The sequence below is a fragment of the Bombyx mori genome, chromosome 5 (assembly GCF_030269925.1).
Source record: "Bombyx mori chromosome 5, ASM3026992v2".
NCBI classification, from domain to species: Eukaryota; Metazoa; Arthropoda; class Insecta; order Lepidoptera; family Bombycidae; genus Bombyx; species Bombyx mori.
In genome coordinates this window covers 6,337,064-6,467,064 of record NC_085111.1, presented here as the reverse complement: position 1 = coordinate 6,467,064, position 130,001 = coordinate 6,337,064, and the positions used below count along the sequence as shown (strand labels likewise).

Sequence of the window (130,001 nt, the reverse complement as noted above, 5' to 3'; positions counted from 1 at the left end):
AGTTTTTAACGCATTTATTAGCTTAGTATGTACTTATGTTTGTTTACATATATGTCGAATCTTCGAATATCATTATCTTGAAGATTTGAACAGCAACAATTTTGTAATTTCGCTCTAATATTCTGACCAGAATAGACGGGATAAAAAAAGGGTGCGTGTACTTATGTACGCGCGTAAGAAGTTATACTTCGTTTTTATTAAATTTATTTCTTTTTTTTTATTTAAATTTTAATCAATTTGAAAAAAAAAACGATTAAGCAACATCCCCAAACACGCATATTGGACATCCCTTTTCTTGACATCGTATAAATTCGGTAATTCGTAAGTTACGTCGGTCCTATTGTAATGAGCGATTTAGTGGGCAACTTCATTTCTGTTAATTTTGTGTCACGGTGCGCGCGCATCGTAAAATTTCACTCTCATCAATTTTTCATAATGCGCATAAAGAAGTATCACTTCAAAAAATTGTTTGTTTGATTTGTATTATATTTAAACATAAATTTATTTTTAAATTTGACTGTACATCACGTTGTTATGTTTATGTTGTAGTTTGGGCTCTGGTAACCGCTCTCCAAGTTACATAGGGCTGTTAAAACAAAAACTAGCACATTTTTAAAACTTAAATAAACCGTCTTTCTCGGCATCTTCATCTTGTAATGGCATCCGCGATTCCAACCGGTGGTAGATTCTACGAAGCACTGCTCTTGCTAGGGCTAGTGTTAGCAAATTCTTTGAGACCCAAAAAAAATTCTCATCAGAATCTGTCCATTATCAAAGTACAAAAAATAAATCTGTACGAAAAAACGAATTATAAAAACGCGACCAAAAACACGAATGCATGTAAATTACTGTCGATTATGAAATCATAATAAATAAACAACACGAACCAGTCATACGCCCGAGTGTCAAAGGTATGGGTGAACCATATATTCAGATAGGTACAATTACAACACGACTGAGACTTAAATCTCAATTCTCCGATGTCCATGGGCTCAGATAATCGGTTAACATAAGATGGAAATAAAAAATATGCAAATACCTACACATTTGTGTCAAATACAAAAAAAAACGAACTAAGTTCTACGAATGTTTTCGCCATTTGCATACAAATTGTGTTAATATTGAAATATATTTAGGTTTTTATTAGCACTTATTCTTGTTTCGGGAGACGAGCTCACGGCCCACCTTGTATTAAGCGGCTACCAAAGCTCACAACGTGAATGACGAAACCCACCTTGAGACCTGAGATCCTAGTTTCGATACTATTGTACGCCACTGCTATTTCGCGGCAGATATGGATAGGATTGTGGTACCTATTCTTACGCTACCACCCGCATTCACAATCACAATACGCCGTACCAGCGCCAAGTCATTCTCGCTCACGACTCGGTCGTGCGCGGACGTGCTTTCCGATCCGTGGCCCGCTTGTCTCTGAACTCACAGTTGTGCTCGACAGTGTAGTGACCGTGAATACATCGTGCATTTTTTATACACAATTTCCTAGCTATAAATTTAGCTAAAAAAATACCTGCTTCTATTGAGCAGGAAAAAAATTTGACATGTTTTAAGACTTTGGAATCTGCTTCCAATTTAAATTAATTGATAAGACAAAGGAGTCACACTCTTGCAATTACAAATCAATTAATACAACTAGATTATACCCATCAAAAGACGTTAACGTTTCAATTATTAACATATTCAATTTGGTGCATCAAAATTTACAAGGGATGATGGGTAAAGAGCTAGAAATTGAAATGTTTTTAAATATGCATAATATTAATATATTCTGTGTTACTGAGCACTGGTTTAGAAATTATGAATTATTGTTTAATTTTAATGATCACCAGTTGTCAAGTTCCTTCTGCAGAGAGAACGCTATTCGCGGTGGCTCACTGATTCTCGTTAGTAAATGTTTGAAATGTAAGGAACGAAAGGATGTAGTGGCCCTCTCTGTTGAGAGAATTATTGAAATTTCCTGTGTTGAGCTTGAGCACCTCATTGTTGTCTGCGTCTACAGACCTCCTGATGCGTTATATGATTCTTTTGAAAATATTTTGGAAAATGCATTGTTGAAGCTTTCTGTTTCTAATAAACAAATTTTTGTATGTGGTGATTTTAATATTAATCTTTTAGAAAACACAAATACCACTATTAGATTCAGAACAGTGTTAAAGTCATATAACCTCCCAAATTTATTTTTAGAGCCTACTAGGACAACGACCACATCGGCAACATGTTTAGATAACATATTTACAAATGTAACACCGATTAACAAAAAAATTATTAATCAGTTAACATCAGATCATAGTGGACAATTTGTGTCTTTTGAATCTAATATCAATTCTATAGATAAAAATACTCTTGTGATTGTTCCTATTAATAAAAAACGAATTGAGAAGTTTAGAAAAAATATTAAGCAAGAACATTCAGAAATTATTTATAACCATAACCCAAATTTGTCATACCAGAATATGTTTGAGAGAATTAATTTGGTCTTTGCTGATGTATTTATTCCTAAAACTGTAACATTAAAAAACAAAACAGTGTTCAGCGAGTGGGCCACCACCGGAGTGTACAAAAGTAGAAAAAAGTTATATGATCTGTACTCTGAAAAAGCCTATAATAATGATGAAACATTTCATCAATATGTCAGGAACTATTCAAAAGTATTTAGAAAAGTTTGTTTAGCGGCAAAATCTTTACATTTAAGTGATTTAATAAAAAATGCCCCTGACAAGATAAAGATGACTTGGAACATCATTGGTAGAGAAAGTGGAAAAGTCAGAAATAGCCACCAAGAATTCTCATTAAAAATAGATGATAAATTGGTAACTAGTCACAAAGATGTGGCTAATGCTTTTGAAAAGTTTTTCTCTGACATTCCAGTTTCAACTACCACTTCTCTAAATTCATCCCCCACAGCAGCTGAAATATTATTGCATAAACATGTCAACAAATGTAATGAAATTTTTAAATTTAAGGAAATTAATTCAAGCAATATAATAAAAAGTTGTAATAGCCTTAATGTAAAAAATACAGCTGACTTGTGGGGAATATCAGTAAAGGTTTTGAAGTCTGTAATAGACATTATTGCTCCTCATCTTGCTAGTATTTTTAATGATTGTATTAGGTGTGGTGTATTTCCTGACTTAATGAAACATAGTAAAGTGATTCCTCTTTTTAAATCTGGTAGTACTGATGACCCCTCTAACTATAGACCTATTTCAGTACTCCCTACGTTGAGTAAAATCTTTGAAAAAATAATTTTGACACAACTTTTAGAACATTTTAATTCAAATAACCTGCTTCATAATAAACAATTCGGGTTTACCAGGGGTCGCTCTACAACTGATGCAGGTGCTTATCTAGTCAAAAATATTTTTAAATCTTGGGAGGAATCACATGATTGTCTTGGAATTTTCTGTGACTTATCCAAAGCATTTGACTGTGTTGAACATGAAACATTGGTGAGGAAACTACATCACTATGGTATTAGGGATGGTGCATTGGAACTTATTACTTCCTATTTATCAGGACGGATACAAACAGTAGATGTGAAAGGTAATAGATCTTCAGGTACCTTGTTGAAAATGGGTGTACCTCAGGGTTCCATTTTGGGTCCTTTTTTATTTCTAATATATATAAACGATTTACCTAGTTTTATTGAGTCCCGACACGAGGTCGTATTATTCGCAGATGATACATCTTTATTATTTAAAATTAAACGACAATTACAAGTCTATGACGAAGTGAATGATGCGATTTCGTGTGTGGTTCATTGGTTCCGTATCAATAACCTATTATTGAATAGTAAGAAAACTAAATGTATTAAATTTACTTTAAAATGTATTAAACCATCTTTAAATGTGAGACAAGTGGATAGTGATGTAATTGTTTCTGAGGAATCATTGGAGCTTGTTGAGTCAACCGTATTTCTTGGTATAACAGTGGACTCCAAACTGCAATGGGGACCTCATATTCATAAATTGGCGAGTAAGCTCAGCTCTGCAGCATACGCAGTAAAAAAAATTAGAATGTTAACAAACGCGGACACGGCTCGTTTAGTTTACTTTAGTTACTTCCACAGTGTCATGTCCTATGGCATTTTGCTATGGGGCAATGCGGCCGATGTAGAAACGATATTTATTCTGCAGAAAAGAGCTATACGCGCTATTTATAACATGCACTCAAGGGAATCCCTGAGGGAGAAATTTAAAGAAATTAAAGTTCTCACTATGCCATCCCAGTACATTTTTGAAAATTTGATGTATGTTCGTAAACATATTGAGGAGTTTCCTAAAAAGTCGGACATACATAATAGAAATACTAGGAACAAACACAAGCTTGTTGTGCCGATGAGTAGGTTACATAAGATACGAAATTCATTCGGGTGTTTGTCTGTGCGCCTGTACAACAAAATCCCACAAGATGTTCAGAACCTACATATACATAGGTTTAAGAAAACTGTTAAAGAACATCTGTGCAATAAAGCTTACTATAAAGTCAATGATTATCTAGAAGATTGCACAAAGTGGGAATGAGTTGCTCGCTCCGGGCATTTCAATATTGTAGTAATTGTTACGTTATAATACTCATTGTAAAAAACTCATATTTAAAAAAAATAATGTAATATTAAAAAATTTATAAATAATAATTTATTAAAAAAAAAAAAACATGCCCGCTGAGTTTCTTGCCAATTCTTCTCAGGACGGAGGCTAGTTCTTGTGAATTGGCGGTAGTTCTTTTGTCGTTCAACAAGTATGTACTTTCATTTATGTTGAATAAAAATTTTTTGATTTGATTTCATTTGATTTGATTTGCTTACAATTCAGTAGTGCGGACGTGCCGATCCGTTGGTCGCTTGCGATTTGCGTCTCGGAGTCCATTTTTGTGCGCTAAAGTGTTGTAACCGCGAACCCACCCTTTACCAACTGCCTTTTTCAAGGCAAAACCAATCGCTACGATCAGGCTTCCTGTGGCACTCACAGGCTAGCGATTTCCTAACCCTTCCCAAAACAACAGTCTTTTTCAAGACTAGACCCCCGCTCGCGATTCTGCCTGCTGTAGCACTATACAGCCCGAGCGGGTTCCTTTCCTTTTCCCCGCCGATTGCCGTTTTCACGGCATAGGCATTCCCCCCCCTGCTCCTTGCTGTCCTGCAGCACAGGGGGGTTACAAATCCTATCCGGGGCCTCGCCTTTCGGCGAGTTCAACAAAAGTCCCGGGGCCGCCCCCCCCGGGCAAGAAGCAAGAAGAAACATGGAAGAAAGTGCAAGTGTTTGTGACAGTGATCTTGTCGGGTTCCTCCGGGATAGGTACCCGACAATTAGGGCCGAATATTTAGCATTTAGGGCCTCTCGTGGCAATCCCTCCCCCCCCGCGTCCGTCACCGCGTATTTCAACCGTGCCTCGGAGGCACGCCGCGCGTCCCCCGCCGCCGCGTTAAGTTCGAGCGCACGTTCCAACGATGCGACTCACGAAGCGCCTAGCGCTACCCCCACCCCCGCGCCCGCGTCGATTACGTCATCGCTCGTATCGTCCGTCGCGACCTCCGTAGTCTCAAGTTCAGGCTCCGATACGGAATCGGAGATGGACTTTGAATCCGCGTCCAGCCCTCAGCCCGGAACCTCGGATGGTTTCCAAACAGTGACACGTGGAAAGAAGCGTACTCGCGCCGTGGAGTCCCGGAACTCCACGACAAAACAGACGAAATCCGCGTCCGCCTCTCGACCGAAAGTAGTAGTTACACCGGAGTCGGACTCCGCGCGCCGCGTAACCCCAACGCCGCGTCCCAAGCCCGCGCCCACTCCCAAAGTAGCTGCTCCGCCCCCGCTGATACTTCAAGAGAAGACAGCGTGGAATGGCGTGTCCCAGGCCCTTCAGGCAAATAAAATTAACTACACCCATGCGCGTAACGTCGCGCATGGGATTCAGATCAAGGTCGCAACGCCGGGCGACCATAGGGCCCTCTCAGCATACCTCCGAAAGGAGAACATAGGTTTCCACACCTATGCTCTTCAGGAGGACCGCGAGCTCCGCGTAGTAATACGCGGAGTCCCTAAGGAGCTAGAAATAGACTACATTAAGGAGGATCTGACCGCTCAGGCCCTCCCGATAGTTAGTGTGCACCGGATGCACAGCGGGCGGGGCAAACAGCCCTATAATATGATACTCGTGGCGTTAGAACCCACCCCGGAGGCCAAAAAGAAGATCGCATGTCTCACGACAATTTGCGGCCTATCCGGGATCTCGATCGAAGCCCCCCATAAGCGTGGCACTCCCGGGCAGTGCTACAGGTGCCAACTCTATGGCCACTCGGCGCGTAATTGCCACGCGCGCCCCCGCTGCGTGAAATGCCTCGGCGATCACGCTACGTTAGATTGCGTTAGAGATAGGGAAACCGCGACCGAACCTCCCAGCTGTGTCCTATGCCTTAAGCAAGGGCACCCCGCGAACTACCGTGGATGTCCCAGGGCTCCGCGAAAACGTCCAACCCACCCAGCTCCGCGAACCGTCGGCCCAAAGACTTCGGCACCTTCAGTGCCGAAACCCGCCTTCGTGCCGGCTGCAGTTCCCACGGTCTCGGCGTGGAAAAAGCCGCTGCCGTATACGAAGGCGGGAACGGAAACCGCACCCCCGCCCCCGCTCGTGACACGCCCCGCGCCCCAGCCCCTGCTCGCACCTCGCCCCGCGCCCGCGTTCCGTCTCCCGCAACCCTCTGCCGTCAACGACTTCGCGCTCGTGCGTGACTTCGTCACCGCGGTCAACTTAGACTGCGATCGTTCGCAGACGCGATACGTAGGTCGGTAACCCCCGAACAGCGGCTCGCGGCCGCTTTCGATCACATGGACGTCTACGAGTCCGTGTCGCGTACGTTATAAAATCTTTACCGGTAACCAATGGCGCAAAAAGGTAGAGAAAAACCGTATTCCCTTACGTTAGCATTCTATAATGCTAACGGACTCGCGCGGCAACGCGATCAAATTTTTGAATTCCTCCGCGATAATCTTGTAGATATTCTATTAGTGCAGGAAACCTGTCTGAAGCCCTCGCGTCGCGACCCGAAAGTCGCGAATTACGTCATGGTTAGGAATGACAGACTCACCGCCTCCAAAGGCGGGACTGCCATTTACTATAGGCGGGCCCTGCACGTTGTCCCTCTCGATACTCCCTCGCTCTCACATATTGAGGCGTCAGTGTGCCGTATCTCGCTGACGGGACACCAGCCGATCGTCATCGCATCCGTTTATCTCCCCCCGGACAAGCCCCTTCTGAGCAGTGACATCGAGTCACTGTTCGGCATGGGAGACTCTGTCATCCTGGCAGGCGATTTAAATTGCCACCACACTAGGTGGAACTGCCATCGTACAAACGTTAACGGTAGGCGTCTCGACGTGTTTATAGACGACCTCACCTTTGAAATAGTCGGTCCCCCAACTCCAACATGTTATCCGTATAACATCGCGCTCCGTCCGAGCACTATAGACCTGGCATTGCTTAGGAACGTAACTCTGCGCTTGCGTTCCATCGAAGAAATGTCAGAGCTCGACTCAGACCACCGACCTGTCGTTATGCAGCTCGGTCGCCCTCACAACCCAGTCACTGTTACGAGGACCATGGTGGATTGGAATAAGCTGGGCACGTGCCTAGCCGACGCCGCTCCGCCAATCCTCCCTTACGGCCCGGATTCGAATCCATCCCCCGAGGACACCGTCGAATCCATAAACATCATTACCGATCACATCTCTTCCGCGATCATTAGATCTTCTAAAGAAGTCGATGTGGAGGACAGCTTCCACCGCATCAGACTGTCCCCCGATCTTAGGAATCTCTTAAGAGTTAGGAACGCGGCAATCCGGGCCTACGATCGTCTTCCCACGCATTCAAACCGGATTCAGATGCGTCGTCTACAACGCGAAGTCCACTCCCGCTTAAGCGACGCGCGTAACGATAATTGGCATAGTTATTTAGAACAACTCGCGCCCTCCCACCAAGCATACTGGCGACTAGCTAGGACTCTCAAATCCGAAACTACCGCTACTATGCCTCCCCTCTTACGCCCTTCAGGCCAACCACCGGCATTCGATGACGATGACAAGGCTGAGCTGCTGGCCGATGCACTGCAAGAGCAGTGCACCACCAGCACTCAACACGCGGACCCCGAACACACCGAGTTAGTCGACAGGGAGGTCGAGCGCAGAGCTTCCCTGCCGCCCTCGGACGCGTTACCCCCCATTACCACGGACGAAGTTAGAGACGCGATCCACAACCTCCAACCTAGGAAGGCACCAGGCTCCGACGGCATCCACAACCGCGCGCTAAAATTTTTGCCAGTCCAACTGATAGCAATGTTGGCTACAATTTTAAATGCCGCTATGACGCACTGCATCTTTCCCGCGGTGTGGAAAGAAGCGGACGTTATCGGTATACATAAGCCGGGCAAACCGAGAAACGAAACTTCTAGTTACCGTCCGATTAGTCTCCTCTCGACGATAGGAAAAATTTACGAACGTCTCCTTAGGAAACGCCTCTGGGATTTTGTTACCGCGAACAAAATTCTCATAGACGAACAGTTCGGATTCCGCTCAAAACACTCGTGCGTACAACAAGTGCACCGCCTCACGGAGCACATTCTGATAGGACTAAATAGGCGTAAACAAATCCCGACCGGCGCCCTCTTCTTCGACATCGCGAAGGCGTTCGACAAAGTCTGGCACAACGGTTTAATTTACAAACTGTACAACATGGGAGTGCCAGACAGACTCGTGCTCATCATACGAGACTTCTTGTCGAACCGTTCGTTTCGATATCGAGTAGAGGGAACTCGTTCTCGTCCCCGTCAACTGACTGCCGGAGTCCCGCAAGGCTCCGCGCTCTCCCCGTTATTATTTAGTTTGTATATCAATGATATACCCCGGTCTCCGGAGACCCATCTAGCGCTCTTCGCCGATGACACGGCTATCTACTACTCGGGTAGGAAGATGTCGCTGCTTCATCGGCGACTCCAGATCGCAGTAGCCACCATGGGACAGTGGTTCCGGAAGTGGCGAATAGACATCAACCCCACGAAAAGCGCAGCGGTGCTCTTCAAAAGGGGTCGCCCTCCGAACATCACTTCGAGCATCCCACTCCGTAGTAGGCGCGCAAACACCTCCGCCGTTAGTCCCATCACTCTCTTTGGCCAGCCCATACCGTGGGTCTCGAAGGTCAAATATCTAGGCGTCACCCTCGACAGAGGGATGACATTCCGTCCCCATATAAAAACGGTACGCGACCGCGCCGCGTTTATTCTAGGACGACTCTATCCAATGCTTTGTAGTCGAAGCAAACTGTCCCTCCGCAATAAGGTAACTCTCTACAAAACTTGTATACGCCCCGTCATGACGTATGCAAGCGTAGTGTTCGCTCACTCAGCCCGCACCCACTTGAAATCCCTTCAGGTTATTCAATCACGATTCTGCAGGATAGCCGTCGGAGCGCCATGGTTCCTTAGGAATGTGGATCTCCACGATGACCTGGAGCTCGACTCTCTTAGTAAGTATCTACAGTCGGCATCGCTGCGCCATTTTGAGAAGGCGGCACGACATGAGAACCCTCTCATCGTAGCCGCTGGAAATTATATACCCGAACCAGTAGACCGAATGGTAAACCGTCGACGTCGCCCAAAGCACGTCATTACGGATCCTCCTGATCCATTAACGGTGCTTTTAGGCACCACAAGCACCGGTCACCGTCCTCGTCGAACCCGTCGCTTGCGACGAAGGGCTCGACGAGCGAACTAACCCATAGACACAGCCCACTGAGTTTCTCGCCGGATCTTCTCAGTGGGTCGCGTTTCCGATCCGGTGGTAGATTCTGCGAAGCACTGCTCTTGCTAGGGTCAGTGTTAGCAACTCTCCGGTTGAGCCCCGCGAGCTCACCTACTAACGTTAGGGCGAAGCTGAAATAGCCTCTCAAGGCTATCAGCACAGGTAGGAAAAAAAAAAAAAAAAAAGCGCCAAGTATTACGCAAAGTTACAAAACATAAGTTCGAAGAACCAAGTAAGGAAAAATGAATTTACGATACGATATAACTATAGTATATTATTACGTAAATAAAATTTCACAAAAGCCAAATAGAGATTATTTATGACAAGCAGGCCACTCCGGCTCCGCTCGGGTCTTTAACAAAAATTTGAACGACGTTGTTTTATTTTGTAAAATAAAAGAACACTTATTGCGGCATAACTATAATAGTTAGACATATGCTGTCGCGACACTTTTTGTAAATAATAATGTGTTCTACAAAGCCGTAGTACATTATTTTATTCTATCATCAATAGTTTTCGCAGGGCACACGATGTAAAAAATATTTTAAGTAATTTTTTACACCTTGGGTTACATTAATGGAGTTTTAGTAAGGATCCCTATTTTTTTTTTCAAAAAAGATTATAGTCTATGTCATTCGGGAATAGTGTAGCTTCCAAACAGTGAAAGAGTTTTTCGAATCGGTTCAGTAGTTTCGGAGCCTATTCAATAAAAACAAACAAATCTTTCCTCTTTATAATATTTAGTATAGATATAGATAAAGAGTCGTTAACTTCACAATTTATTGTTCGCATTCAACACCCCTTTTTGGATAAATGAACACACAATTCATCTGAGACATGAATTTAAGACGGCGTTGTACTAAAATCGAAATACGAAATAAAATACTCAAATATATTGCAAATAAGTGGCAATTTGAATATTTAGTTTGCATAGTCGGTTCTAGTGTAGGCCTGGTTGACCATATGGAGGATTAGGTCTCATAAAATTATTATTAATCAAAAGTTATCGAAGAGTCGAGAATCTGAGAAAAAGACAAAAAAATGTCACACGAATCCCCTTTAAAGCGTTTTGGTACGACCAATAATAACATAAAAACAGCCAAACAGATGTAGGTACCTGTGAGCCCAGCGTTACACAATACAACCAAGCCAAGAGCGTATTATGTATAAGTTTATCAACAAGGAAAATAACACGGAAAAAACCCAGCCCTCCTTAATTCAAAGCACAATTCGTAATACGCTTGTTTTATTTAAGGCGTGATGTGATGAGACTTTTAGTCAAAGAATTTGACAGAGTTCCGTCGCCAAGCTTAACCTATTAACCGATCTCCAGTCTTTGAACAATCCGAGTCCTAGGCTTTGACGGGACGCTACCCTTAAGGTCTTACAGTTGGCGGGCTATCAGGTCGGGTTTTACAAGGCATGAGTAGAGCAACATACACTTTTCTTACTAGGCTTTCTAATGCCATTCTCCAAATCGGCATAAGGGGGAGAGGCCCGAAACACTAAACAATAAAGGGGTCAGGAAATCAGAGAAAGAGAAAGGAGAAAATCTTTATCTCTCATGCCCTACCACCTGCTCGGGCAAGATGGTGCTTTTGCACAAGTTGAACAATTTCCGCCAAGACACGTCGCCGCCGAGCATCGCAACCGTAGTGCACTATAATGACAAATTTGGACCGATTTTTGTGACGAAAACATTGCGTTACCACTTTTATGCAATTCAGACTGTTAGTGCGTGCTCCATCGCATTCAAGTCGTATCCAGCGTGAAAGCATCTTACCGCTGATCTAGTGCAGGGTCCTTGAAGCAGCCGTGCTCAGTCAGCAGCTTGTGCAGTTGGTCCTCGGTCCATGAATGAACCATGTCTCCAATACGGAACACTGATTATAGTCATTCCGATTTGAGCAACCGACGCGCGTGGACGTGCTCATTGTTCGTTCGATTGCCCGACCTCGGTTCGTGGCACATCTGGCGTCCAAGTGTTTTGTCGGAAGTGACTACCGGTGATAATAGATTATTGTTCGTGGCACATCTGTGGCCCAAGTGTTTCTCGGAATTTGTACCTGCGCCTAATTGCAAGGCATTGCCGCCCGGGAACTGTGCAGGTGTTCTATTCACTCTAATTCTATTCTATTTATTCTATTCACTAAAATTTCTAAAATTCCTAGAATCGCTTCGGCCAATTTAGTGTTACCGACACAGGGGCCTCGCCGCAAGGCGAGCGCGTGTTTAAGTCCCGGGGCAGCCCCCCCTGGGCAGTCCGAAGAAATGGAGTTTTCTCCAACCAACACACTGCTCGCGGAATTCTTAAGCGAGAAATACCCGGCCCTCGAATCAGAATTTTTAGCTTACAAAGCTAAACGCGCCGTGAACTGTTCTGCCGTGCCCGCCGCGCCCGTCGTTTCCGCCACGCCTGCCGTTCCCGCGTCCCCTGCAAGCGCGCGCAAAACTCCCGCGCCGTACACCGCAGCCTCCGTCGCGCCCAGCACACCCGTGTCCCCCATACTGTCGCGAAAAACTCCCGCGTCTACCGCGGCAGCTTCCATTCTACCTCAGCGATCATCTGCGGCTTCCGTCGCGTCCGCCGCTCCCGCGCCTTCCTCCTCGTCCTCCGACTCTGACTCGGATATGGAGGTTGACCTCGTTCCCGCCTCATTAACAGATGGAATCACCCTCGTGCAAAAGGGTAAGAAGCGCGCCGCGGAGTCCCGAGCTTCCGCGGCCACTAAAATAAGCAAAGCCGCGAACGCGTCGCGCCCCCGCCCTCCGACCCCCGTCGCTCCCTGTCCCCGTGCCACGCCGTCGGCGCGCCCGGTGGCACAAACGAGAAATCAGGCCCCTCCTCCGTTGATTCTTCAAGAGAAGGCTGCTTGGGACCGTGTCTCCCTGGCCCTTAAGGCCAAGAACATAAATTTTGTCAGTGCCCGTAACCTCGCGAACGGGATACAGATAAAAGTAGCAACATCCGACGACCATAGGGCCCTCTCAAGCTACCTCCGAAAGGAGCGTATAAGTTATCATACGTATACGCTCCAGGAGGAGCGTGAGCTCCGTGCAGTCATACGTGGCATCCCCAAGGAGTTAGATGCCGAGCTCGTAAAGGCCGACCTACTCGAACAAGGCCTACCCGTAAACTCCGTGCACCGCATGCACACAGGACGCGGGAGGGAGCCATACAATATGGTTCTCGTCGCCCTCCAGTCTACCCCCGAGGGTAAGCAAATCTTTAACGTTCGAACGGTCTGTAGGCTTTCCGGAATCACCGTGGAAACCCCTCATAAAAAAGGCACTCCGAGCCAGTGCCACAATTGTCAGCTGTACGGGCATTCTTCCCGTAATTGTCACGCGCGTCCTCGATGCGTCAAGTGTTTGGACGATCACGCCACGACTCTTTGCATTCGCGATCAAAAAACCGCGACGGAACCACCTAGCTGCGTCCTGTGCCGAACACAGGGTCACCCCGCGAATTACCGTGGATGCCCCCGAGCCCCTAAAATAAATCGCCGCGTCGCGCGCCAAAACCGCCTCCGAGCTTCCGGCCCTGACATCAAAGCCACGGCACCCTCTGTGCCGAAGGCTAAGCCTGCCTTCGTGCCGGCGCCGGTGCCCAGCGGCTCGGCCTGGGCTAAACCGTTGCCGTACACGAACACGGCTGTAGCTCTCTCCCCCGCGATTCGTCCCGCCCCCGCGATACGTCCCTCCCCCGTGATTCGTTCCTCCCCCGCGACCAGCACTCCGACCGCGTCCGACAATCTCGCTCTAGCGATCGACTTTTTTCAGTCGATCAACTTTGAGCGTGTTAATGCTTTGGGTGACGCCATTCGCGCCGCCTCCACTGCACAACACTTCATCGCCGTTGTGCAAGAATACGCTGACGTATACGCGTCGTTAAATACGTACGTCCTCCCCTCACTCCGCCGGTAATCAATGGCGTACATAAGTAGAATAAAGCCCCTATCCGTAACGATAGGATTTTTTAACGCTTACGGTCTCGCAAATCAACGTGATCAGGTTTGTGATTTTTTGCGTGACCATCAAATTGACATCTTTTTGGTGCAGGAGACCCTGCTTAAGCCCGCGCGCCGCGACCCTAAAATCGCGAACTATAACATGGTTAGGAACGACAGGCTCACTGCTCGTGGTGGTGGTACCGTCATTTACTATAGACGAGCCCTGCACTGCGTCCCACTCGACCCCCCCGCGCTTTCTAACATCGAAGCATCAGTATGCCGAATCTCACTGACTGGACACGCGCCGATCGTTATCGCGTCCGTTTATCTTCCACCGGATAAGATCGTTCTAAGCAGTGATATCGAGGCGCTGCTCGGCATGGGAAGCTCTGTCATTCTGGCGGGCGACCTAAATTGTAAACACGTCAGGTGGAACTCACACACCACAACCCCGAATGGCAGGCGGCTTGACGCGTTAGTCGATGATCTCGCCTTCGATATCGTCGCTCCGCTAACCGCGACTCACTACCCGCTAAATATCGCGCATCGCCCGGATATACTCGACATAGCGTTATTAAAAAACGTAACTCTGCGCTTACACTCGATCGAAGTAGTTTCAGAGTTAGATTCAGACCACCGTCCCGTCGTTATGAAGCTCGGTCGCGCTCCCGATTCCGTTCCCGTCACGAGGACTGTGGTGGATTGGCACACGCTGGGCATCAGCCTGGCTGAATCTGATCCACCATCGCTCCCGTTTAACCCGGACTCTACCCCGTCTCCTCAGGATACCGCTGAAGCCATAGACATCTTAACGTCACACATCACCTCGACATTAGATAGGTCATCGAAACAAGTTGTAGCGGAGGACTTCCTTCACCGCTTCAAATTGTCCGACGATATTAGGGAACTCCTTAGAGCTAAGAACGCCTCGATACGCGCCTACGACAGGTATCCTACCGCGGAAAATCGTATTCGAATGCGTGCCCTACAACGCGACGTAAAGTCTCGCATCGCCGAAGTCCAAGATGCCAGATGGTCTGATTTCTTAGAAGGACTCGCGCCCTCCCAAAGGTCTTACTACCGCTTAGCTCGTACTCTCAAATCGGATACGGTAGTAACTATGCCCCCCCTCGTAGGCCCCTCAGGCCGACTCGCGGCGTTCGATGATGACGAAAAAGCAGAGCTGCTGGCCGATACATTGCAAACCCAGTGCACGCCCAGCACTCAATCCGTGGACCCTGTTCATGTAGAATTAGTAGACAGTGAGGTAGAACGCAGAGCCTCCTTGCCACCCTCGGATGCGTTACCACCCGTCACCCCGATGGAAGTTAAAGACTTGATCAAAGACCTACGTCCTCGCAAGGCTCCCGGTTCCGACGGTATATCTAACCGCGTTATTAAACTTCTACCCGTCCAACTCATCGTGATATTGGCATCTATTTTCAATGCCGCTATGGTGAACTGTATCTTTCCCGCGGTGTGGAAAGAAGCGGACGTTATCGGCATACATAAACCCGGTAAACCAAAAAATCATCCGACGAGCTACCGCCCGATTAGCCTCCTCATGTCTCTAGGCAAACTGTATGAGCGTCTGCTCTACAAACGCCTCAGAGACTTCGTCTCATCCAAGGGCATTCTCATCGATGAACAATTCGGATTCCGTACAAATCACTCATGCGTTCAACAGGTGCACCGCCTCACGGAGCACATTCTTGTGGGGCTTAATCGACCAAAACCGTTATACACGGGAGCTCTCTTCTTCGACGTCGCAAAAGCGTTCGACAAAGTCTGGCACAATGGTTTGATTTTCAAACTATTCAACATGGGCGTGCCGGATAGTCTCGTGCTCATCATACGGGACTTCTTGTCGAACCGCTCTTTTCGATATCGAGTCGAGGGAACCCGCTCCTCCCCACGACCTCTCACAGCTGGAGTCCCGCAAGGCTCTGTCCTCTCACCCCTCCTATTTAGCTTATTCGTCAACGATATTCCCCGGTCGCCGCCGACCCATTTAGCTTTATTCGCCGACGACACGACTGTTTACTATTCTAGTAGAAATAAGTCCCTAATCGCGAAGAAGCTTCAGAGCGCAGCCCTAGCCCTAGGACAGTGGTTCCGAAAATGGCGCATAGACATCGACCCAGCGAAAAGTACTGCGGTGCTATTTCAGAGGGGAAGCTCCACACGGATTTCCTCCCGTATTAGGAGGAGGAATCTCACACCCCCGATTACTCTCTTTAGTCAATCCATACCCTGGGCCAGGAAGGTCAAGTACCTGGGCGTTACCCTGGATGCATCGATGACATTCCGCCCGCATATAAAATCAGTCCGTGACCGTGCCGCGTTTATTCTCGGTAGACTCTACCCCATGATCTGTAAGCGGAGTAAAATGTCCCTTCGGAACAAGGTGACACTTTACAAAACTTGCATAAGGCCCGTCATGACTTACGCGAGTGTGGTGTTCGCTCACGCGGCCCGCACACACATAGACACCCTTCAATCTCTACAATCCCGCTTTTGCAGGTTAGCCGTCGGAGCTCCGTGGTTCGTGAGGAACGTTGACCTACACGACGACCTGGGCCTCGAATCAATTCGGAAATACATGAAGTCAGCGTCGGAACGATACTTCGATAAGGCTATGCGTCATGATAATCGCCTTATCGTTGCCGCCGCTGACTACTCCCCGAATCCTGATCATGCAGGAGCCAGTCACCGTCGACGCCCTAGACACGTCCTTACGGATCCATCAGATCCAATAACCTTTGCATTAGATGCCTTCAGCTCTAATACTAGGGGCAGGCTTAGGGACCCCGGTAACCGTACTCGTCGAACTCGACAAAGAGGTCGACGTGCAACCTAACCTATGCATCAGCCCGCTGAGTTTCTCGCCGGATCTTCTCAGCGGGTCGCGATTCCGATCCGGTAGTAGATTCATTCGCGAAACAATTGCTCTTGAGTTGTTAGGTCTCCTTCGGAGGCGCTCGGGCAGTTGTTAGCAAATCCCGCCCCTCTTGGCTGAGCCTTTGCTCGCCCACCTGTCCTGGTGAAACTGGAAAGGCCTTCGGGCCACCAGTAAACTTTCAATCATAAAAAAAAAAAAAAAAAAAACTGATTATAGTTTCAGAGCTCAAATAACACTAGGACAGAGACGCAGCAGCTGGGCACGAAGGTCAGCTCATTACTGGTAATCAGCAGCGTGCGCTTCCGTCTTCAGAATTCCACTCGGCGTCCTCATCAGGAACTAAACCCCTACGGGAGTACCGTACAGGACTATTGACCATTCCCAACAGGCTAGGGGCCAGGTCAACGAGGGAGTGGGAAAGTTTAAATAACTCTCCCGACTAAGGTCAACTCTAGTCTAAAAGTAAATAAAAATAATTACTTGCAAATTCATTCGGACCTAATTTTGTTTAGGGACTAAGGGATACTACCGTAATTAGGTAGCGTGTGCTAATATAATCTAAAGTTTATTTGACCGTTAATGCTCTTGGGAAATATTCACAAAACTGTTTTGGACTTCACTTATGTTTTACCTTTATTTACCTAACTATTGCGTGTTGCTGTAGAAATTCTAATAAAGCTACAATGGTTTTAATGAGCTTTAAACGATATCAGGCAACTACCAAATATCTATTGAGGTTGGACAGAAAAATTGTATTTTATTAACTGGCTGCTTATGTGAGAAAGCTAAAACTCTGCTAAGAGCGCGATGCGTTTCTCAAAACTTGAGTTCAAAAACGCAACCTTTTAGGCCGGGAGCCAGATCTCTAGATCCTCGAGTCTAGGAGTCTAAAGTCTGTCCCAGCTGAACAGTGACAAATTGACGCGGTGAGAGAAGAGCTTTTCTTCCACACTCCATGCGAGTCCATCGCTTCTTTAGGCGAGACGGTAAACTCGCAAAACTTAATTATCGCCTTCCAGGAATCGACGCAGCCGAGCATCGTAGATATGACGATTGGCAGCGACAAGTTACACTTGAGCTATGAAGATTCGATGCTACTCCTCCCAGATGGAGCCAGTTGCGGCCGTATGCTACGCCGTCTCGTCGGGTCTCGTACGATGGTGATACTCTATCTTCGGTTGTTACTTCGATCGCCTACTACTTACAATAATCAATCAATCACAAGAATCTGTTAAAGGCAAAGTCGAATCGTTGACTGCCGTGTTCTGTTCAAACCTTATTCCGGCAACATGGTACAGGTATCAGTTTTGTACCCTGATGATGGTTACATTTTAAAAAAAACAACGACAAATCATGGTATAATATACCTCCGTTAATTTCTGAAATGGAATAATTCTTATCATTGCCAGAAGAGGTTTAAATTAAATAACTCTGCGTATGGAGAAAACTAGATGAAAAGAGACAAAAAGAAAAAAAACAACATTCGGCCTTGGACGACCGTTGGGTACTTAAGCTAATTCAGTTTGCTAACAAATCACCTTTAATAGCATTAATTGCTGTAAATACATAAGTGAACGTAGTAAATAAGGCAAGACCTTGCATGTCATTTAATACAATGATTGAAAACTTGACATGTAACAAACGGACCAATTCGATGGAAAATTTTGGTCCTACATTAATCTCTATATATAAAAATGAATTGCTGTTCGTTAGTCTCGCTAAAACTCGAGAACGGCTAAACCGAATTAGCTAATTTTGATCTTGAATTATTTTTGGAAGTCCAGAGAAGGTTTAAAAGGTAGATAAATATGAAAATGCTCGGAATTAAATAAAAATAACAATTTTTCCTTTGATGTGTTTTTTTTTTATTGCTTAGATGGGTGGACCAGCTCACAGCCCACCTGATGTTAAGTGGTTACTGGAGCCCATAGACATCCACAACGTAAATGCGCCAACGACCTCGAGATATAAGTTCTAAGATCTCAGTATAGTTACAACGGCTACCCCACCCTTCGAACCGAAACGCATTACTGCTTTACGGCGGAAATAGGCGGGGTGGTGGTGCCTACCCGTGTGGACTTCCAAGAGGTCCTACCACCAGTAATTACGCAAATTATAATTTTGCGGGTTTCATTTTTATTACACGATGTTATTCCTTCACCGTGGAAGTCAATCGTTAACAAACCCCCCATCGGACGGATTCCTTTTGTTTGTTTTAAGTTTGTTTTATACAAAAGTTTAAGTCTTTTATGTATCGATTGAGGCACTACAAAGTCTGCCGGGTCAGCTAGTAATAATATAATAAAATAATTTATTGGATTTCACACATATTTAGATTATTGCAGGAAAATAAAATAAGAATAAAAAGACAAAAAGGAGGTGGCTCAGCTAATGATGTTCAAAGAGGATGAATCGAACGGGGCTCATTTAAGGCTAGATACGTGTGCACAGAATTAAAACAGTGACTACTTTCCATTTTATTGCAATGTCAGTAAAATGAATGTTTAAAAAATACGTGTAAATTTAAAAATATAAATAGACAATAAAAACCGAGACAAAGAACAAACAAGCCTGCTTAAACACACGAAAATTTGCCTGATATGGGAATCAAACCCACGATTCTCAGTTCTCACCCTCGACCCAGCACTCAGAAGCGATAATTAGTTCGCCATCGAGTTAGTAAAAAAAAAACATTAGTGTAGAATTGTTTTTAATTACCGTTGTATAGATTTAATCGAACATAATTGTATAATGTAATTGTATGATTAAACTTTAAGTGAGAACAAAGAATCTTGATATTTTGTGGATCGGATATCGTAAAATACATGTAAAAAATTTCAGAGAAAATTAGTGCATCGTAATATATATATCGAATTGTATATATCCCTATAAACGTGTTATTTCATAGACGAGTTAAAACGCTGACGGCCAGTATGGTGCTAAGTGTCTATCAGAGCCAAGAGCAAATGTCTATCATATACTTCATGACGTAAATGCTTGAAACCTTTATTGGGATATGAGACCGAAGTCTGAATTGCATTGTGTAACCGTTGGCTCACCTTTTCAACGGAACCATATGGGCTTAAATAAAAAATTAAAGGCAATGATTACCTAATATAAAATAAAATGGTAATTAGTTAAATTGTAATATTGTAAAAATGGAAAAGATTATTTTTTTGCATTTGTTTTGAGTCCGTTCTCAGGCCAGTGGCTCATTTTAAAACCGGTGATGCAGCTACCAATTAACATTACATGACATTCACCAACATCATATTCAATAACTCGTTTTTACGATAAGAAAATCGGACAGACTTTTACTTCCACGAATGAGTGAGACAACACTTAAGTATGTCTCAAATAGAACCATACATAACATATTAAGTAGGCTATGTATTGAACATAATAGGAGAATCCATATAAATTACAGAGGTTATGAACAATTAGTTTCAAATGATATCGTTGCTACAAAATATGTAGGTACGTGTTTTTATTTGTTATGCGTGACATTTTATAGAATATTTATTTATTACTGTATATTAGTACAGTCTAGATTAATTTATTTTTAGGTGAAGAGGAAATTGTCGAATAAAATCTCTTCTCGCTCAACAATCTGTGTCTTGGATGAGCTAGAACTCATACGAGACAAAAGGAGGTCAAGGTGAAGGGCTTTTTACAAACTCAGGACTCAAGGGCTCACAAGAAAACTTAACAACTATCCGAGTGCCCTAAGAGAGACCTAGCAGCTCAAGGACAGCTGCTTCGCGAGTGCATCTAAAACAAGATGGTATTCGCGATCTACTGAGAAGATCCGATGAGACTATTATTATGGGCTAAGTTTCACGTTAAGCTCTTTTTCGAGTTCGAATACGCTGAGCTGTGGTGATGTTTACTGCTGCTAATAGTACTGAGATTGGATCGAGTGGGTCCATAAGGACGTGTCGCGTTTCCAGCGAAGCGCATGTCTTCCCGCCATCGTGTCATGACTGGACGAATTTTCCGAATGGGAAATCCTCGATGCCACGATCGTCACTCGTCGGGCTATCCGAAGCCCACATCACAATTTATATACTAGATTTTTTACGGTTTTGTTATTTCCACAATAACAATGTCGAATAATACCTTTGTAAGCCTGTGACCACAAAATCCATATTATTTGAAAAATATGAAAATAATAAGCACGAGATTTAATTATTATGTAAAACTATTTTTAGCTATGATTTTCTCCACAATCAATACGGGATTCTGTAGCCTTTTTTATATTAATAAATGTTTACGTTTTTATTCTTGCACGTGTATAATATGTGTACATATTATCTTCGAATATTTTTCCATTGTACAAATATGAAACGGTTGAACACACCTGAAACCAAACAATACAGATTATGTTCTATGGCTTCGCTTATGCCCTCGGGGTCTGATCTACTTAGTAGTCCAGTAACAGTCACCTCACTAACCAATTTAATGGATGCTTTGTAAGCAAATCAAGAAACAAAAAGAAGACAACAGTTCTGATTTCGCAAAAAAAACCGGTAAATATTACTTTTTAATTTTGAAGACTCTTTGATAGCAATACTCTAGAAGATTCTTGAAACTTATAATTTAAACGAAGCGTAGTGTTTAGAGCGCTTATGTACCGAATTGCCTTATCCGCCTGCGACGGGAAAATGCAAAGCCGCCGTCGCCCGAAATATGTCTTGTCGGATCCCTCGCATCCACTCTCGGCAACGTGGCCAAAGTAGCGCATTATGCGTTGCAGACAAGTGCTAGACAGGCGTTGAGCGTTCTCCATTTTAATCTGTAGCAGGACCGAGATGTTCGTGTTTGATAAATGTTTAATAAGATGTTTGTTAATAATATTTGCTTTCCGTTAATAATATTTGTTAATAATATTTGCTTTGCTTTCCAATAAAATTAGCTTTCCGTTAGACGTTCATAATGACAGAGGAACCAGAATGTCAGTTGCGTAGAAGGCGTTCGTCTGCTACTTCAAACATTCAATTAAATTTGGACGTGGGCTATCAAGTCAGTGAAGGTCAGCCCGCTGAAGATACGCCATCTCCGAGCACTGCTAAAGTATTAGCAAAGAGATCCTCATCAGCGGCTTTTATGGAGTTTAAGAATAAGCAGCAGTCTTTTGATATCCAGGTATTTATATAAGATATTACAATAATTTGCTAACAACTATGTACAGAGGTTACATTTAAATTTACCACACAATTTTTTAAATATCTATTTATGTATATAAATAGCATAGCTATAAGGTCTGGATGTGCTTATTAACTCGTATTCTTCCGGCCCTGATAGCAAAAGAGGAAAAGAACACCAAAGTATACTTGTTATGCCCACCAAATAACATAATTTAGGTACATTGGAAATTAATCATTAGGTAGACAGATATTGTACAAACTGACGGTTATCTATATATTAATACGTGAAGCAAAAACTTTGTATTCCTTTTAACGATAATTGCGCGGACGGAGGAGCATGAAATTTTCCACACTTATAGAGAATATAGAGAAGAAGTACACAATGCTAATATTTTTTTAAATTAATGCTTAAAAGATACATTAAATCAATAAAGAAAACATTACACACACTACATACCATGTATTTGACGCACACACGCATGCATACTATTTATTGTCAAACTTTTGTTCTTGATGTCTGTTGTCAAATTGAGAATAGAATATGGTTTGTCTTTGTTAATATTTTTTATAGTGTAGTCTTGGCGAAACTTGTGATTGTAGAAGTTTAAAATACAATCATAACAGTGTCCAAACTTACAATTCCAATTAATTATAGTCGAATTTCGACTGCTGCGGGACCTCTAGTATTATTTAAAACAGTCGCTTCCGACATATGAAAACACTAGCGACCCGCCCTCGCTTCGCTTCGGAAACATTAAAACACACATGAAACCAAAAAAATAAAATAAAATAAAAATTAAAAAAAAGTAGCCTATGTTCATCAGGGACAATGTCGGCTTCTAATGGAAAAAGAATTTTTCAAATCAGTCCAGTAGTTTCGGAGCCTATTCGAAACAAACAAACAAACAAATCTTTCCTCTTTATAATATTAGTATAGATGGAGTATTTCGGGAAAAAATATGGCAAATACATAGCGGGGTAATATGACTATTCTAACAGGAATCTCAACATCGACCAATCATATTATTATATACAGTTAATAAAAAATGAGTTAAAATATATAATGTTATATATGAGTCGTCTATTATCAAAGGTGGCAATCTGTGCATTTGTACAAAAAAATGTTATTGATATGTCAATACAGATTGATTTGAATATAATCGTCTCCTTCAAAGAATACGGTTCAAAACCTGCATTAAATAAAGGTTAATACTTAACCTGTTATTTATCTAAGACGTCGTTCAGAAGAGTTTTGTGACTGCCAATGGAATACAAAGTCAATAATTCGTTTTTCTGATTTACCAATAATTGTCCAAAAGTCACATTGCCGGCTTTGATAATAGTCGACTCATATATTATACCATATCCAGCTTGAAGACGAACTGTTGATAGGTTTTATTCATTGTAAAATTATCTTTATTTCAGGATTTATGTTCGACTCTATGTATTTTTATTTTTTCATACATATTATTACAAAGATAAGTCCAAATCATAGGCTACCACCACTTACTATGACAAAAGGTTAACATACATAAATAGCACTATAAAGTAGCAATCAGCTCAAATTATTTTACTAAATCTCTAGATCGAAGAATGTGAGGAGGAAGAAATTCTAGTGGATTCAGAAGACGAAGAAGAAAACACCGTTTCTGGAATAAACCGGTCTCTCACACCAGTTCCCATACAAGACTTCGCCGCTAACGTCGTTTATACAGAAGGTTGGCTTAAGCAATACGCTGGCACTTTACTGAAATTCAATTCGACCATAGAATAACTAAATCTAGAAGCAACAAGCTGTCAAAAAAGTATAGTTTCTTTTTCTAACCCCGCATCTAATAAATCGTTGTGGATGTGTATGTATAAATATTTTCATTTTCCATAAGAATTAGAGATTTATAGTAATATTTTCATTTTCCATAAGAATTAGAGAGGTAGGTATTTTTTTATTGCTTATATGGGTGGACGAGCTCACAGCCCACCTGGTGTTAAGTGGTTACTTAAGCTCATAGACATCTACGACGTAAATGCGCCACCCACCTTGAGATATAAGTTCTAAGGTCTCGAGTATAATTAGTAGGTAGGTAGGTAGGTAGTAAATTGTCATTTAAGGACATAGGACTGCACCTGTTGCCAGCTAGTGACAGTAGTTTGTTAAGTCATTTTGTTTTTATGGCGTGTCTCACTGTTTGAGTGGAAAAATAACCTTGGTCATACAAGGCGATAACAGCAACACTAACGTTCACATGGAAACTGCTAGCTACTACCATAGTAAATACTTCCTTCCAATATATAGGTAGTGTAAAAAGTCTGCAAAACGCCAAGAAACCGAAACCATAGGTTTTTTCGGGACGGAGGGATTGCTTTTCGCTCCGAGGTTATTACAACTTCGCCAGAATAGGTGAGCAAGCACAATCTCACCCAGAAAAGTTGGTGTTTGAAAATGGACGAAGCCTATCAACTCAAAGGCACCTAATTTGCGAGTGCGTCGACTACTGGGCCGAAAATATCGACCCGCTGAGAAGAATCGGTGATAAGCTCAGCGGGCTGATGCTACGGGATAATTGTCACGCCCAACTCCTCGCCGAGAGCAGCGACCTGTGTAATGGCTGCTTCTAGTGTTAGAAATAGAAGCATCTATGTTTCAAGAGGTTTTAGAAGACTTATTAATTATTTAGGTACCGACTTATTCCTGTTACAAGGGCCCTTGAATTATTTTGATCTGATCTACTTTGTTTATTTTACAAATGTTTTGGTAGCTCTTCAAACTATCTATTTGCTTCAATTTGAGAATGCGTTATTATTATTTCAGGCCCTCAAGCTACTGATTTCTTGAGAGTGAAGACAACTGAAGGCGATTGCTACACTGATGTATCAGATGCAGACACCGAAGAAGAAGAAGAATGAGATCAAATCTGTTTATATTCACTAAAATTTATTTATTATTTCATATCATATTATACAATTACGTACTTATTATTTATTGCAATGTAATTGTAATCGTAGAAAATTTAGTAAAACTCACCAACATTTAATATCAAGATACAAGTTTTAAACTTATTTAAATAAAGATAAAAATTATATAATGAGTTTTGAAAATATGTTATTATCATACTAACTGCCAAACCGCAGCTTCGCACGCACGCACTAATTCTCTTGCTTAACTTTCATATAAAAGGTATCTCTTCCCCAGGGATCAAAATATTTCCATACCCAATTTCGTCAGAATCGGCCCAACGGTTTTGGCGTGACAGACATTAGTTTCATATAAATAAAATGAAAACCTATTAATTTTGTAACATCCTATTTCAATGAAACAAATATTATATGCTGTCCTGTATTCATATTATGATTTTCTGTTCCGAATTAACCTCTGTATACTAATGTATACAAACTAAATAAAAATACATTCAGTAGTTCCAGAGATATGAGCGAACAAAGACAGAAAACACAGACAGAAAATTATTCCCAAATCCCAAAAGAGCGGTTTATTTTCTATTCCTACTCCTTAGTTACCCTTTTTCTATTTTTAAGCGACTTCAAAAAGAAGTAACGCTGAACCTTGTTTTTGAGTAAAAATATTAAATATTTTTCTTTTTTATAATGAATGCACATAAGGAGATTAGAGGTAACGAAACTCTCTTTTATTGGTGACAATTTGAAAAAATGTCCAACTGCAAGTTAATTGCAACATAAAAAATCCACCAAAACAGCGCTATTAATAATAAGTCGTATGATATGAATATCGCAGATGTAAACGGAGTGTGTAGTGATGAATTTCAAAAATAACAGCCAAGAGAAGCTAAAATAGCCCCTCAAGGCTACCAGTGCTTAGGTTAAAAATATATTAACTTTTGGCGCTAAATTCGATATTACACCACTTGCTACGGGGGCGCCCTCAGCCTATTAATGGTTACTTTTCGACAGGCGCTTCTTAAGCACAAAGGTTACTCCTTAGTAATAGCCTCCGTAAATACACTACAGAACTTAGGATAATGTTGCCATAAATTAATTTTCTTATCTAGGGATGCCAAACTGCACAGACTACATAAAAATACACAGATCACGTAACTTTATTTATTTATTCATATATACAATAATATCAAACTAATTTGATAATAGGAAAGTGTCTATGTACAGAGAAATCAAACTCGGGCGATGTAGTTGTGTCGGCTTTGTGTCCTCCCGCTAATAGTTTTAAAACGACAAAATTTGTTTTGGCAACTTTGAGCAGATCTTGCACCTGAAAATAAATTTATTTATTTAATAATTACATTACTCTGTGGCCAGTTTACGCATATATATTTTTCAATGAACTACCCTCCATGTAGTTTCACGAGAGCTATTTCATATCGTTCTTCAAACTAGATTAAATAAGTCAATATAAAAATAGATAAATAGATGGATATGAGAAATTTCATTAAAATTCATTCAGTCACTTCTGTAATTTAGTAAGCTCTAAGAAACAACAAAAGATACAAATTTCCACATTTAATGTAGATTATATAATTTTACAGTACAGATTACTGCCACCCAATTGTTCGTTTGTTGATATATTAGGTGTTTTGGTATTGCTGGTCTAATTTACTTGAAACTTGATATTTATCATATACATATCAGGAAAGGTTTTCGTCATAGTACCACAAAAAGGTGGTGAGCTAATGCACTTTTAATAAAACAGTGTATTTCGTACATTCAACGATGGTCAGTTTAGTAGGATGTTATTATATTTAGATTATAATACCATAGTATATTTCAGATATCTTCCTAAAATCTCAAATTCGACTTTTGATTATTCAGACTTTCATTACTTTGCCTATATGTCACTTTACTGGTGGTAGGACCTTTGTGAGTCCGCACGGGTAGGTACCACCACGCCGCCTATTTCTGCCGTGAAGCAGTAATGCGTTTCGGTTTGAAGGGTGGGGCAGCCGTTGTAACTATACTGAGACCTTAGAACTTATATCTCAAGATGGGTGGCGCATTTACGTCGTAGATGTCTATGGGCTCCAGTAACCACTTAACACCAGGTGGGCTGTGAGTTCGTCCAACCATCCAAGCAATAAAAAAAAATAAAAAAAGTAGGAAGTTTCACGTAACATAGGATCTAGTAATTAGCTTTATTGTTGTTTTTTTTTTTTAAACGAATCCTACAGAACCATTTCGATTACTGTATTAATAAAAAAATCTTACCTCTTGATCGGGAACGGTTATAGTTTCCAATAAGGAACGAGCTTGTTGAAAATGTTTGTAGCCACCGAGATACAGAATCACAGGGTTCTCGTACCTGCAATGTAACAAAACATATTATATCGAGGTGTGTATACGCGACATTTATCTTTGTAATTTAGGGTGCGTCTATATTTCAATTAAGTTCCATTTAAATGGCTAATAAAGTTTTTTTGTTACGTTATCTTTTCCAACTTCTAAACTTTAAATGACTCTCTTGTAAAATAGGAAAAATGTCATTTAAACAAAACCATCTTTTACGCCTCGATATTTTTTTTTCCATCTGTACTGTACAATCGTGAACATTTGTTAAGTACGTATTCCATTAGAAAAATTGGTACCTGCCGGCGGGATTCGAACACCGTTGCATCGCTACATACGAATGCACCGAACGTCTTATCCTTTAGGCCACGACGACTTCCATGTTCTAACATGATGGAGCGTAAATAATGCTAATAAAAAATTTTAAAAATATGATTTTTTTTTTAAATCTGTATCGATTTTTTTCCCGTCCCATCATGATAGCTGTCATTACTAACTTTAACTCCTAACACCCAGCATACACAGGTCGACGACCCGACGATCGCGCGAGCGTTACTCGAAAATCGACTCAATCGACTTGTGTCTTAAAGCTGAAAACTCACTGCAGCGGCTGCGTCATCTCGCAGAACTCGTGGTAGTGGACTTGGGGCGGACTCAGGCCGGAGAGCGGCGCGAACCGGTGCTTGTACCGGACCGCTTCGTTGTCGAACTCGGACTGCGGCTGACGGATCTTCCCTTGCAGCTTGAAAGCGACTAACGCCTGCGGAAACAATCAAATTTATAGGGGGGTGACACTGAAAATGGTTAGAAAATCAAAAACTGACCAAACTAGAAAGTTATTCTCAATTTGATAGACAGACACAGTAACAGACTTTAACAATAAACTAAAGAGCATTTATGCGTGTGTGTGTGTTTATGTCAAATATATGGTAGTGTGTGTAATGTTTTTTTTTATTGATTTAATGTATTATTAATGTATAACTTAAAAAATATTAGCATTCTGCATTCCTTCTCTATGTTATCTATAAGTGTGGGAAATACCATATTTCTCCATTTGCGCAATTTTCGTAAAAAGGGGTACAAAGTTTTTGTAAGTTACGTAAGGTAAGTAATTACGATTACCTTAGTCGAAATGAATAGTGTTATATTTGTATATCGACGCTTGAAAAGCAAACGTGACTAAGCGACAATGCGTGAACTTTACAGTGGACTAATTTAAAGTTGAAATGCCTGAAAAAAATCTATTTTAACGAATCTAGCTGTAGGATTGAAATGAATTTAATAGACCTAGAAATATATATTTTTTTGCGCATCGAATATGGTTATTGCCTGATTTATGTACAAAGCAGTTATTGTCGCTTAGTCACGTTATACCGAACTATATTGGAAACGGCTCCAACGATTTTCATAAAATTTAGTATACAGGGGATTTTGGGGGCCATAAATCGATCTAGCTACGATTTATTTTCAGAAAATATTGTTTTATTCGTGTTTTCAATAATCAACTCTTCCCGACAACTATTGTCATCATCATCATCTAGTTACCTTATAATATCCCCCGCACATGTTCTGCATGACTTGACACATGAGTCCCTCCCTCGCGTAAGGGCGCGTGCGTTTCTTCTGTTTCCGTACACCGGCACGTTTGCCTTCTATTCTCTTGGTGGTCTCGTTGGCCAGGCCTTCAGCTCGTCCCAGGGCCGACACCAGCCAGCCGTACAGAAACTCGTACAGATACCTGCGAACACCATTTATTACAGCCGTCATTTCTTTGTATGTACTAGTGGTCCCCAGTGATCGAAATTCGACCTTCGATATTAATTTAAATTATAGATTACAAATCTATTCTCAATCTGACCACAGATGGGTGAACGGGCTCACAGCCCACCTGGTGTTAAGTGGTTACTGGAGCCCATCGACATCTACAACGTAAATGCGCCACCCACCTTTCGATATAAGTTCTAAGGTCTCAGGTACAGTTACGGCTGCCCCGACCTTCAAGCCGAAACGCATTACTGCTTCACGGCAGAAACAGACAGGGTGGTGGTACCTACCCGCGCGGACTCACAAGAGGTCCTACCACCAGTCAAATTGAGACTTCGACCTCATATCACGAGGTGGACTGACGCAATTCGTGTCCGTAACTCACCAGAAAATATAATGATATTCATGTACAGAGTACAGTTCCAGTTCTAAGCCGGAGAGTAGATACGCGATCATTACACGCAGCACGTGGTACAGAACCCAAGTGCTGAAGCACGGACAATCTCCAGTACCCATGCTGCCACTCGTTATCGCGTCCACGCTCTCCGCCTGAAAATACAATTACGGAAAACTTATATCACGAAGTATGTACATCAAATTAATTAGCCGAGAATGTGCTTTTAGTTAAACGAAAACGGCGCAGTGGATATCGTTCCAAAAGCCGTCTCGAGCAATCTCTTACTGGTGGTAGGACCTCTTGTGAGTCCGCACGGGTAGGTACCACCGCCCCGCCTATTTCTGCCGTGGAGCAGTAATGCGTTTCGGTTTGAAGGGTGGGGCAGCCGTTGTAACTATACTGAGACCTTAGAATTTATATCTCAAAGTGGATGGCGCATTTACGTTGTAGATGTCTATGGGCTCCAGTAACCACTTAACACCAGGTGGGCTGTGAGCTCGTCCACCCATCAAAGCAATAAAAAAGAATCTGTATTCAAACGTTAGCATGACTTATCCTTTTAAAATTCGATTCCTTTTAAAAAGTTTCGTGAACCCGCAACGGACGAGTACAAAACTTAGGATTGGTATACGCATTTTCCGAATTATACATAGTCACTGGAGGACATTCACTGTGCTTGTGCGTCTTTACCCAACAGCTACTTTTTTGTAGTACATTGCGTCTTTTTTTATTAGTATTTACTAACTGTCATTTGACTTTCTTTTCGACCGCATTCTTGAACATTAAAAACGAAGACTTTAAAAGGGGCATTTTCTTCAATACAGAAGAGGATTCAAAAATTAACTTATTTATGTTATGCCATAACTATTTTATCGTTTTATTAAAAGTTTTTAAAGTAAAACTTTTATTACATCGTCTCAAACTTTTTCGTCTGTGTGTTGCATGTCGCGTGACGGTCGGCCGCGGAGTAGGGACAAAGTGAAAGGCGCTTGTCAGAGCAGCCAAGGCCAATATGGCGGCGCCTATAGTTCGCAGCAGCTGACCGTGTAGTGTATTTGTTAGTGCCCTTACAGATAATACAACCATACCTCTTCTTGCAAAGTAGCGAATTCATCGAGCAAGAGCACCAGCTTATCCCGCTGCCTGGCGCGGTTGTGTCCGCACACTTGCAGCAACACGGCGAACGGACGAACGCATCTCGTCAAAAAAGTCTCGACAACTTCTCGCGCCTTCAATACAAACATATCAGTTTTAGCAGAACATGTCAACTGATTGACGGACCGTACCACGACTCAATATTAGGGTTGTACGATTTTTTCAAAGTGAAAACTTATTTGGCATAAATGCGATTTGAAATATTATTTAACTATACAGTGAATCATTTCTCAAGGTGACCCGTAACATTCTTGTTGGAGTACCTATGGAGTCAAACAGTCAATTAACAATTGGTTGACTCCCTTATGCCAATCAAAGCGTGAAAACACATCAATAAATTTAACAAGAAAGCAGCGAAGATTTTTTTTTTATAAATTGCATCCTTAAAGCGGTGCAAAAGATTATCTACAAATATTTTATTTTCTTTGATACTATTGTGTATGGTCTGACTAACCTGCGGAGTGCCTGGCATCATTGGTTTATTAATTAAAACCGGTGGATTAACGAAATTCTTGATCGAATCTCTGAGGATCTCAATGAAGATGTGGTGGGGCCGAGGAACTCCCGAGGGAACGGTTTGCGCAGTGGCGGCCGTCGTCGCCGGAGACGGACTCAGATACAGTAGCTGTAGTGCAGATCTCGATAAAATACAAGCGCGCTGACGGCTGAATTCCATGAAGAAATCCTGAAATATAGATAAAATATTATATTGAGCAGTTTTTAATAATAATAATATAGTATAATAATATATTCAATATAATATATAGTAAAAAAACAACATAATAATATAGTATTGTGTCATAGTTACTAAATAGTGGTTATAGTAGAACATATTACTTGTACATAAACCCTTGTATTACTCTGGAAGGAACATTCAATAAAACATGGTAGATTGTTCTCAAAAAAATTACCATATTTTTATCTATACACAAATCTTACTATATAATTTTGTAGACTTTTTGGCGGGAACGCGATTAGTGAAATTGTGTGATTTGTTTTATTTTGTCTGTTTAGTGTTTCTTCAGGTTTAAATGTGTAATAGCGGTAGTTTATTAGTGCACAAATGTGGGAAAATGAAACAAAGCTGCTGAACGTAACTTCTCGGGATCCTCCAAAAAGTCCACTGAAAAAATGTCAGTAACTGAGCATCATTTTACTGAGATTATATTTCATTCCATATCATCTCATCTCATTTAATTTAATTTCATCCCAGTTGATTAATGTCTCAAATTAATCATCTTCATTTCACTTCATTTCACTCCATATTATCATTTTTCATTTCATAAAAATAAGAATATAAATTAAAATAAGACCATGACCTTAAAGGTCTTAGTTACCAGGTCATAAAATCCCTTAAAAAAAAAACAATAGGAGTGGGTAATATCGGTTTTGCCGCGTATCGAATCGTATCTATGTATCGAGGATCAATATCGGATATTGAATCTATATATTTTCTGAATCTATATATTGATGGATGCTAGTAGATTTTCTCGATTCATGATATTTGAGATTTGAAACGATACGCTGATATAATATCGTAGTAGATATAGATTTAAGTCAACGTTATACGGTTGGTTTTCTGATATCAATTTATAATATGATCTTAAAGTAATAAAAAGAACATGAAAATAAAAATATCAAAAAAACTTTCCTTCATGCTTTTACCAGGCTTAGGACTGGCTACATTATTTTCAGTTTTTAGTATTTTGTGTCTTAATTTAAAATTACAAAATATACCAAAAGAGTGTAGATTTCAAAAGTTTAATACAAACACAAGAAATAAACTCAATTATTTGGATTCAACTAAAAATAGAAAAATGTGTACTTTAAAAATCAAACACAAAAAACTTTTAAGTATTTATAAACACTTGTCCAAAAATTCTAGTTCAAGGTCAAAGCGCGTGAAATTAAATTCAACGATGCAAATAGGCTATACTGCATTCAAGTTAGGGTCGAAAGTTGAAACTTCTTTCCTTAATTGTATCCTGCTGATACGCTAAGAATAATCTACAGACATATGGACTTAAATATAAGGTTTACAATTGTATGGATAATGCCTGTTTCTGTTTCATTCATCACATGATATCCCTATCGTGCGCTCACTCACTCTGGCCGATTCGATACGAACCAAACGAATATTGCTGATATTAACGAATCGGTACGATATGCCGATGCGCATCACATCGAGCAATATCGTGTATCGGCTGATATCGAAATATAGATTTCGATTCACGAATCGGTACGATATGGCGATGCGCATCACATCGAGCAATATCGTGTATCGGCTGATATCGATATATAGATTTCGTGCGGGGCGATATCGGATTCAACGATATTGCTGCGATATATAGATATTGAATCTATATACGATTTATATCACCCACTCCTAAAAAACAATAATATAATTTTGTATTTACAACTAAACATTACCACTGCCGTGTGGAAGTTAGTGCAGGAGGTGATCTTCCAAGCGTGACGGAGTCTCGAAACGAGCTCGTCGAAATACTGAAGAGCTTCTATTCTTGGTTTGATGCGGGTGTACCGCGGAAACGTCGGAGGGAGGAGACGCTGGTTTATCATTGGCTCAAATCCCATTGGGTTCGGCGAATCGGCTAAAAAATAATATTAAAAGTTCACATATAACACTCTTAACGCTGCGCCATGGTTGCTGTATGGCTGCTGCTCCTATCTTCGGTATTTCCCCGGAGCTGTGTTATGATACATTCTTTTTCGAGCAAAGTTCAAGAAGTACTGGTGTTACTGTTGCTAGGACCTCCTGTGAGTTCGCGCGGGTAGGTACCACCACCCCGCCTATTTCTGCCGTGAAGCAGTAATGCGTTTCGGTTTGAAAGGTGGAGCAGCCGTTGTAACTATACTGAGACCTTAGAACTTATATCTCAAGGTGGGTGGCGCATTTACGTCGTAGATGTCTATGGGCTCCAGTAAACACTTTACACCAGGTGGGCTGTGAGCTCGACCACCTATCAAAGCAATAAAAAAAAAAGTATGGATGGTAGTCCCGAGGTATGTATCAGACATCAGGTTCGTATCTTGCTCTATCTTTGCATTGCTGATGTTCACCGGCAGCGGTGATCAAATTCCATCTGATGAGTCTCATCTAGCACATCTCACAATCAAAATGAAAGTCGAAGAATAACTGCATTTTATTTTTAATGTCTTTTGGAAATTATAATTTTTCATAAACATTGATGATCGTTTTAATTGAATTCTCTTGCCGTATAACTACTTTATGAATTATTTTACTATTATTTTAGACATGGTCAACTAGTTGTTTACTGTGATGGCTTCAACTTCCAAATCAATAGAGAATAACTAACGTCCCTATAAAAAATAGACAAAGCTATGAGCTAAATGGCTTTGAAGCGATACATTGCACTCAACGAAGGACATCAAGTCACTTCATTTTTTTTAAGCAGATTTTCTTTATAAACATAAAACTAACAATGAAAGTTTTAATTCAAAATGTAATGTAAAATGTAAATTTTTTTCTAATGAAATACGTACTCAACAAATGTTCACGATTGACTTCCGCGGTGAAGGAATAACATCGTGTAATAAAAAACAAACCCGCAAAATTATAATTTGCGTAATTACTGGTGGTAGGACCTTACGTTAGTCCGCACGGGTAGGTACCACCACCCCGCCTATTTCTGCCGTGAAGCAGTAATGCGTTTCGGTTTGAAGGGCGGGGCAGCCGTTGTAACTATACTGAGACCTTAGAACTTATATCTCAAGGTAGGTGGCGCATTTGCGTTCTAGATGTCTATGGGCTTCAGTAACCACTTAACACCAGGTGGGCTGTGAGCACGTCCACCCACCTAAGCAATAAAAAAAAGAAAAAAAAAACTAATTAATTTCCTAATCGAATAACTAAACTTACAGTTCTCCACAGGCTGCGTTCCTTTGCCTGAAGTTTTAATGATAACTTTCATCATTTCCGAACAACCGTTCAACAGGGCGACGCAGTCGGCTCCCGACTTCGAATCACGCTTTGTTATCAATAGAAGAGCTTGGTAGAACATTCTAGTGAATCTTATTCTGGCCGCTAGTGCTGTCCAAAGGATATTTGCCTAATAAAATCATGAAAAAATAGCATAAATTTATTACAAAATTTTATACAATTTGCCTTTCTTATTCATACTCAATAACTCACACATGATTTTCAGAATTTGTATTGTATCACTATTCCATTTTTTTTTATTTCCATCACATTTATATTAACAATTATTTTTCCAAAATAAAAATATTTTACGTTCTGTTGCTTCAACCACCTGTCGGTGTGCTTACCTCAGCTTCAGTATTCTTAGTTTTTTTGTTTAGTTCTTCTTCCTGCTCTCTGAGTAATGAAATACATTTGGACTCAGTAACTTCCAGACTGGCGTCGTAAGTATGACCTGACTGTGGATTTGAGCCTAAATAATACCCATATCCCATTGGCTGAAAATCTTCTTCTTCAAATACTTGAGCTCTGAAATAGAAAAAAGATGTGTGAAATTAAAAGAATTAAAAAATCTATACACATTTTATATAACATTTATATAAATTTTCCATAGGTTTTAGGGCACAATTCATGTAGAAAGTAAAGGTCAGACTGAAAAATTGACTTCTACTTTAGCCTTTTTTTTATGTAGCTATGTATGGGGCAAACACACACAACTGAGCCTGGTCTTCAGCTCTCCTTGTACATTTCTTGCTAGCCAGTCTACCCAAATCATCTGTGATCGCCAACAAATCTGATCAGCATAGAGATCATAGGCATTTTCTCCATGAAAGAGTCCATAGATATCAAGACTAGAATGTGGCCCATCATGTGATGAAACTCGATTTCTATTTTAACAACTACAGCCGGAGCCTACCATTCAAACGAACACATGACCATTTTGTAGCAAAAATAAGCAAAATGTTGGTAGCTGTCTAGGCTCACAGACAATTTTCACTAGTAATTATGCAAAGTTATAAGTAGCAGGTTTGATTATGACCGGTTGTATCCAGTCAAAACTTATAAAAAAAGTTGTATTTGATTAAACGTTTTCACTGCTCACCCAATGTAAAGTGGTTGTAAAAGCTCACTAGCCATTACAACACTAATGCCGCCACACATATTAGGAGATGTGGTCAGTCTTGTTTGTATTGTATACTGGCTGTCCTATTTTTTAAATCTGAATGTGTCACGCGCAAGAATGGGTTTATTCACCACTTTAGTTAAATTGCTTGATTCAAGACACTAAGTGTCTTATCTATTAAGCCACAAAAACTTCAAAAAGGTTCACGAGTCATGATGCATTAGTTGTCTAAATAATATAAATAAAAAAATCTTTGAATTTACATACATAGAAAATAATAAAATATCTTTCGACAAGTTTGCAACTTTACAGGAAAGCCGATTAAAGTTAAAAAATTTGGAAAAAATATTATTACAAAAAAAGTTCCTCAGTTATTTAAATGCAGTAAAAATAATTGAAGTTCAATTAAAAACACTGAATTGTTTATACTAATACCAAATAAAATGTACCTTTAATTACAAAGATAAATGTCTAGTATCAACCGAAATGTTGCTTAAACCAAATAGCCTTTCCCCCTTCTATATATAATAATAATAATTGCTTTCTATTGAAATCTTAATCACAAAGAACAATCAAATCAAACTTACTGGTTAATACAATCTCTTATGCAATCCAACAGTTTGTAAACTGCTATACAGAATGCCTTCAAAATTTTGTTGTTTATTGAATGTGGCTGATGTAGGTACAGATTAGTAAAAACGGTCTGAGCAAGAGAATGTCCTTCCAACCAGGAAACAATACATGCCATTGTTGCATCTATGATTCCAATCAGTTCATTAGGTTCTATGTTATCAATCTTCAACTTGTCGGCCTATATAAATAAAACTTTATATTACACAACTTAGTCTTTATAGTTAATGAGTTTACCACATCTTTTTGCTTATCACTTTGAACTCTGGACTCTTATATATATATGGCAGTTTCCAAAACATAATATAAAACTTAGTAAAGATATTTGTCATTAGAGTCACAAATTTAATAGATAGATATACTGGTGGTAGGACCTCTTGAGAGTCCGCGCGGGTAGGTACCACCACCCTGCCTATTACTGCCGTGAAGCAGTAATGCGTTTCAGTTTGAAGGGTGGGGCAGCCATTGTAACTATACCTGAGACCCTAGAACTTATGTCTCAAGGTGGGTGGCACATTTACGTTGTAGATGTCTATGGGCTCCGGTAACCACTTAACATCAGGTGGGCTATGAGCTCGTCCACCCATCTAAGCAATAAAAAAAAGTTACATTTGGGAAACTGTAGTTGTTTTGTAGAGAAATAATAATCAAGAAATTATGAAAGCCTCTGAAACATACTTACTGCAACAGCTTGATGGAAATTTAATGGTTTCGGAGTACCACGATTACACATCATTCCTGCATCCATTTTCGGGTCCATCATCTCTATAGCTGACATTGCTTCAAAGAGTCCAAAAAGGAGTCCATCATGAAGTAACTCTCCTAACTGCAGATCTAAAAGTTTACAAAAATTCAGTACAGACAATCATGCTGTACTAATAAAACTAGACAGAATTTGGAAACATTATAAGGTTCACAGATTTAGTCCCTTGTGTATTAGGAAGGATACTTGCAAGGACTTGGATGGACTTGTGTTTAAGAATAAGGTATGTATTGCTTTGCTCTCACCATTCTATTAAGTTTTACTATTAGCACTGTTAGTATTATCAGTGGATAAGCAACGCCACCTAATATTACTGTCTGTTAATAATTCCATCAAAGGAACTGTCAATTTAAATTTTACGATTTATGACATTTTAGTGTTTAAAGTCTACGGATGTTATTACCTTTTATGTATTTAAAGAAATCAGATGTTACATCGACCCAGTTGTAGGTCACTTCAGGAGCAGCAGCCAGAGGCTCCATTGCTCTGGAATAGAATTACAAAAATATATCCAAATAAAAGCTCTTTTTATATAATTAATAAAAATCATACTTACGTTTGTAATGTTATTATATTACAAAATTAACATATTTTCTTCAACATTAGATTTACACCAGAAGAATGATTTTTCAATCAAATTATAATATTGAAGGATGGTAATAATGTTTATTACAAAGAAATTATAGTCACGTACGTAGATATGTACTGAGATGAGATTTAATATTAGATTTTCTACATGAATAGGTAGATGTTGAAGAAAATACAAAAAAAAAACAGATTTAAAAGAAAATTTTAAACAATATAATTTGATTAGAATTTTAAAAGACGTGTTAATAAGAGAACCAATTATAAAATAAACTTGAAAGCTACAATATCTAACATAAAGACTAGAAAATATATAATAAAAACCGCATAAAACATGCATTTACCAAAAATTACTAACCCGTCACCATAATATTCATCATTATTATCGCTCATATTGGAATCCTTGTGGGATAAATAGTAAAATAATTAATTACCATGAATTTTCTAGTAGAATTTCAATTTGTACTTTGTCTCATTCCCCAATAGTAATTAATGTTCATAAATGAATTGGAATTTTTGGATTTATAAATAAAGAAATTGACAGTGGTAGTCGTACGGCAGTAGTAATGGTTTTATTTTTCTAACTGGAAAGGCAAAGGTATTATACCATACAGCGTAATCTTTTTTTTTTATGAAAAATGTTAATATGGAGTGAACTGAAATAAAGTTCGTTAATTTGAAACATTAATCAATGGGAATTAAATTAAATTAAATCGGATGAGATGATATGGGATGAAATATACTTTCAGTTTAATGGTAGTTATTTACTAAGACTTTTTCAGTGGAGTTTTTGGAGGATTACGGGATCCAGCGATTTTGTTTCATTTTCCACATTTGTGCATTTCACAGATACTATACAGTTAATAAACCACTGTTATTACAATTTAAATCTGAAGAAACACTCAAAGTTAATAGAGAAAATAAAATAATTCACACAACGTCGCTTCTCGCGTTCCCGCCAAAAAGTTCCCAAAGACTAGAATTTAAATCTGCCAAACTCTTTTTTGTCCTATTTTTATACTTGAACAGATAAAGGAGACATATGTAGCCCATAGAAGAAATTTATTTTTCTTGTTTTTCTTAGTGTGGCAATCAAATTTTTGGAACATCATTATTTCAAGAGTCTTGTTTTTTAAAGGCCAAAGTTATTTAAAAAAGTATTTATTAAGGAATGCTGAAAAGGGAGGAATTCACTAGATGATTTAAAAAATCGAATCTGCATTGATTAGTCGTCGTCGTGGCCTAAAGGATAAGACGTCCGGTGCATTCGTGTTGAAGCGATGCACCGGTGTTCGAATCCCGCAGGCGGGTACCAATTTTTCTGATGAAATATGTACTCAACAAATGTTCACGATTGACTTCCACGGTGAAGGAATAACATCGTGTAATAAAAATCAAACCCGCAAAATTATAATTTGCGTAATTACTGGTGGTAGGACCTCTTGTGAGTCCGCGCGGATAGGTACCACCGCCCTGCTTATATCTGCCGTGAAGCAGTAATGCGTTTCGGTTTGAAGGGTGGGGTAGCCGTTGTAACTATACTGAGACTTTAGAACTTGTATCTCAAGGTGGGTGGCGCGTCTACGTTGTAGATGTCTATGGGCTCCAGTAACCACTTAACATCAGGTGGGCTGTGAGCTCGTCCAACCATCTAAGCAATAAAAAAAAAATAAAAAAAAAAAACGATTAAAAATTACTTAGTTGTGATTTTAAATATTTTAGAAAATATATAATATAAAATTATTTAAATGCTTTTGTTTAAAATATACATAGCATAATAATTTAGATTTTATTTTATATGGGTACACTCACGATGTCTTTTTAAACCAATAATGTAAATATTTTATCATTTTCCATTTGTTTAAACGATTTTAAAAAACTTTTCTGCCTGGACATCTTTACGAGCACAGTTTATTAAAACAAGCACGCCCAGAATTATTATTCGGGTAAAAGTTTGTCATAACGACATCAGTGATTTTAGTCAAATATAAATTTTTTAGCCTACACTTTTATAAGCTCTTGTACGACCTACTTAATAAACTGTACTTACATCATTTAATTAATCTATGATTTCAACTCGAAACACTAGGAAAAGATAGTCTTAAGGGCTATATTTTGTTAATTTACATTTTCTTCATGCTTAAATGTGTGCTTAAGCGTTCAAGTTAAATAAAGGTGGTTTAGTAACTGCTTAGCATCTGTGAAAATGCATGAACTTGGGAAAATGAAACCAAATCGCTGGGAAAGTCCGCTGAATTCTTAGTAAATAACCACTATTTTACTAAAGCTTTATTTCATCCTGTCTCATTCCGTTTCAATAAATTTCATTCCATTTGATTATAATCTATATACATATATAAAAATGAATTGCTGTTCGGTAGTCTCGCTAAAACTCGAGAACGGCTGGATCGCTTTGGTTAATTTTGCTCTTGAATTATTTGTGGAAGTCCAGAGAACATTTAAAAGGTAGATAAACATGAAAATGCTCGGAATTAAATAAAAATAACAATTTTGTTTTTCCTTTGATGTGTCCCCCGTCGGACGGACTCTTTTTGTTTGTTTTAAGTTCATTTTATACAAAACTTTAGGTCTTCTACTTATCGATTGAGGCACTACGAAGTCTGCCAGGTCAGCTAGTTTCAAATAAATAAAGGAAGGAAGTTAAGAAAAAAAAACTAAGTCATTGGTAACTTTTACCCAGTCCGACAGAAGCACCCGCCGCCTGCGGACGTGCTCATCGACCACTCAATCGCCCGGCCATTGTTCGCCTGGTTTTATTGTTAGCCCGGCCTTTGTTCACCCGGCTTTTGTTCGTGGCACATCTGCCGACAAAGTGTGTTCCTGGAAGTGTTTGTTTTGTTTTGGTTTATTTTTGTTGTTTCCTTTTTTTTGTTGTTCTTTCTTTTTCCTGCAGTAATTGTGCCGCATCGCCACCTGTGTTCAATCGAACCGCTAAGTACCGAGAAGTTGGGGCCTCGCCGCTAGGCGAGTGTGTTTAAGACCCGGGACAGCCCCACCTGGGTCAGACATCATGGAAGCTTTATTTACAGAATTCCTCCGACTTCGCCACCCAAAGCTCACTTCTGAGTTTCTGGCTTTCAAGGCCGATCACGCCGTGAGCCCTCTCGCGGATTCCGCCGTGATCGTCGCTCCCGCGTCGTACACCGCAGCGTCCGCCATGCCTGCCGCTCCCGCATCGTACACCGCAGCGTCCGCCATGCCTGCCGCTCCCGCGTCGCCTATACTAGTGGGTAAAACTGCTGCGTCGTACGCCGTGGCCGCCGCTCCCCTGGCGCGATCATCCGCGGGTTCCGTAGACTCCGACGGACGTCCTGCATCTGCCCGTAGGTCGCCTGCTCCCGAGCCTGCTGCCTCCTCGTCCTCTGACTCTGACTCGGACATGGAGGTCGACCTCGCCCCCGCCTCATCGACGGATGAATTCACCCTGGTACAAAAGGGTAAGAAGCGCGCTGCGGAGTCCCGAGCTCCCGCGGCCGCTAAAATTAGTAAAGCCGCGAACGCGTCGCGCCCTCGCCCTCCGACTCCCGTCGCTCCCCCTGCCCGTGCCACACCGTCGCCGCGTCCAGTGGCACAAAATAAAACTCAGACCCCTCCCCCGGTAATCCTTCAAGAGAAGGCAGCTTGGGACCGAGTTTCCCTGGCCCTTCAGGCCAAAAAAATTAATTTTATCAGCGCCCGTAACCTCGCGAACGGGATTCAAATTAAGTTAACGACACCCGACGACCATAGGGCCCTCTCAAACTACCTCCGCAAGGAGCGTATAAGTTTCCACACTTATACGCTTCAGGAGGAGCGTGAACTTCGCGCGGTCATACGCGGCATCCCAAAGGAATTAGATGCCGATCTCGTCAAGGCCGACCTTCTAGAACAAGGTCTGCCGGTCAATTCCGTGCACCGCATGCACACAGGACGCGGGAGGGAGCCATACAATATGGTTCTCGTCGCTCTCCAGCCTACCCCCGAGGGCAAGCAAATTTTCAACGTACGAACAGTCTGTAGGCTTTCCGGAATAACCGTCGAAACCCCCCATAAAAAAGGCACTCCGAGCCAGTGCCATAACTGTCAGTTGTACGGGCACTCTTCCCGTAATTATCACGCGCGCTCCCGATGCGTCAAGTGTTTGGGCGATCACGCCACGAGCCTTTGCACTCGCGATCAAAAAACCGCTACGGAACCGCCTAGCTGCGTCCTGTGCCGAACACAGGGTCACCCCGCGAACTACCGTGGTTGCCCCCGAGCCCCTAAAATAAATCGCCGCGTCGCCCGCCAAAACCGCCTCCGAGCTTTCGGCCCAGACATCAAAGCCACGGCACCCTCTGTGCCGAAGGCTAAGCCTGCTTTCGTGCCGGCGTCGGTGCCCAGCGTCTCGGCCTGGGCTAAACCGTTGCCGTACACGAACACGGCTACAACTCTCTCCCCCGCGACTCGTCCCACCCCCGCGATACGTCCCTCCCCCGCGACTCACCCCTCCCCCGCGACCTGCCCTCCGACCGCGTCCGACAATCTCGCTCTAGCGATCGACTTTTTTCAGTCGATCAACTTTGACCGCGTTAATGCTTTGGGCGACGCCATTCGCGCCGCCTCCACTGCACAACACTTCATCGCCGTTGTACAAGAATACGCTGACGTATACGCGTCGTTAAATACGTACGTCCTCCCCTCACTCCGCCGGTAATCAATGGCGTACATAAGTAGAATCAAGCCCCTATCCGTAACGATAGGATTTTTTAACGCTTACGGTCTCGCAAATCAACGTGATCAGGTTTGTGATTTTTTGCGTGACCATCAAATTGACATCTTTTTGGTGCAGGAGACCCTGCTTAAGCCCGCGCGCCGCGACCCTAAAATCGCGAACTACAACATGGTTAGGAACGACAGGCTCACTGCTCGTGGTGGTGGTACCGTCATTTACTATAGAAGAGCCCTGCATTGCGTCCCACTCGACCCCCCCGCGCTTTCTAACATCGAAGCATCAGTATGCCGAATCTCATTGACTGGACACGCGCCGATCGTTATCGCGTCCGTTTATCTTCCACCGGATAAAATTGTTCTAAGTAGTGATATTGAGGCGCTGCTCGGCATGGGAAGCTCTGTCATTCTGGCGGGTGACCTAAATTGTAAACACGTCAGGTGGAACTCTCACACCTCAACCCCTAATGGCAGGCGCCTCGACGCGTTAGTCGATGATCTCGCCTTCGATATCGTCGCTCCGCTGACCCCGACTCACTACCCGCTAAATATCGCGCATCGCCCGGATATACTCGACATAGCGTTATTAAAAAACGTAACTCTGCGCTTACATTCGATTGAAGTAGTTTCAGAGTTAGATTCAGACCATCGTCCCGTCATTATGAAGCTCGGTCGCGCTCCCGATTCCGTTCCCGTCACGAGGACTGTGGTGGATTGGCACACGCTGGGCATCAGCCTGGCTGAATCTGATCCACCATCGCTTCCGTTTAGTCCGGACTCTATTCCGTCTCCTCAGGATACCGCTGAAGCCATAGACATCGTAACGTCACACATCACCTCGACATTAGATAGGTCATCGAAGCAAGTTGTAGCGGAGGACTTCCTTCACCGCTTCATATTGCCCGACGATATTAGGGAACTCCTTAGAGCTAAGAACGCCTCGATCCGTGCGTACGATAGGTATCCTACCACGGAAAATCGTATTCGAATGCGTGCCCTACAACGCGACGTAAAGTCTCGCATCGCCGAAGTCCGAGATGCCCGATGGTCTGATTTCTTAGAAGGACTCGCGCCCTCCCAAAGGTCTTACTACCGCTTAGCTCGTACTCTCAAATCGGATACGGTAGTAACTATGCCCCCCCTCGTAGGCCCCTCAGGCCGACTCGCGGCGTTCGATGATGACGAAAAAGCAGAACTGCTGGCCGATACATTGCAAGCCCAGTGCATGCCCAGCATTCAATCCGCGGACCCTGTTCATGTAGAATTAGTAGACAGTGAGGTAGAACGCAGAGCCTCCTTGCCACCCTTGGACGCGTTACCGCCCGTCACCTCAATGGAAGTTAAAGACCTGATCAAAGACCTACGTCCTCGCAAGGCTCCCGGTTCCGACGGTATATCTAACCGCGTTATTAAACTTTTACCCGTCCAACTCATCGTGATGTTGGCATCTATTTTCAATGCCGCTATGGCTAACTGTATCTTTCCCACGGTGTGGAAAGAAGCGGACGTTATCGGCATACACAAACCCGGCAAACCAAAAAATAATCCGACGAGTTACCGCCCGATTAGCCTCCTCATGTCTCTAGGCAAACTGTATGAGCGTCTGCTCTACAAACGTCTCAGAGACTTCGTCTCATCCAAGGGCATTCTCATCGACGAACAATTCGGATTCCGTACAAATCACTCATGCGTTCAACAGGTGCACCGCCTCACGGAGCACATTCTTGTGGGGCTTAATCGACCAAAACCGTTATACACGGGAGCTCTCTTCTTCGACGTCGCAAAAGCGTTCGACAAAGTCTGGCACAACGGTTTGATTTTCAAACTATTCAACATGGGCGTGCCGGATAGTCTCGTGCTCATCATACGGGACTTCTTGTCGAACCGCTCTTTTCGATATCGAGTAGAGGGAACCCGCTCCTCCCCGCGACCACTCACGGCTGGAGTGCCGCAAGGCTCCGTTCTCTCACCGCTCCTATTTAGTTTATTTATTAATGATATTCCCTGGTCGCCGCCGACCCAGCTAGCCTTATTCGCTGACGACACAACCGTTTACTACTCAAGTAGAAACAAGTCCCTAATCGCGAGTAAACTCCAGAGCGCAGCGTTAGCCCTCGGACAGTGGTTCCGAAAATGGCGCATAGACATCAACCCGGCGAAAAGCACAGCAGTGTTATTTCAAAGGGGAAACTCACCGCTTATTTCCTCCCGCATTAGGAGGAGAAATATCACTCCCCCGATCACCCTCTTCGGCCAACCTATACCCTGGGTCAGGAAGGTTAAGTACCTGGGAGTCACCCTGGATGCATCCATGACATTCCGCCCACACATAAAAACAGTCCGCGACCGTGCCGCATTCATTCTCGGCAGACTCTATCCCATGATCTGTAAGCGGAGTAAAATGTCCCTTCGGAACAAGGTGACACTTTACAAAACTTGCATAAGGCCCGTCATGACTTACGCGAGTGTGGTGTTCGCTCACGCGGCCCGCACACACATAGAGACCCTCCAATCCCTACAATCCCGCTTTTGCAGGTTAGCCGTCGGGGCTCCGTGGTTCGTGAGGAACGTTGACCTACACGACGACCTGGGCCTTGAATCAATCCAGAAATACATGAAGTCAGCGTCGGAACGGTACTTCGATAAGGCTATGCGTCATGATAATCGCCTTATCGTTGCCGCCGCTGACTACTCACCGAATCCTGATCATGCAGGAGCCAGTCACCGTCGACGCCCTAGACACGTCCTTACGGATCCATCAGATCCAATAACCTTTGCATTAGATGCCTTCAGCTCTAATACTAGGAGCAGGCTTAGGGACCCCAGTACCCGTACTCGTCGAACTCGACAAAGAGGTCGACGTGCAACCTAGCCCATGCATCAGCCCGCTGAGTTTCTCGCCGGATCTTCTCAGCGGGTCGCGATTCCGATCCGGTAGTAGATTCATTCGCGAAGCAATTGCTCTTGAGTTGTTAGGTCTCCTTCGGAGGCGCTCGGGCAGCTGTTAGCAAATCCCACCCCTCCTGGCTGAGCCTTTGCTCGCCCACCTGTCCTGGTGAAACTGGAAAGGCCTTCGGGCCACCAGTAATCTCTCAATCATAAAAAAAAAAAAAAAAAAAAAAAAAAAAAAAAAAAAAAAAAAACTTTTACCACTGATGGAATCCTAAACCTAAACGAAATTGTCGGCAGCTATACATAGCAGTAGCATAGCATAGCAAAGAACAGTACAATAGGGATTCCTCGCATTTATTATTATAAATTTTGTATTTATTGCTGGGTGGGTGGACGAGCTCACGGACCACTAGGTGTTAAGCGGTTACCGGAGCCCGCAGACGCCTACGACATAAATGCCACCATATACCTTGCGACATTACTTCTAAGGTCTCCGTTTTTACAGTACAACGGCTGCCCCACCCTTCAAACCGAAACGCATTACTGCTTCACGATAGAAATACTCGTAGACAGGATGGTGGTACCTACCCATGCGGACTCACAAGACGTCCTACCACCAGTTCCATTAAATACGATTATCGTACGATAGACAGCACTTGCATGGCTGCAAGAAAGATGTTCAGTGTCATAGATACTTTACGATAGTAAAAAAGTGGAGCGACTGAAAATGGGTATAAATCAAAACTTGGATATTTGAAAAATAAATAAATTTATTACTAAATATATTTTACTGTGTTAGTAAACATTGCTTCCGTGGTGGGTTGAGTATCGGTAATAGGATCGAAAATATCGTAGGCTACTTGGGTTGACTCAGTGCTGCTAGATGCACCTTCAACCAAACCAGGTGATATGTTAGTGCTGCCACTGGGCTTTGATAGACCAACGCCGTTAAATCCCATGTCCATACAATCGAAATGTAGCACCTATTGATAAAAAAAAATTACAAACTTTATTTACTAGGTCAGTAAGTCTCAGATGTACATTGATCGTTCGACATTCAAGAGCCCCAAGCCCCAGAGAACAGGATATTTTCCAGTTTTATAAGTGTCGGTAACAAATACACGAGGTAATAAGAAATATGTTGGGATCCTGAATACCAAATACTTTTAGCAAAGATACTGACTCGGCTGGAGCCTCAGATTACTAGACGCAATCGAAAATTTTGGTAGTGGTGCATAATGGTATAAGTAATAAATCACCTCAAACAAATTTCTAGACCACGATGTTACGGTTCGAGCAAAGTTAATCCATAGAATTCGAAAATATGGCCTCTGGATCCCGGATAACAAATATTTTTTAGCAAAGATCACTCGACTGGAGCACCAGATTACTAGAGGCAATCAAAAATGATAGTTGAAAGTTGTCTACTTTTTGGTAGTGGTAATGGTATGAGTAATATTTCACCTCGAGCAATTTTCTAAACGATGTTACCATTATGCAAGATTAATATGCATAGAATTCGAAAATCTTGCCTCCCAGTGTATTGTTGATACACCGATATATTTCAACCATAAACGAACTGACTAGTTATACTTGACGGTGTACTAAGAGTAATTATTATTTTTCGAATAGTGATGACGAAGTTATTAGAAAGTTAAACTTTTCAGGAAACCTGCATAAAATCATGGACACGCATTGTAAAATGCACGCGCGACTTAACCGCGCATAAAATCGATATAAAACGCATCCAGTAAATGAATATGACCGATAGTTTTTTTTTGTTGAGTAAAAATTTTTAAGCGCTATTTTTTTTTTTTATTGCTTAGGTTGTTGGACGAGCTCACAGCCCACCTGGTGTTACGTGGTTACTGGAGCCCATAGACATCCACAACATAAATGCGCCACCCACCTTGAGATACAAGTTCTAAGGTCTCAAGTATAGTTACAACAGCTGCCCCACCCTTCAAACCGAAACGCATTACTGCTTCACGGCAGAAATAGGCAGGGTGATGGTACCCACCAGCGCGGACTCACAAGAGGTCCTACCACCAGTAAAAATTGCCAGTATTTCAATTGCTTTTCTTAATGATGAGTTCAATAATAATTATACACTATACCATATTTTTCTTATGAAGTATATAATACGTAAATCGAAGCGTAAACAGATTTAAAAGTGGGATAATTTGATGAACATTGACATGAAATGGTTACAAGCTGTTCCAAGTTGACCGGTGTTACAGCCCTTAGACTATAACGTTCGAACTCATGTTTGAAGATAAGTGGCGGAATTCAACAAAAAGAACAGAAAATCTTAAATAACCAAAACACTCACAACAACTGGTGCCTTGTCTATCCTGGTGTCCATATCCATACAAACGTGCAGTTTTTGATCCACGATTTTTATATCAAAAAGCCGCACACACATATCTACTAAGCCAGGAGGTAGGTATGGTACTGGAATCGGCACGCAAAAAGGTGGTGGATTGCGGGCTGAAAACAGCAATTATGTTATACAAAGCTTTTTCCTTGAAAATATTTTTTTTCTGAAAATCGCCCAATTTTTTTATATTGCTTTTTTGAGAAAATTAACATATAAGGAAATCTATATATATATATATAAATGAATCGCTGTTCGTTAGTCTCGCTAAAACTCGAGAACGGCTGGATTTCGCTAATTTTGGTCTTGAATTATTTGTGGAAGTCTAGAGAAGGTTTAAAAGGTAGATAAATATGAAAATCGGACATCGAACGGATTCCTTTTGTTTGTTTTAAGTTTATTTTATACAAAAATTTAGGTACTTTTATTTATCGATTGAGGCACTACGAAGTCTGCCGGGTCAGCTAGTTGTTGAATAAAAATTGTTGTGTTAATTAAAACAGAATGACCTAATCAATACACAAAATTAAAAGTGTTGTTTGCTGTATTTTAATTTGTAGGTATTATCATTACAGTATTTAGTATAAGTTCGAAGGTGAGTTCATAATTTTCTTCATAAAAGTGTTCTGAATTTATTACTGTGATCACATTTAGCGACTTCAAGCGGATGTTGTAGATCTTTTACCTGAATAAGAGTTTCTTAAAACAGTTTCGTTGTTCATCTTAACCTCCAAGTCGATCATTGTTTCCGTTGGCTCGTATGTCAATATCGCACATGCTATAACATAATATAAAGTCAATAATAAATATTATATTATTATAATTCAACAGTTAATTATGTAACCAATATAACAACTATATAAAATAATTGCAAATAGACATGCTTTAACAAAAACTGACTTCAAATAGAAAAAAAGGGTATTCGAAAACAAATTAATATACACTAAAAACAATAATCAACGAAATCGGTTGGCGTGATATTGAATTATTGAGTTGTTCATCTATTTGTCGCGCACGTACTTAATGCAAATTTAAGACTTATATGGTTTTCTCACGGATACCGTTATCAGAACTGGACTAAATTGAAATGGAACCACACGGGAAACGTCAGCTTTCTATTAAAAAGAGAATCATCAAAATCGATTCACCCAGACAAAAGTATGAGGGAATTAACATTAAAAAAAAATACATTCGAATTGAGAACCTCCTGCTTTTTTGAAGTCGGTTAAAAAGTAATTAATGATTAAATAATGAAGTCTAACTTACTTCGCCTGTCAAAATTAAAGGCGGGAATCCGTACTCCGGTACAGCAAGTGCATTTTAATTCTTCGCAGACGCACTTTCCACCCCGGAATGGAAAACGAAGTAACCAACCAGGTTGATACCAAGGACGTGGCATCATTTTTCTTATGGTCTATAAAATATAAAAGTTAACATTATCTTTAAATATAACACCTACGGGTACATAATAAATTAGTAAAAAATTAAATAATGTTTACCTCATTAGTGTCAATATCGTAGTATACTGAAAAATCGGATACTTCCATTGTATTATCTATTCTACTGCTTTTGAAAATTTGTCTACTCTTTTTTAATGTATTTCCTGTAAACATTATAAGAATATTATTATATCACTTATTATAATGAACAAATTAATTTTATTAAGTTTGAAAGTTAATCATTCATTATGAAACGTAATTAGCGACACAAAGAAAATTCCAATTTAAAATATAACGTCGTGATTGATAAACACTTACCAGAAATTAAAAGAAAACAACATGGTAAAAGTAAAAATACTATCATTTTCCATTCCATTTCTGTTCGAAAGTCTGTTCCGACCAAACAGTGATTTGTTTCCGCCTCTAGGGACACAATACAAATGACCGTACCCCGAAAACCTACGTCAATATACAAAGTGACAAATTATCTGTATGCAAGGTATGCGTTGTTCGGACGCAACTGACTTGCGGTACTTTCTAGAGAAACTCCTGCGTAACGAATCGATATTACATACCACCACTGTACGTTGACAATGGAAATCTATTATTTCACTAAACTTTATTACTCAATAATTATTAACACATTGAAAAACACAATTGTTTATTACCAAAATATAAATAGCATTTGATTAAAGTCTTAATATTATTGTTAACAAAGCTCGTTGGTAAAGTTTTAGCGTTCATCGTCATCATCATCAAATATATCGTCTAGGAGCGATCGTACTACATTATCGTCGTATTCTTCGATGTTATCTTCTCCTGCGTCAATGACGGCGTCTACACCTCCATGAGGATCTGGTATAGGTATGCCTCCATTTTCATCAGGTTTTACCATAGCTAAGCCGTTTGCACCCATTCTGAAATGGTGATTAATCAATTTACAATTCCATAATTCAAAATCACGAGTAACTCCCGTCATCACAACTCAGTGCTTACAGTCATTATTTATTTAATGCTTTCTGATTATGTAGTTGTAATTAATGAGTTTGTGATCTATGCAAAACATAATACAATCTTCAAATACTCGCGCTTTACTTCACATCGCGGACTTTAAGACATTCAGACTTACCTCAAACAATCAAACGCCATGTTAAAGAGCTCGACCGACCTCCATTGTCCTGTCATCGCTAGACAAAAGTGAAAGTTTCTTCCGGGGAAGAAAACGTTGTAAAATTTTGCACACACTCTCAAATTTGTTAGCCTCGGAGGATGAATGCAAATAGGTTTTGGATTTTTACCTAAAAATTTTGAAATTGATACAAAACGAATACAGATTTCGTTTTTTGTCCACGACAAATTCATGTCGTCGAACTTATTATGATAGTAATAAAATATTTTACATAATTAGTTACTAGTAAAATGTTGACTAATTACCTGACAAAGAATTTTCATACAGAATCCTATTATTCATTGACATGGCAACATCAAACGCGAAGTCTCCAGGATGATATGTCACTTTCATACATGCTTTTTGATTCAATAAATCCATTATGTACCCCGTACAACATTTGCAAACACCCAGAACACAGGAACAACGTCGTGAATCGCTTAAACTCCCGTTTACATTTTGTCGACCTCTTAAAATGACTGTGCCATTATGCTGAAAAATGCTTTTAAGCACTGCCGCTCTAAGCACATCGATGTTTCCATTTTCAGTAATGTTCTTGTTTTCAACTTCTAAAACTGCTAAAAAGTTTTTAAGAACGTTGCATCTTATATTTTCGAGCACGCATTAAAATTATTGTATAGTCGTATATAAAATTATATTTTCTTACCTGTCTCTGCTGTGTCTATGGCTATACTGATAATACCAAAAAATATAGTTAAGTATAACATTATAAAGCTTGAAGCGAAGGTACGCGCGCTCTTATCGTCTACTCAACACAGAATCTCGAATTCTCAAGCAAAGTTTCGAACCGGTTCACGCATACGCGATGCTTAACTTCCATGAAAACAAACTTTCACGTGATAAATTAGTTTATTGAATTGTATTTTTACTTGCTGATTAAGAATTTATTAACTAGTTTAATTAGTTCAACAGGATATATTTAACAGGATGATATATTTTAGGAAGGATCTTACTATTAAATTAAAATTCCATTTAAATTTAAAACTTATTATGAAATTAACTTTAACATGATATTGATACACATTAAAAACCTAACTATAAACTAATCAATTTTTCGTCCATCGAAAAAATCACCTATGGCATCTCCGATAGTATCTAATGGTCCTTCATCGTTCCCACCACCAAATAATCCATCTGAACCACCAAAAAGACCACCTTCATCACCACCAAAAACAGCTCCTGCTGCGTTTTCTAGAAAACCTCCTTCATCTTCGTTGTTACTGTTTCCAAATAAGCTAACCGGAGTAGGACCTGATGAAACAGGCTTAGGTTTTAGACCTGTTTGTAGACCTTTAGACCCAAGGCTAAAATAAAAAATAAATTTTCAGTGTAATGAACGAAAAATGGTAAGAACATGGTGCAAGCTTAACGTAATCGTAAAATTACGGTTGAAAATATAATTTTTGTGTTTTATAACAAATGTTACCCACCTAAAGCATCGAAATGAGGCTGAATAAATTGTAAACCCGCCAATATCAGCATTTATTTCAAGGCAAGCGAACGCATTCCTGTTTCTAATGCGAATATTTGAAATTTCTGCACAAACACGGACGAAAGGTGCTCTTCTTGGATTAAAACAAATAGGTGGAGGATCACTAGCTGCAACAACGATAAGGCAGGTGATTTTTGTTGTAATTTAAAAAAAAACTAGCTATTTAATATTTGTATTGCATCTGCATTTACCTGATACACGGCGTCGAACCACTGTATTATTATTAACACTCAGTCTTACGTCGAAAACAAAATCTTCAGGTACAAATGAAATATTACCACAGGTCTTCATTTTGAATCTTTCAAGTATAGCTCCAGTACAACAACCACATTGTCCAGAAATACATGAGCATGGAAATCGAATCACTTGCCCAACTACCTCTTGTTCAGGTTCAACATCAGTTGCTTGTGTGACAGTACTCACTGGGCTTAGAGAGCTTATTGATACAGGAGTGTCTTCAACAAGTTCCGGGTTATTTTGATCAGCTGGTGAATCTTCAACAAGGGTTGAGTCCACAGCTACATTTTCAGTATCAATATCGTCTGTTTCACCAGCAATTTCATTATTATCATCTTGTTGAACGTGTATCGGTAACACTATAGTTATAGGACTTCTAAGAATTGGTGTGGGATCGAAAGCCTGTTTCCAAACAATTTTGGGTATTTTGAATTTTATTTCATTGTAATCTTTTTCTTTATCCTTATCAAATTCGATATCACCTAAAAAGAAATGAGGAATATCAAAAACGAATCACACGAAAAAAAAAACACGAAAACCCTTTTTTTTAAATAGCATTACTGACTAACTGGCATAAGCTCGTCGTGATATATTAGACTGAGGATTATAAATATAATTTATCAGTAAATTTATTCACTTTGACTGTTTACCAAAAACGTTGGTCCTGATAATGGAGCTCGTCGCTGTACACACCTACCCCCCTTTTTTGCGGCAGTAGGTAATTATTTCTTTAATTCAAGTTGAAACTATAGTAACGAATTACATTAATTACTAACTATTTAAGAGATGGCAAATAAATTTGACTCTTGGGAACTTTTAAGTCAATTAAATTACAGTCCCAGCAATACTATGGTAGGCAGGAGTCTCATGTGAGGATTCTTCTTCTACGGCCGGCATACACCGTAACGCATAAAAAAGAGCGAATCAGAGTATTCTCAGAATCTTTGAACTGAAATTTTAAAATTAATTAATTAATATGAAATACTCACATTGATAAGCTTTGATAAATAAAATTAAAATAAACAAACGGAAATACATTATTTTAAAGACATTTGTCATGATGGAAATAACAGAAACGATTTAATGGTTCCTTGATTTATTATTTCTGATGCGACGATCAGTACACTACAAATTACAGATACATACACAGAGTATTTAAACAGTACTAACTATACAACAGTGCTGCGTACAGTTCAGAACAAGTTTCAAATTTTAATGTCAATGCAAGAGAAAGTTTACTTTAAAGTGATAATGAAATCGATGACTTTCGCTACTTGATGCGTGACTGGAATTCATGAGTGATATAGCTAGAAATATACATGTGGAGAAATATTATTTATAACAAACAATCAATAAATTTAATTTATTCATCAACAGGAGCAAATATTGTATTGTATTGTGACAGTAAAATCTGTTTTGTGTTATTTAAGGAAAATTTCTTTAAGAAAATTGCAAAAAGTATTATTGCAAATTTGACCTTTTCATAGTAGGAGTAGTAGTTTTTACATTTGTAATTCTGTGTTTACAACAAAGCCACGAGATAATTAGACTTATGTATAATATGAAAATTTCCCTTGTCCTTATTCTTTGCTACAGATCAGAGCTCACGGCCCACTTCGTGATAAGTATTCGTTCATAAACATAACAACTTTTAAGTTTTAACTTTTAGCTCACCTGTTCCGAAAGCTCGCTTATAAAATGTAGTAGCAGTTCCGATGTCCCTAAATAACTTATGTTATATTTTATTACATTATGTTCTTCTTTAACTGTGGAAGTCATTCGTGTACTTTTATTAAGCTATACACGCATTAATTAATCATCATCATGATCAACCCAAGGATCTTCTTCATTATAAACAGGCTTTTGCCGAGGTTCGCTATTACGACCGATTTGGTGTTGCTTATACGATACAAATATGTACACGGGAGAACTTGTCAATTAAGACAACTACTCTCCTAATCTGCGTAAAGGTACAATGTTAAACTATATGATTCGATAAGAGCAATAATAGCAATAAGATAATGCCAATTCCATTTCATCGAACGTCTTAAGTACATTAGTACCCTGTTAGCAATCCAATTAAACTTTATTTAATTATTATTTATTCGTTTACGTAATATATGTAACAATAGCAAAGTTTCTGGTTTTTTTTTTGTGAAGGTGCAATGATTTCTGTCGGGCGGAGCTCGAGGACTCCGCTGAGAGGGAAGGATTTGCTAAATTTCAAGCATAGATATATTTCAACCTATTGATTTATATTTAAAAAATCATACTTATCCAACGATCAATCAAATGCCAATTGGTGACGACATATTTTAAATCTCTCAATTACATGTGTATATAAATTTATTGGTGGTAGGGCCTCTTGTGAGTCCGCGCGGGTAGGTACCACCGCCCTGCCTATTTCTGCCCTGAAACCGTAATGCGTTTCCGTTTGAAGGGTCAGGCAGCCGTTGTAACTATACTTGAAACCTTAGAACTTATATCTCAAGGTGGGTGGTGCATTTACGTTGTAGATGTCTGTGGTCTCCAGTAACCACTTAACACTAGGAGGGCTGTGAGCTCGTCCACCCATCAAAGCAAACAAAAAAAAAAACAAAAAAAGTTATCACAATTACTTGGTTCGACATAATTTCGAATTAAAGGGAATTATAACGTAAATATCGAGTACTCACTGAAAAAGTTCAATTTAAAAGAATATCTTTAAACTGAAAAATGGTCAAAAACAAGGACATTCTTAAAAACTAAACATGGCAGGAACTGGGCAGGGTATTTGGGAAAATAAAAGTTGAGAGATGAATTTACCAAACAACTAAATAGCTGGGCCGAGAAGGTGGATACGCCATTATATTACAAATTACACCTATCATCTAAATAGTGCTAATAGTTTCTAAATAAAATGGCTATAGTGTAAAGATATGACAAAATCTATAGGTCTCCGTTAGTCGATTGACTAGACTTCAAAAGTAGAAAATAATTAAGAAAATGAAGGCATATCTTTATTCTCATACATGCATAATAAATAAAATCAGACAAAATCTATTTACACAGCTAGAAACATCTATTTTAAATTAAGGGCGGTAATAAAAGAAATAAATTAATAATTACATCTATTACTTAAACTAGTCCGAAATACTTCATGCCTCCGGCCATAAGTCTCTCATCATTTTGTTTTGTCTTCTTCGATCTTTTTTAATATTTTTGTTACCTGTATCAGATTTTCGCGTTAAAGCATCAAGCGAAATGACATCAAACATTTCATCATACTCATCGCCGTCTCTACCGTCACGATGTTTGTTTGGCTTAAGTTTATTCTGCCTCTTTCTGCCACCAAATATACCAAATTGATCACCGATATTTTCACCGATTTCAGTTAAATCTAAAACATCCAAATCCTCTAGTGCAAACTGTGGATTTCTGTTTTTCTTTTTGGGTAAGGTAAGGCCTTCATAATGAGAACCAAAATTATAAAAGTGTCCTCGACTTTCGTCTGCAGTTATTGATTCTTTTGTGGGTGAAATTTCTTCTGAACTTGAATCGAGACTTTGGACTATCTGTATCATATCATCGCTTACAGCTTCTCCTGATGTAACATCAAAAGCAACACTTGATGGAGTTTTGGGAGTGAGCGTTTCTACCTTTTCGTATTTCATATCAGACTCTATTTTCGGTATGTTAGACTCCTTTTCATTATTTGGTTGTAATGGTGTGACTTGCATAGATGATAATTGACCGGTTATATGCGCTAAAGACATCTCCAAACTGGGATCTTGAATAAACTCAGTTACACTATTTGGGGTAGTTATTTTCATCGTTGGCTCAGCTTTCTGATCTATGATAGCTACAGGCTCATATTTTTCGGTATTTATACTGCTAATAATAGCTATGTTCTCTGTTGTTTGAACCACAGGTATATCGGATGCAATGGCTATTGGAGCTGATGTTGTAGTTGTGGAGATTGAGGTAGATGTAGATTCAGTGGTTGTCCGCCTTTGCGGACGCCCTCCATTGCCTGGACGTCTAGTGGGCCGGCGAGTAGTTCGGCGATTACCGTTGACTGGGCGAACTCTTACAGTAGTGGATCTGATTGGTAAAGGAGTTGTTGTTCGTGTTGGTCTTCTTGATGGGCGGCGAGAGGGTCGAGGGCGTCTCGTAGTTGTCGAAGTCGTAGAAGTAACCGCAGGAGCTTGCTTCTTTTTAATTTTATTGGGTTTTTTACCACCGGAGGAACCAAACAGATCACCTAAAATGTCTTCGCCCAAAAGACTAAACCCTGTATAATCTGCACTTTCTACATCGTTAACGGCATCTAGTTCGCCTAAAATAAGAAAAAAATTATTCTAATATTTTAACGGTATTTTTTTGTTTTTTTTTTGTATTGCTTAGATGGGTGGACGAGCTCACAGCCCACCTGGTGCTAAGTGGTTACTGGAGCCCATAGACATCTACAACGTAAATGCTCCACACACCTTGAGATATAAGTTCTAAGATCTCAATTATAGTTACAATTCGAAGTATTGTTACAAATAATTTGAAGGACCCAGTGTAGTAGTGTTTGGATAAAATGTATTGTAAGCTAACAGAGCTAGTTTTCAAAGCATCATAGCTTCCGATTTTAAGGGTGCGTCAATCTATATCGCTGGTATGATGGTCAGTAGTGCTAGAATACAACTGATACATTCACCTCACGTCTCAAGGTGGATAGCAACATTCACGATATAGGCTCCAGTAATCACTTAACACCAGATGGGCGTGAAACTGGTTCACTATCTAGAACGTAAAAAAAAATGATGATAAAAAAATATTCCATACGCACCTTCATCATCATCATCATCATCGTCTTCTTCTTCATCATCGTCATCAGCACCGAGACCAAAGTCGTCGTCGTCATCATCATCGTCATCATCATCCTCCTTTTCATCCTGAGGAACAAGCGGAAGAGGATCTGCCGGCTCCGACGTCACTCCACGGGGCCCAAACTTGAAGCATGACACTCTAACTGCTGCCTCCACAGTACTCTTTGCCTGCAGCTCTAGACCTAAACACGCTCGAAACTCTTCTCCAGCTCGTGCAATATTATATACTCGTCCACAGAACTTTGATATGCCTCCAGGTAAAGGCATGCAAACAGGACTCGGCTTGCGACCTGAAAGAAAGTTAAATATATTTTGAATTGTACAGTTTGATTCACTTTTGATCAACGTAGAATAATTTCTCGATAGCACGAACTTTGGTTTTGGTAACTGAAATACGATTTAAAAAAAAACTTACTTGATAGAGTTCTGTTCGTGATCACCTTTTTACCGAAGCTCAGAGATACCGACATTTTATCGCCATTCAGATACATTAAAGTCGCACATCCTGCAATACAATTAAGTGCTTAAAACTTTTAAACACCAAAAGTTTATTCGAAATTTGGTAAGTGGCTTTTATTATTTGCATACAAACAAGTAGATAATGTATCATAATATCATATATATATTACAATTTAAAGAATTAATTTTAGATGCGTTGTTTCTTTCCTCTGAGACAGAAGAAAGCCCTCCCTGGATTGGAGCTGTTGAATGCTTACTGTTTATCTTTAATTATGTCACGATGTCATCGTCATAGACATTTCATTTAACTTGTACACATATATGATGGTTAAACATTAATTTATTATAAAAAAAAGAACACAATATTCCTAACCTAAAAGTACATGTTATTATCCGCAACATGCTTCGTCAGAATAATCATATATTATAACTGCAAAAGAGTAAACATTTGTGGTTCTAAGGGTCGCCGCAATACTGATTTTACTGTTAAGGATTGCTGAGCCGTTAACCTTTTCCAAGCCTCGTTATTATTCATTCATTTTTTTTTGTTTTGGTAATTTTTCTTTGGAATAAATGTTTATATTATTATTAGGGTCAGTTACGCCTAAACTCCATATACCTACCGTAATTTGCGTTTCGTCAAACGCTACTTTTTTTCAAATTCAACTTTTATACGCATCTGTTTTTGTTAGCTTTACAAATGGTCGTATTTAATTACATTGGATCAAACTACAATTTATAATTGTCAATTGTATTTTAATTGATCAAAATGTATTCTACTTATTTAATTTATTTATTTTACTTTTTTTAAAGAAAATTACGTGAATAGCGTGATGTATGATGAAATGAAAACTGCAAGACATAGTATACCTGGGCCATTTAAATTTATAACCGGAACGGAAAAATCCCGGCAACAGTTGCAAAACGCCTCGGAACACTTGCAATACTTGTTAATGCCATCATCATCGGGTTTGTCCTCGTCGTTTCTGTTCTGAATGCTTTTCCTTTGGTTTTGTTTTTCTGTTAAATATAAAAGGTGCGTTCTAAATAAAAACGTATTTAAAAAAATTAATACTCCAAATGCTTAGTTTCCTTTTAGCTTGGTCACTGAGCACACTGTCAGATAAGAAAGAGAAAAGACAAATTAGGAAGTACTAAACTCTATAAAAGTTACAAATTCATGTACTCAACGTGCTTAAGTATCCGCCGCGCCGTAACGCAACCGTTTTCTATTTATAAAAATTAAATGTTACATGTCCATTACTGCTCGAGTATTTATTATATCTATGAAACACGTGTTTTAATCCAAGTCACTAAAAACTTCCGACTGAATAACGCACAAGCCAGCACGCTAGACAACGGTTTGCGATGCATAAAAACTTGACTAATACATCGATACTGGCCACTTTCACGTGTTTTTCAATAGCTAACAAATTAATTGTTTTCAGCGGCTTTGTATTATTCCGGATGTTTTTAAGCGATTTTCTGTTGGTTTCTAACACGGCTTACGGCTCTCATCCGGATTTCTATTAGAATAGATGAGGTCGAAGTGCCAAGATTCTGAGAAAGCATACAAGATAGTAGGCAGCGGCTTGGCTCTGCCCCTGGGATTGCTGACGTCTATGAGCGACGGTGACCACTTACCATCAGGTGGGCCGTATGCTCGTCTGCCTACAAAGGTAATAAAAAAATAACAAAAAAATGACATGCTTATGCTATTTCTAGTTACCTTCAATCAATAGATAAATTATAAACTACTATACTCACTGACACTTTTCGAAGCTGCGAATGCTAGCAGCACGAATATCAAAAGTAATTCAAAAACCAGGGAGAGCCTCATCGTGAAGCTTGGCTCCCTGAGGCTTGGCCTGAAACACAATCGGAGAGATTTTAATTCTTAAATCAATAAACCTATCTAAACGTGTGATGAGTTCGTACAAGAAAAGTGACGCACGTAACTTCTACCTATGTTATGCAAGGCCTGTTTCTGTCCCGAAATAGTTATACATTGAATGCCCACAATTGGTTGATTACAAAATCGACCTCACGTCTCAAAATGCTTGTCGATTCCGATAATCGCTTAACACCGGACAATCTTCGAACTCAACCCAACCACGTTCAATAAAAAAGCATAATCAGTACCATAACATCACTGCATTTTAACGACACATAGTTTTCTGTGCGTTGATATCTTTTACACTAGGCAATGCCTTTACATTAAAATCGTAAGATTAATAATGAAAGCGATTATTTCATTACACTCTATATTATCAATATTGGAGACAGCACAAAAAGAACTTAATACAAAAATTATTGAATTAAAATAAAGTCTACGTAAAAATAAAAATACACTGGAATCGGTTTACCTTAGCTCAAAATTTCCCTCGATAAAGTTTCCTTAGGAACTAGTTGTAGAGCACGTTACTGTCGCGGTCGTAATTATTAGAATTAAAACCGATAAAAACGCAGACGACACCTTCGTTACACCAACACTGATTTGATACAAGCACACCGACTCCCGACCGGAGAAATGTTCGCTGACGTATAACATCGAGAAAGGAAAACTGTCTAACGGAAGTCTCTTTCGCTCGTTACGTAAAAGAAAGAGAAGAAAGCGCGCTCAGTTGGGCGAATATGTAGAATTTAGTGTCAAGTTGAGCATATGAAGTTTCATTAAGAACACACATGGATTTGACGACGCATTTTAAACAGGATGTACTAAATAAATTCTAATAGCAGTTAACTGTTATAACAACAACTCTGATTTTTAAATAGAATGTATCCGTAAAAAAATACAAATTATTCTTCTCGTTTCGTATACTTCAAATACTTCAATCTGATATCCTTCTTAAATGCAAATAATACCTAATATTACGTAAACAAATATGTAAGTTTTACTTGAAACATGCTCTCCGAATATTCTAGAATCAAAAAAAAAAAAACAGGACGTTGATCTGAGATACTGTCTGGGAACAACGAATTGGCATGTTGTAATTATCAACCTTTTTTTTGTTAAGGAAAAAGATGTTTCTAAAGGAATGAAACATGACATATTTACGGGATTCACTGTCTCTTTCACACACATACACAAACACACACACTCTGCGGCCCGTTGACTAAGTTCAAAAGCTGCTTCAGACTACGCTATACTATAGTGCCATATAGTACAGCAGCCTATATTTAGCCAATAATATATAGTACGTTACAGTGTGAACGTGTCTATAACAATGTATGGTGTGCGATATTGTTGTGCTATGATCTATATACTATATACTATTTATTAGAGTATTATAGTATTTTGATTTCAAAAATAATTTTATGTATATAATTATACATACATAAATATAATACATATATAAATAAAATATACACAAACATAGTAAGTAAAACAGTGTAAGTCTATTGACGTTGCATACCTGAATTTTCTTAAATTTCATAAGTGGAGTACAGTGTTTATGAATGTGTAATTTATGAGGCATTTGGTAAAATTGTGTTAAAGCTTTAAAAATGTTGCTATAAATTAACTAAAATGAACCAAAATGGTAAGACTGTCAAGCATAACTCCAAATAATGATACACGCGAACCCTGATGAAAATAAATTTATTAGTTTTATAAACTGGTGATTCCTTCGGAATGAACTTTGGATAGCAAAACAAAATAGAAATAATGCCGTATTTGAAAAATACGAATAAAGTTATTTTTTAAATGATAAAATAGCTTATTTTCAGAAGTATATGTAAGCACAAATTTGAAATATCATTGAACCTAAAAACTTCAAAGACTGTACTGGTTCTTAAAAACGACATTTTCTATTCATATAAAATCAATACGTACGTATAAAGGAATATGAACTACTTTTGTAACTGATATAGGCCTATACTGAAAGCAGCGCCTATTGTGAGCAACGATTCTATAACAATTATTTTTTATGAATGAATGTAGTATGCCCACGTTCTAATTAATTCATAATTCAATACGATTAACACTTAATTTATAAAAAAAACACAGATCGAAATTTTAATATTTTAATGGTACTAGCCAATTTGCATAAACGTCACTAGAATCGTCAAACTCCCGGTTGGGCGCCGGCGGCGACATGGTCACTTTCACAAGGAGAAAGTAAGTGCTCGATGATTTCTGTCCATTAAAATATTAATGTTTATTTAATATATTTACCTGCTTAATTAAGCTTCGTAATATTTTAGTCTTGTTAAAAAATATATGGATAATTTATTTTCTGTTTTCCTATAGTAGATAGTACGAGTAATATTAGTAGTATTATTAAACCTCGAATTCTTGTCATAATATCCTGTCATGTCCACTTTACTGGCGGTAAGACCCTCTAGTGAGTCCGCGCGGGTAGGTACCACCACCCTGCCTATTTCTGCCGTGAAGCCCCACCCTTCAAACCGAAACGCAGTAATGCGTGCAGCCGTTGTAACTATACTTGAGACCTTAGAACTTATATCTCAAAGTGGGTGGCGCATTTACGTTGTAGAAGTCTATGGGGTCGAGTAACCACTTAACACCAGGTGGGCTGTGAGCTCGTCCACAAATATAGGCAATAAAAAAAAACCTCAGTCTATCCTGACCTCCATGCAGCTACCTGATTTAATATTAATAGAAACGTACATGATTGAATGAATGAATGAATGAGGAGAACGACTGGAATAGAGTGATTAATAGGAAGCCAGAGAACGTCGGACTTGTGAATGAGATTAGTATGTATCAAGTTAGAGAAGCAGTGAGAAGTATGAAAAGCGGAAAATCGGAAGGACCAGACGGTATACCAGTGGAAGTATGGAAGATACTGGGAGAAGACGGATATAAGTGGCTGACTTTATTCTTCAATAAGCTGCTGCAAGAAGTAGTGATCCCTACGGAATGGAGCATCAGTACGCTGGTGCCCATATACAAAAATAAAGGGGATGTGCAAGACTGTGGCAGCTATCGGGGAATAAAGCTTATGTCTCATAGTATGAAAGTTTGGGAGAAAGTGATAGAAAAGCGATTGCGAGATGAAAGTGAGATCACCCAAAACCAGTTCGGGTTCATGCCTGGTCGCGGGACAACGGACGCCATATTTGCACTACGCCAAGTGTGCGAAAAACATCGCGACGTGCACAGGAATCTGCATATGGTGTTCGTTGATCTAGAAAAAGCGTACGACCGAGTACCTAGAGCAGTTTTGTGGTGGGCATTGAATGAGAAAGGTATACCTGGTAAGTATGTGAGGTTAATCTGTGCCATGTACAGTCGAGCAAGGACGTATGTACGAACCGCCGCGGGGAATTCCGACGAGTTCAATGTGGCAGTGGGCTTACACCAAGGGTCTGCACTAAGTCCCTATCTCTTCCTGCTTGTGATGGATGCCTTGACATCGGAGATACAGGAAGAGCCCCCTTGGTGTATGCTGTTTGCCGATGACATAGTGCTCGTCGGAGAAAGCGGGCTCGAGGTCCAAAACATACTGGAGAAATGGCGATGCAAGTTGGAGAGTGTTGGCCTAAAAATCAGCAGATCGAAAACCGAACATCTGTTCTGTGATTTTGGCGGTCTCTCCAATTTTACACCCATTTCCCTCGACGGAACACCTTTGCCAGTATGTCAAGACTTCCGATACCTAGGGTCTGTTATCCAAAGCGACGGTGAACTGGATCGTACTGTGAGGCACAGAATTGACGCAGGATGGATGAAATGGCGGCAGGTCACGGGCACCATATGTGACTCGCACATCCCTCTTCCCCTAAAAGGGAAGATATATAAGGCCTGCCGTCTTGTATGGATCAGCTTGTTGGACAACGAAAGTGGCGGATGAAAGGCGATTGCATGCAGCAGAGATGCGAATGTTGCGATGGATGTGTGGAGTAACGAGAATGGATAGAATACGGAATGAATATGTTAGAGGAAGTCTGAAAGTGGCACCTGTGACAGAGAAGCTGAGGAGTGCACGTTTGGGATGGTATGGACATGTGATGAGACGGAATGAAAATGAGGTTGTTAAGAGAGTGTTAACTATGAATGTGGAAGGATTTAGAGGAAGAGGTAGACCTAAGAAGAAATGGATGGATTGTGTGAAAAACGATATGGGTAGGAGGGGAGTGAGCGAAGAAATGGTATATGATAGAAGAGTATAGAAGGAGAAAACATGTTGCGCCGACCCCAGGTGACTGGGAGAAGGGCAGGATAATGATGAGAAACGTACATGATTTTCAAGTAAATTATTTAGTAGCTTATGAAATATTGTGTCAATCAACGATTCAAAAGAATAGCTGTTGTTGAAATGATAAGCTTTACATATTCATTTTAAACAACGTCTAAAATAATTGTAGTTTTTTCCGCGAAATCAGGTACCTCTTGAAGGGTGGGGCAGCCGTTGTAACTATACTGAGACCTTAGAACTTATATCTCAAGGTGTGTGGCGCATTTACGTTGTAGATGTCTATGGGTTCCAGTAAACACTTAACACCAGGTGGGCTGTGAGCTCGTCCACAAATCTAGGCAATAAAAAAAAAACTTCATTCTATCCTGACAGACCAATGGTGTTGTACTTATCAAACAATCGTATGAAAAATGCATCGAAGCAGTGCCTCTACAGATACGTTATTACAAATTGTTCACACCACTTTGACACGAAGTGATGGTCTGCGGGATATTTTTGCTATTATCAGCATAGGTATAAAAACTTCTCTTCTCCTTGAAGTGAAGTCTCGGGTAGGTTAGCTCACGAGGCTCAAAGCGGGAGTGTTACTAACACTGGCCCTGGCAAGAGCAATGCTTCGCAGAATCTACCATCGGATCGGAAACGCGACCCACTGAGAAGATCCGGCGAGAAACTCAGCGGGCTGTGTGGGTTAATTCACTAGTCGAACCCTTCGTCGCAAGCGACGGGTTCGGCGAGGACGCTGACCAGTGCTTGTTGTACCTAAAAGCACCGTTAATGGATCGAGAGGATCCGTAATGAGCAATGATATGTTTAGGGCAATCTGCGGGATAAGACGCCCGGTAAGTTTTTATCTAGCAATGTGACTGTGCCGGTGTTTGGATCCCGCAGGCAGGTAACAAATGTTCCCGAATGATTCCCACGGTGAAAGAATAACATCGCGTAATATAAATCAAATGCGCAAAAACTATAATTTGCGTAATTATCGGTGTTAAGGTGTCTTTTGAGCCTGCATGGGTCGGTACCCCACCCTACCTATTTTTACCGTGAAGCAGAAATGCGTTTCAGTTTGAAGCAATAGAACAGCGGTGTACTCAAAACTGACAACCAACTAAGCAATTAATAAAAACAAACACACACACACACACACACACACACACACACACACACACACACACACACACACACACACACACATACTCACGCTCCAAACTATGAACGCACTTTTCGACAAATCTTGTCTTATAATTATAAAAATATACTTTACTCAAACAGCACCTGCAACTCTGTTCGTGACCTAAGACTATCAAAGTAAAGTGATCCAAAAGTGGGGCACTGGTCCGATGGTGCACTTAGCTGCACAAATCAAGTCTATCTGTGGGTCAGACAGCTTTCTACGAAGGCGGAAAAACGTATTACAGCTTTCATCATGTCCTACGCAATTTTAAATGTATACACCGAATTACATATATTGAAAGCACAGCATCCTTCTTATCCGTATTAACATTACTACAAAAAAAAAACAATGATAAAACATTTTAATCTTTACGATGAATAGAAATTATCTTTGAAAGTAGGTATGCGTTTAAGTACGCATTACGATTTTGTTGTAAATAACAAAAAAATCAGTAATTTCAGTTTAAAGAAAACTTATAAAATACAGAAAATAAAAACAAATAAATTTAAAACCCTTGGTGTTTTATCCTCATTAATAATCTTCTCGAAAGTTCCGGAAAACATCAAGCCCACAAAACCACACTCACAATTTCCTTATAAATCAGTAGCCGCTGTTATCCACGAGAGAAAGTCAGCCGACTAGTTTTCAAGCACCATTCACGGACCTCCCAAAGTAATCAAAATAAACCGATGCCCATATACATTTATCTTCTATTTGAATTCGATGACTGAAAATCAAATATTAAAATCGTAATAAAAGCCCACCCCAGTCGCTTTCTCAATGCATTTCGGTGGTGCATATCATTTTAATACGATGCTTTAGTTAAATTTCACCTTCTATTGTGAGAGGTGAAACTGCGGTGGCGAGATCTTAGGAAAGGAGCAGTGTAGGCTCGGCTGTGGCGACGGTCGCCTCATTCGAACATTCCTCGCAAAAGCAACGATATCTGTCCTTCATTATAAATTGTGAATTTTAAAATTCAAATCTTATTTAGTTCTCGATCGGTGACAACGTCAATATGTCGGTCAAAGTGGTGCTTTCGGTGCTATTCGTGATTGTCACGACGGCAAACGCCATGGGCCTATTAGGTAAGTACCTAATGCAAAACAAATATGTAACCATCAAACAGTTAGAGAAAGCCGGTTGACGCTTAAATAAGTACGGTCCAATAATTATGAAATTTAAATAAAATTATGGAACACATAAAAAAGGAAGTTTAAATGTATTGTCACTACATAGTATAAAACAAAGTCGCTTTCTCTGTCCCTATGTATGCTTAAATCTTTAAAACTACGCAACGGATTTTGATGCGGTTTTAATAGATAGAGTGATTGAAGAGGAAGGTTTATATGTATAATAACATGCATTAAATAGTGGAGAAATCAATAATAAATTACAGTTTCCGAAGCGAAGCGAGAGCAGGTCGCTAGTAACGCACAAATAATACACTTCCGCGAGCTCATCAGTCGTTTTGTACACGTTATTACGAATGTACATATAGAATAATATACAAAATCAAATAAACATAATACAAACATGATTTAATAGTTCTTTTTTTGTGTATGTAATGAAAAATTTCAATAAAATATGTATTATCAAAATCCTGAAATGCTATTATAATTATTTCAGTTTAAAAGACTGATATTTGGAACTATTGCAGTAACAAATACATAAATATTAAACTAAAAACCCTCTTCAGAAACAATGTATGTATTTTATTGATTTAGAAAAATAATACATAAAAATCAGTTGTTCTTTGTAATAAAAATCAAATATTCCAGAATGTTCGACTCAACTACAAGATTACTACTCGATTACATTAGTTACGAAAGTTCCACTATACATTTCACTTATGATTATTTAACTGCGAGTCCAAATTTCTCTTACATAACAATATACAAAGACGACCACAAACGCTAATACCAATTTTAAAAGGCCTGTCGTTGTGCCAACCAACTATAACAACTCAGACCACTAAATTTGGTTACAAAGTACAATGAACTGGAGAACATGGCAGGTATCTGAGCAGTGAAAGTAGAAACGCGGCTCACGAGAAAGTTTCTAAACGAAACATCGAATATACAAAAACTGGACAGATTTACATACGAATGTTGAATTTTTTTTTTTTTTTTTTTATTTTATACATCAAACTCGGTTCGATGACTTGCGAAATAATTTATAATTTAACTTATTATTTTGTTTTTATAAACTAGTATTTATTTATTTTCTTACGTACATATTTTCCTTGTGCAATATTTCTAACTTTCTAATCTTGAAATTTCGGATTCTTGGATTCTAGTTTTTTTTCCTTTCTATTATTTGCCAGTTCGCAGTCACGATTAATTAATTAGCCACTGTACATGCCGGTGAAGTAGTTTTGATTCAATAGTGCCCATAATTATCAGATCAAAACTACTTTATTACGTTATACAACTTATTACCGACATGTCGTTTATCTTAACTTTTCCTAACCTAAGCTACGTAGATGTTTCCGGAAGCGGTATTTTTTTCTGAACCATATTTTCATCATCACTAAAAATTACATCCACATACAAATCGGCTATGATCACAAAGCTTAGCATGCTCATGCAAAAAGACCAGCGGCCTAAAGTCTGCATACTATATGACTATATAATATATAATTCAATATATAAAGTATTTAATTAGTATAGTAATAATTATAAAATAGAATTTAACACGTTTCCTATCTAACCATATCACGCCATTTTCCTTTTTTTTTCCATCTTTAAACATCTGGAATAGAAACCTCACACCATAAATTTTGCAGGGCAATTTCTAATCGACGTACCGGAACAACGCAATGACGAGTCTAGTAGAAACTGTTTGTGCAAGGGACAAGCCTGCGTTTGCTGTGTTAATTTTAATATGACATTCGTTGACGTGGGTGGACCAGGTATTGTATTTCTGTAAAATTTCCTCAATAATTAAGTAGAATAGTAATTATAAACACAATTTACTTTCATACCGTAGCTTGTATTTATGGTACCAACATTATCCTGGATTATGTGATGAAATAATCACATGTGGTGGTAATTGTCCTGTAGCATCTAAAACATCACTGCCTCAACACGCGCTCGCATTGCGTGTAGTAGAACCAGTTACTGGTCTTTGTTTTAGACACATTTTAACGAGGCAGTAAAAATAAATTTATTTTTCAGGTTGTGTCCACATGAAATATGTTTCGCCAGATGAAGGGTTCATGGTTAAGATATCTTACGGCAAAAACCTTATACACAGCAGTAAAATTCAAGGTAAACCATCACATTTTTCGATTACCATATAGTTTTCAAATTAATTTGCCATTTGCGTTTATTGGATATTTGTTCATGATTATTTCATCATATTCATATTTTTATAGGGAGCAACCCAGAACCGATTTGTCTTCAAGTATTCGATAAATTAGCAGAAGTCTGCGCTAAATTTAGTGAGCTGGCACCTACTTCTGAAGGCATTCGAGGATGCTTAGAGTTAGAGCCCAGGATATTTTTGGTTCCGCAAATACAGTTTCCGATTGGCTGCTTCAAATCAACACCACAAGGAATGGAGATGTTGCCTCAACCTGCCGAAATAGACACGTGAGTGCAACCTCTATAATTGTCTTCGAAATAAATATAATAAAAAATATGTAAATTTTATTTTGGAAATTATATTTTACAGGAATAAGGAAACCGAAGAAGAAGATGAAGAAACTGAAACAGAAGCGGCTGAAACTGAACAAGAGAGCGTCTATCAAAACATCGTACAGACACTCGAAGATGGAATCGCTTTCTTAGACACATTCTTGAATCCCAACAAAGGGAACAGCACCCCTACAGCAGCATCTTCTACAGTAAAACCGGATAACTCCGCTGAATCTCAAAACAGACAGTCTAAATACTTTAAGCATCCAAATCAACTGTGATAGATTTAAAAGAACGTCGTTTTAGTACAAAAGGCAATTCCTATGTTCACTTGCCTATATTTTTTACGTTTTCACAAAATCCTATTTATTGTGTAAGACTGCATTAATAAGAAAATTTATTCTAAGAAATAAAATATAGCTTTAGTAACGAGTTCCACTTTTTATTGTCCTCTATGAATCTTCAAAATTGGAACGTAATTGATAAAACTCATTAAAAACTGTAGAAAGCGTGTAAAAATCAACTCAGACTTAACCAGAAATTTAAGGTCTTGAACAAAATGTAATCATAGCGATCTAATGAGTAAGAAGCTAAGTGGCCTCGTGTCGAGTGGTGAGATTACGCCGCGGTTCAAATTATGCAGACAGTTCCCAATGTTTTTAAACAAATACTTATAGCATTTTTTATTTATTGCCATTGTAGGCAGACACGCATATAGCCCACTCCTTCTTCCCTACCTAATGATATCCTAAGAGGCTAGTCCATCTAGGCGCGGACCGGTAAGTGAGCTCGCAGGCTTAACCTGAGAGAATTGCTAACACTGACCATAGCTAGAGCAGTGCTTCGTTAAATCTATCATCAGATCGTAATCGCGAACCACTGAGGATATTCGTCGAAAAACTAATTAGGCTGTGTCTATGAAAGCCCACTCCACTCAAGCGTTTAGTGGTTAACGTACCGAAATTCACAGATATAATAACCTAAATTCCACTACCTACAGAAAATTTTGATTTGAAGAACGAACCACGCGGAAGACCACCCGCACGGATAGGTACCATCATTCTGCTTATTTTTGCGGTGAAGCATTAATGCGTTTCGGGGCAGAAGGTTGAAAGGTGGAGCAGCCGTTGTACTGTGAAACTCAGACTTGGAACTCATGTTTCAAAATCGGTGGCGGCTGTTTGATGTCTATGGATTCTGATAACTACTTAACACCAGGTGGGCCGTGAGATTGTCCAGCCATCATAGCAAAAATAAAGAGAAAAAAATTTATTATACCTGACATTCCGCTACTGGAGAATATTTTCTATTGGAGGCATACTTGGTCAATGGAAAAAGTACCTCACACTTAATGATAAGAGTACAAATGATGTTCAAGAATCTTTACTTTCTTTACTTTTGTGTTCTAATGGCCTTACTATGTTTGTTGCTGCGTTAAATTCAAAACTGTAACTAAAGCATGTTTTAGTGACGTCGAAAGATTAAATTTTATTTTATATCTAATCTTCCTGCGGAAGTCTCAATGATTATATCTTTTTTTTTATTCTGGACGATCCTATAGTATTTTGATGCGTTCCATGTTTTTAACTCCTGCGTTTCATGACTATCAATAAACCGGACCTTATTTTCTAATAATGTTCAAGCTTAGGAGCACGTCTTTTAAGATGTTAGGAAACCATGAAACGGCCACAAATCAGCTTTATTGAAAATATTATATTAAAATTATCTACATCATTAAATTATCTACATCGTTATTATCTACATCGTTAAGTATCATTAAACAGTAGACAGTATTAAGTAAATATTTTTCAAAGATTCCATGCATAGTGGCAGCCGTTGTATAGGCAGCGTGTTGTTGCCTATACTGAGATCTTAGAACTTATATCTCAAGTTGGGTGGCGTATTTACGCTGTAGATATCTATGGGCTCCAGTAACTACTTAACACCAGGTGGGCCGTGAGCTCGTCCACCCATCTAAGCAATAAAAAAACCCTAATAAAAAAAAACCTTGATCCAAATCACGGTAGTGGCATAATTCGTAATGAAGATATAAATCTCTATATTTGGGTACAGATGATTCGAGCGTAGAAATATGAGATTACAATAAAAATTCACATGTTCGGTAATATGCAACGCGTAACTGAAATACTTTTAATTGATGTTATCAGACAATCCTTGGTTATTGATAAGAAATCAGTAAAAATAATAATTCCCATTTATTGGTCCGATAAAACTTTTATAGTCTATTTTATTATTTTAAATGACAACAAATGTTAACTGGCTCTTGTTACTGTGTCTATGCAGTTGAAAACAGCAAAAGAGTTTTGCGTAATACATTTCAAAATCCAGACTGTTAAGTATAAGTATAGAGAAGTACACTTAGTAAGGAATTAAGTATAAGAAAATAGAGGCTATTTTATTTTATCTTTTTTAATATAATTTATATATATTTATACATATGACAAGGTGGCTGGCTGGTGGCAGTCACGACGACGCGCGACGGGTGCGCCCTACGAAAAAAAATCGATCAACAACGACAGTGTCAAACCGGACCGTAAATTGCTTTTTAGTTAAAATAGTATAATTGGACGGTAATACACGTGCAAGCCTACAGTCCTGGTGGTAGGACCTCTTGGGAGTCCGCACGGGTAGGTACCACCACCCCGCCTATTTCCGCCGTGAAGCAGTAATGCGTTTCGGTTCGAAGGGTGGGGTAGCCGTTGTAACTATACTGAGATTTTAGAACTTATATCTCGAGGTGGGTGGCGCATTTACGTTGTAGATGTCTATGGGCTCCAGTAACCACTTAACACCAGATGGGCTGTGCCATCCATCTAAGCAATAAAAAAAAATCCCTACCACCAGTAATTACGCAAATTTATAACTTTTTGCGGGTTCAATTATTAGTGTACATTGTACAATGTTGTCTCTTCAATGTGAAATTCGTTCGTGAGCACGTGCTAAGTACGTATTTTCTCAAAAATTTTTAAATCACTGATGGATTCAATGACCCTCTTTCGTTTAAGCTTTAGGCCTCGATGACAGTAATTCATTGTTAATAAACAATTTGACGATAGCTATAGAAAAATATAGTTATATCACGAGAAATGAATATGTCAGTGTAGTGATTTAGGTATGGATATTATCTTGTCAAGAAATCGGTAGTGACATAGTTATATACAGTAGTAGCCCCTTTTATTGCGATCATAAAGATATAATTTTATTATGAAGCTTTTACTTATGATATAAATAATAACTATGACAATACTACCAACTGTTAATGAAAAAAAATTCTTTTTGATGAGACCAAGGTTGCAAAACTGTATCTTATGAATGAGAGACTTGTGGAGAGTAGGTACTTAACAGTAGGCAGCAGGTTGGCTAAGCCCCTAACATTGCTGGCATTCATGGGCGATGGTAACCACTGATCATCAGGTGGACCGTTGCTCGTCTGCCTACTAGGAAAATAGAAAACAAATAAAAACCGGGGAAATTGAAAACAATAAGTTGATACAGTAGGTAAGTGTTACTGATACTTATCGATATCGAATGTCGGAATCTAAGTATGATTAAATCTCACTTTAAATTAAAAATCATGATTATTAAAAAAACCTAATATGATAATTATACATTCGCAGAATTTAAAACGTTATTTCTGATTTGATTAAAATTACCTCTGTTCAAGCGATTTTATTGCTACAATTTTATTTAAAAAACATTGTATAATAAGGATTTTCAGCAAGTGCAAGGGTATCCCTGGCACGATTTGTTTAAGTTGTCATGGCCTTGAGGATTAGACGTCCTTCGTATCTAACGATGCAACGGTGCTCAAATCCCTCTGGCAAGTACCAATTTTTCTAATGAAATACGTACTTAACAAATTTTCACGATTGACTTGAACGGTAAAGCAGTTCGTTTGAAAAAAAAAATACAGAACTTATATCTCAAGGTAGATGGCGGCATTTACGTTGTAAATGTGTATGGGCTCCGGTAACCACTTAACACTTGGTGGGCCGTGAGCTCACAAGCTGTTACGTAAACAATAAATAAAAACGACAATATGATATACGTTTGAGTAGAATAAACATTTCAATGAGGCGGCCGCTAGTTTGAAGCTGAACTTATAGTGTATAAGTCATCGTTTTTTTCTTTCTTTTTCGTTAAATAGGCAAAAAGTTCATCACTATCTACCACTAAATGGTTTTCGAAGAACACAGGTGTCACAACAGGAATGTTTACCTTGACATTAGGTAAAAATCCCATTACCTAGCATAATATAAATGTTGTCTCACCCAAACAAGCTAGAAGGTAACGCCATTCACTTGAGAATCAGTAATAAGGTAAAAAATATAATCCATGCAGTTTTTTTTTTAGTAAGCCCTTTTCTATTTTCTCTCTAAACTCATTTGAAATTGTTTTTCATGTAACACCTTTCATTATAGGTACACTACCGACGATTTTCAAACCTTCGCTTCAACAGAACGAGTTTAAATTGAACCAATCAGCTGCCTTGATTCTTGTGACTTCCAAAGGCTTATGATGTTTAATAATATATAAATAATTTCTAAATGTTTATGTTTAAAAACATTTTAACTCTGATCATAAACAAAAGTTTGATTGTGAAGAAAGATTGTGATAAATATATTTTTTTTAGTGCTTATCTCCACATTCTATCATTGTAATACAAATTTCATCCGTCCGGAAAATGAAAAATTGGAAAATACAAATGAAAAATGAAATCTTATCTAGCCTCGTTTTGGAGTAACAAATACTTTAATTGGAAATAAACAAAACACCGATAAAGCTAATTAAACGCTCATATCGACTATTAGACACTTATCATCGATGTGCATATTAACAAATTGTTATTGAATTGAATGCCTATACACGGTGCGAATTGAAAGGAAGCATGGAATCGATATCTGACAGATTTATTGTTAGTTTTACGTGCTATCAAATATGGATTAAACGTTCCGCGAAAGATGTAATCTTAGATAAAATTTGATAATATAAATTGGATCTAATTTGAATTCAGTTGCAGATCGTGAAAATGTACGGACTGGTTAAGTGTGCGCTGTTACTGTGCGCTGCTACTGCAGGTACGAGATTCGAATATTCTTCTCAAACGCCTTATCATCATCATCGAAATATTTACATTATTAAAAACACTAGATGATGACTGAGCTTTGCTCGTTTTTTTTTTTTTTAATAACGCCATCATGTTGTGTCTTTAAAGCGGCTAGTTGCCCTCAATTAAGAAAAATAGTATTATTATTCGACAATAGATGTCGGGAAGAGTTGAATATTGAAAACACGAATAAAACAACATTTTCTGAAAATAAATCGTAGCTAAATTGATTTATCGCCCCCGAAATCCCCTGTATACTAAATTTTATGAAAATCTTTGGAGCCGTTTCCGAGATTCAGATTATATATATATGTGTATATATATATATATACAAGAATTGCTCATTTAAAGGTATAAGATTTATTCTATGTTTGATAAAAGGCGTTTTAAAATTACTTTGGACACTCATTACTGGCACTCAAAAAACGGGCATATGTGAAGTCCTATTACCGTCGTGAAGCAACCGTGTGTTCAAATTTCGCTATTTTGTGATCGACGGGGTCGTTGTGGACCCTTACGGGGCTTCGGGGTGGACCCCTCTTTATTTTGTGATATCTACAGTCACCGGTAACCACTATGCAACAGATTCTGAAGTCGTCATAGTCCACAGTAGTGGTGCACTAACTAGGGGTCTCGACCATTGTGAGGTCTGCCAGAGAATTGTTGGGGTATAGGGATCTTGGATCTTAGCTCGCAATATACCACTCTCTCCTGGTTCTGATAAAATTAATATGTTTTAATTAGACATAATGATGTTTTTATTCAACGAAATCGAAATAAATGCGCAAAATATGTATCGTATTTGTCTAGGGGTCGCCAAATTTTTTCTCTCTACTGAAACGGTAGTAGTAGTCGAAAAAAGTTAGTGCACCACTAGTCTACAGAATAGGACCGCTGTATTCGTATGTATTATCACGACGCATAACCTTATTCGAAGTACCGTTCTGACGCTGACTTCAGGGGTTGCCGGATCGATTCTAGGCCCAATATGCTTATTGCGAGTTTTTGAACTTCTCAACAGCGCCCATACGTTTGCCGCTAGGGGAGCTTTTCTTAGTCCATACAAATTTCAGTTAACTTTTACGCGATCGAGAACTTAAAAACTCGCATTTAGCACACAGGTCGTCGTGTAGGGCGACGTTTTTCACGAACCACAGTGCTACGACGACTAACCTGCAAAACGTGATTAGAGGGTTTGGGTGTGTATGTGTGTATGGGCCGCGTGAGCGAACACCACACTCGCGTATGTCATGACGGGTCGTATACGAATTTTGTAAAGTGTCACCTTATTCCGAAGGGACATTGTACTCCGCTTACAAATCATAAGAGAAAGTCTGTCAAGAATAAAAGCGGCGCGACCGCGGATAGATTTTATGTGCGGGCGGAATGTCATCGACACATCCAGGGTGACTCCCAGGTACTTGACCTTCCTGTCCAAGTTGATTGGCCGAAGAGGGTGATTGAAGGAGTAAGGTTTCGCCTAATGCCGGAGGAGATACAGTTTGAATTCCCCCTGTGAACAACTGTGCAAAACTTTGTCGAACACTTTTGCGAGTTCGAAGAAGAGGACTCCTGTATAGCACGATTTTGGTCAGTTAAGCATATGTTAAGGTTACGAGAATGTGTTTCGTAAGGCGGTGCATCTGTTGTAAGCATGAGTGATTCGTGCAGAATCCGAATTCAGAATAGGAGCTCCGCGGTTCGTGAGGAACGTCGACTTACACGATGACCTTGCTCTCGAATCGATCCGAAAACACGTGAAGTCAGCGTCGAAAAGCTACTTCGATAAGGCGTATTATAATCGCCTTATCGTTGCCGCCGCTGACTACTCCCCGAATCCTGCTCATGGAGAAGCCAATCACCATCGCCGCCCTAGACCCGTCCTTATGGATCCATCAAATACAATAACTATTGCATTAGAGGCCTTCAGCTCTAACACTAGGCAGGCAGGCAGGCTTAGGGACCCCAGTGACCGTACTCACCGAACTCGACAAAGGGTTCGACGTGCATGCATGCATGAGTCCGTTGGGGTCTCCTTGGAGCAGCTCCGGGCAGCTGTTAGCAAATCCTACCCTTCCTGGCTGAGCCTTTACTCGTCCATCTGTCCCGGTTGAACTGGAAAGGCCTCCGGGCAACCAGTAATCCCCCAAACATAAAAAAACCTTGTTTGACGCCCCTAACGCAAAAGTGGAATTTCGGTGATTTCATCCAGATCTCTTGTCTTTACGTTTTGGAAGATAAGCCACCACATGATTAGTGGCTCTCCAGAACTTTCAATAACCAGTGTATTACAATTAGATTACAATTTAACAGTATTTATAGTTATATGATATCTAGATTTAATTCTATATAAAGCACAGGTTCTTAAGATATTGTAAATTAATATGATGATAACTTACTACTGGTTTTTTATACATTTTATCGCTTACAGACAACATTGCTGTTAGATTTTCACTAGGAACTTCATGATCATCACATAAGCTAAGCCAGATCAGTGTTCTTTTAAATACTTATCTGTATGCTATCAAATAAACATGTCAGTTATTTGGAAATATCTAGTCTGTCTCCATTGTATAGTGTCAACCAGACCGTAATAAATAAAGCATGAATTAATGATAACGATGATACGTACCTACTGCAATGTCATTAAGAAGTCTTATTTTTTTTTTTATCCAGTGCTTCATATGATTTAAAATTAACAACAAAATTCTAGTTTTTATTTATTAGAGCAATTTTGTAATATACTTTAACTAGGCGTTTCTGGGGCACAAATGGGCATTGTCCTTTACGATTCTCTTGTAAAGCTATTTTCATACACATCACTAGGAATCTCATGATAGTCGATATAATGACGATATCTATAGCTACTTGATACTTATTTTATACAAAACAACACGCATTAACTATTTTTAATGCCGCTATCATATAGTCTTACACCTATCGTAATACTTCTGCAAAAAACTATTTAGACATATTTAAGAAATCCTCAGGCGCATTGGATTTTCAATTTTCGGTTCACGATGTGCGGTCACGTGTTTTAAGCAGTTACTTAATTAATAGTTCTCATTGTATTAATAGTATTACGGCACTCCCACCTTTCAAAGCTTTCAAGCAACGGTCACAGTCCTCGTCGAACCCGTCGATTACGACAAAGAGTTACTAACCCCTGTGTCTATACACAGCCCACTGAGTTTCTCGCCTGCTCTTCTCAGTGGGTCGTGATTCCGATCCGGTGGTAAACGCTACGAAAAACTGCTACAAGAGCTAGGGCTAATGCCCTTAGCGAATTAGCTAACACTAGTTAAAAAAAATCAAAGGAAAAAATATTCTTACAATATACATATTTATTATGTTCCCTGTTTACTTTATGTAGTACCGCACCAGTAGGCGCTTTTTTCCCTATCTATTCTCTGGTAGCCCAAGGGGCTATTCCAGCTACGCCCAGAAGGGTAGGAGAGCACACGGGCTTAACCTGAGAGAATTTGCTATTTCTAGCCTTAGCAAGAGCAGTGCTTCGCAGAATCTACCACCGGATCGGATCGCGACCCACTCAGAAGATCCTGCGAGAAACATAGTTGGCTTATCTTTTGTAAAAGCGCTTTTCCATATATATTTACGGAACATATTTTTACGGAAGAGCTTTTACTGTACTTAGTATATTACTTATTTACTACCCAGATACCCAAGAAAATGTGAAATCACAGTTGAAATTACCATAACAAACAGTTTTCCTGCTCTCTTAGAAATCATATTGATCTACTTTGGTTCTAATGTATTTTGATAAATGATCTTTAATTAAATTTACTCTTTCAGAGCAGCCATTAAATTGTTTTAACAATAGAAACCTACAAATTATAAATAAACTGTAAATTTACTTCACTTAACCCTAAAACTCAATATAAAGAAGAGACAAGAGACGAAGATACTCAAACGTCGGACTAATTAATTATTAAAATACGATAAAAAAAACATAAGTGTTATTTGCATAGTGAATTTTGCTTTTGTAATATAGTTACTGGTGCTAGGACCTCTTGTGAGTCCGTACGGGTAGGTACCACCACCCCGCCTATTTCTGCCGTGAAGCAGTACTGCGTTTCGGTTTGAAGGGTGGGGCAGCCGTTGTGACTATACTGAGACCTTAGAACTATATCTCAAGGTGTGTGGCGCATTTACGTTGTAGATGTCTATGGGCTCCAGTAACTACTTAACACCAGGTGGGCTGTGAGCTCGTCCACACATCTAAGCAAAAAAAAAAAAAAAAGTTAAAATTTTGTTTTTTTTATCAAGAAATAACGAAACATACTTTTATTTAATTTATTTTTAAGATTAATAAGCTGATCAGTACCTGCACTTTTAATACTTCGTAAAGATAAGATGATTACAATATCTGTTCATAGGTAGAAACAAAGCATAATAATTAATCCAACAAATCTTTTAATCCAAGCAAAATGATATTACGAACTATTATCGATTTAAATTACGGTCAGTTTAATTTGATAATTAATGGCGATGTTTTTAATTTATTTCAGCGTACAGTTTCAATTTGGGAGAACGGGATGTTGTATTTCACCTCTTTCATCGGTATGTAAAGGCTTATCGGTTTATCTACTAATTGTATAAAATAAACTTCCACGGTCAACATATATATTATTGTGCCTGGAGTGAATGTATCGAGCGACGCATCTAGGTGTTCGAATCTCACCGTTAGGCTTTTAAGAAAACACCCACTTAACATTTGTTCAGGATTGATTTCCATAATGGAGATGGGGGAATGGGTACCACCACCTCGCCTATTTCTGACGTAAAGCAGTAATGCGTTTCGGTTTGAAGAATGGAGCAGCCGTTGTAACTATACTGAGACCTTAGAACTTATATCTCAAGTTGGGCGATGCATTTACGTTGTACATGTCTATGGTCTCCAGTAACCACTCAACACCAGGTGGGCGTGAGCTCGTCCACCCATGTAAGCACTAAAAAAAAAGTGATCTTAGACAATGCATAATCACTAACCAAATAAAGATTGGTCTTATTCTGAGTGAATGTCTTTAAATACAAAAATACATTTTCGAGATAATAGTACTACAATTCTTAGATAAATAGCTTGTAATTATCGTATATTTATTTCAGATATACACACATAATTTGGTATATAATATTTATCTGTGTTTAGTCTTAAGTATGACGTCAGCTGATATTGATACTTCAAATCCATTTAGGAATTTTATCCATATCAGGGAAAAAACAATCGTAATTTTCTAGTATTGAATTCGATTAAGCACTCACACGGCGATGTCAACGAAATGGCCAACTGCACAATGATAAAGTCTCAATTATATTATTTCCTTTCAAGCGGAACACGTGACTTCACTCTATTACCTCACAATGCGCTCTACGACTACGTGAAATCCTCTAAGAGCATTCGCCTATTTTCGGATGTAAATCCACAGGAGCAAACTTAATTACAGATTCATTAAAAAACAACGATATCTATCTAGTCTAACTTTCGTGTGATCGGGGCTCCAGCCTAGTGACCGAGCAAACAACGGGCCACACAATTAACCGGATTCTCAACTTGCATATTATGTCCTATTGTAGAATAATTGTTATTTTCTAAATTACATGACGTGCACATACATACAACTTCGGGTAGCTTAAAGTTAAAGTGTCATTATGATTTTTGAGACTTTTGAACGAGCTCTTGGCCCATCTGGTGTTAAATGGTTACCGGAGGACGTGGACATCAACAAATTAAATTTCGCTACACACCTGCCTGCGGGATTCGAACGCCGGCGCAGTTGTATCGCACGATACGAATGCACAGATCGTCTTATCGTTTAGGCCACGATGACTCCATGCTCATTACGGATCCTCCTGGTCTATTACCGGTGCTTTTAGGCACCACAAGCACCGGTCACCGTCCTCGTTGAACCAGTTGCTTTTCTGGTTCAACAAGGCACAACCCACACAACCCACTGAGTTTCTCGCCGGATCTTCTCAGTTCTCTATCAGAGATTCTCAATCTACCACCGGGTCGCGTTTCCGATCCGGTGGTAGATTCTGCGAAGCACTGCTCTTGCTAGGGTCAGTGTTAGCAATACTCCGGTTTGAGCCCCGTGAGCTCACCTACATGTTAGGGCGAAGCTGAAATAGCCTCTCAAGGCTATCAGCATAGATAGAAAAAAAAAGACTTCATGCCTACTATAATTCTCATCGTCAAAGCCACAAACTCTTTGAATTATCAATATGAATTAATGATATTATTATTACAATCTCAAATTTCAGGGGAAGCCCTCAGGTCAGTGAACCGTTGTTGCTGTCTGTCAACTCTATTATGACTTCTTCGTTCTCCCTCGCTCGCCGCACCATCTTCACGATACACAATCACGGTGAAACTGTCGCTGGAAACTTCAACGCTTTCGTCATACCCGGTATGAGGTTTTTTGTTAATTTATGGACTACCAATAAAACATCAAATGATAAATAAATAAAACACACTGAATAGTCTTTAGAAGAAGTCTAAAATTATATTCTAAATTAAAAAATATTTTAGTATAAGCGTTCAAAAGCTACCCATATTACAGGATCCATATCAGATCAGCACAATATTACCATATTAATGGGAAAAATATACAAAGTAATATAAAAATATGTAGAATACTGAGTTTCTTGATCATACAATCGCTAATAGTACCTATATATAGCTATTACTTGTGGACCCGGCGAACTTTGTTCCGCCACACGGTTTGTTTCAAACACATCAACCGGTCAACTTCAAAATTCTACTTTATTTAACCATAGAATATATTAAGTTTAGCTGTCAGTTGCGTTTTGTTATTCCATATCAGTTGCGTTTTGTTATACCACGTTTTATGTCGCGTCCCACGGGAACGTGATAAAAACCTATCCTATGTCCTTCTCCTGGTTTTAAGCTACCTCCTCACCAATTCAGCCAAATCAGTTCAGCCGTTCCTGAGTTATAAATAGTGTAACTAACACGACTTTCTTTTATATATGAGTCGTCTATTATCAAAGGCGGCAATCTGTGCATTTGGACAACAAAATTTTATTGATATGTCAATACAGATTTATTTGAATATAATCGTCTCCTTCAAAGAATACGGTTCAAAACCTGCATTAAATAAAGGTTAATAGTTAACCTGTTATTTATCTAAGATGTCGTTCCGAAGAGTTTTGTGACTGCCGATGGAATACAAAGTCAATAATTCGTTTTTCTGATTTACCAATCATTGTCCAAAAGTCAGATTGCCGCCTTTGATAATAGTCGACTCATATATAGATGTAGGAGATAACTTCCATTACATTATTGGAGAAATTACATAGCTCCATAAGGCAGGCCGCGACTTGCCTGTGCCTTGGCACCGCTGCGTTTATCCACAAAGTGTTTCCATATATATTTTCTGGCACATACGATTCGACTCTGGAATGAACTCCCCTCCAAAGTGTTGCTCGAGCACTATGACATTTCTTTCTTCAAACGGGACTTACGGAAAGTACTAAACGATAGGTAGCGGCTTGAGTCTGTCCCTTGCTTGCCGTCATCCATGAGTTATGACAATCACTTACCACCGGGTGGACCGCATTATCGTCGGCCAGCAAAGGCTATAAAAAATAAAACAAAGAAACCATGGTAAAGAGTGTAACAATGGTTAACTTACTCGTATATCAATGAATAAATATATAAAAGTATTCATTCATTCTATTGCTATTTGTAGACATGACCAAAATCATCATATCTTCACAATATTGTTTGTTATTTTCATTTTACAACTTCGGACACTGCGAAAACTATAGTATTCGTGGTCACGGATCACGTCAAAATTAGTTTTATTCCTCTTCTCTATAAATAGAGGTTTCGGTTTGAAGGGTGGAGCAGCCGTTGTATACTTGAGACCTTAGAACTTATATATCAAAGTGGGTGGCGCATTTACGTTGTAAATGTCTATGGGCTCCAGTAACCACTTAACACCAGGTGGGCTGTGAGCTCGTCCACCCATCTAAGCAATAAAAAAAAACGAACGAAGCTAACATCTAATAAGCGATTTTTTTTTTCAGCTCACCTCGCCGCTGAAGATGTAAACGTAATCGCCGTCGACTGGAGTCCTGGATCGAAATTATACACCGAGGGTCTGGCCAACGCTCGTCAATGCGGTCGATTAATTGCTGAATTCATCAATATCTTGACTACAACCTTCAGCTACGATTCCGAGCTTATTCGCATTGTCGGACTTGGTCTCGGTGGACACATCGCTGGTATCGCAGCTAGAAATTCAAACCAACCTATTCCTCACATTATTGGTACGTGTTTTTATTTTTGTACCTCATTTTTATTCTGTATCATACATTAAATTGTGTTATTTATTTTTGTCTTAGCTATGTAATCGTCAACATTGACTGGGACACACATTTAGCGTGTTTGTCATAGGTTGTTAAAAGCAATAAATTTTCAAAGAGGATCTAAATGTAATGAGAATCCTATTACTATTCAAACAAGGATCGATAAGTCAGAGAATCTACTCGTAATAACATTCAAATAAAAAAAATACAAAATATTGCAAGCTTTCTCAAGTTACTCCAATCAGAACAGGTGCAGGGGGTCGGGACCGGCGCCCTAAGAACTCCGGTCCGGCGTCTGGAGGACGGCGGGATGGATGTAATATGCTCTGCGTAAACACTGTCCCGGCGTCTCAATAGCTCCACCTGGTCTCCAGCCCGGTACGGAGTAGGGCGCTGGCTGTGAGCGACAGCAGTTTTTAGTGAGGTTCAACTGCCACATACCCCACCCGCTGCGCGGATAGGAATCCGGCGATTTTCTCCTGTGGGAAAAAAATCGGAACAGTTCCCCGCTATCGCTACTATCGGTGGTTTTTCCATTATTCTTTATTAATGAGAGAATCATCGATCAATTTTTGCAAGATGAGAGTCAGGATTTCTGCTGTCGTCTCCATTGATAGACTCCGACAACCGATCAATTCGAGGCTAGTCGTGAGCTTTCATCAGCCTATGCGAGCTAGCAGTAAAAATACCGCCACCCTTTGTTATATCACATTGACGTCTAATTGCGCTTAGAATTTAGTTAACAATAGGTAAATATTAATACTAATAAGTAAACCAATAGGTAGTTCTAAGACTAAATTTAATTTTTAATCAAAAATTGCAGCTCTGGACCCATCTCTCCACGGTTGGACTCACAACCCTGAAATTCTCAATCCTGACGATGCTAACATCGTAGAAGTCCTGCACACAACAGCCGGGCTGATTGGTTATGACTATCCTTTGGGAGATCTCGACTTTTATCCCTCCGGCGGTAGCGGTCAAAGCGGATGCCTGGACGATGCCTGCTCCCATTCTTACGCCTATGTTTTCTACGCCGAATCTATCAGGCAAGCAGTAGATGGAGGTAATGAGTTCGTCGGAACTGCTTGCAATAGCTACGAAGAAGCTCGCAACCTCAGATGCTCTGGACCCAGAGACGCCATTTTCGGTGGAATTGAAGTTAAAGAAGTGTAAGATCTTTGTTGTTATTTTATACTTTTAATTCGAAGCTTATTTGGGCGCTGTACGGCCCCTTATGTTTCGTATGGTTTCCTGCCAACACCTAACTTCAAGTCGTCATCCTATCTAATGCAAATATTAAATTGTAATAATTTATGCATTGATCGAATTTTCATTGCATATTGCAGGAACTGTTATAGTTTTACTATCATATTAAATTAAGTATATATTTTTAAATACTATCGAAAACTATATATAACTATTATAATAATAGCAATTTATTTGTTTACAGTGAAATGGGTATATACATATTCTTGACAAACATAAGGCCTCCATTCGCAAGAGATTGAGAAGAATAAATTTTATTATAATAATAAGAATATTAAAGATTGTTGCTTAATCAATAATTTTTAGTTTTATTTAACCGTTCATTTTTAACAAGGTAACCCAACAGACTCGGTGGTATTCAAATTTGAAATGAAGCTGCCGTTTACTCCAAAAACATGTTATAGTTATTATCTAAGAGTTTCCAAAAAGTTACAACTTACCAATTTTCTATTTAAAAAAGTATTATTGTGAGTTGTAATATCATAATTTATAGTATCTAGACTCCACTTAAATTTATTTCTTGATAATTTCACAGCGGTGACCGCTTTTGTATCGGCGCGTAATTTTGCCTCACATACTACTACTACTACTAATAATAATAAGAATATTAAAGATTGTTACCTATACAATAATTTTTAGTTCCATTTAACTGTTCATTTTTAACAAGGTAACCCAACAGCCTTGGTGGTATTCAAATTTGAAATGAAACTGGCGTTTACCCCAAAAACATATTATAGGTATTATCTAGTTTCCATAAAGTTACAACTTACCAATTTTCTATTCAAAAAATAATTATATTGAGTTGTAATATCATAATTAGTAGTATCTAGACTCCACTCCAATTTATTTCTTGATAATTTCACAGCGGTGTCCGCTTTTGTATAGGCGCATAATTTTGTCTCACATACTACTAGGGGGGGATAAAAAAATAGTGAGAATAAGATAGAATATAATGACTATTGATAACTTAATAATTTATTTTTCTACATAGTCTCCGATTCTCTACACAGCGATTCCGGGGCTTTCCGAAAGCTTCAATCCCTTTCAAAAAAAAGTTTATTCTTGGTTCTGCAAAAAGCTCTCCACGGCATCCATCACCTCATTATCGTTTTCGTACCTATTTCCCCTCAAGTAATCATTCAATTAGGGGAACAGATACAAATCGCTAGGCGTCAGATCTGGTGAATAAAGGGGGCTGATCAACCAATTCGAAGCCAGCTTGCTGAACGGCAGCCATCGCGACTACCGACCTGTGCGCGGATGCGTTGTTATGATGAAACAGCACGCTCCTTAGAATTTCCTCTCTCCTTTTCTCTTTGATGGCACTCCTCAACTTGGGAATTAAAGCTGCATAATATTGGCCCGTAATAGTGGTTCCACGCTCCAAGTAATCAATCAACAATATCTCTTCTTCCCAAAATACTGGGGCCATAACTTTGCCAGCCGATGACACGGCACGATACTACTTCGGGGTCAGTGATAATGGCCGTTTCCATTGCGAAGATTGCTGTTTTGTCTTGGGACCAAAATGATGGACCCATGTTTCGTGCATTGTTACGAAACGAGACAAAAAATATCAGAATCTTCTTGAAGCTTGTCCAACAATGTCTTGGAAATGTCAAGTCGATTTTGTTTTTGACTGTCGGTTAACATTCTCGGCACCCATCTTGCGGAGACTTTTCTCATATTCAAAAATTGTTTCAATATGGATTGAATACTTTCATATGAAATGCTCGTTTCTTGATTAAGTATCGGATGGTTAAGTTCGATCGCTCAATACAATTTTCTCGACTTTCGCAACATTTTCTTGAGTGATTGACGTCAATGGACGACCGCAACAATGTTCGTATTCCTTGCTCGTTCTCCCTACTCTAAATTGAGAAGCCCATCTTGCGACAGTGAAATACGGCGGAGCAAATTCTCGTAATGCTGCTTTCAAATCGTAATGAATCACTTGCGTCGTTAACTTTTTTAAACAGAGGTATTTAATAACGGCTCGCACTTCGTTTTTCTCCATTTTCGAGAACACGTTCCGACACGAAGCAAACAAATTCAGAAAAAAACAAAAGAGAATCGAATTTTTTTTCTTTATTAATATTACAAATATGTATCTGAGCTATGCCTGCCAGTATTTTTTTTTCTTACCAAAGAGTATGTCGTTCTCACTACTTTTTTATTCCTCTTCGTACATTACTATCCAGATGCAATACCTGGATAATATTATTGCATCACATTAGCACATACATCTGTTGTATTATCACAGAACAAGGATCAACAGGACATATTTGACTGGTTATTTTCGTGACGTCAATAATGTAGACGTCGCATCTCAGCCTGAAAGTATTTGCTAATTAACATCTGCCCAAGCAAGGGCAGCGCTTAGCTGATTCAACTAGCACATCGGAACCGCGAACCATTAGGAAACCCATGTCCCTAGTCGGAGAGACGTACTTACACACACGTACACAAGTTATGTTTTCAAACGTCATTAAAAGTCAGTTGTGGGTAGTTTTATTTTTACGATTAACAAATCATTGTGTTCAACATGCATTTAAGATTCAAATAAATTAGTTACTCGTTTTCGTGTTGACGAACATCTATTAATTATGTTGTGGATGAAAGTATAAATGAAATGACGAATCAAACAAATGAAATGCAAAAAATAAATAAATATAAAACAAAACGCATTTTAAGAGAACCCTTCTTTCTTTAAGGTCTATAAAAAGAGTTTGATGCCGTCTGTGGTTTATACCTTACGCTTCACATTCCTAACGAAGTACCCGTCGCGTGCGGACGTGCTCACAGACCGCCCGCTCAGCCTATCATTGTTCACATCTGCCACCCAAGTGTTTCTCGGGAATTTCGACCTACGCCTAATTGTAACCCGCTTACTGCCTGGGAATATTGGAACCATCTTTACAATACCTGGAATCTGTCTACCGTCTACCGGTATTGTAGCCGCTCGGTTGTTCAAACTAATTCAATCGCCGCCCACTTCGTTGGGCCTCACCACAAAGCAAGTGTGTTTAAGTGCCGGGGCAGCCCCCTGGGCACACAGCGATGAAATCAACCAATGCTTTACTCGCAGAATTCATCCGCGAAAACTACCCGTCGATCTCATCGGAATTTTCAGATTGTAAAGTTAGTGCCCTGCTAGTTCTTACGTTGTCGCTGTCGCGCCCGCCGTTCCTGCGTCTGCAATACTAAACCCGTGAAACTCCAGCATCGCGCATCGCAGCTTCCATCGTGCCTGCGCCATCGTCTACGGCCTCCGTCGTGCCCACCGTCCCCGCATCCTCTGAAGCATCTACACTTCCTTTGGCTCTGTCCAACTCTGATTGTTGTACGCATGAGTGATTTGCGCGGAATCCGAATTGTTTATCGATGAGAATGCCCTTGGATAAGAAGAAGTCTCTGAGGCTTTCATAGAGCAGACACTTATACAGTTTGCTTAAAGACATAAGGAGGCTAATCGGGCAGTGACTCGTCGGATGATTTTTGGCTTTACCAGGTTTATGTATGCCGAAAACGTCCGCTTCTTTCCACACCGCGGGAAACATACAGTTCATCATAGCAGCATTGAAAATAGATGCCGACATCACGATGAGTTGGACGGGTAGAAGTTTAATAACGCGGTTAAGAATACCGTCTGAACCGGGAGCTTTGCGGGGGGACGTAGGTCTTTAACTTCGACTCGATTCGACCTCACTGTCTAACTATTTCTACATGAACAGGCTCCGCGGATTGAGTGCTGGGTGTGCATTGGGCATTCAATGTATCGGCCAGCAGCTTTGCTTTTTCGTCATCATCGAAAGCCGCGAGCTGGCCTTATTTCTTTTTGTATCCGATTTGAGAGTACGACCTAAGTGGTAGTAAGACAGTTGGGAGGGCCCGCGTCCTTCTAAGAAATTAGACCATCTGGCATCTCGGATTGCGGTGATGCGAGATTTTACATCGCGTTGTAGGGCACGTATTCGAATAAGATTTTCCTCGGTAGGATATCTATCGTAAGTGCGGATCGAGAAGTTCTTGGCTCTAAGGAGTTCCCTAACCTAAGAGTTCCTAAAGAGACATCGTCGCACAATTTGAAGCGATGAAGGAAGTCCTCCGCTACAATTTGCTTCGACGACCTATCTAATGTCGAGGTGATGTGTGATGTTACGATGTCTATGGCTTCAGCGATATCCTGAGGGGAGGAGGTGGAGTCCGCGCTGAATGAGAGTGATGGTGGGTCAGATTCAGCCAGGCTAATTTCCAATATATCCACCACAGTTCTTCTGACGGGAACGGAATCGGGAGCGCGACCGAGCTTCATAATGACGGTATGGTGGTCTGAGTTGAACACTGAAACTACTTCGATCGAACGTATACACAGAGTTACATTTTTAGTAATGCTATATCGATTATATCCGGGCGATGCACGATAGTTAGTGGGTAGTGAGTCGGGGTTAGCGGAGCCACGATATCGAAAGCGAGATCATCAACTAACGCGTCCAGACAGACGTTTACCGTTAGAAGTTGTGGTTTGTGAGTTCCACCTGATGTGTTTACAATGCCGAGTAGCGCCTCGATATCACTGCTTAAAACGATCTTATCAAGTGGAAGATATACGGACGGGACAATCGGCGCGTGTGCGGTCAGTGAGATTCGGCACACTGATGCTTCGATGTTAGCGAGCGCGGGAGGATCGAGGGGGACGCAATGCAGGACTCTTCTATAGTAAATGACGGTACCACCACCACGAGCAGTGAGCCTGTCGCGGTTTTTTGATCGCGAATGCATCAGTAGGTAGCGGCTTGGCTCTGCCCCTGGCATTGCTGAAGTCCATGGGCGACGGTAACCACTCACCATCAGGAGGGCCATGCGCTCGTCTGCCTACAAGGGCAATAAAAAAAAGCACTTCGGGGGCGCGCGTGACACCTACGGGAAGAATGCCCGTATAATTGACAATTATGGCTAGGTGTGCCTCTCTTGTGTGGGGCTTCGACGGTGATTCCGGGAAGCCTACAGACCGTTCCGATGTTAAATATTTGCTTACCCCCGGGGGTAGGCTGGTGGGCGACGAGAACCATGTTATATGGCTCCCTTCCGCGTACTGTGTGCATGCGGTGCACGGAGTTGACCGGTAGACATTGTTCCAAAAAGTCGATCTTGACGAGCTCGGCATCCAACTCTTTAGGAATGCCACGTATAACGGCACTGAGTTCGCGCTCCTCCTGGAGCGTATACGCATAGAAACTTATACGCTCCTTACGGAGGTAAGAAGAGAGGGCCCTATGGTCGTCGGATGTTTGAACCTTGATTTGGATACCGATAAGGTTACGGGCACACGTGAAATTAAGTCTTTTGGCCTTAAGGGCCAGGGAAACTCGCTCCCAAGCTGCCTTCTCCTGAAGGATTATCGGGAGAGGGGTCTAAGTTTTGGATTGTGCCACCAGACGCGGCGACGGTGTGGCACGCGATGTGGGCGCAACGGGAGTCGGAGGGCGGGGGCGCGACGCGTTTGCGGTTTTGCTAATTTTAGCGGCCGCGGGAGCTCGAGACTCCGCGGCGCGCTTCTTACCTTAACAACTTCAATAACAAAAACTCACAGAACCAGGATTCATCCACAATGCGTTTCCCGCAATCATTTTTACCAGACATCATCCGACCCTACAAGGAATCTAGCGACGTTTCGTTCCTCAAGCAAGTAAGAGTAATAAAGTACCATGTAGTGGATAATAACTTGGCTGTGCCTCTGGAATTTTAAATGGCTATTGGAATATCTGCGCTTTTATTATACATATTTGAAAACATTTTATATTATTTGAAAATGAAACCCGCAAAATTATAATTTGCGTAATTACTGGTGGTAGGACCTCTTGTGAGTCCGCGGCGATGGGTGCCACCACCCTGCCTATTTCTGCCGTGAAGCAGTAATGCGTTTCGGTTTGAAGGGTGGGGCAGCCGTTGTAACTATACTGAGACCTTAGAACTTATATCTCAAGGTGGGTGGCGCGTTTACGTTGTAGATGTCTATGGGCTCCAGTAACCACTTAATATCGTGTGGGCTGTGAGCTCGTCCACACATCTAAGAAAGAAAAAAAAACTTCAGTTAAAGGAACAAATTAATAAGCAGAATAAAAAATGTTGTATCTATAAAATCGATCTTATCCGAATTACTAAAAATAAGGTTCACTTTAATTAAAACGATAAAAGTGATTCACTTATAATCAATCAAATTTTGTTGATGCAAGTGACACTAACTACACTTATGTTATCATGTTATCAGCTAAAAATTAAGACGAATTGCTTTACGTGGGTCTTTTGTCCTTCATAATTTGATAAATAATAAATAAAAATTCAAATACCTACAGTAGAGAAACTTGATACTCGATGAATATTCGAGCAAATCATCATAACATGAAAAATTGCAATATACGTATTGTACAACATACCTATATTATAATATAATACTATTTAAACTAATATTATAAAGCTGAAGAGTTTGTTTGTTTATTTGGTTGAACGCGTTAATCTGGTCCGATTTGAAAAATTCTTTCAGTGTCAGATAGCTCATTTATTGAGGAAGGCTATAGGCTATATAACATCACGCCAAGACCAATATAATCGGAGCACCAATAAAGAATGCTTCAAAAATCGGGTTTTTCCCTTTTGAGAGCTTCCGCTGCGTGCGTTGCGGAAACAGTTAAAGTTTCGCTAAAATAATGTATGACAAAATTGTTCCCCTTTAAAATTTCTAAAAAAATATTTATGTCTCTATCTGTATCTGTATGTGTATCTGTGTATCTTTGTATATTTGTATGTCATCTAAGCAATAAAAAAAATGAAAAAAACTTGTCTATATTTTAAGGTTGACTCACTATAACGTTTTTTTATGATAACAAAAATTGTTCTAAAATAAAGGATTATTTGTGAAGGTGTTTTTATAAAGATAACATTAATCCTCGCCCAAATAAATACGTTATTCATTACAAGCATTTAATTTTAAAGAAATTTTCCCTCACTTCACTTCACAAATCACTTCAAGATAGGCTTTGAAAATTATAGATTTTTCCGGATTTCTTCAGAACCCCATCATCAGATCTTGATGATTACAGGACCATTCGGGAAGTCTACCCTTTCGAACAAAACAAAAAAAAATCAATTATCAGAATCAGTTCAAGCATTCTCGAGAAATCGGTGAACATACATAGATAAAAAAAATGGTGATCGAATTGATAGCCTCCTCTTTTGAAGTTGGCTAAAAAGCGTGACTTTGGTACCTTAAATAGCTCCTTAAAATTCTATTATTCAAAACTATCTTCACTTTCTAACTAAACGTAAATTTTAAATAAAATTTAATTAATTAAAAGTAAATTGATAAAATTTCATTACCAACTTTAGAGAAAATTAAGAAGCTTATTCCTGGCATTCAAATTGTAGATAAGTCATCACTTCGTCTCTTGGGTGCCCCAGTCTTTGATGAGTCCATGCAGGACTTCGTTAAAGAGAAAATCCAAAATTTTAGTGCATGTTCAGGCCGTCTACTCAAAATTAACACCCATATGGCTTACAACATCATTAGATACTGCCTTTTCGTTCCCAAATTTACCTACTACCTCCGGTGTTGTCCAATCTGGACACAGAAAACTCTTTTACAGGATTTGGACAACATAGTGAGAGATACACTCGTCGCGGTTTTGAACGTAGACATGGACGACCGAATATGGTCCCTAGCTTCTCTCCCGATAAAGCTTGGGGGCCTAGGCATCCGCAAAATTTCATGTGCATTACCAGCATTTCTTGGTTCAGTCCACAGTACTTACGAACTCGTTTCAAAAATTTTATCTTCGCCTTTATTGGATCCAAAAATCACTTATATGGCTGAAGCAAGAAATGAGTGGTTACTAACCTGCCCTAATAATGATCTGCCCACGGTCCCGACTTCTCAGCGATTGTGGGATGAGCCGCTCTGTGAATTAATACGTAAAAATTTACTTGACTCATGTAGAGATTCAACAGAGCGTGCTCGCCTCCTAGCAGTTGCAGAATGGGAATCGGGGCTATGGTTGCAGGCCCATCCATCACTTCACACCGGCACTCTAATGTCCGACAATAGCTTTCGTTTAGCAACCTGTCTTCGCCTGGGGGCACCTTGCTGTGTTCAGCGTCACTGCCAGTGTGGCAACATTGTTGACCGCTTTGGTTACCACGGGCTCTCATGCGTGAAAAGCGCTGGCAGAATATCCCGCCACGCCAGCATAAATGACATCATCCGTCGGGCCCTTGTCAGCGCCGGCGTGCCAGCCATTCTAGAACCGAATGGTTTGGTGCGAAGCGATGGTAAGAGACCAGACGGTATGTCGATAATTCCCTGGAAGATGGGTCGGTCGCTCGTTTGGGATGCGACTTGTGTAGATACCATGGCACCGACACATCTTCCTGGGACTAATTCTAACGCTGGCAGCGCTGCTTCAATGGCTGAAGGCCTCAAACGACGGAAATATGAAAATCTCTCTAAAGATTTCATTTTTGTTCCGTTTGGGGTGGAAACTTTGGGCCCCTGGGGCCCATCTGCTAAAAGTTTTTTTAAGGACCTTAAAAAAAAACTTTTTGAGGCCTCGGGAGACCAGAAGGCCGGTACGTATTTTGCACAAAGAATTAGCATTGCTATCCAGCGTGGAAATGCTGCCAGCCTTCTGGGAACTCTGCCAACCGGCGGTGAGCTAACACAGATTTTCTATTTATAAGTAGCTTTACCTAAATGATTATTATTTTTATTCATTTAACGTAAATGAAGTCGCGAGTAAAAGCTAGTATATATAACATGAGACTGACAACAAATTTTTTATTTTTTATTGCTTAGGTGGGTTGAAGAGCTCACAGCCCACCTAGTGTTAAGTGGTTACTGGGACCCATAGACATCTACAACGTAAATGCCCCCACCCACCTTAAGGTATGAGTTCTAAGGTCTCAGTATAGTTAGAACGGCTGCCCCACCCTTCAAACCAAAATGCATTACTGCTTCACGGCAGAAATAGGCAGGGTGATGGTACCTACCCGTGCGAACTTACAAGAAGTCCTACCACAAGTAATTACGCAAATTATAATTTTGCGGGTTTGATTTTTATTACACGATGTTATTCTTTCACCGTGGAAGTCAATCGTGAAAATTTGCTAAGTACGTACTTCATTAGAAAAATTGGTACCCGCCTGGGATTCGAACACCGGTGCATGACTTAACACGAATGCACCGGACGTCTTGTCCTTTTTAAGCCATGATGACTTCAGACTCACGCCCTCCTAACATTCTTACCCCCGATTACCACTCATCGTGATGTTGGCATCTATTTTCATTGCCGATATGACGAACAGTATCTTTCCCGCACTGCACTGGCTAGGGTTAGTAGTAGCAACGTCGTCAGGTTTGAGCCCCTACTAAGTTCACCTACTTGCTAGGTTACGTTGACATAGCATCTCAAGGCTAAAAAAAAAGGAATGCCAAATTGGCGCGTTGCTCTACTACGATGCTACGTCCCGGCCCCTGTAGATGGCAGCTTCCCCCGGTGAAGGTCATGGAGCAACCTGATGGGGTCGAGGCCGCGCGGCGATCTAACAGCACTCTAGCGCTCTGCCAAGGAGAATTATCAACATCCTGATAAGAGAGCAACCGGTTGGCGGTGTATCGCGTCCCGACCCGGCAGGCTGGTTCTGGTCGGTCTGGGCGGGCTGACGGGCTGCTGTACCGAGACGGCCGACGTTTCAGAGCCATCGATTCGCCTCCAAGACTCGTCGGCCGGACGTCCTTGGGGTGAGCTGCGCCGTCTAGTTGTAGCGTTGACCGCGGTAACCTACTTACCTCATCTGGATTCTGACCTCGGAGGGGATCGGACGAAAAGAGTGCAGGGGAGTTGCAGTGGGTAGGGTCCTGAAATCATCCTTGGGCCCGCGGTTTCGCAGTCGTGGACCAGCCCCACATACCCCGCGCACCGCCTAGGTGCGGGGACATCGTAGGAGGTTGGGAATCTAGTCCAAAAAAAAAAGGAGCAGAGCCAAGCCAAATACCGCTTAATACGCTCCACAAGCCTCGTTTAAAGAAGGACATGTCATAGCGCGCGGGTAACACCATGGAGGAGAGCTCATTTCAAAGACGGAAGTTCGTGAGTATGCGTTACATTAGAAAAAAATACCCGCCTGGGGACTTTGAATGTCGACATAGTCATACGGGTCGAGATGAGAATGGGCGTTTTATTCTCTAGGCCAAGACGACTATCATATCCTGTTAATTAAACGATCATTCAAATATTTTTTATGGTACTGCATAAAATTTAACATCAACACTCTCGTTTCTTAATAAATATTTTTTTAATGCACTTGAAATCAGATTAAGCCTATAATTTTAATTATTCTTATCAATAAAAGTAATTTTAATTTTAAATTGGTTAATTATTTGTTGATAATTTTTGACTCCTAGGAACGAATAATTAACTTAATCAGAGATTAAGTTGTACAGTTAATTAAATTTTTTTATATAAATAGTTGAATTTATTTGATTTCCATACATATACCGTTTCACATCATGAAACTCTTCATAGCGCTTGCTGGTTTAGTTACATGTACGTATTAATTTTAATCCTGTGTATACAAATGCTTGTTTTTCAATTTATTTTGTTTTATCGACAACTGCTTTCGACTCGCACATCAATAATGTATTCATTCTCCCGTGTATTAAATGATTATCAATTGTTAGTTGTAAACCATTTAAGATTATGTTTTAACCGTGTTCGCGTTTATAATTTTTCATGTTTTTGTCAATCATGTCACTTTTCGGGTAAGGATAAAAATCGGTACGTTAGCCAGACTCAGTGAGCAATAGGCCGGCGCGGTTTTAAGGCTCACCCTTACCCGAAATTTTAATATCTCTTAATTATCCTTCAAAATTGGTCAACTCGGTTTTTTTTTATTTTCTATTTCTGTAAAACCTCTTCACCTTTACACGATACGTCACCGCAATCCTAGAAATCACTGTTTGAACCGCCACCCTGAGATAGGAGGACGATAGACGGATGATCAACTATGAAGTAAATGATCCCATCTTTCAAACCGGAATACATGACTATTTTGTGGTAGAAATAGGCACGATGGTGGTGCCTACCGTCACACGCTTACAGATCTCCTACCTTCAAGAGCAGCCTACCATCAGTATAATATTACATACTAGCTGTACCCGTCCGCTTCGCTGGGCATTTAAAACTAACATTATTATTTCTCACCCCCACACAGATTTTCATCATTAACGCCCCCGCAACTGGTGTAGGGAGTCCAACACTCATATAAATATTAGTACTAAATTAAGTACATATATTTTTTAGATGGATACCAAATTTCAAGTCAATCGGATGCATGGTTCAGTAGTTATAACGGAACATCCGTAAAAACCACTGTAGATTTATATATTGGTACAGATAATACATTTATTATTTTTGACTGACTCCATGGTGCAGTAGTTAGCGCTCCTAACTGTTCCGCCAAGAGTCGTGGGTTCGGTTCCCACATCGGGCAAACATTCATGTGATGAACTGACTTTATGTGTTCTTTGTCTGGGTATTGATTATCTATATGTGGATATATTTAAACGTGCATATATTATAAGTATGTATGTCAGTCTCTGGTACCGATAACACAGGGAATCCTCGTTTTGGGCCAGATGACCAGCTATTTATTATTATTTTATTTATTTATTATTATGCCCTACTCATTAACAAAGCCAGTATATGCAAAAGAATTTAGCCTGTAATGCGCACTAACCATCCAGCACAAATTTTAGTATGCTCTGGAGTAGCTATCCCTACGATTCCCGGAGACAATAGTCACTATGTAGAGGGAGAAAGCCGTTACATCTGGATGCCTGATGGTGAAGGTGTTCCGCAGCTAGTGGACCTGCATGAACCCATCGACTATGAATTACTGGGCTCCAGAAGCGGCGCCAATAATCAGTACTGGCTTTTCACCAGGTTAGTTATACCAATCAATTTTTAATTTAAATTATTTTTTCTCAAGTAATAATTCATGTATATATATTATTACTATTCTTATTGGGTCATAATCAAACACAACTTTTGCCATTCTGATAACCATGATAAAAAGAATCCTCCGAAGCCTCTTAGGCTACCAGCGAAGAGGTAAGGAAAAAAAATACATTAAGTCTAAGCCTCAGTTGCTTAGATAACAGGCACCCTACCTTCATAACCTATTATTGCTTCATAACACAGTAGTTAGCATGTCGGTGGAAGCAATCAGTGCGAGACTTTTTTCAATTTCCTAAAAATAAAGGATTCACAATAGAATGACTTTGAAATATTTGTTTCTAGACAGAACCAAAACAATCGCCAGGTGCTTGTGAACGGCAACATCAACTCCGTGAGGAATTCACACTACCGCGCCAACCGAGGTACCGTTGTCATCGTCCACGGATGGAACAACAATGGCAACACCCAGATGAACCCTCTCATCAGATCCGCCTTCCTTGCCGTTCAAGACGTGAATGTCATCGTTGTTGACTGGCACAGACTTGCTAATTCAAACTACAATACTGCCGCCGCTGGCGTCCCGGATGTCGGTCGCGCCCTCGGCAACTTTTTGGTTTGGCTCATCAACAATGCTGGAGGCAATTGGAACCAAGTGCATCTTATTGGCTTCAGTTTAGGTGCTCACGTCGTTGGTAATGCCGGACGCCAAGCCGGTGGTCGCCCCGCACGCGTTACAGGTAATTTTCTTTTAATTAAATTTGTATCATTCAATTTAATATTTAAGGATTAATTAGTGTAATTTTATAAAAAAATTTATTTTAAACACAAACAAGTATTGAAACGATAAATGGGTTATTGAAATAATTTAAATAAGCAGACGATATCACGGTTCAACTTATTCATTGACTTGGTAACCAAAGTCCATTCATATCTAAATAGAAATTACAATTTTCGAACCTAATAATCCTGTTATTAATGACAAATTTTTCACAAAACATAAAAACTAATTTTTATATGTATCTATTTAAAAAAAAAAACTTCACTTGCAATTTTACTTATTAAAATTCTATCAACAAGGTTTGGACCCCGCCGGACCACAGTGGGGAGGAAACTCTAACGCACTCAACCGCAATGCTGGTCATTACGTCGAATGCATCCACACGGACGGGCGTGCTCTTGGTATTTTCAACCCCAGCGGTGATGCCGACTTCTACCCGAATGGCGGCAGGAACCCCCAACCCGGATGCCGGATCAACACCTGCTCACACGGTCGCGCCACTGAATTAATGGCATCCAGTGTTCGTACTAACCACTTGGTTGGAAGACGCTGTGGTAACATCTGGGAAGCCGAGCTTTCCAACTGCAATGGTGGAACTTTGCATATGGGCAACGGAAACTTTGGGAAGCGCGGGTAAGATAACTAAGACATTTCATGTCTTGAAACACTAATTGAATATTCTAAATTTTTCATTCAACTATTAAAAATTAAGGAAATAAGCAAATGCGGACCAACACCACGACTTAGGATCTATCGTCGGAACTCAGGGCTACCCTTACATGAATGTTTTCGCCTTATACGAAACATAAAATTGAAATCCCAATTGTATTTTCAAACTAGAACGGGATACCGTCATTGCGTATCGACGAGAAATAGTAGTAGCAATGGCTCGGGTAGGATCAAAAGCCGAAGAGACAGCTATTTTTAAAATGATCTGATCCGAAATATCTTTCATTCACACACACTTTTAATATATTTTAAAATGATAGCCTTTTTTTTGGAACTATTATCTCAAGCTCCCAAACACCTAAACTTTATTAACTCGTTCTTTTAACACACACATAAATAAATCATAATATCTAATATTCAAAGACCTATCCTAATGAAGCTTGTGTAGACAATTCGAAATGGGAATTATGCGAATACAAAAACGGAAATAGCTTCTTTTTTCTAGCTAATTTTCACATTAAATTCCTTAAATATTACTCCTTTCGAGTTCCTAAAACTAAATGTAATCTTAATATACATAAATTACGTATCACGTTATTTGGCCGCGATGGACACCTAACGTGACGTCCAACGTCGTCAGGTTTGAGCCCCGTGAACTCACCTACTAGTTAAGGTTACGCTGAAATAGCCTCTCAAGGCCAGCTTAGGTAGGAAAGAAAGGGTCTGTTAGTAAAATAATATATCTGAGATTAGTTCCTTAATTTTTTTGTTACAGATCCGGCCTCTACGGTTTGAGAACTCGCAACGCCTGGCCTTTCTAAATCAAATGAGACAAACATATTTATATTATACTTCCAATGAACTAATAAATTATTTTTGATATCAACAATTTTCTTTTTCTTTACGGATTACGACGCACGACTGGAGCTCACTCTTTAAGAAAGAAGAATCATCTATACTACTATATATTAATATTATAAAGCTGAAGAGTTTGTTTCTTTGGTTAAACGCGCTAATCTCAGGAACTACTGGTCCGATTTGAAAAATTCTTTCAGTGTTAGTAAGCTCACTTTTTGAGGAAGGCTTATCTAACATCACGCTAAGACCAATACAAACGGAGCACTAATACAGAATGTTTCAAAATCGGTTTTTTTTTACCTTTTGAGAGCTTCTGCTGCGTGCGCTGCGGAAACGGTTAAAATTTCGCTAAAATAATGTATGATTATGACATACATTATTTTAGCGAAGTATGACAAAATTGTTCCTCTTTAAAAGTTCTAAAAATTCGCGACAGCATATCTCTATATTTTAAGGTTGGCTCACTATAACGTTTTATATGCTAACCAAATTTGTTCTAAAATAAAGCATTATTTGTGAAGGTGTTTTTACGAAGATGATATTAATCCCCATCTAAATAATAAGAGTTAAAGTATGAAATAACCGTTTTATTGTAATAAGTACTTCGAATTGACATAGAACCTTCATGGTTTGAGATTTTTGAGTGAAACTTTTTTCAAATGGTACCTGTGAGGTCTTCTTTTAAAAAATGTGCAACATTTGATTATCGACTTTCAGTTGTTTTTTTTATTCACCTTAAACGAGAAAGGTGGATACTTCGAAAATTAGAGTTATTTTTTAATAGGAGTTCCGACGCGGAACTAACGCTGCAGAAACAGCTCGCAATAGCAATGTTGCGTTTGGAGAGGGGACTGCTAATAAACGTAACGTGCGATTTTGGTTTAAACGCTTTCGTGATGAAAATTTTGATTTGAAGAACGAACCACGTGGAAGACCGCCTGTGTACATGTGAATAACAATGAATTGAAAGAGATGGTGAGAGCCGATTCAAGCCAAACTACCCAGGAATTAGCGACATGGTTCAACGTTACCTTACCAACAAATTGACTCATTTTGCGTCAAATCAATAAAATAAAAACATTGAAAAATAGTTGCCTCATGATTTGACTGATCTGCAGAAAGAAACGCGTTTTGAAACTTGTGTTGCCTTGTTGAATCGATACAGAAATGAAGGAATATTGGATCGAATTATGACATGTGATGAAGAGTGGATTCTTTACAATAATCGTAAGCGAAAAATGCAACGGCTGACCCCAGGTCAAACGCCGCAACCGTGCCCTAAAGCAAAGCTTACCAATAAAAAGGTAATGGTAACTGTTTGGTGGTCTCAGCATGGTGCTATTCACTATAGCATTCTCCGATCTGGTCAAGCAATAACGGCAGATGTCTACTGTACCGAACTCCGAACAATGATAGCAAAACTTGCAGTGAAACAGCCCCGACACATTTTTTTGAAGTGAAACTTCACACACATTTTTCCGTTACGCGCCATCTTTTTTGTATTCATGTCTATGATAATAAAATCCTTTTGTTTAAACTTTATCTAATTTAACTTTTTTGTATTCATGTCTATGATAATAAAATCCTTTTGTTTAAACTTTATCTAATTTAACTTTATTTAACCAATTTCTAGAAAGTTGCATGTAGATCATTTTTCGAAAAATAAGGCCATAAAGAAGTTTCACTTCTTACGTGTGTACACTAGTACACGCACACATTTTTTTTTATTGCTTAGGTGGATGGACGAGCTCACAGCCCACCTGGTGTTAAGTGGTTACTGGAGCCCATAGACATCTACAACGTATATGCGCCACCCACCTCGAGGTATAAGTTCTAAGGTCTCAGTATAGTTACAAGGGCTACCCCACCCTTCGTACTGAAACACATTTCTGCTTCACAGCGGAAATAGGCGGGGTGGTGGTACCTACCCGTGCGGACTCCCAAGAGGTCCTACCACCAGTGATTACGCAAATTATAATTTTGCGGGTTTGATTTTTATTACACGATGTTATTCCTTCACCGTGGAAGTCAATCGTGAACATTTGATAAGTACGTATTTCATTAGAAAAATTGGTACCCGCCTGCGGGATTCGAACACCGTTGCATCGCTACATACGAATGCACCGGACGTCTTATCCTTTAGGCCACGAGGACATGAATCGATCTTCACCATTATTGCTCCATAATAACGCGAGACCTCATAGAGCACGAGAAAACCGTTTTAACTCTGCAGGAACTGCAATTAGAAACCATTCGTCAGCCTCCGTATTCGCCAGACCTTGCTCCAACGGACTGAATTTTTTTTCGTGATTTGGACCATTTTCTACATTGAAAAAAGTTTTCTTTCCCAGGAGGCAGTACAAACTGCTTTCACACAGTTAGTAAGATCTAGATCACCAGAGTTTTATCCCAAAGGCATAAATAACCTTCCTATTAGATGGCAGCAATGTATAGATAATAATGGTAGATATTTTGATTAAATAAATATGTTAAATGAAAAAAAAAAACCAATTTCAATTTTGAAGTATAAATCGGCAATTTCATTCTTTAACCCCTAATAAATACGTTATTCATTACAAGTATTTAATTTTAAAGAAATTTCTCCTTACTTGATTTTAATTAATATCTTGCTATGAGTATTTTAATGAGTATGAGAAGATAAAATATCGCAGTTTTAAAATGACATCGCAGCAAAATAATGATCAAGCGCATAATTTTGATGTACAAGGCACCGGCCGGCCGGTGTGCAGCGGCACAGAATTAGAAGAATAACAAGAAACACCAGAATCGGTTCAAGCATTCTCGAGAAACCGTAATAGATTATTTATCTAATTTATCTTGATTGTCTAAAATATTATAAAAGTAAGATCGGAGCACTCAATTAAAACAGAACTCAGCATCTTTTCACTGATTTAATAATTTCTAATCTTTTGTACAAATTTTTATTACTGGTGGTAGGACCTCTTGTGAGTCCGCGCGGGTGGATACCACCACCCTGCCTATTTTTGCCGTGAAGCAGTAATGCGTTTCGGTTCGAAGGGTGGGGCAGCCGTTGTAACTATACTTGAGACCTCAGAACTTGTATCTCAACGTGGGTGGCGCATTTACGTTGTGGATGTCTATGGGCTCCAGTAACCACTTAACACCAGGTGGGCTGTGAGCTCGTCCACCCATTTTAGCAATTAAAAAAAAAAAACAATCTTTGCTCTTAAATTTTCATTTGAAAACTCTGCTTTTCTAACATCTCCGTAGCATCTGCTTTTAAATTGCGGTATTGTCAGAATCTAGATATATTAACACTATTTTTGCACTTATCTGATAATGTAATGTATTAATGGTTTAATTGATGAATTTATTTTTTTCGGGATTACATGGTGAGCTCACGGGCTCTCAAACTGAGAGAACTATTAATAGCAAGAGCAGATACGCTGAATCTACCACCGTATCCGATTGGCGACCCATTGAGAAGATCTGGCGAGAAACTCAGTGAGTTGTGTCTATGGGCCAGGATGCATGTCGACGAGTTCTACAAGAGCGATGACCGGTGCTTGGAGAGTCTAAAAGCACCGAGCATATTTTATAATATGAAGTAAAAAAATTGCTAAACTGACAGTAGATGGAACAATGATAATTGAATACAAATACACTTTGATCTTTAAGTGTATCAGAATGAAAAACATATTTGTACACATAGGTACAACACGCACTAATCGGATAAAAACAGATTACTACAGCGAGACCGGACCGAGGTTGGCAGCATGTCCGCTAGGTTCGCTTTTCAGTCCAATAGTGATGTTAAATTACCAAATAACACTTTGAGGATTCAAGAAAGAGTAGACGGTTAACGCTCTCGCGGCCGATCACCCACAAGATGGACAGACTTGATTAAGTCATCTACTAAGTGTTCCCTTATTGAATGTAGACATACCGCCACAAATAGAGAGAGGTCTCCAAGCCTCGCGAAAGCTAAGCAATAAGACATACAAAACCACAACCAACTGAGAAGAATACTTTTATGTCCCCACTCAAACTCAACTGACATTGAGATCTTGCATAGTGACATCCATTTTCGAACACGCCCAAATCGGTTCGGACTTGACGCTCTACGACACATATATGATATGCGAATTACGGTTTAATTTGGATATATAATTTCCTATTGATAAAAATATAGAGAACATAGCCAATTTGTCCACGCAAGTTCTATAGAGATCACTTCTATGTACCATAATAGGTAATGATTCCTGTTATGTTACATCACAAATTACAGTGAATCTACTTTATTTATAGTAATGAATAGCATTAAAGTTTCCACTTCATTACACCACGCCAGATTTACTTACTTAATCAAAATAAAATAATTGCTAAGATTATGATAAAAATATGCAAAAATCGGTGCACGGAAATCAATCAAACAGTGTGTTTTCCCTGTAATTATGTTATTATATTTACTGTTATCATAATCTTCAAGTCATCATCTAATTAATTTCTTTCTTTTATCTAAAATCTACTAAATTTTGATGTAACAATGACGGTTTTACTGAATTTTCAGACTGCACGGCTTGAGAATGTTTACCTATTTTGAAAAAAAAACTTAAGATACGTTTCTTAAGATACGTATTCCAATGCCTTCGAGATTTTGATCATATGTCAAGACCAGGTAGACTGGCAGTGTGGGTCAGTGATGGAGCCCACACAGTCAACCTCAACCTCAACCTCATTTTACAATTAACAAAACAACAGCAACAACAACAATCATTATATCTGTGTATTAAATTTATTCAATTTTTTTTTTGTTGCTAATGTGGGTGGACGAGCTCACAGCCCACCTGGTGCTAACTGGTTACTGGAGCCCATAGTCATCTACAACGTAAATCCGCTACCCACCTTGAGATATAAGTTCAAATAGTTCCCCCGTTCAGATAGTTCAGTTCCCCGATACCCATTCCGGGTCGTGAGGGTGCTTGGCGTAGAGTAGACAAATCGGGATGACGACAAGTTAGCAAAATAGCAAAAGTCTTAATTACGTGTTAGAAATAGATTGCCAATGGTCACAGTGAATCGGCGAAAAAGGCAGCGGTAGGCAGCGGCATGGCTCTGCCCCTGCTATTGTAAAGTACATGGGCGACGGTAACCACTCACCATCAGGTGGGCAGTATACTCGTCTGCCTACAAGGCCAATAAAAATCAATAAATAAAAAAAAAATTAGGGTACTGAACGTCTCCCAAAGGTATAAGTAATAAGAATGAAAAAAAGCTATTCAAACACACAAAATTGAGATTTTTTTTCTATTTTTTACCGAAGCTCTACCGATCACTCCTAAAGCACAGTCAACATTGATGACCATAAAAATTTCAAATTTGGACCATTAGACTAACTATTACTTTATTACCTTAAACGTACATGTGGAGATGTTTTTCTTTAAAGCCTCTAAAATTGTGAAATACAAAAGAAGTATACCTGTCCGTGTGGCATTTTATTTATATATATTCATTTGTCATTTATCTATTCTTTAAAGTAAATCACGCGTGTTTTTTTAATTTATAATTTAACGCGCACTAAGCCGCGTGGTACACCTGATATCAAATTAACCGCGTGGGACTCGCGTGCTCTATTCCTCATTTAGTGTGTACCTAACACGTGTGCGTGTGTGTGAACGATTCATATGTACAAAGTAGACATAATATCTTGCAGAAAAAAGTGCAAAGCTTATAGATTTCTGTACATTTGCTGTCAGCCTATATGTACGGTACTCAAATACTGATATCACTATAATACAATAGATGCGTTGTAGAGTCCTGTAGTCCATGCGAAGTCAGCGTCGGAACGCTACTTCGATAAGGCCATGTGACACGCAAACATGCCTCAAATTCATCGAGAAACTCATCGCAGTAGCCACTGACTATTCTCAGTCAGAAACCCTAACTTCTGCACCACCGAGCTAGTCAAAGAACGCGAGATTAAGCCATAAAAGTAATTTTAATTAAAAGTTATGATCAAATATTCAAATGCTTTCGACGCGTCCTTTGACTATTGCGCTTAGCGACGCCAATATATAGCGTGTTTCCAATCGTATTCTAGGTCCAAATCTATATTGGGTGGACGAGCTCACAGCCCACCTGGTATTAAGTGGTTACTGGAGCCCATAGACAACTACAACGTAAACGCGCCACCCACCTTGAGATATAAGTTCTAAGGGTCTCAGTATAGTTACAACGGCTGCCCCACCCTTCAAACCGAAACGCATTACTGCTTCACGGCAAAAATAGGCAGGGTGGTGGTACCTACCCGTGCGGACTCACAAGAGGTCCTGCCACCTGTATCTGTGAAAAGTATTTAACGGGTGTTCATGTTCATCGTGTTTTTTTGAATATGAAAACTTCCGCTACGTTACCACCACTTCGATATTTCGAAGATACAATGTATAATTACGAATTCATAGGAGTGGCCAGAGTATAGTAAACTGGAACATGGGTGGGGAGGAAGAAGTGGCTTGAGGAAGTCCAATTTTTTTTTTTTTTTTTTTTTTATGATTGAAGAATTACTGGTGGCCCGGAGGCCTTTCCAGTTTCACCAGGACAGGTGGGCGAGCAAAGGCTCAGCCAGGAGGGGTGGGATTTGCTAACAGCTACCCGAGCGCCTCCGAAGGAGACCTAACAGCTCAAGAGCAGCTGCTTCGCGAATGAATCAACTACCGGATCGGAATCGCGACCCGCTGAGAAGATCCGGCGAGAAACTCAGCGAGCTGATTCATGGGTTAGGTTGCACGGCGAACTCTTTGTCGAGTTCGACGAGTACGGTTACCGAGGTCCCTAAGCCTGCTCCTAGAGCTGAAGGCGTCTAGTGCGAAGGTTATTGGATCTGATGGATCCGTAAGGACGTGTCTAGGGCGTCGACGGTGACTGGCTCCTGCATGATCAGGATTCGGGGAGTAGTCAGCGGCGGCTACGATAAGGCGATTATCATGACGCATAGCCTTATCGAAGTACCGTTCCGACGCTGACTTCATGTATTTCTGTATAGATTCGAGGCCCAGGTCGTCGTGTAGGTCAACGTTCCTCACGAACCACGGAGCTCCGACGGCTAACCTGCAAAAGCGGGATTGTAGAGATTGAAGGGTGTCTATGTGCGTGCGGGCCGCGTGAGCGAACACCACACTCGCGTAAGTCATGACGGGCCTTATGCAAGTTTTGTAAAGTGTCACCTTGTTCCGAAGGGACATTTTACTCCGCTTACAAATCATGGGGTAGAGTCTACCGAGAATAAACGCGGCACGGTCACGGACTGATTTTATATGCGGGCGGAATGTCATCGATGCATCCAGGGTAACGCCCAGGTACTTGACCTTCCTGGCCCAGGGTATGGATTGACTAAAGAGAGTAATCGGGGGTGTGAGATTCCTCCTCCTAATACGGGAGGAAATCCGTGTGGAGCTTCCCCTCTGAAAGAGCACCGCAGTACTTTTCGCTGGGTTGATGTCTATGCGCCATTTTCGGAACCACTGTCCTAGGGCTAGGGCTGCGCTCTGAAGCTTCTTCGCGATTAGGGACTTGTTTCTACTGAAATAGTAAACAGTCGTGTCGTCGGCGAATAAAGCTAAATGGGTCGGCGGCGACCGGGGAATATCGTTAACGAATAAGCTAAATAGGAGGGGTGAGAGGACAGAGCCTTGCGGGACTCCAGCTGTGAGAGGTCGTGGGGAGGAGCGGGTTCCCTCGACTCGATATCGAAAACAGCGGTTCGACAAGAAGTCCCGTATGATGAGCACGAGACTATCCGGCACACCCATGTTGAATAGTTTGAAAATCAAACCGTTGTGCCAGACTTTGTCGAACGCTTTTGCGACGTCGAAGAAGAGAGCTCCCGTGTATAACGGTTTTGGTCGATTAAGCCCCACAAGAATGTGCTCCGTGAGGCGGTGCACCTGTTGAACGCATGAGTGATTTGTACGGAATCCGAATTGTTCATCGATGAGAATGCCCTTGGATGAGACGAAGTCTCTGAGGCGTTTGTAGAGCAGACGCTCATACAGTTTGCCTAGAGACATGAGGAGGCTAATCGGGCGGTAGCTCGTCGGATGATTTTTTGGTTTACCGGGTTTATGTATGCCGATAACGTCCGCTTCTTTCCACACCGCGGGAAAGATACAGTTCGCCATAGCGGCATTGAAAATAGATGCCAACATCACGATGAGTTGGACGGGTAGAAGTTTAATAACGCGGTTGGATATACCGTCGGAACCGGGAGCCTTGCGAGGACGTAGGTCTTTGATCAAGTCTTTAACTTCCATCGGGGTGACGGGTGGTAACACATCAGAGGGTGGCAAGGAGGCTCTGCGTTCTACCTCACTGTCTACTAATTCTACATGCACAGGGTCCACGGATTGAGTGCTGGGCGTGCACTGGGTTTGCAATGTATCGGCCAGCAGCTCTGCTTTTTCGTCATCATCGAACGCCGTGAGTCGGCCTGAGGGGCCTACGAGGGGGGGCATAGTTACTACCGTATCCGATTTGAGAGTACGAGCTAAGCGGTAGTAAGACCTTTGGGAGGGCGCGAGTCCTTCTAAGAAATCAGACCATCTGGCATCTCGGACTTCGGCGATGCGAGACTTTACGTCGCGTTGTAGGGCACGCATTCGAATACGATTTTCCGCGGTAGGATACCTGTCGTAGGCGCGTATCGAGGCGTTCTTAGCTCTAAGGAGTTCCCTAATATCGTCGGACAATTTGAAGCGGTGAAGGAAGTCCTCCGCTACAACTTGTTTCGATGACCTATCTAATGTCGAGGTGATGTGTGACGTTAAGATGTCTATGGCTTCAGCGGTATCCTGAGGAGACGGGGTAGAGTCCGGGCTAAACGGTAGCGATGGTGGATCAGATTCAGCCAGGCTGATGCCCAGCGTGTGCCAATCCACCACAGTCCTCGTGACGGGAACGGAATCGGGAGCGCGACCGAGCTTCATAACGACGGGACGGTGGTCTGAATCTAACTCTGAAACTACTTCGATCGAGTGTAAGCGCAGAGTTACGTTTTTTAATAACGCTATGTCGAGTATATCCGGGCGATGCGCGATATTTAGCGGGTAGTGAGTCGGGATTAGCGGAGCGACGATATCGAAGGCGAGATTATCGACTAACGCGTCAAGCCGCCTGCCATTCGGGGTTGTGGTGTGTGAGTTCCACCTAATGTGTTTACAATTTAGGTCGCCCGCCAGAATGACAGAGCTCCCCATGCCGAGCAGCGCCTCGATATCACTGCTTAGAACGATCTTATCCGGTGGAAGATAAACGGACGCGATAACGATCGGCGCGTGTCCCGTCAGTGAGATTCGGCACACTGATGCTTCGATATTAGCGAGCGCGGGAGGATCGAGTGGGACGCAATGCAGGGCTCTTCTATAGTAAATGACGGTACCACCACCACGAGCAGAGAGCCTGTCGTTCCTGACCATGTTATAGTTCGCGATTTTAGGGTCACGGCGCGCAGGCTTAAGTAGGGTCTCCTGCACTAAAAAGATATCAATTTGATGGTCACGCAAAAAGTCAGAAACCTGATCACGCTGATTTGCGAGACCGTAAGCGTTAAAAAATCCTATCGTTACGGATAGGGGCTTTATTCTACTTATATACGCCATTGATTACCGGCGGAGTGAGGGGAGGACGTACGTATTTAATGACGCGTATACGTCGGCGTATTCTTGCACAACGGCGATAAAGTGTTGTGCAGTGGAGGCAGAGCGAATGGCGTCGCCCAAAGCGTTAACGCGCTCAAAGTTGATCGACTGAAAGAAGTCGATCGCTAAAGCGAGATTGTCGGACGCGGTCGGAGGGCAAGTCGCGGGAGAGGGACGAGTCGCGGGGGCGGGACGAATCGCGGAGGAGGGAGTTGTAGCCGTGTTCATGTACGGCAGCGGTTTCGCCCAGGCCGAGACACTGGGCACCGGCGCCGGAACGAACGCTGGCTTAGCCTGCGACACAGAGGGTGCCGAGGCTTTGATGTCTGGGCCGGAAGCTCGGAGGCGGTTTTGGCGGGCGACGCGGCGATTTATTTTCGGGGCTCGGGGGCATCCGCGGTAATTTGCGGGGTGACCCTGTGTTCGACACAGGACGCAGCTAGGCGGTTCTGTCGCGGTTTTTTGATCGCGAGTGCATAGGGCCGTGGCGTGATCGCCTAAGCACTTGACGCATCGGGGGCGCGCGTGACAGTTACGGGAAGAATGCCCGTATAATTGGCAGTTATGGCACTGGCTAGGTGTGCCTTTCTTGTGTGGGGTTTCGACTGCGATTCCGGAAAGGCTACAGACCGTTCGGATGTTGAATATTTGCTTACCCTCGGGGGTAGGCTGGAGGGCGACGAGAACCATATTATATGGCTCCCTTCCGCGGCCTGTGTGCATGCGGTGTACGGAGTTAACCGGTAGGCCTTGTTCGAGAAGGTCGGCCTTGACGAGCTCGGCATCCAACTCTTTAGGGATGCCACGTATAACGGCACGGAGTTCGCGCTCCTCCTGGAGCGTATATGTGTGGAAACTTATACGCTCCTTACGGAGGTAAGAAGAGAGGGCCCTATGGTCGTCGGATGTTCGAACCTTAATTTGAATGCCGTTCGCGAGGTTACGGGCATTCGTAAAATTGATATTTTTGGTCTTAAGGGCCAGGGAAACTCGTTCCCAAGCTGCCTTCTCTTGAAGGATTACCGGGGGAGGGGTCTGGGCTTTATTTTGTGCCACCGGACGCGGCGACGGAGTGGCACGGGCTGGAGGCGCAACGGGAGTCTGAGGGCGGGGGCGCGACGCGTTCGCGGCTTTGCTAATTTTAGCGGCCGCGGGAGCTCGAGACTCCGCGGCACGCTTCTTACCCTTTTGCACCAGGGTGAATCCATCCGTCGATGAGGCGGGAGCGAGGTCGACCTCCATCTCCGAGTCAGAGTCGGAGGACGAGGAGGCGGGCGCAGGTGACCTACGAGTAGGTGTTTTAGACGGCGCGACGGAGGCCGCGGATGATCGCGCTGCTGGAATGGTGACCACGGCGGACGACGCAGCAGTTTTACTCGCCAGTATAGGCGACGCGGGAACGGCAGGCACGACGGAGGCTGCGGTGCTCGATGCAGAAGCTTTGCACGCAGGTACAGGCGACGCAGGAGCAGCGAGCTCGGTGGAGTCCACGAGAGGGCTCGCAGTGTGATCGGCCTTGAAGGCCTGAAACTCGGAAGTGAGCTTTGGGTAGCGAAGCCGGAGAAATTCCGCAAATACAGCGTCCATGATGTCTACGTGCCCAGGTGGGGCTACCCTGGGTCTTAGAAAACACTCGCCTTGCGGCGAGGCCCCAACTTCTCGGACCTGAGCGGTTCTATTGAACACAGGTGGCGATGCGGCACGATTACTGCAGGACAAAGAAAAATCACAACAAAACGGAAATAACAAAAAGAAACAAAACAATTAAACACTTCCAGGAAGACAGTTTGTCGGCAGATGTACCACGAACACAGAAATAACAAAAGGAAACAAAACAAATAAAAACTTCCAGGAAGAGCACTTAGTCGGCAGATGTACCACGAACACAGGCCGCGCGAACAATGGCCGGGCTAACAAAAGCCGGGCGAACAAAGGCCGGGCGATCGAGTGGTCGATGAGCACGTCCGCGCGTGACGGGTGCCTCTATCGGAATGAAGTCCAACTCCAGGCCCGGGCTATCAACTTATTCTAAGCAATATCCATTACACACCCATTATTTAATATATTAGTTTTGTAGTTTTGTATTATCGCTTTGCTTAGTTTGATCTATTATCAGCTCTCGTAAAGGAATTGATTTTAAACGAAAATGGAAAACGTTGTATGAACCATTTTTCAGTCGTTCAAAAAAAGGTGAAACGTGATAGATTTTGAAAAATCATTTACCGGTTCGTCCTTGTCAATTTTAACAAAACACTGCTTTGTGATTGAATAATATTTCCGTTTCATTTATTTTTACCAATCGACATTAATTAATGTGTTGTGTCAGGCTTGCTAATCTTTAATCATATCGTTAATCTTAAGTCACCACGATGTCGGATTAGTACTATGCTTTGATTGATTCAACGCGTCATGAACAACAAATTCAAGGTTATGAATGCTTAGTGACTAACCTTTGCATGCAGTATCGCCTGTAAACCTTAAAATCAATTATAAGACTTAGAAGTCAAGTCTATATCGACCACACGCAAATCTTCACATAATGTCCAAACTTCTAAGTATTCGAAGCATAGCCTTTTCGCTGATGATAAGGCTATCTACTACTCGAGTAGGAAGATGTCGTTCATACATAGTAAACAGATAAAACAAGAACAGAAAAAACATAGTAAACAGATGCAGATCGCGGCCACTAATTTAGGACAGTGGTTCCGAAAGTGGCGCATCGACATCACCCCGCGAAAAGCACAGACGTGCACTTCAAAAGGGGTTGCCCTCCCGACACCACTGCTAATTTCTCATCCAGAATTAGACACGGTAACTCCATTCCCGCTATCAAAAAATTTTGGTCAGCCCATACCGTGAGCTTCGAAGGCGAAGGCGTCACACTTGACAGAGAAATGAAATTCGGTCCCCACATCAAGTCAGTACGCTCTCTCAAACTCAGTCAAACTCTCTCCCAGGTCACCCAAGCCCTTTTCTGCAGGATAGCCGTCGGAGCACCGAAGTACGTGGGGAACGTCGACCTTTACAACGATCTAAATTTAGAACCGATACGTATCTATCTTATGGAAAGCTACTTCGAGAAAGCGGCCGATACGATAATCCTCGTATCTTTGCCGGCGCTAATTACACATCCGACGCAAAAGCCGACGTCGCCCGAAATATGTCTTGGGTCTTGAAATCCCCAGATCCACTCTCGGTACCATTTGGCTCTCCAAACACCGGTCACCGTCCGTCCTCGTCGAACTCGTCGATTAGATATTCTCTGGTGGTCAAATTCTCTCAGGTTGAGCTCGTGAGCTCACCTGCGCGAAGCTAGAATAGCCTCTTTGGCTACTAACGAAAAGGTAAGAAAGACTCGAAATCTCTTTTGCAATGATACCTAATTGTTATGTTTTTCGTGTCCAAACTGCTGTTTTTTCTCTATCTCCAGACATTGGTTCTCCAAAAAGACGGTAAAAGCCACGGTTCGTTAGATGGCTTAGTAAAAAAATTCAAAAATCTGCTGCTTCGAGACTATTGAAAATATAAAAAAGACAACCATTTTATATTTGGTAAAAAAAATCGTTTTATAATTTGAGATTTTAAAATCTAAACATAAAGTATTTTTGACGATAAGGTTAAAAGGAAGTTTTATAACTAAGTAAAAAAATTTATATGTTCATGGAACTTAGATGAATCATTGTTCCATTTGTAAGCCATGCAAATAAAATATAGGATTCACCACCCACCCCACTTATAGTGGGTACGTATGCGGGTACCAATGTTGATGGAAGCTGAATACTGATGGAAGCCGAGACAGACAATCCTAAGGTTTTAATTTTAAAAAAGTACCTTGTTTCGCTATTTGTAAAATATTGCACTTTTACTGCTGGTCTTCAGTCAGACTATTTAGAAAGTAACTAACCGGGTCATTATTTTTCCTGGGACTGTCTAAAATTCAAAGAAATAGTCCTCACGAACAAACTAATAAATATCAATTAACATGTTGTTATAGAATTGAATAAATAAAAACAATATAATAACTAAAATTATTATTATTTAGCATATTGCGTCAATATGATCTGAAGATAAAGAACATGTACCTACATAATCGTAGGGTCTTACAGGCAGCACCCACAACTGATTAGATAATGAATTATGAATAAATACTCTTGCCGGCTCCCATATTTCACGATTGCGAGCAACATGAAGCTCCTACTAGTGCTGGCTGGCTTAATAGCATGTTAGTATTCCACCATATTTCACCACTTCCACCACTTTTGCATTATCATCTTATATCACATAATTTTAATCATCTCAGACTATTTAATTGCCACCCAATGGTCGTTCCTAATCACTGACATCTCACTAGATTCATTTTTGTATTGCGATTTCTTTTAGTTTTGTTATTATCCTTTTAAAAAGACAGTTTACATTTTATTTATTAATAGCGATAAAGCTCGTCAACAGTCCCTCAGTAACATAAAAAGGAAATTGCTAGACAAACAAAGAATAAAGTTGTGCTTAGCTGTTTTGTATTTGCCCATTTAAATATTCATAAGGCCATAGTATTATTATAGACATTTTAAAGAATCCACAAACAGTTCAATTTTTATTCCATTGAACATAACATACAAATTCGACATTTATTTTCTGAAATTTATCTGAAACTAGCGAGCCGCTCTCGCTTCGCTTCGGAAACTGTAATTCGTTTATTGTTGATTTTTCCCCTATTTAATGGATGTTATTATACATATAAACATTCCTCTTTAATCACTCTATCTATTAAAAAAAACACATCAAAATCCGTTGCGTAGTTTTAAAGATTTAAGCATACATAGGGACATGGGACAGAGAAAGCGACTTTGTTTTATACTATGTAGTGATAATCGATCATCGCGGGTATTTTTTGCTTAATTTTCCGTTCAATTTCCCTTTATAGCTTCAACCACATTTTACTGTTTGAGTATTAAGAAAGCTAATAATATGTCCACTCGACATTTCAACACAAATAAACTCCTATATCTTACGGTTACTATTTTCTGGTCGTTTAAAAGAATTCAATAAACTAAAGAGTTGATTTGTCATTAGTCAACGCTGAAACAAATTAAAATTTTCTTATTTTAGTGTCTTCTGGCAATGCTATCCCCATGATCCCTGGAGACAACAGTCACTATGTGGAAGGTGTAAGCCGATACGTTTGGATGCCTGATGGCGAGGGTGTTCCTCACCTCGTTGACCTGGAAGAACCGGCCGAGGAAGACATCCTTATGTCAAGGAACGGTGCAAACAACCAATACTGGCTTTTCACCAGGTAAGTCGAGCATTAATTATTTTGAAGATTAAAAAATCATTTTAAATTATTAACTATCCTTGACTACTAACTATAATAAATTATATAACTTTACATTAAAATAAACTGTCGATTGCTTATTCCCAAACACGCCTAACACGTTGTCGTGCTTATAAGCTTATCCGTTATATAGAAAGACCATATTAAAAGTATAAGGTATAAAGTTATATATGAGTCGTCTATTATCAAAGGCGGCAATCTGTACATTTGGACAAAAAAAATTTATTGATATGTCAATACAGATTTATTTGAATATAATCGTCTCCTTCAAAGAATACGGTTCAAAACCTGCATTAAATAAAGGTTAATAGTTAACCTGTTATTTATCTAAGATGTCGTTCCGAAGAGTTTTGTGACTGCCAATGGAATACAAAGTCAATAATTCGTTTTTCTGATTTACCAATCATTGTCCAAAAGTCAGATTGCCGCCTTTGATAATAGTCGACTCATATATACATACATGTATATGTATTTGATATAGCATTTTGAAAATTGTTACAAATTGTTCGCAGACGTAACCAAAACAACCATCAAGTTATTACAAATGGCAATGTCAACTCTATCCGGAACTCGAACTACAATGGAAACCTGCCTCTCTTTGTTATTGTCCACGGCTGGAACAGCAACGGAAACTCCGCTGTGAACACCATGATCCGCCCCGCCTTGCTGGCCGTCTCCGACTGCAACGTTATTGTTGTGGACTGGCGTGGTCTTGCCAACGGTCTATACAACACTGCCGTCAATGGAGTTCCCAGTGTCGGACAGTTCCTTGGCAACTTTTTGGTCTGGCTCATCAACAACGGAGGCGGCAATTGGGGTCGAGTCCACTTGATTGGCTTCAGCTTGGGCGCGCACGTTGTCGGTAACGCTGGACGACAGGCTGGTGGCAGACCCAACAGGGTTACCGGTTAGTTTGTTTATAACTTAGGAAATTGTCGTAATGGAATCGCTCTGTGAACCGAAACAACATTATTGCCTAAACCAAACAAACGGAAAGCCGTATCAATTTAATTTAACCATAAATATATTGTAACCGTTCTTGTCACGCAAAAAGGAACAATAATCTTCATTTACTTAAAGCGATTACAAGGTAATGCTCGATCTTTGCGAGTCCACAACCTTGCAGAAACGAATGCCACAGAGTGAGCTCTTCGCTATCCGCTTTATATCGCCGTTATCGGGCGGAAAAGTGTTGCAGTCATTCAAAGCCGTGAGCTTGTTCATCCGTCTATGGAATAAAAAATATACTGAGTGTGAGTTAACGGCGCTACCTGATCGCTAGTAGTCTAAGGGGCTATTTTAGGTATGCGCGGATGGGTAGGTGAGCTCACAGTTCAACCTCAGAGAAACCCACTGAGAAGATCCGGCGAGAAACTCAGTGGGCTACGGTGCACTCTAGACGAGCTTAGGAAAACCCGCAGACCGAATAACATTCAAACATAGATATAACAAGCTAATATGAATATCAAATATCATCGCACACAATTAGTAACTCTAGGCCTGTCATTTTGCTGTGCAGGTGCTGTCATTTTAAGGTGCGATCGGCATCTTGTGCTGTGAGTCTCCTTGTATATATAAATACTTATAAGTTAAAGATTGTTACAATTTAAGAAAAATTACAAAAAAAATGCGCCATTATCAGGGGTAGAGTGACCATTTTAATAGCACTATGTTTCGTAGGCTCCCAACAAATCTCATACTATGTCACCATTATAACAATACATTAAATTTCCAGGTTTGGATCCGGCTGGGCCCAGGTGGGGTGGTAACAACCAAGCCCTGAACCGTAACGCAGGAGCTTATGTGGAGGCAATCCACACCGACGGTGGTCTTCTCGGTATTTTTGACCGCATTGCTCATGGTGACTTTTACCCCAACGGTGGCAGAAACCCCCAACCGGGTTGCAGAGTTAGTACCTGCTCTCACAGTCGAGCCTACGAATTGTACGCCTCCACTGTTCGTCACAATCGTTTCGTTGGCAGACTATGTAACAACCTCAATCAGGCTCAGAACAATCAGTGCTCTGGAGGTACCTTCAACATGGGTAATGCCGTATTTGGTAAGCGCGGGTAAGTTGTAATTACTTTTTACCTACTATATTAACTTATTACCTACCATAGAATGTATTAAATTAAAACATTAGAAATGAATCGAAATGCTTATTATTGTTATTTTCAAATTTTAATAAATTTTTTTTGTTTCATATTTTATTGCAGAAACGGAATCTACGGACTCAGAACTGGCAGCAGTTGGCCTTTCTAAAAATACGATATCTGTTAATCAAATAAAGCAAAATTCGACGATAACATCCATTGTTTTTCATTAATGACACTTACCTACTTGTTAACAATTCACATCATTATTGTAAACACAGCGGCAATAACAGATTTTAATAATCGGTGTTATGTAATGGTATATGAATTTAAATTATACCTTTTTTATTGCTTAAAACATAATGGTCACTCAGTATGCACGTCGCCTCTATCGGTAAAACAATATGAATCAAGTATTATAAGAAAAACTATCGAATAGTACCTTGTATACATATAGTGAATAGTACTTAAATCCGATAGTAGATGAAAGTCTAATTTAATTAAGTTTGTTTTTCATGATTAAGTAGATGCTTGTTACATCTCTATTAATATCGAACCAAAGGATTCTTAAAGCAAATCATTCTAGAAGCATTAGCATGAAACCTATCGCTTAACTTATCTTGCATCCTATGGACTTATGGAAGATCGAGTTATCGTAAACAAATTGTAGGTAATAACAACCTTCACCATATTTTATTGTAATCATAAATAAGCAATTAACACGATTTTAAGTAACTACAACCAATATCAGTCAAGAGGAAAAATTGAGTGTATTTTGATAAGGAAGATATCATTAAGCATTTTCAATTACCTAAAGGATTTTAAACAGTACTCACTGCTGTCACGGTCATTACGTAACATTAGGTTTTTGTTGAGAAGCTTTATAAAGAATTTTACGTTTTTAAAATACTACTCCACTTAGTTACACTTTAAATTGTTTGAGTTATGAATATCGTTACATAACCATGTCAGTTCTTGGGATTGCGTTAAAAAACTGTGAATTATAATGATTTTTGTTGATGGCCATTCTTTAAAAAATATTGATCTTAACATAAATGAAGTATCTTCATGTCATAAGGGAAGCGGCTATTAGTAGTAGCTGTGATGATGGGCTTCAGTAACGGCTTAACATCATATCCGCTGTGGACTGATCTGGTTCAACTAATACTATCAAAATGAAAAACTAAAAATGTTAACTTATTTATTATATGTACAATGTTTATCTACGAGTGTCATAGTATCAATTGAAGGCTTCCGGTATAATGTTAAATCTACATTTCTCGTCCATGCTGAAATCGTTTCCTTCCTGAAAGTAAATTAATTAATACTATTATTTAAATAATAATTTGATAATATTTATCTTTTTTTTTTTATTGCTTAGACGGTTGGACGAGCTCACAGCCCACCTGGTGTTAAGTGGTTACTGGAGCCCATAGACATCTACAACGTAAATGCGCCACCTTGAGATATAAGTTGTAAGGTCTCAGTATAGTTACACCGGCTGCCCCACCCTTCAAACCGAAACGCATTACTGCTTCATGGCAGAAATAGGCAGGGCGGTGGTACCTACCCGCGCGGACTCACAACAGGCCCTGCCACCAGTAATTACGCAAATTATAATTTTGCGGGTTTCACTTTTATTACACAATGTTATTCCTTCACCGTTTATATTGCCCTTGTATACAGATGAGCATACCTAATATTGAATGGTTACATCCGCCTATAGACTTCAGCAATGCCAGGGGCAAAACCAAGTCGCTGCCTACCGTTAAGAAAAAGGACATGTCATAGCGCTTGGGAAACACCGTGGAAGGGAGCTCATTCCAAAGCCGGATGGTACGTGGCAAAAAGGACTGTGGAAACGCACTTTTTTTTTTTATGATTGAAAGTTTACTGGTGGCCCGAAGGCCTTTCCAGTTTCACCAGGACAGGTGGGCGAGCAAAGGCTCAGCCAAGAGGGGTGGGATTTGCTAACAACTGCCCGAGCGCCTCCGAAGAAGACCTAACAACTCAAGAGCAATTGTTTCGCGAATGAATCTACTACCGGATCGGAATCGCGACCCGCTGAGAAGATCCGGCGAAAAACTCAGCGGGCTGATGCATGGGTTAGGTTGCACGTCGACCTCTTTGTCGAGTTCGACGAGTACGGTTACCGGGGTCCCTAAGCCTGCCCCTAGTATTAGAGCTGAAGGCATCTAATGCAAAGGTTATTGGATCTGATGGATCCGTAAGGACGTGTCTAGGGCGTCGACGGTGACTGGCTCCTGCATTATCAGGATTCGGGGAGTAGTCAGCGGCGGCAACGATAAGGCGATTATCATGACGCATAGCCTTATCGAAGTATCGTTCCGACGCTGACTTCATGTATTTCCGAATTGATTCGAGGCCCAGGTCGTCGTGTAGGTCAACGTTCCTCACGAACCACGGAGCTCCGACGGCTAACCTGCAAAAGCGGGATTGTAGAGATTGAAGGGTGTCTATGTGTGTGCGGGCCGCGTGAGCGAACACCACACTCGCGTAAGTCATGACGGGCCTTATGCAAGTTTTGTAAAGTGTCACCTTGTTCCGAAGGGACATTTTACTCCGCTTACAGATCATGGGGTAGAGTCTACCGAGAATAAACGCGGCACGGTCACGGACTGATTTTATATGCGGGCGGAATGTCATCGATGCATCCAGGGTAACGCCCAGGTACTTGACCTTCTTAGTCCAGGGTATGGGTTGTCTAAAGAGAGTAATCGGGGGTGTGAGATTCCTCCTCCTAATCCGGGAGGAAATCCGTGTGGAGCTTCCCCTCTGAAATAGCACCGCAGTACTTTTCGCTGGGTTGATGTCTATGCGGGAAACGCACTGTGGATGAACGCAGTGGCTCCAGGTAGTATGGATGAACTCTACTCCGGTAGCAGGCGGTGCAATAGTAAAAACGAGATGAATCATCTCTGTTCTTCAGAGCACTCCCCATGGAACATTCGGTACAAAATACAGAGAGAAGCAAAGTCCTTCCGCAGACCCAGAGGTTCCAAACGATCCGTGAGAATGATCATCGACATTATCGACAATCCGAACGGGCCTCTTCTGTATGGAGTCAAATGGAAGTAGCTGGTATTTCGGAGCCCGGAGCAGTGCTCCACGCGACATGACAATATAATGTTCTTCTAATATAGTATACTTGTAATGACAATATAATGATTTTACACAAGAATATCTTGAATAGTCATTAGTAACTGGTCCGGGTTTAGAGTCATTAGATTTGTCTTAACGAATACAATCAACGGAATTTTCGTAAATTTAACAATAAATTTATGTCGACCCATACTTTCTGTTTCTGTTCTGAATTCGAGATTTCGACCTCATGTCTCATGGTGAGTGTCCCAAGATTGATTTACGTTGTGATAGGTTCAAGTACACACATAATATTAGATGGACCCAAACCTTATTCGCCCAACGAGAGAGATAAAAACTAAATTCCGAAGGTTCATTATTTATTACGGAGCGAATCCATTTTTAATGAATCTTCACTACATATACATGTATACATATATGGGCGACGATAGTGACTGCAGCAATTTTAGAGAAAAACAAAAAAACAATAGTGGAACACAAAAACAAAAGAACTCCATTCAATTAAAACAAATGAAAAATAAAACACTCACCCGTTTGTTTAAGTACTTCCTAATAGCAGGAGCAAATGTCCTTATGTCACGCTTAACTTTATTCGAAGTCCTTAACGAAACTAAACATGCAACCGTTACGGTTACAATACAACCCAGCGCAGTGAACCATAAATATGAAATACGGTACAAAGCTGGCACCTCGCTAGAACTAAACGCATCAATCTATTACATTAAACAACTTATAAAATACTAGCGAACCGCCCTCGCTTCGCTTCGGAAACATGAAATTTTATTAATGATTATTTACGACATCACATTAGAAACCTCAAAAATAACAGTATTTCTCCACTATTTAATGGATGTTATTATATATTTAAACATTCCTCTTCAATCACTCTATCTTTTAAAATAAACCGCATCAAAATCCGTTGCGTAGTTTTAAAGAACTAAGTATACCAAGGGATATAGGGAAAGAGAAAGCGACTTTGTTTTATACTATGTAGTGATTAAGTCTTGTCGCGACATTTACTAGTGTAGATTTATTTTATAAAATGGTGATAAGAACCCATAGAGGCTTACGACCGGACACCACCACTCACCCTGAGGAGTGTGGTCTATATTCCATATATATATAAAACACGCAAATTATTCATTTTGCGGGTGTGATTACACGATTACTACCCTTCATCTTAGAGCTCGTTTGTATACATTAGTTATATACGTATTTAATCAGAAAAGATGGGATCTGCCTATGGGATTTGAAGACAGACACAATCACGTCGTTCGATACGAGTACACCACTGTGCTAAGTGCGAGTTTTTTAACGTTCTCGATAGCGTAAAAGTTAACTCAAAGCTGTATGCCGTTGGAACAGCATTGCCCTAGCGGCAAACGTAGGCAATCGTTATAACTCCATACAAATTTGAGTTAACTTTTACGCTTACACGACGTTATTCGTTCACCGTGGAAGTCAATCGTGAACATTTGTTAAGTACGTATTTCATTAGAAAAATTGGTACCCGCCTGCGGGATTCGAACACCGTTGCATCGCTCGATACAAATGCACCGGACGTCTTATCCCTTAGGCCACAACGACTTCAAAAAGAAACATATTACGTTTGCTGTTTGTACGGTGATTGTGAGTCCGCACAGATAGTAACCACCGCTCTTTCTATACGGTAGGCAGCGGCTTGGCTCTGCCCCTGGCATTGCTGAAGTCCATGGGCGACGGTAACCACTCACCATCAGGTGGGCCGTATGCTCGTTTGCCTACAATAGCAATTAAAAAAACTTATATATGTATGCCGTGTGCAATCAGGCCTTTCGCTTTGATGGATGGGACATAGATCGATTATAGAACACGACTTCGGCATCATATCTGATGGTGTTCAATGGTCAGGTAAGAACTTAAAAAGAATTCATGGGATCGGTGAGCTTGTGTGTTAAAAGAAACTGACCTGCTCTCTGTAGCATGAACGACTGCTGATTTAAAAGTGTAACTACAGTTATTAGTGAATCTGATCTTTTCATTATACTTCATTAGACCTTTTGCAATCGCAAATTGAGACTGTGCTGTTACCCACCATGCGGATAGCAATCCAATTATCCCACCACACAGTGCATCCTAGAATACAAAAAAAAACACGTTGACTAAAGTCGAAATACGTTGTTCGGTGGAAAAGAGGTGATGTTACCTGCCACATCGGAAAAAATCAAAGGTAAAACTTATAGAGGATTTTTTAAACAAAATATGTAAAACCTAATGCTTTGAGCAAAAAAAAATAAGACAATACTATGTCCCGAACAGGCTTAACAACCGTTTTAACAAAATATCTAATAAGACAATACTATTATAGTAAAAACAAATAAGACAATACTGTGCTTCGAACAGATTTAACAATTACAGTACCCGACGGTAAATATTGCACTTCGCCCCTTGGAAAGAGACAATCGGGTAACTTTGGCTTCAAGAGTGCTATCTCTGTCGTACGAAACACTAACAGTCCGACATACCATCGCACCTGAACAATAAATGACAAACGTCTTAAAGATATTTGCGACAGAGACAACGCTCTATGAAACCGAATTTACTCGGTTGTCTCTTTCAAAGGTCGATGTGCAAAACTTACCGTCAAGTGCTGTATATGGTTGTAAAGTTATTCGGAACACAGTATTATCTTATTTGTTTTGGCTCAAATCATTAGATATCATATACATATATTGTTTAAAAAATGCACGGGACTGTAAACTAAGGTAATATGGCTGATACACAAAAATAGTAAATGCCAGTCAAAATAGACATATTAAAAGACGTTCTAATCTAATAGATGATCTAATTTAACACAAACATTCAATTTTATCGCATTATTATTACATAGCATGGGAAAATCTAATGTGTGGAAAATCAAAAATCATTTAACATTTCTTATTACTACAATTCAATGACGACTTTGTCCTCCTGTATTTAAATAGATAGAGACTATTCTAAAGATAACACAATGCAAATTCTCACCCAACGCAAAGATGTTTTAATCGAAACCAATGCGAAATGAAGCATCAAGCTGTCTGCAGGCTCTTGTATCGACAGTTGGACATAGCTTTATTCTATTGATATCAGATAAGGATCACATAGGATCGTGTAAACTTACAGTTGAATCTATAAACGGAAAGAACAGTCCCATCAGAAACACTCCTGCAAGAGGTCCCATTGAAGCTGAAGATAAACTCATCGTTAATTGTAATACAGAACCTAGTTTTTCAACTACGAACACTAAACCTAGAAAAAAGTAATATAACTTTTAAAAAATTGTAACATATATGGAATCAATAGAATAAGGAGAAAAAAATAAACAACTAAAAGAATGCTTTCATAGCCGTACTATTAACTTAATCTTAATTTTTATCGTGGCTATTCTGGTCAGGATATTCAATCAAAATTATAAAATTGTTATACTCGTATTGTCATCAATCCTCGATCTGTGTGAAAGTATTCAAGTTAATTGGACGTCTTTAATCTGTCAACAATTATGTTAGTCATATAGATAGATAGATAGATAGATACAGGTCCAGCTAGTAAAATGTTTTAACACTCCGATAATATAAGTAATAAATAAACGATGTCCCTTAAGTTTGCTACGCCGTTTTGTCTTGGACTTATGATTTTTTTCCTTTAAATTGTTGGTGGAAACGCTATGCTTAGCCAAAAGAACAGGTATAAATGTCTAAGAAATAAAATATCTGTAGTTAATTATTTTGGATAATATTTACGACTTTTCAAATACAGGACCGAGAATAACCCGTGATCACGAAAAGTGAAGTGTTCGAAATGTAAGAAAGGTAATAGAATGAAAAAAAATAAACGCGAGATGAAACCAAAAAGATAGTCTTAATGAAATCTACAAATCGGAAAAAAAAAAAAATTTAAATGTTTGAATTTAGATTTGGATAGTAGTTAAAGATTATGTTTGGAATTAAATTTAAAAAACTAAATTTATGAAACTCAAAATGTTAAAACGGATTTTCCTCCTTTTGCTGTATTAAGATTTTACTTAGGTTTCATTCAGTTCTCAGAAAGATAAAAAAATTAATGTTTTACTTTCGTAAACTTACCAAAACAAATACAGCCGAGAATGATGACGACTAAACGAACAATAATTTGAGATTGTTTGGGTGTCGGTACTTTACAGAAAGGCTTCCAGAAATCTTCTAAAACTACCGCAGCCATAGAATTAAGACCAGTTGATAACGAACTACAAAAATGTTAAAACTAATAAAAGTATATTCTGTTTTAGTGCTTAAGTCTTAGAATACAATATATTCTATATAATTTTGTAATAAGATTATCTAAGGTTACATAATTAACAAAGAGAAACAGTTCTTGGAAAGGAAGGTTGAAAAGAAATTACTCTCTTTCAATGCAAGTGATTTCCTTGGTGTAAAACATAGATGAGGTCAAGAAAAAACAAGCTTGCTTATTTTTCACCAAATAAATTTTAAAGTAAGAAACTCTCAGTGAAAAACTCTGAACAATTTACTGTCAATGCATTAATTGGGTTTTGATTTCTTCAATATTTTTTTTAAAACTTAATAGGTTCCTTCGGGCATACCTTAGAGCAGCGCTGAATACTCCTGCAATAAAAATTCCGGGCATTCCTTCCCAATCGTTAAATACATCCATCACCAACAACGGCAATAACTGGTCCTTAGCCAGAGCCAATTTTGAATCCAATGGATCGCACTCATAGTACTTAGCATATGCAACCAATCCACTGTATCCACATATAAAAACTATTACGAAGACTCCAAAAAGAAAACCCCAAATTGCCCTATAATCAAATATAAATTTCGGTGTAGATTACGAATGTAATTAATTTAAATGATTAGTTTTTTTTTTATTGCTTAGGTGTGTGGACGATCTCACAGCCCACCTGGTGTTAAGTGTTTACTGGAGCCCATAAACATCTACAATGTAAATGCGCCACCCACCTGGAGTCAAGTTCTAAGGTCTCAACTATAGTTACAACGGCTTCAAACCGAAACGCATTACTGCTTCACGGCTGAAATAGGCAGAGTGGTGGTACCTACCCGTGCGGACTCACAAGAAGTCCTACCACCAGTGATTACGCAAATTATAATTTTGCGGGTTTGATTATTATTACACGATGCTATTCCTTCACCGTGGAGTTTATACGTGAAGCACTCTTATGTAGGGATATATATAATAATATGTATTTAGATGTTTTAGTCTTCATTCTATATAACATATACAATACTATAACATAACATGAAACAGAAATTATGATGAAAGATAAATAATATACAGAAAAACTTATATATAAAACTTAGCCTACCGTTTAGCAGACTTTAGCTCTGAGAGAGCGAGGAACCTCTGCATCATAGATTGATTGACAGCAATATTCCCAATCCAATAGAATGTAGCACCAATAGACACAGACCAGATTGAGTGTCTTTCCGTTAAATCAAAAGTCAAACTAAAATAGAATAATTTTAAAAGATAAATCACTAATGATTCACGAAAGGACGAAGTTAGCCGATGAATCAGATTTTGAAAACACAAAATATTTTTATCAATGTAATTCTTATGTTTTTTTTTAAATGAATTTAAATACATAAATACATATAATCTATTAGTTGAGAACTGATTTACCATTCAAGATTATGCAAATACAGGCAAAAGAGTTTTAACTCAAGCGGTGCTCATGCACCATATAATACTCGGAATAATTGAAAGATATGCACGCTTGCCACTGAACTTTGAAACGCAATAATCTGTACGTACGATGGAAACGCGAGTCTGTCGGTACTCCAGTTTCGTCTCAAAACTTCGTTGATACCTCCCACAATTATTGTACTTTTGAATATAACTAAAATCATAGCTGATACCATTACAATGGTTTGAAGCACATCCGTCCATACAACCGCTTTGAGTCCTCCCTAAAATAAAATGAACTTTCATTTTAAACTCACTTACAATTATCATTTTGATCTAGCAACAATTTTTTTAATCAATAAAATTTTGTATGTAACACTAACGGATAGAAAGTTAGTTATTGCTTCCTGGATTGAAACTTAATATTTCTCAACTTCAGGTATCATCATAGCATACTTGTTGAATATAACAATATTACAAAGGAATTCTTGCGCCAAAATAGGTCGTGTCATCAAATGTTAAAGAAAGGTAAATCTTCGGTTATTTTAAGTCACTCACCAAGGAAGTATAGAAAATGCAAACAGAACAAATAATCGGTGAAATAATGTGTATGTTAAATCCGGTCACTGCAAAAAAAAAATAGGTCATTAAGTTAAGGAACAAGCCAAAGAAGTGACACCAAACGTGAATGAAACCTCCTTAAAGTACAAGGTATAAAGTCGAAATTCCAATCACATTAGAATCAAGGCTCTCTCTGCCTTTCTAGCTGGATCGTTCGACAACTTTTACGTAAGATGGAAATGCTATCAGTGATATCGCAAGACGTTATTTTCTTTTTTTATTGTTCACTGTGACAGGCAATGCTAGGGATGTAGCCAAGCAAAAATAATGGGCTGTACCAAAAGGCTCCCGGCAGAAGTCGAAAATCGTGTATACCCGCTTCATTGCTCCAATTACTCGATACTACTTAAGGCAAATGATAAGTTCAGGGCAAATGATAAGTTCTTCGATACGTAAGTAAACTCTTTTTATTAACAATTAATAACAATTTTAATAGCCCCAAACTAGGATTATGTAAGAACAGCGGCAAACATAGGCAAACGTTCCAACTGCATACAAATTTGAATTAACTTTTACGCTGCCAAAAACGTTAAAAACTCGCACTAAGCACACTGTACTATAGACTCCAGAGACTAATAGTCATACTATTGAAATGTATGAATATATATAGATAACACCCACACAAAGAGCCAAGACATGACACGAATCTTTGTCCGATGTGGACAAAGTAGTTGACTATCCATTATCATATACGATCTTCTGAGTTACTTAATATTAAAGAAATTAAATTATTACTTATTTCTACGTTGTCTCGTACCTTGATTGAATGCTAAAGCCGGAACATATATCACTATAGGCAGCCAAGCCATCTAAAAATAAAAAAAATGGTATAAAAATTTGTCTCATATGACAAGAAAGAATAACTCGTCTTTGTTGTCTAGTGAAAAATCACTTACTTCTATTTAAAAATTGTGCAGAAAAAAGAATTACAAAAATTATTCCCTGTAATTACTAGACAAAGTAAGACTGTGATTTGAAAAATAATATCCCCTTAGTCTACCGGAACGGAAGCTGTAGTCTGTATTACTAATAATATGTAACAATTATATTTTCCATTATTACGTCGATTCGATTTTGTATGAAGAAATCAATAAAATTAAAAGGAGATTACATTACACATTATCATTATCGATTTGTGAAAACCTAAATGATTAACTAAGCTAATTTTGAATGGATCCATTTGTCCCTAAATAAGTGCAGTAGAATGGCCTCGAGCAGGGAGAGATGGCGGGACATCGTGAAACGCATCAAGTCTGCCCCCTCCAACACTACATGACGATCACGACCACTCTATCAAGAGTGCCACGATTGAGAATAAGGGATTTTCATAGTCTTATAGCCAGCCCATGACATTGATTCAAGATCTAATTCATACATGAACTGAACTTTTTTATTTTTTATTGCTTAGATGGGTACACGAGCCCACAGCCCACCTGGTGTTAAGTGGTTACTGGAGCCCATAGACATCTACGGCGTAAATGCGCAACCTACCTTGAGATATAAGTTCTGAGGTCTCAAGTATGGTTACAACGGCTGCCCCACCATTCAAACCGAAACGCATTACTGCTTAACGGCAGAAATAGGCACGGTGGTGCTACCTACCCGAGCGGACTCACAAGAGGTCCTACCACGAGTAAAAACTTACCAAATATATACTGAATATAGCTGAACCAAATATCCTGACTCGTTTATCGTAGCGCAGCTCCAAATACTGAAAGTAATATAATATTATATCATTGAAATTTAGCATTCGCGAATAGGTAACCGGGAATCTTAATCTTTACTTGATCTATACTAATATTATAAAGAGGAAAGATTTGTTTGTTTGTTTGTTTCGAATAGGCTCCGAAACTACTGGACCGATTTGAAAAATTATTTTTCCATTAGAAGCCGACATTGTCCCTGATGAACATAGGCTACTTTTTTTATTTTATTTTTTTATTTTTTATTGTTGGTTTCATGTGTGTTTTAATGTTTCCGAAGCGAAGCGAGGGCGGGTCGCTAGTTTATAATAAAAACGTGTTTCTTTAATTGTGTCTGTCGAAAACTCACTTCGTAAACTGAAGTTATTTGGAGCTCATGAAAAACCGGTAGAAATGTTGATCCTAATATAAGAGACATTGCTACGGCGCCGAACAGTGAGAACACATAAGCCGTCCCGAACAGATATAGTTCTGTGGGCGTTCCGAGCAGAGATATACCTGAAATGAAACTAAAAAAGAAATTAAATAATGAAGCGCCAGTAAGTTAATTATTTTAATGGATTACTGAAAATGGATAGAGTTCTTTTTTTTTATTATTGCTTATATGGATGGACGAGCTCACAGCCCGCCTGGTGTTAAGTGGTTACTAGAGCCCATAGACATCTACAACGTAGACGCGCCATCCACCTTGAGATACAAGTTCTAAAGTCTCAGTATAGTTACAACGGCTGCCCCACCCTTCAAACTGAAACGCATTACTGCTTCACCGCAGAAATAGGCAGGGTGGTGGTACCCACCCGCGCGGACTCACAAGAGGTCCTACCACCAGTAATAACGCAAATTATAATTTTGCGTGTTTGATTTTTATTACACGATGTTATTCCTTCACCGTGAAAGTCAATCGTGAACATTTGTTAAGTACGTATAGGTATTTTATTAGAAAAATTGGTATCCGCCTGCAGGATTCGAACACTGGTGCATCGTTAGATAGGAATGCACCGGACGTCTTATCCTTTAGGCCACGACGACTTCGCCTTGTATTATAATGTTACCAAATACCACATTACAATGTGATTGTAAACAGTACAACGGCCGTCACGGAATCAGACCGAAATGCATGATGGTCTAAAATTTCCAACTATGCTTATACCTAGTCAGGTCATAAGTATTTTCACACAGTAAAAACTTTTCTTTTAGAATGCTGGCCACAAAAAAAATTTTTTTGAATTCGAATTTCGAATTGTTCATGAAAATAAAAATGTATACTTTTAGAATTTTACTCATTTTTAAATATGAAGTGGACGCTTAAAGAAGACCGTGTTGCAGTTATTGCGTTGCATCGTTGCGGTTACGCGCCAATTCAAATTTTTAACATACTGAAAAATTTGAATATAACCAAAAGATTCGTTTATCGTACCATCAAACGATAGAATGAAGACTCTAGTGTAGATGACAGGTCAAGAAGTGGTCGCCCTCGGTCTGTTAGGACTCCAGCAGTGATAAAAGCTGTGAAGGCGCGAATTCAAAGAAATCCCAAACGTAAGCAGAAACTGTTGGCCCTTCAGATGGGGTTAAGCAGAACCACCGTAAAAAGGGTGTTGAATGAAGACTTAGGGCTTCGGGCATATCGAAGAAAAACAGGACATCGTTTGAATGCTCGTCTAATGGACCTGAGACTGAAGAGATGCCGCGCTTTGTTGAAGCGGTACGCGGGAAAAAAATATCAGAAAATTCTTTTTTCGGATGAAAAATTTTTTACCATAGAAGAGAGCTACAACAAACAAAATGATAAGGTGTACGCACACAGTAGTGAAGAAGCGAGCAACCGTATTCCGCGTGTCCAACGAGGTCATTTTCCATCCTCAATCATGGTATGGTTGGGAGTTTCTTATTGGGGCTTAACAGAGGTACATTTTTGTGAGAAAGGTGTAAAAACGAATGCAGTTGTGTATCAAAATACAGTCCTGACGAACCTTGAGGAACCTGTTTCTCATACCATGTTCAATAACAGGCACTGGGTATTCCAACAAGATTCGGCGCCAGCTCATAGAGCGAAGAGCACACAAGACTGGCTGGCGGCGCGTGAAATCGACTTCATCCGGCACGAAGACTGGCCCTCCTCCAGTCCAGATTTGAATCCGTTAGATTTCAAGATATGGCAACACTTGGAGGAAAAGGCGTGCTCAAAGCCTCATCCCAATTTAGAGTCACTCAAGACATCCTTGATTAAGGCAGCCGCCGATATTGACATGGACCTCGTTCGTGCTGCGATAGACGACTGGCCGCGCAGATTGAAGGCCTGTATTCAAAATCACGGAGGTCATTTTGAATAAACTTTAGTGTCATAATAATCTGTGTTTTGTTAAATTGATTTTGGTATATGAATGGTTACATAATGAATAAACTTGTTTCAATTATTTTACATTAAACATGTGACAGAATTTATGACCTGACTAGGTAATTATGTAACCCACTTTATTTTCAAGAAGGAATTTGAATTTTGAAAAAAAAACAAAGAGTACGGTTTACTTTACTTTTACTGGTGGCAGGACGCCTTGTGAATCCGTAAGGGTGGGTAACACCACCCTACCTATTTCTGCCGCGAAGCAGTGATGCGTTTCAGTTTGAAGGGCGGGGCAGCCGTTGTACTGTTAAAGGTGAGACCTTTGAACTCATGTCTCAAAGTGGGTGGCGGCATTTACGCTATAGATCTCTATGGACTCCGGTAACCACTTACCACCAGGTGGGCCGTGAGCTCATCCAACCAACTAAGCAATAAAAAAAAACCTATTATAAAACCGCTCGGATACTACCATTAGGTATAACTATCTCTGACTTGTAATTTAAGTCTCATTTGACATATTGGTTATTCACATTTGAAATCTGCGATCTTTGATGGCCCCTTAATGTATACGACAAAATGTACGTGTTGTCTTATTGAAGTTTGGATTAGCTCCCGTATGTGTTTTATTCACAGTTATCCATTTATATATTTAACTTATATTAATGAATAGTTTTATATTTACCTTGCAACTAAAGAAAAACAAACAGGCACCAATTTCATGTTTCTTCCACCCATAAGGTAATCCTGGGTTGATTTCTGTTTATTCACGAATCCAAAATATATTCCAATTAAGCCACAAATTGTCAACATCATAATAAACACAGCGTAATCTACATAGGTAAAACGTTGGAGGGAAAATCTCACATCTGCCACGTCCGATTTGAAGTTATCTTCCGCCATTTCAGTCCCAAGAAATAATACGAATTTAAACCCTCAATTGAATTGACCAACCACGTTTCAAATAATGAATATGCTATTTAAGTATGCATCAGCAGTTTTTCAAAATAAATTAATAGACATGCCGTCAGAGGAATGAAAGTTTTCATTTTATAATACTTTATACGCACAACTTTGAGTACTGCCATGCTATGATTGATCAAGAATATTACGTTTACGGTATGAATACTGGTAGGTACGTCTTGAAAGCAATTTTTCAATTAACACCCCACGCATACTTTACTGATGCTATTTTCGTCTACAAATCGACGACATCCGATTCAAATCAAAAATAACCGTTGTAACCTTAGCGTTAGGAACATCAGTACAAGCATTTAAATAGTTATTGGGAAGGTGACATGTATATTATTTACCATAACACATTTAAAAATTAAAATTAATCGGACAATTTAAAGTAATCCAGAAAGTAGTAAATAACTTCGCTCACGATCACTGTAGTATTCCTAAGTGATAATTCTACCAAACTATCCATAGATACATTCCTAATTGACCCTCGAGTACCGATGTACAGGCAAATTGATTTCAGTTAAAATTTAGCGATTGGCTATTAATATTTATTTTATGATTATATCGTAGCTTTTTTTTCTGCCTAAGCTGATAGCCTTGAAAGGCTATTTCAGCCTAACCTTAATTAGTAGGTGAGCTCACGGGGCTCAAACCTGACGACGTTGCTAACATGAACCCTAGCAAGAGCCGTGCTTCGCAGAATCTACCACAGGATCGGAAACGCGATTCACTGAGAAGATCCGGCGAGAAACTCAGTGGGCTGTGTCTATGGGTTAATTTACTCGTTAAGCCCTTCGTCGCAAGGTAGAAAGAAAAAAGGTAAGTAGATTTTTTTTTTTTGCGGATTTGATTTTTATTACACGGACGTTATTCCTTCACCGTGGAAGTCAATCGTGTTCACGATCCGTCGTGTTTCCTGACCATTATCTATCTATCAGCCCAAGGATGACAATGACCGGCCATGCGCTGTATGCATACATCTAATTTCTTTCTTGACTTTTAACAGGGGTTTCAGGGCCCAGTGGGAAGCCTACCGCCATGGCACCACTCTCATTTTTACTTTCCTGGGCATGTCTTAGAGCTTTTAAAGGATTTTTTGTAGATTCAGAGGAATATGTATTGTATAGTATTAAATTACAGGATGTTATTTCTTCAACGTCGAAAGTCAATCGTGAACAATTGTTAAATACGTATTTCATTAGTAAAAATTAGTACCCGTCTACGGGATTCAAACACCGTTGCATCGCTAAATACGAATGCACCGGACGTCTTATTCTTTAGGCCACGACGACTTCAAAACTTAACTAATTGCAAAGTTTTTTTTTTTTTTGA

The 130,001-nt window shown here is 39.9% G+C and overlaps 11 protein-coding genes across 18 annotated transcripts; 5 read left to right on the top strand and 6 right to left on the bottom strand.

The window, feature by feature from the left end:
• Positions 1 to 19,506: 19,506 nt before the first annotated feature.
• On the top strand, positions 19,507 to 24,891 carry LOC105842451 (uncharacterized). 2 transcript variants are annotated; one of them, XM_038011118.2, is made up of 4 exons: positions 19,507 to 21,193; positions 21,591 to 21,809; positions 23,397 to 23,529; positions 24,621 to 24,891. In XM_038011118.2, the coding sequence occupies exons 2-4, from the start codon at positions 21,600 to 21,602 to the stop codon at positions 24,713 to 24,715; spliced, it is 438 nt and encodes a 145-aa protein (XP_037867046.1). In that variant the 5' UTR covers positions 19,507 to 21,193; positions 21,591 to 21,599; the 3' UTR covers positions 24,716 to 24,891. The 2 variants fall into 2 exon arrangements, with proteins under 2 accessions (XP_037867046.1, XP_062524582.1); XM_062668598.1 differs by having other exon boundaries at positions 19,508 to 21,193; positions 21,580 to 21,809.
• Positions 24,892 to 25,871: 980 nt separating this feature from the next.
• On the bottom strand, positions 25,872 to 38,051 carry LOC101737838 (N-alpha-acetyltransferase 35, NatC auxiliary subunit). Of its 2 annotated transcripts, none has more exons than XM_012695725.2 (14): positions 37,892 to 38,051; positions 37,276 to 37,358; positions 36,792 to 36,943; positions 36,067 to 36,290; positions 34,704 to 34,884; positions 34,297 to 34,486; positions 32,826 to 33,007; positions 30,850 to 31,080; positions 30,329 to 30,469; positions 29,229 to 29,392; positions 28,625 to 28,817; positions 27,682 to 27,839; positions 27,002 to 27,095; positions 25,872 to 26,051 (listed from the first exon to the last, which is right to left on the bottom strand). In XM_012695725.2, exons 2-14 carry the CDS (start codon positions 37,352 to 37,354, stop codon positions 25,911 to 25,913), a joined length of 2,130 nt encoding a protein of 709 aa, XP_012551179.1. In that variant the 5' UTR covers positions 37,355 to 37,358; positions 37,892 to 38,051; the 3' UTR covers positions 25,872 to 25,910. The 2 variants fall into 2 exon arrangements, with proteins under 2 accessions (XP_012551179.1, XP_012551178.1); XM_012695724.4 differs by having other exon boundaries at positions 37,816 to 38,019.
• A 7,758-nt stretch (positions 38,052 to 45,809) lies between these two features.
• Positions 45,810 to 49,399, bottom strand: LOC105842467 (uncharacterized). The gene is made up of 6 exons (XM_012695726.4): positions 49,194 to 49,399; positions 48,936 to 49,039; positions 48,703 to 48,850; positions 48,122 to 48,214; positions 47,392 to 47,549; positions 45,810 to 46,042 (listed from the first exon to the last, which is right to left on the bottom strand). Exons 1-6 carry the CDS (start codon positions 49,249 to 49,251, stop codon positions 45,836 to 45,838), a joined length of 768 nt encoding a protein of 255 aa, XP_012551180.1. The 5' UTR covers positions 49,252 to 49,399; the 3' UTR covers positions 45,810 to 45,835.
• A 120-nt stretch (positions 49,400 to 49,519) lies between these two features.
• LOC110386264 (uncharacterized) lies at positions 49,520 to 50,828 on the bottom strand. The gene is made up of 4 exons (XM_021352034.3): positions 50,711 to 50,828; positions 50,310 to 50,621; positions 50,005 to 50,173; positions 49,520 to 49,792 (listed from the first exon to the last, which is right to left on the bottom strand). Exons 1-4 carry the CDS (start codon positions 50,769 to 50,771, stop codon positions 49,609 to 49,611), a joined length of 726 nt encoding a protein of 241 aa, XP_021207709.1. The 5' UTR covers positions 50,772 to 50,828; the 3' UTR covers positions 49,520 to 49,608.
• Positions 50,829 to 50,894: 66 nt separating this feature from the next.
• Positions 50,895 to 52,687, bottom strand: LOC101737971 (uncharacterized). The gene is made up of 4 exons (XM_062668594.1): positions 52,570 to 52,687; positions 51,748 to 52,275; positions 51,495 to 51,663; positions 50,895 to 51,368 (listed from the first exon to the last, which is right to left on the bottom strand). Exons 2-4 carry the CDS (start codon positions 51,845 to 51,847, stop codon positions 51,107 to 51,109), a joined length of 531 nt encoding a protein of 176 aa, XP_062524578.1. The 5' UTR covers positions 51,848 to 52,275; positions 52,570 to 52,687; the 3' UTR covers positions 50,895 to 51,106.
• A 2,083-nt stretch (positions 52,688 to 54,770) lies between these two features.
• LOC101736159 (uncharacterized) lies at positions 54,771 to 69,532 on the bottom strand. 2 transcript variants are annotated; one of them, XM_062668592.1, is made up of 6 exons: positions 69,369 to 69,532; positions 58,876 to 58,976; positions 57,979 to 58,128; positions 57,065 to 57,154; positions 56,610 to 56,939; positions 54,771 to 56,111 (listed from the first exon to the last, which is right to left on the bottom strand). In XM_062668592.1, exons 2-6 carry the CDS (start codon positions 58,946 to 58,948, stop codon positions 54,931 to 54,933), a joined length of 1,824 nt encoding a protein of 607 aa, XP_062524576.1. In that variant the 5' UTR covers positions 58,949 to 58,976; positions 69,369 to 69,532; the 3' UTR covers positions 54,771 to 54,930. The 2 variants fall into 2 exon arrangements, with proteins under 2 accessions (XP_062524576.1, XP_037867045.1); XM_038011117.2 differs by lacking the exon at positions 69,369 to 69,532 and adding an exon at positions 59,475 to 59,979.
• On the top strand, positions 65,070 to 68,522 carry LOC101736422 (uncharacterized). Its single transcript, XM_004932288.5, has 5 exons — positions 65,070 to 65,537; positions 67,238 to 67,363; positions 67,629 to 67,721; positions 67,829 to 68,045; positions 68,128 to 68,522. Exons 1-5 carry the CDS (start codon positions 65,468 to 65,470, stop codon positions 68,369 to 68,371), a joined length of 750 nt encoding a protein of 249 aa, XP_004932345.1. The 5' UTR covers positions 65,070 to 65,467; the 3' UTR covers positions 68,372 to 68,522.
• Positions 69,533 to 72,670: 3,138 nt separating the features above from the next.
• LOC101736295 (pancreatic triacylglycerol lipase) lies at positions 72,671 to 83,138 on the top strand. The gene is made up of 6 exons (XM_038011279.2): positions 72,671 to 73,189; positions 77,748 to 77,799; positions 79,501 to 79,646; positions 81,292 to 81,534; positions 82,397 to 82,742; positions 83,024 to 83,138. Exons 1-6 carry the CDS (start codon positions 73,141 to 73,143, stop codon positions 83,079 to 83,081), a joined length of 894 nt encoding a protein of 297 aa, XP_037867207.1. The 5' UTR covers positions 72,671 to 73,140; the 3' UTR covers positions 83,082 to 83,138.
• A 10,128-nt stretch (positions 83,139 to 93,266) lies between these two features.
• LOC101736550 (lipase member H-A) lies at positions 93,267 to 97,183 on the top strand. The gene is made up of 5 exons (XM_004932289.3): positions 93,267 to 93,437; positions 94,649 to 94,835; positions 95,193 to 95,587; positions 95,928 to 96,261; positions 97,073 to 97,183. The coding sequence occupies exons 1-5, from the start codon at positions 93,401 to 93,403 to the stop codon at positions 97,116 to 97,118; spliced, it is 999 nt and encodes a 332-aa protein (XP_004932346.1). The 5' UTR covers positions 93,267 to 93,400; the 3' UTR covers positions 97,119 to 97,183.
• Positions 97,184 to 104,177: 6,994 nt separating this feature from the next.
• LOC692513 (lipase-1) lies at positions 104,178 to 114,467 on the top strand. 4 transcript variants are annotated; one of them, XM_062668436.1, is made up of 7 exons: positions 104,178 to 104,318; positions 109,810 to 110,173; positions 110,872 to 111,051; positions 111,936 to 112,122; positions 112,674 to 113,068; positions 113,897 to 114,230; positions 114,378 to 114,467. In XM_062668436.1, exons 3-7 carry the CDS (start codon positions 110,967 to 110,969, stop codon positions 114,421 to 114,423), a joined length of 1,047 nt encoding a protein of 348 aa, XP_062524420.1. In that variant the 5' UTR covers positions 104,178 to 104,318; positions 109,810 to 110,173; positions 110,872 to 110,966; the 3' UTR covers positions 114,424 to 114,467. The 4 variants fall into 4 exon arrangements, with proteins under 4 accessions (XP_062524420.1, XP_062524418.1, XP_062524419.1 ...); XM_062668434.1 differs by lacking the exon at positions 104,178 to 104,318 and adding an exon at positions 104,352 to 104,492 and having other exon boundaries at positions 109,787 to 111,051; XM_062668435.1 differs by lacking the exon at positions 104,178 to 104,318 and having other exon boundaries at positions 109,845 to 110,173; positions 110,260 to 111,051.
• Positions 114,468 to 115,442: 975 nt separating this feature from the next.
• On the bottom strand, positions 115,443 to 128,830 carry LOC101736690 (sodium-coupled monocarboxylate transporter 1). Of its 2 annotated transcripts, XM_004932290.3 has the most exons (13): positions 128,389 to 128,830; positions 125,712 to 125,871; positions 125,305 to 125,370; positions 124,417 to 124,468; positions 123,597 to 123,664; positions 123,168 to 123,322; positions 122,719 to 122,859; positions 121,975 to 122,193; positions 121,478 to 121,617; positions 120,517 to 120,644; positions 119,326 to 119,492; positions 117,908 to 118,076; positions 115,443 to 115,560 (listed from the first exon to the last, which is right to left on the bottom strand). In XM_004932290.3, exons 1-13 carry the CDS (start codon positions 128,604 to 128,606, stop codon positions 115,495 to 115,497), a joined length of 1,749 nt encoding a protein of 582 aa, XP_004932347.1. In that variant the 5' UTR covers positions 128,607 to 128,830; the 3' UTR covers positions 115,443 to 115,494. The 2 variants fall into 2 exon arrangements, with proteins under 2 accessions (XP_004932347.1, XP_021207739.1); XM_021352064.3 differs by lacking the exon at positions 117,908 to 118,076.
• Between the last annotated feature and the right edge of the window lie 1,171 nt (positions 128,831 to 130,001).

Coding starts and splice junctions, on each gene's coding strand:
- LOC105842451 (XM_038011118.2), top strand. CDS start 21,600: ATGACAGAGGAACCAGAATGTCAGTTGCGTAGAAGGCGTTCGTCTGCT. Junction 21,810..23,396: donor AGCAGTCTTTTGATATCCAG/GTATTTATATAA, acceptor CTAAATCTCTAG/ATCGAAGAATGTGAGGAGGA. Junction 23,530..24,620: donor TAACGTCGTTTATACAGAAG/GTTGGCTTAAGC, acceptor TTATTATTTCAG/GCCCTCAAGCTACTGATTTC.
- LOC101737838 (XM_012695724.4), bottom strand. CDS start 37,850: ATGAGCGATAATAATGATGAATATTATGGTGACGG. Junction 36,944..37,275: donor TTTCTTTAAATACATAAAAG/GTAATAACATCC, acceptor GTAAACTTTTAG/ATCTGCAGTTAGGAGAGTTA. Junction 30,470..30,849: donor TGATGCCAGGCACTCCGCAG/GTTAGTCAGACC, acceptor TTTGTATTGAAG/GCGCGAGAAGTTGTCGAGAC.
- LOC105842467 (XM_012695726.4), bottom strand. CDS start 49,251: ATGGAATGGAAAATGATAGTATTTTTACTTTTACCATGTTGTTTTCTT. Junction 47,550..48,121: donor TTTAAGAAACTCTTATTCAG/GTAAAAGATCTA, acceptor TGCTGTTTTCAG/CCCGCAATCCACCACCTTTT. Junction 46,043..47,391: donor TAGACAAGGCACCAGTTGTT/GTGAGTGTTTTG, acceptor TTTTATCAATAG/GTGCTACATTTCGATTGTAT.
- LOC110386264 (XM_021352034.3), bottom strand. CDS start 50,771: ATGTTATACTTAACTATATTTTTTGGTATTATCAGTATAGCCATAGAC. Junction 50,622..50,710: donor CATAGACACAGCAGAGACAG/GTAAGAAAATAT, acceptor AAAACTTTTTAG/CAGTTTTAGAAGTTGAAAAC. Junction 50,174..50,309: donor GTATGAAAATTCTTTGTCAG/GTAATTAGTCAA, acceptor CAAAATTTTTAG/GTAAAAATCCAAAACCTATT.
- LOC101737971 (XM_062668594.1), bottom strand. CDS start 51,847: ATGAAGACCTGTGGTAATATTTCATTTGTACCTGAAGATTTTGTTTTC. Junction 51,664..51,747: donor GGTTCGACGCCGTGTATCAG/GTAAATGCAGAT, acceptor TCGTTGTTGCAG/CTAGTGATCCTCCACCTATT. Junction 51,369..51,494: donor GCCTCATTTCGATGCTTTAG/GTGGGTAACATT, acceptor TTTTTATTTTAG/CCTTGGGTCTAAAGGTCTAC.
- LOC101736159 (XM_062668592.1), bottom strand. CDS start 58,948: ATGAGGCTCTCCCTGGTTTTTGAATTACTTTTGATATTCGTGCTGCTA. Junction 58,129..58,875: donor CGCAGCTTCGAAAAGTGTCA/GTGAGTATAGTA, acceptor TATATTTAACAG/AAAAACAAAACCAAAGGAAA. Junction 57,155..57,978: donor TATAAATTTAAATGGCCCAG/GTATACTATGTC, acceptor ATTGTATTGCAG/GATGTGCGACTTTAATGTAT.
- LOC101736422 (XM_004932288.5), top strand. CDS start 65,468: ATGTCGGTCAAAGTGGTGCTTTCGGTGCTATTCGTGATTGTCACGACG. Junction 67,364..67,628: donor CGTTGACGTGGGTGGACCAG/GTATTGTATTTC, acceptor TTTATTTTTCAG/GTTGTGTCCACATGAAATAT. Junction 67,722..67,828: donor ACACAGCAGTAAAATTCAAG/GTAAACCATCAC, acceptor ATATTTTTATAG/GGAGCAACCCAGAACCGATT.
- LOC101736295 (XM_038011279.2), top strand. CDS start 73,141: ATGTACGGACTGGTTAAGTGTGCGCTGTTACTGTGCGCTGCTACTGCA. Junction 77,800..79,500: donor GTATTTCACCTCTTTCATCG/GTATGTAAAGGC, acceptor CTCAAATTTCAG/GGGAAGCCCTCAGGTCAGTG. Junction 82,743..83,023: donor GGAATTGAAGTTAAAGAAGT/GTAAGATCTTTG, acceptor ATTTGTTTACAG/TGAAATGGGTATATACATAT.
- LOC101736550 (XM_004932289.3), top strand. CDS start 93,401: ATGAAACTCTTCATAGCGCTTGCTGGTTTAGTTACAT. Junction 95,588..95,927: donor TCGCCCCGCACGCGTTACAG/GTAATTTTCTTT, acceptor TCTATCAACAAG/GTTTGGACCCCGCCGGACCA. Junction 96,262..97,072: donor GGAAACTTTGGGAAGCGCGG/GTAAGATAACTA, acceptor TTTTTGTTACAG/ATCCGGCCTCTACGGTTTGA.
- LOC692513 (XM_062668436.1), top strand. CDS start 110,967: ATGAATAAATACTCTTGCCGGCTCCCATATTTCACGATTGCGAGCAAC. Junction 112,123..112,673: donor CAATACTGGCTTTTCACCAG/GTAAGTCGAGCA, acceptor AATTGTTCGCAG/ACGTAACCAAAACAACCATC. Junction 113,069..113,896: donor CAGACCCAACAGGGTTACCG/GTTAGTTTGTTT, acceptor TTAAATTTCCAG/GTTTGGATCCGGCTGGGCCC.
- LOC101736690 (XM_004932290.3), bottom strand. CDS start 128,606: ATGGCGGAAGATAACTTCAAATCGGACGTGGCAGATGTGAGATTTTCC. Junction 125,872..128,388: donor TGTTTTTCTTTAGTTGCAAG/GTAAATATAAAA, acceptor TTTCTTTTTTAG/TTTCATTTCAGGTATATCTC. Junction 125,371..125,711: donor AAATAACTTCAGTTTACGAA/GTGAGTTTTCGA, acceptor TATTACTTTCAG/TATTTGGAGCTGCGCTACGA.